The sequence below is a fragment of the Schistocerca cancellata genome, chromosome 1 (assembly GCF_023864275.1).
Source record: "Schistocerca cancellata isolate TAMUIC-IGC-003103 chromosome 1, iqSchCanc2.1, whole genome shotgun sequence".
In the NCBI taxonomy this organism is placed as follows: domain Eukaryota; kingdom Metazoa; phylum Arthropoda; class Insecta; order Orthoptera; family Acrididae; genus Schistocerca; species Schistocerca cancellata.
The window spans coordinates 377,067,048-377,211,226 of record NC_064626.1 but is presented as its reverse complement, the minus strand read 5'-3'; positions in this window follow the sequence as shown (position 1 = coordinate 377,211,226).

Below are 144,179 nucleotides of genomic sequence, written 5' to 3'. Positions count from 1 at the left end.
AGTTGTCAGCCTTTCTGTATTTGGCTGCTCGTCGTTCATTGTGTCTCACATTCTTTAATTTTTTTAACACGGTACCGCCAAGTAAGGAGAACATTTTAGTAAACATCCATGAAGACACACAGTCAATGTTGGAAGCAAGAAACTCACGAGAAAACCCTCCCACTGGCGATTTTTAAGTGAATAAAATGAAACATATTTCGTAACGAAAAAACGTATTTTGATAGTTGAATACAAAATACAGCTATTAATAAACTAAAGATGCGATAGCAAGATACTGATACCATGTACACACAGATAGAGTATTTGAACGATATTCCGACAGTATCAGAACAATAAAAAAAGGTGAGAAGTTTTAATACACTACGTGATCAAATGTATCCGGCCACCTGGTTGAAAATGCCTTACAAGTTCGTGGCGCCCTCCATCGGTAATACTGGAATTCAATATGGCGTTGGCACACGTTTAGCCTTGATGACAGCTTCCACTCTCGCAGGCATACGTTCAGTCAGGTGCTAGAAGTTTCTTGGGGAACGGCAAACCATTCTTTACGGAGTGCTGCACTGGGAGAGGTATCGATGTCGGTCGGTGAGGCCCGGCACGAAGTCGGTGTTCCAAAGCATCCCAAAGGTGTTCTGTAGGATTCAGGTCACGACTCTGTGCAGGCCAGTCCATTGAAGGAATGTTATTGACATGTAACCACTCCTCCACAGGCCGTGCATAATGAACAGTGCTCTATCGTGTTGAAAGATGCAATAGCCATCCCGGAATTGCTCTTCAACAGTGGGAAGCTAGAAGGTGCTTAAAACATCAATGTAGGCCTGTGCTGTCATAGTGCCACGCAAAACAACAACATGAAAAACACGACCACCATAATACCAACGCCTCCGAATTTTACTGTTGGCACTACACACCCTGCAAGATGTCGTTTACCGGGCATTCGCCATATCCACACCCTGTCATCGGATCGCCACATTGTGTACCGTGATTCGTCACTCCATACAACGTTTTCCCACTGTTCAATCATCCAATGTTTACGCTCATTAGACCAAGCGAGGCGTCATTTGGCATTTACCGGCGTGATGTGCGGCTTATGAGCAGCCACTCGACCATGAAATCCCAGTTTTCTCACCTCCCCAGTGGATCCTGATGCAGTTTGGAATTCCTGTGTGATGGTCTGGACAGATGTCTGCCTATTACACATTACGACCCTCTTCAGCTGTCGGCGGTCTCTGTCAGTCAACGGACGAGATCGGCCTTTACGCTTTTGTGCTGTACGTGTCCCTTCACGTTTCCACTTCACTATCACATTAGAAACAATGAACCCAGGGATGTTTAGGAGTGTGGAAATCTCGCGTACAGACGTATGACACAAGTGACACCTAATCACCTGGCCACGTTCGAAGTTCGTGAGTTCCGCTGAGCGCCCCATTCTGCTCTCTCATGATGTCTTAATGACTAATGAGGTCGCTGATATGGAGTACCTGTCAGTAGGTGACAGCACAATGCACCTAATATGAAAAACGTATGTTTTGGGGGTGTCTGGATACTTTTTATCACACAGTGTATATTTTCGTTGTTCAAACTTCAAGTCGGGGACTGTTACAATGTTGACATAACACTGTACTTGTAATCATTTTAATAACAACGCTTGCTATTTCATCTATACCACGTCACAATGCACAACCATCTCACTGCCGCATTTCTGTTGCTCATATTCTTTTCAGTATTGGATAGTACTGAGAAATGTCATGTAGAATGCGCTAAAGAACTGTTCTCTAAGTCATCAATAAAAACGAAAGTGGTGCAACGACATCACTGTATGGTAGCATACACATGATGCTTCATAACATTGACGCCGCGCGAGATTAGCCGAGCAGTCTCAGGCGCTGCAGTCATGGACTGAGTGGCTGGTCCCGGCGGAGGTTCGAGTCCTTCCTCAGGCATGGGTGTGTGTGTGTTTGTCCTTAGGATAATTTAGGTTAAGAACTGTGTAAGCTTAGGGACTGATGACTTTAGCAGTTAAGTCCTATAAGATTTCACACCCATAACATTGACATCGATGCATACACGGTTTCCTAGCCTTCACTATAGAAGTCCATTAATGGCGTGGGGGCGAGGATCATCTAGACGCCCGAAGGTGTTAGCAAGATATTGTTAACAGAATGCAAGAATACACATTTGTTGCTCGTTAATACACAGTTGTCTTGTTTAAAGCCGCGAGCAGCCAGGCGAGCAGGCGAAGCTCTTGCAAGGCTGGTATGCTCTGAGGCCTGTGCGCCTCGTAGTCTGGGCCACCTCAGCCACGGGGCTGCACACACAGTGGCAGCTACGGCCCAGGAGGCTGCTGACAGAAAGCACTGAGGGCGTTGCGTGCGTGGTCTCGGTGGTCGTCAGTTTGTATAGCAGGTTACCAGTACGCTCTCGTTGGCGTCGGTGATGGCACCACAGGAAAGGCAAAGGCACACATTAGCTACACGTGGTGGGTGTAGTCATGAAACGTCTGAGCGTCTCAGCAGCAACGCCGGTGTCTGCTCATGGAAGCGGGTTGATGTGGGGGGGGGGGGGGGATGCTGAGGCGGCAGCTAGTGTGCTCCGCCATGAAAATGGTCGTTTCGCAGCTCACCATGTACCGTCAACTAGGCCTCCAAGTGGTGTGGCGGTAGCAGGCACCAAAGTGTTGCTTGTGAGCGAAGACGAAGCGGCAGCAGCCCACAGCAGTCGAGTCCTTGAAGCCAGGCTGTCTGCTGCAGCACAGACGAAAGTCATCTAAGCGGACCGTGAATAAAGCGTCATATCTCCCACCTTGGGATTGGTTGGCTCCAAATGAGAACTGGGCTTTGCAAGTCGGAGTACTTGTACCGATCGGTCTAGGCCAATGACATTGTTATGTGGTAAGAATAACCGAATGTGCCATAGTTTTCTGAAGCCGTCATCGTCCTATACTGGGCTACTGTGTCACAACTTTTCTTGTCAAACTTTCAGTTTTGTTATTTCTGCAGCGTCTGTGTGCTGTAAAGCCACTCTTGTGCAACACTTAAGCATTGTTACTTCGGTGTGTGTAGTCAGAAGAATGACATTATGCTCCTTTCTCTATTAGGTCGCTCTGTTGCATAGGCTCCTTGGTCCTCAAGCTGGGGGGGTGGGGGAGGGGGGGAGGAGGTGGCAACCAACTCGGTGATGTCCCCATGCTACATGCAATATCGGCTGTCCTTCCTTGTTGGCGTTCCTATCTAGATATTGCTTAATGGACTGCCTGAGCTCCAGATCTGGTGCTGATGCCGACCAGGAAAAACTTTAAATAATCTCATATCTCTCCAGAATCATTCTGAGGCACATCGAAACAGTAACTGTCAATTTGTCGTTCTGTAATAAAGGTCGCGATAAATACCCCCATTTACTGCAGTAATTAAGCCGAATGGTGGAACAAAACACAGAAAATTTTCTCAGTAGCTCATTCTCTTCTTCGAGGAGCTCTTTTTATTTGTGTTAAGAGGCGCCGTTTTGCACTGAATAGATCTTTCATAAGATTAGATCATAAGATTAGATGGGTAGATCACATAACCAATGAGGAGGTATTGAATAGAATTGGGGGGGGGGGGGGAAGAGGAGTTTGTGGCACAACTTGACTAGAAGAAGGGATCGATTGGTAGGACATATTCTGAGGCATCAAGGGATGACCAATTTAGTACTGGAGGACAGCGTGGAGGGTAAAAATCGTAGAGGGAGAATGGCTCAAAATGGCTGTGAGCACTATGGGACTTAACATATGAGGTCATCAGTCCCTTAGAACTTAGAACTATTTAAATCTAACTAACCCAAGGACATCACACACATCCATACCCGAGGCAGGATTCGAACCTGCGACTGTAGCGGTCGCGCGGTTCCAGACTGAAGCGCCTAGAACCACTCGGCCACAACGGCCGGCGTAGAGGGAGACCAAGATATAAATACACTAAGCTGATTCAGAAGGATGTACGTTTGCAGTAGGTACTGGGAGATGAGGATGCTTGTACAGGATAGAGTAGCATGGAGAGCTGCATCAAACCAGTCTCAGGACTGAAGACCACAACAACAACAACAACAACAACAGATCTCTCATGTGTTTTTTAATAGTACAAGTAGAAATAGAAATCTATATCTGCAATCAGAAAACCCTCATGTTCTCGACAAACGGTGGGTGACATCATGAAAGTTAAATGTCACATCTTGATCCGTAGTTAATCGCACACTAGCTGGTCCTTGTTTTCAGAAGACGCAAAAAAAAAAAAAAAAAAATAAATAAATAAAAAATAAAATAAAAATGACTTACATGCCGTAGCTGTGTATGGTGCTCCAGTTAGCTGTTGATCAAAACGTAACCGCGCTTTTTCCAAAAAGATAATAAGTTGCGTGAGATCTATTTTGTTGCGAGACTTCTTTCCTTCTGAATTCTTGATATCGTTCCTATGAACCACACCTTTATCTGGCTTGCGAGTTACTGCAGCACTGTGTAAAGTTTTCAACTCAGAGAGGATATTGAGAAGCTATATTCTGAGAAATCGCAGTAACCACTATCGATAAAACAAGAGCTGATAAATTACTACCATTGAAAATTTGATTGCATAAATTCTTCAGAGATGATACTTTCGGATAGAAGGACTGGGAAGAGAACGGTGTAACTAAAAGTTGCTGTTGATCAGCAGACAACACGGGCAAGGGCGTTCTCTTTACCGCAAGTCGAAGCCAGGTCTTTCCTTACCTGATACCCACCTGCATCGGAGTACGCGATTTTTCGAAAACTAGAAAAAGCGCACATTCCTATGCATGATGATAGATTCATTTGGAACAGCTAACTCTATTGTTATACGACAGGAACTCACTGTGATAAAACTGTAAGCAAGCCACGACAAGTAGTTTACATAGCCAGTAGGAGGAGGCTACAATTTCCGCCAACTCCATATTGTTATGTTTCGATTATTTGAAATAAAATATTGCTCATAAAATTAATTCTGACCTATGGGAGCACCGATACAATTTATCCACGTGAACAATGGCTAATTTGTCATAACTTCTGTGACACGGGTCGTAAAACCGAAACGACCGCATCCATGTCTGCGTATTTAATGTGGAAACCACAGCTACCTATTTGCAGCTCCAGACAATTAATACTGCGTTGCAAACGTTGGGATACTAATTGGAGTTAGCGATATAATTTGTTATACACATGAAATTCTGATATTGTGCAACTAATAATGCATATCTCTAATGACCTCACAATAGGGCAGGCTTGGGACAACGTATGAAAGTCTAGAATTACAAGCAAACATACGTGTGAATCATTATGGAAAGCTCCATCATTAAATGCAGGTTTAGAGGGCACATCGGTTTTATTTTCGTATTTCATCACGAAATTATGTAAAAATATTATTGTCTGGTGTATAAATTTGTATAAAAATATTACGGGAATAGAAATTCCACATAATTTTCAAGTTTGTATAAATTGACCAAGTTCTCAGATCATGTTACAAGTAACTACTGAACAGATACAACAATATTTTGCATGATATTAGTGTGAAAATGTTATTTCCAAAGCATTGAAATGGAAATAGAGCTGATGATGTATCTTGAATGCTGGAGTTTGACACAAGCACAAATATAAAAAAAGAGTGATTAGTGCATCTCTACGATGATCGATGAAATTCTGGGGTTACAAATATGACTTACAAGAAATTTAATTGCGAGTGCAAATTCGAACTTTTGTATCGGAAAGCATTTATTAATTTGAGCAGTTATGATTTTATTTACAGAACTGCTGCCTTTGCAGTCATATTTACCATATATTTGCTTCCTAAAATTTTTCGGTTTACAGAGACTGGTATCTGGACAAAGAACTGACGCCAATTTCTTTAAGACCTACTAATTTCAACAGGATAATATTCAGTGCACGGTAAAAGACGATGAAGCTGAAGTTGGGAACTGTAGAGAGTTCTCACATTCGCACACTGTATACTGCAGGTGTGAATTCTACTAATGAAAAGTTTTGTTAGAACACTAAGAAGGTATAGATCGTCTCCACAGACTTCACAAGATATTCTGTGCAAAAATTTGAGAATTATGGAACTGATAGCCCAATTACTGGATGTTCTGCGGTCTTCCTTACATTAATGATTTGTTAGCTGCATCTATGCTACAGTATAAAACCAGCATTCTGCGCTTTAGTATGGAAATTGTTACGTTCGGGACTTTGTTAGTTTTGAGTATGCTATGTTAACTATTGTCTACATAAATTCTACTACATATTAAACAGTAGTTACGGCGATATTTACGTATATAAACTGAAGAGCCAAAGAAACTGGTACACCTGCCTGATATCGTGTAGGGCCCCTGCGAGCACGAAGAAGTTCCGCAGTTCGACGGGGCATGGGCTCCACTAATGTCTGAAGTAGTTCTGGAGGAAAGTGACACCATGAAGGCTGTCCACAAATCCGTAAGAGTACCAGGGGGTGGAGATCTCTTCTGAACAGCATGTTGCAAGGCATCCCAGATATGCTCAATAATGTTCATGTCTGGGGAGTTTGGTGGTCAGAGGATGTGTTTAAACTCAGAAGAGTGTTCCTTGAGACACTCTGTACCAATTCTGGACGTGTGGGGTGTCGCATTGTCCTGCTGGAATTGCCCAAGTCCGTAGGAATGCACAATGGACATGAATGGATGCAAGTGATCAGACAAGATGATTACGTACGTGTCATCTGTCAAGGTTGTATCTAAACGTATCAGGGGTCCCACATCACTCCAACTGCACACGTTCCACATTGTTACAGAGCCTCCAGCGGCTTGAACAGGCCCCTGATAACACGCTGGATCCATGGATTCACGAGGTTGTCTTCATACCCATACACGTCCATACGATACAATCTGAAATGAGACTCGTCCGACCAAGCAACATGTTTCCAGCCATTAATAGTCCAATGTCGTGTTGACGGGCCCAGGCGAGACGTAAAACCTTGTGCCGTGCAGTCATCAAGGGTAGACGAATGAGTCTTCGGCTCCGAAAGCCCATACCGATGATGTTTCGTTAAATGGCCCAGCATTGATTTTAAAAAAAACGATTCAAATGGCTCTGAGCACTATGGGACTTAACATCTGTGGTCATCAGTCCCCTAGATCTTAGAACTACTTAAACCCAACTAACCTAAGGACATCACACACATCCATGCCCATACCGCGCCTAGATCCCGCAAGACCACCGCGGCCGGCAGCATTGATTTCTGCAGCAATTTGCGGAAGGGTTGCATTTCTGTCAAGTTGCACGGTTCTCTTCAGCCGTCGTTGGTTCCGTTCTTGCAGGGTCTTTCGCAGCGGTGTCGGAGATTTGATATTTTACCGGATTCCTGATATACACTTCATCGCTATCTCGGAGATGCTATGTCCCATCGGTCGTGCGCCGACTATAACACCACATTCAGACTCACTTAAATCTTGATAATCTTCCATTGTAGCAGCAATAATCGATCTAACAACTGCGCCAGACACTTGTTGTGTTATATAGGCGTTGCCGACAGCAGCGCGGTATTCTACCTGTTTACATATCTCTGTATTTGAATATGCATGTCTGTACCAGTTTCCTTGTCACTTCAGTGAGTACACTATTAGATCACGTAACTCACTTTACGCACAACGATCGGATTCTGAGTGCGTAAGACTCTTTCCTGACAGCTTCTTTGAATAAATAAACGTAGTCAGCAGCTGTTACTCTAAGGGAGATAACAGTTCACAGGTAGTAAAGTAATAATGTCAGCTACGTCTACTTTGCTCGCTACAAAACGCAAGGTGCCTTAAAATCTTCCGTTGGTTATAATCTTTAATTCTGTCTGCTATGCAAAAATAGAGTTCCGAATGTTGTGCCGGCCGTTGTGGCCGAGCGGTTCTAAGCGCTTCAGTCCGGAACGGCGCTGCTGCTCGGGTTCGAATTCTATCTCGGGCATGGATGTATGTGATGTCCTTAGGTTGGTTAGGCATAAGTAGTTCTAAGTCTAGGGGACTGATGACCTCAGATGTTAAGTCCCATAGTGCTCAGAGCCATTTGAACCATTTGAACCGAAAGTCGTGGAAATCACAATATTTCAGTAACGTGTACGTAATGTGACTGTTTCTGTGTGCAGGAAAACGAAACATTTGAGAATTCAGGGAAACCCTCTGTGTGTCAACTGGTATCATGAGACTGGCTTAACCAATAACATGGTAGTTGGTAAAGAACGGAGAGCAGCAGTTCCATTACAAGGTCGCTAAGTCACCAGACGTTTAAGGTTATAGAGTCTTACAGAAAATTAGCCTTCTAAGCGCCTCTGACATAAAGAGTAAATTGTTTAGTTTGCTGCTAAATGAGGAAATGTTTTCCTAGGAAATCGTAGTCTACATGTTTTCACGTCTTGAAGACGATATTGACAAGCTCGACATTTGTTACTGCTCCTCCTCTTATCAGTGGTGTAGAGAACTGATGCGATGGACGTCTCGGATCAGTGTCCCTTGAACAGCCCATAAGTAAACGCGTGATTCACCTTTGCGTGTGACAAAATTATCAGACTGTACTTATTTTCATAATGAGTCATCAAAACTTAAGTCCATCTTGGTAAGTTGCATTTATCGTAATTCTCCAGTTTCTGAAGATCGAGCAGAAACTCTTTTTGTTGGATCTCATTCAGCTGTGGAGTTCCGCGCATGCTTTGGTGGGACGTTTCCTAAACTCTGAAGCGACCTTGATGTTTTAGGACTTTTTCACCTTCCCTTTCGCAATACAGCTACAAAGACAAATTCTACATAATGAAACCAGTGCCACATACTGAAATACTAGAAAGATATTATATTCAAAGTCAATGCATCAATCTCACCTGCGATGATGATTAATACTACTGTAGGACGTGCTAACAGTCATTAGCGTTAGTTGTTCACTAACGGTTGCTAACACAGCTGTATAAAATTTTTCACTAGATCTCGTTTTTAAGTGAAAATTAAAGTATGTGATCGGGGAAAGATAATTTGACACCATGTTCTACTTGAATCCTGTTTCGTGAACGTAAAGAAATATTAATTGAGAAGCAAAAATACTCGTAATGTCATTTTGCTTATTGAAATTTACATTAAAAAAACCAAGCTATATCTTGTATAAAAGTTTGTATGCTTCTTACTGTGTCCTTTCATTGACATACATGCCATGATACGTGCGCGAATTCGTACCTTTTATATTCCCTCACACCAGTCTCTCACATTTTCAAGTCGTTCCTTTCGCTCAGCACTAGTGCCCCTTCCCTCTCCCACCTTTCGATCGCCGTATTTGTCTAGGAGAGAGCCCCTTTATGACCAGCTCAGTGTGCTGGACAGGCAATCGATCGTGTGGCGTGCAATCAGGTGCAAGTTCTCCAGGCTGAGAAGCCCTGGAAGACGACAGGGGAGCACCAAGGTGGCGCTTTTTCGCCGTTGTTTTCACTTCTGCCCTATTTTCAGGTACCAGGAATTGATGTTCATTTCCTCTTTATCATCATCTAGAATTTCTGACGTGGCAGTGGTTTATTTATTTTTCAGTCGTACGATGTGTTTATGTGTTTCGTTCCAGTCCACTACAAAATTATACGTTTCACTTAAGAAACAACTGTTTATTGAAAAAAATTATAACAAGATTTAAAAGAATAGACTGGAACAGAAAGAGATACAAGGTCACCCACGGAGTTATGTTCGCCGGTGCGTCGTTCCGTTACAGATTTTGGGTCTTGTTTTCGTTTGATCCCAATACAGTGCCAAAACGGAATGCATATATCATCAATCTACGATCGCGGAAGGACGACAGATACCATAAGCAAATTGGTGCAAGGGAAGAAAGCTTTCTGCAATTGTTGTATCAGATACTAGTAAGGAAAAGGGGAAGAAGCTCCTGAAATTGTACGTCCGGGGCATAGCATTGTATAGGAATGAAATTCGGGCCATCTGAAATACGGACGAGAAGAAACTGAAGCATTGAAAATATTCTCCCCTTTTACAAAATGTTATAAGCCGACAGATAAGGTAATGAGTAAGAACTGAAAAGAATAGTTGAAGAAAAAGCTGGTAGTAAATATGAACTCTTTAATGATATGAAAAGATAATCATACTACAAATGGAACTGACAACCAATAAAGAATGAATAGATATGAGGTTGAGACAATAAATAAGTCGCAAACTGGGATAGAGACATCAGCACACTCCGCTCGTAAACTTAAACACTTACAGTTAGCCCGTCGTTTGACAAGGCGTTAAGTACCTGCACATAGAATTATTGTGGCAGTGCTTGCGTCTAACTAGTGAGCTGTCGGAATATAACAAATTTATTTGCTTTATTTAATTGCTGCAACCCACAAGACCGATGTGTCCTGGAAATAGAGAAATCACTGAATAACCAGGGAAGCAGAATGCTTCTCGTTTGTGACTTTTTCGTCCTTTGTTGAATTGCTGTATCCAATAGAACACAAATTTCAATTAAACACATTTCCAACCCTACAAGGGACGAATTTAGCCATGGACGTTCTCTACACACAATCACTCGGCTCACAAAACATCGCGTTGTTCCAGTCGGGTACTTACTCATAGCATACCTGTCACGTTAGTCTGAATGCAGATCATTAAGCATTGGCCGCGCTATACTCTGTATCGGCTGCCTTCCACGCGACATATGCTTCCATCTACTAGAGACGTGTAGGCGCGAAGTTTAAAACGATATGTGGCATTCCGGCCTTTGCGACTTATTTATTGACTCATCCCCGTACCTCAATAACATCCCTTATCTTAGAATTTCTCTTACTTAATTTTCTTAACTACAAACGCAGTTCCGTAATCTATATCTGCTCACGTGTGAGGGTGAACGCAACTTGAGAAAATACACAATACCTCTCTCGCAAATGTAGTCACCATACAATGCAGACATTAGGTAATAGGGTTAATTGAACAATAGGACTTGATCAGACTACGAAATGAGAACAGGAATAATCTTTTACCTTTGTTTTATTATCGTAACTTAACGTTGCAGATTGAGTATACTGCCTTTAAAAAAATTTGAACTAGGCTTCAGAAGGACCTTGGGCTGGCGCGCAGCGATTACAAAGAAGTTATAAAGAATGACACTATGAAAACTACAATTAAAGTAAGACGATTCTGCAACATCCATAAAAGATGCAGTTGTGATATAGGCGACTCGGTATAATCGATATATACCACAACTCCAAGGACTTTTACATCTTTGATTTACCTGACCCTGTAATAGTACACTCCTGGAAATGGAAAAAAGAACACATTGACACCGGTGTGTCAGACCCACCACACTTGCTCCGGACACTACGAGAGGGCTGTACAAGCAATGATCACACGCACGGCACAGCGGACACACCAGGAACCGCGGTGTTGGCCGTCGAATGGCGCTAGCTGCGCAGCATTTGTGCACCGCCGCCATCAGTGTCAGCCAGTTTGCCGTGGCATACGGAGCTCCATCGCAGTCTTTAACATTGGTAGCATGCCGCGACAGCGTGGACGTGAACCGTATGTGCAGTTGACGGACTTTGAGCGAGGGCGTATAGTGGGCATGCGGGAGGCCGGGTGGACGTACCGCCGAATTGCTCAACACGTGGGGCGTGAGGTCTCCACAGTACATCGATGTTGTCGCCAGTGGTCGGCGGAAGGTGCACGTGCCCGTCGACCTGGGACCGGACCGCAGCGACGCACGGATGCACGCCAAGACCGTAGGATCCTACGCAGTGCCGTAGGGGACCGCACCGCCACTTCCCAGCAAATTAGGGACACTGTTGCTCCTGGGGTATCGGCGAGGACCATTCGCAACCGTCTCCATGAAGCTAGGCTACGGTCCCGCACACCGTTAGGCCGTCTTCCGCTCACGCCCCAACATCGTGCAGCCCGCCTCCAGTGGTGTCGCGACAGGCGTGAATGGAGGGACGAATGGAGACGTGCCGTCTTCAGCGATGAGAGTCGCTTCTGCCTTGGTGCCAATGATGGTCGTATGCGTGTTTGGCGCCGTGCAGGTGAGTGCCACAATCAGGACTGCATATGACCGAGGCACACAGGGCCATCACCCGGCATCATGGTGTGGGGAGCGATCTCCTACACTGGCCGTACACCACTGGTTATCGTCGAGGGGACACTGAATAGTGCATGGTACATCCAAACCGTCATCGAACCCATCGTTCTACCATTCCTAGACCGGCAAGGGAACTTGCTGTTCCAACAGGACAATGCACGTCCGCATGTAGCCCGTGCCACGCAACGTGCTCTAGAAGGTGTAAGTCAACTACCCTGGCCAGCAAGATCTCCGGATCTGTCCCCCATTGAGCATGTTTGGGACTGGATGAAGCGTCGTCTCACGCGGTCTGCACGTTCAGCACGAACGCTGGTCCAACTGAGGCGCCAGGTGGAAATGGCATGGCAAGCCGTTCCACAGGACTACATCCAGCATCTCTACGATCGTCTCCATGGGAGAATAGCAGCCTGCATTGCTGCGAAAGGTGGATATACACTGTACTAGTGCCGACATTGTGCATGCTCTGTTGCCTGTGTCTATGTGCCTGTGGTTCTGTCAGTGTGATCATGTGATGTATATGACCCCAGGAATGTGTCAATAAAGTTTCCCCTTCCTGGGACAATGAATTCACGGTGTTCTTATTTCAATTTCCAGGAGTGTATTAAGGTTGACCATAGAGGGCACAGCTATTACACATCGTAGTTTACCGTTTTTATCTAAAATATAAATAAGTTTTACACATAATAACTATCTGTTAATCAGACATTTTAAATGAATCAATTTTATGTTATTAGTGTATTTCGTACTTATATACTTTGACGATAGCGTCATATTATGAACGCTGATTGGCTGTTGTGAAGTAGTGTGAGAGGAAATAGGCGGATCCTCTGCATATTTAAGCTCATGCTCAGCACTCATAACCATCAGTTGACTTCGTAGCAGCTGAGGAGAGCTCCGCCTACCATCCTCCAAGGAAGCCATGGGTATAATAAGTTTTATTTTTTCTTGTTAAAATTTTGTCGTCATTAGACACTTTTCATTTTATTTTAAGATTGGTCTCTAGTATTTTCTAAAATTAATTCACAGGTTTGAAGATGGTAATATAAATATAACCGAAACCGGTCACCTATGTTATCGAGACATAAGTGTTGTGATCAAGACTGAACTTTAGTTAAAATAGAAAGAAGTGGTTAGTATGACGTTGCAGTCCCTTTGTTCTGTATGCATACACTGATTCGATTGAGGAGGGTGACACAAGGCCTTTGTAAACTATTCTGCGGCAGGGTATCCGACACCTGTTGTGACTGGTCCTTGATATCGTGGCTACTGGCATAGGGACGGAGTTTATGGCCAATGAGGACGCACACGTTTTCTATCTGGGACAGATCTGGTGATCGTTCTGGCCACTAGAGTACCTCACCATTACGCAAAATGTTTACTAAGATACTAACATGTGGGGACAAGCATTGCCCTGTTGAAAAATGGCACCAGCATTATGTCGCATGAGAGGTAACACCTGACGACGCGTGTCCACAGCTCGTGGTGTATTGGCTAGCGTTGCTGCCTCTGATCACGGGGTCTCGGGTTGGATTCCAGGCCGGGCTGGGGATTTTCTCTGTCCAGGGACTGGGTGTTTGTGTTGTCCTCATATCATCATCATCATCATTCGTGACAGTGGCTAGATTGTATTGTGAAAAAACTTGGATTGGGTGAAAAATGGGACTGTCCGGGCGCTGATGACCGCACAGTTGAGCGCCCCACAAATCCATCATCATCATCATCATCATCATCATCATCATCATCATCATCACCTGACGACGCACGATGTACGCGGTGTTCCTTTGGACCGCCAGAGTTTCTTCAATAATGCCACGCCGTTCATCAGCAGTTAAATGCTTCCCCCCGGCGGTACCACTCCAAATGCAGTCGTTGTGTTGCTGTGTTAACATTACCTTACGGATTGTACAGTAGTTCCACAGACCGGCTGCTGCTAATCTTCGACCAATAGTGTGACACAGAATATGCAGCGAGCCCATTACATGTGAAGCCGCACATGTGAAGGAGTTCCCACTTGCTTGATACACAGTACGGAAGTCCTCCCTTGTAGCGGTCAGATCTGGTCAACCAGAATCCTGACGACCCTGCTCTCACGCTCCTATGCAGACCAACGTTGGGCCACTGTCACCTCTGAGTGCCCCCAAAGCCTTGACATTGCACAATTCGACATGCCGACCAAATGCAGAGCCACAATGAGGCTCCTTAAAAGTCCTGTCAGATGCTGCTAACGCTGTCTCACACGAGCTTGTGGCATCTCTGTGTCCTTCACAACAACCACTGAAGATATAATCCTGGTAACATCCCTTATAAACCCAGTCAGATCTGGTAGAAACACTGGACACGAACAATGCACTCTGTTGTCCGTTATACCAGTGACAAAGACTTGCAATTCTAATCGTTTACATACTCCCCCTCCCCTCCCCCCAGCGGATGTACGTCTACGAAGTTACACTGACATCTGATCGTGTCCTCTGGGTGCACTGATAATTTTCGATGTAATAAAGTAGCAATTTCTGGACCAGCAGACAGAAACCGTAGTATACCAAGACGACTGTTAACTCAATAATGAAATTAAAACAAGCGCCGGAATGTATATTGACGCCAACAACATTACAGCTTTGTCGTCACGGCTATAAATACTAATTACAAAGGTATAAACCTTACATATTACAAAAATCGATGTATGTATGTGTGTATGTATGTTCCATATCTCCTGCTATGCCCCTACACTGATTTCAGCCAAACTTGGTACATATACCTCTTACGGTCAGTTACCAATCGGCATGGAGTTAAGTACATCATATCCTTCATTGTTAAGGAGATACGACATTATAAATAATGTGCTACATGAAAATCTGCCGAATCATGTTTGACGTTTAAATTTATTAATTCTGTGCTACTAATTTTCGCAATACATTTGGCAGACAGTATCCTGATATGCCGCTAAATGCACCTACAAAATTGTATCATGGTACCATACATAATTTAGGAGATACGAGGTCGTAAATACTGAGATCCGTGAAAGACAATGGGATCATGCATGACATTTAAATTTATTATTTTTTTCTAGTAACTCTATTCGCAATATACAGTATTTGACACACAGTATTCACTTATTCCGCTGAATGTACCCACACAAACATATCGCAAGGCACATAATGCAAGAGATATGGCGTCATAAACACTGAGATGCGTGAAAAATTGCGCGCATCATGCGCGAAGTTTCAACACATATATCGTTTACTACTAAGATACTTCTACGGTCGAGTCAAAGTAAGGAAATCCTCGATACCTGGCAGCGCTTCTCCCAAGGAAAGGGGCAAGAGCTATTCTTGGAATCAGGTCCTGTCGGCGGTGGAGCCCGCGACGGGCATAAAATGCTGACAGCAGCACCGCTGACGCAGCTGACACGGAGAGTAGTCGAAGGCAGGTGGGAGTGACGGCTGCGGCCACGTGAGGGATCCTGGTAGCTCTGTGGAGGAGTGAAACGCCTTCGTCTACAGCTACGTTTGTGTTCTGATATCACCTAAAAGTTCTCGGCCGTAAATTTTTTGAGCCACATGATACGCTTTCTTCCCATTCTGTTATTAGTCTACTTTCTTCTTTATAGCCTCTAAGGAACCCGGATATAGGGAACCATAGATTCCACCTGGCAGCCAATTTGTCATGGTGTCTCTATTTCATTGTACCACGAGTAATATCGGTCTGTGACCAACTGCGTTGCTCTTCGTATGCATTAGTTTCACCCAATATGGATCCTACGAACTAGAGTACTACTGCACTATAGGTCATGCATGTGTTTTGCAAGAAGCTCTAAGTAAGTGAATCGTAGTTTTTTTGTATTCTACTAACTATTCGTAACTTCTCATTTACTTTATGTACAAAGAAGCTAACGTTACCATTATATTTCATACCCGCCTGCATTATTACTCTCGTGTATTTGAAAGCAATGTATCACATAAAATCTGATTCATTAACGTCTTGTTCGAAGTCTTCTAAATTTTTACATTCATAATAGTCAGAAACTGACATTTGTCCTCCTGAAGGAGTATACGCCAGTTTCGCACTAGTTTCACTTAGTTCAGACACGAATGGACACTGCTACAATGTTTTACGATAAAAATTCCTCAGAAGTAATTGCGTTATTATTATTATTATTATTGCCGGCCTGAGTGGCCGAGCGGTTCTAGGCGCTACAGTCTGGAACCGCGCGACCGCTACGGTCGCAGGTTCGAATCCTGCCTCGGGCATGGATGTGTGTGATGTCCTTAGGTTAGTTAGGTTTAAGTAGTTCTAAGTTCTAGCGGACTGATGACCTCAGAAGTTTAGTCCCATAGTGCTCAGAGCCATATTATTATTATTATTATTGGTATCGTTATTACTATTTTATTAGGGAGAAGTAAGACAAGATGTAGATTCTGTTTCACATCAATGTAATTTTACTATTAAGTGAAAGATATGGTAATAGATATTTCAATTTTATTTGTATGATATCATGATTGCTATAATATGAGAAAAGTTTCTGTACCTGCGTTTGAAACATAGGAACACGCTAGTTACTTTTTCAGGGTCTATTGTTTTCAGTTAGGCATATATATATCGTAGTCATTACAGTAGTCAATAACGTTGATTACAAAAGTGACATTCAAGTGTAAAAGATACCACACAGCTGTTAAAACCATGTACAAAATTGCATACTAACGAAGGCAGAACAAAACAGTTATGCAATATAAAACGTCTGCTCGTAAGGTAGAAAACAACAGTGAGAAGATCCTGAAATTGGTGTAGAGACCGTTTTTGTCTACAACTTCATTCTAGCATTAAATGGAAATATGTGAATGTCACAGTCCGTATTGTTGACTCTTTATGATCCAATTTATCAAAATAATTAAATAAAAGAATAAATTTATGACATCCGCAGGTTACCAAGATCACGTGTGAGTTTTAAATCGTACATGAAAATCGTACATTACTTGTAAATATTGTTTGTGCTATTGCGCAGGAAAGGAATAGCTAGAATTTTACTTGAAACGTAAGTAAATAACCGTGGGTGCCCGTAAAGTAAGTATCCATATTCATTTTCCAGATATGCTACAACAAAATAAACATCATATTTAGAGTGAGTAGCTAATACTGTTCAACATGTCCACCTTCATTGGCAACACTGTTCCCATCGCCTTGTGATTGCGTAGAACACGCTCTGTAACATTTGAGGGGTTATTAGCAAGCATGCCTCTCGTATTTGCCGTTTCAGTTCATTCAAATGTGGCACCCTGGTAGCATAAACTCGGCTCTTGATGAAACCCCACGCAAAAAAGTCCAGGGGAGTGAGGTAGAGAGAGCGAGCAGCCTACATGCGACCCGCAGCTTTTCCTATCCACCTATTAGGACGGGTCTCGTTCAGGTAGTCCTGGACAATGTTTGCATAGTGGGGTGGTGCCCCGTCTTGTTGATACATGACAGAGGCAAGGATACCATCCTGCTGCAACTGTGGCTCCAAGAACAACTGCAGCATGGTAGGTTGCTCCGGTAACTGTCTTTTCAGCAAAGGTAAATGTCCCACAGACCCTATCTTTCATGAGACCAAGCCACACATTGACTTTGGGAGAGTCCCTTTGCCACTCATTGTATTCGTGGGGTTGCTCCTCTGCTCAGATCCGGCAATTGTATTTGTTGACGACACCGTAGACATGAAATGTCGCCTCGTCGCTGAACATAACATGATTCATCAGGTCCTCCCCGGCTGCAGCCTCCAACAGATCATGACACATGGCTGCTCGTGCCGCATGGTCTTCACCCTCTAGCTGGTGAAGCCCCTGGATATGATATGCCTTCTTTTTAAGGGTGTAGTGAAGCACTTTCCACTCTGTGGATTTCGGCATGGATAGTTCACGACTCAGCCGGCGGGTAGATGCAGTTGGAGTTCTTTCGATGGCTTCCCTCACGCTGTACAGATTGTGCGCTGACCGGTGGTCGCCCAGCGCGTCTCTCATCAGTTACAGATCCTGTACGCCGGAATTTGTTGACGTGCTTCCGAATGGCAAGTCTTGTAGGGGCAGCCTTCCGATACTTTCTCTTAAACAGCCTCTGGACCTCAGAATAGGTTTCGCCACGTCAGTGATGTTACAGAATTGTGATTCTTTCAGCAATTGTTAACGTTGTGATGTCTTTTTAGGGTAGCTGTAACAGAAATAATCCACATGTACGTTTTCCGCAAAATGGATACTTACTTTATGGGATCCTATTTTAAACCACAACACCATAGCTAAGCAGCTGAATTGTTGATTTTTTTGAAAGAAGAGACAGTGAAAAAGATTCGCAATAGAGCCCGAGATTTGACGGAACTGTAGTTTCGCTTTTTGGGAAAAGTGAATATGATTTTTTGCGTGAACAGATGAGTTTGGTGAATAAAACGGTTATCATATGCAATGATAATGATGTCAGATATCCAGAACTGCATGATTTAACTCATCTGTACTGTGAGGTTGTCAATAGGGCCAACATGGCTGATACTTTGAACGTTCCTCCAACTGAACAACAAACAGCAAGTGATGAAAGTTCATCTTATTCGCAAAGTAAATTTAAAACATTCCCCACCGGTAACCTCTTTGCCTCTCTTTGTACACTGCAGATTTGACTTAAAAAAAAAAAAAAAGTTCTAAAACAGCCTCCGTTGCACGAGGAGGGATTGAGAGATAGACATACGCAAATTAAAAGTAGTTCCACTCCACTGGCTCTAAAGTTGACTTTCTAGAGGTTTCCCTTGGGTTTCAGGCAGATTCCGGGATTGATAAAACCATCTCGGTTACTTTCATTTTGGAACGCTTTGGTCCCATCACATTCTTCCTCGTATTTGGCTAAATATAATAAACAGTCTGCCTGACTATCTTCGGTGAAAAATGAAAATCACGATAAAAATTAGGAATGATTAGCACGTCATCAAGAACTGTGAATAGTAATTGTATTATCTAAGCAAGCGTTCGTCATTTTTTGGAAAGCCCATACTGGAGTCAAATCCATTAGTCGAAACAACTAACGTTACAAGGCCTGCACACTATAAAAGGTACAGAATATGTCCAACGGCTTGTTCAGTTGGTATCAGTGATTAAAATAACATGTAATTTTGAAACTAATATAGATCAATCTTGTTGACCATTTGCTTAAATGACGCAACTCTAATATCTGGCTATAGTTGACAGCTACCATGTTGTGTTCATCTTGCAGGAATCGCTCTACGTGAATTAACCTGTCGTTGACATATTCCAGCAGAGTACCGTGCCATAATGGGAGCTGCAATTTTACTATGGCATAGAAAATAGGAAGCATGACAGTCGAGCGCACTTGACTCACGACTTCATTTCAGATACATTATTTTGCAAGAGTGTCATCCAATGGAGATGATGATGGAAAGATTGTGTGGGCGCTCGTCAACTATGCCTTTACACATTGCAATAGAATGCTGATGAAAGAGCGTTATCAATATGGAAATGGTAAAACAAAAATTTGCAAGTTTACGAAACGTTCCCTTGATATCCCCCTCCTTTCTACATACTCAACAACGCTGTGAGACACATGGTTTACGTTATATACTCAAAATCTGGGTAAAACATTAGTTTCAAGAGAAAACAATAAAATGCTTTGTCTGATCCATGTGGTTGGTTGATCAATAAACTAAAAAAGGAACGAACCAAATAAACCATATGCTTCGCTATACACTCAGTCTGGAGTGTGATCAATTCACAAAGCTTACCTTGTTTTGCTATTCGTCCTTGGAATTAAATATTGGACCCCAATGAGACCGTAAAGGTTACTGATAAACAGATTGTTAGGACATGGCCGAGGAAAACTACAGAATTGCATTGCTGCGAAAGGTGGATATACACTGTACGAGTGCCGACATTGTGCATGCTCTGTTGCCTGTGTCTATGTGCCTGTGGTTCTGTCAGTGTGATCACGTGATGTATCTGACCCCAGGAATGTGTCAATAAAGTTTCCCCTTCCTGGGACAATGAATTCACGGTGTTCTTATTTCAATTTCCAGGAGTGTATTATGATAATAAACTCACACTGATGTCTGGCCATTAGAGTCATCTGGTATGAACCTGACAGAACACACCCGCGACGCTACTGGGCGCCAGTTCCGCGGCTATAAATTATCTGTCCGTAATTTATTGAAATTGCGCGACCTGTGTGTAGACACCTGTTGCTTCATATTTCCTAAAACCTACCGAGGACTTGTGGAATCGATGCCGTGATAAATAGCTGCTGTAGTGCGTTCCAAAGTCCGCAGCTCATGGTCGTGTGGTAGCGTTCTCGCTTCCCACGCCCGGAGTCCCGGGTTCGATTCCCGGCGGGGTGGGGGATTTTCTCTGCCTCGTGATGACTGGGTGTTGTGTGCTGTCCTTAGGTTAGTCAGGTTTAAGTAGTTCTAAGTTCGAGGGGACTGATGACTATAGATGTTAAGTCCCATGGTGCTCAGAGCCATTTGAACCTTTTTTTTGCGTTCCAAAGGTGGGCCAACATGCCGTAAAACAGGCGGTTATAATGTTTTGCTCATCATGGCTGTATTTCTAGAAACTTAAATCAACAAGTAGCCTAGTAACATTTATCACACATTAGTTCTGTGTAACTTACCCACACTGATTAAATTTAGGAATTTTCGTCTTTTTTTAGTGTTGTTGGCCCAGAGTATTGTAGAATATGAACGTCCGACAGCATATTGTATTGCAAAGCTGAGCTAGAAATATACTAACGGTTATTTCTCTCCCGATCTTGGTTGATTGATTGCGAGTATGCAATACAAGGAAGTATTTCAGTATCATTAGCAGTGGGTCAGGGCTCTGCCTTGATGGAGTCTATCTCCGGGTATGCTGAAATTTCGAAACAATTGGTGTTTGCTGAGATGTTCTAGCAGAAAATAACAGGTCTGTTCGTGCAGCATTTCATACAGTCATGTCCGCACATTGACAAGAAATGTTTCCGTACAAGATGCATGAAGTACGCAGAAAGCTTTATTTGAACATCCTCATCTGAAACACTTTTAATTTCTCGCTCCAGAGGCAGTAAATCGTCCTCCTTTTCTCGGAAGTGATAATAAGCTTTATATATGAGCCGCTGTAGTCAGCAGACTAATCTTAAACTAACATTCTGTGTGGGATCAACGAAAAGCACTGGCTGCCTTTCTAACTCGAACAGTCTCGTCGAAAGCCTGCCAAATGACCAAAAACGTGTTTCGCTACCAAACATCACGCTGAAGCCGTTTCTTCAACTTCCTCAAACAGAGTAAGCCCTTCAGCGTCCCAGACGGTGCAGCTTTGAATTTTTTCTTCGGAGGAGATGTAGACACACTCCATGGATTCCCGTTTTGCTTCCGGTTGAAGATGATGAACTCATGTTTCATCGCCTGCGACGACGTTGGCCTAAAAATAGTCACGATCAGCCTTTTAAAGTGCAAGTAATTCCTCACAGATAGTAATTCGTTGGCTTTGATGGTCTTCTGTTAGCCTGCGAGAAACGCAGAAGGCACACACCTTTGAATACCCCAAGTGCTAGACGAGTGTCAGAACTGCCAACACAGACGTGCAGTTCAGAAACGATGTGTTTGATAGTGATCCGTTGATCACCTCGAATGAGACTGTCCGCAAGTTCCAATGTTGCGGGAGTCACAGCTGTGTGCGGCCGGCCGGCAAGTGAGAGATCGGACTGGTTTCAAAAATGGTTCAAATGGCTCTGAGCACTATGGGACTTAACTTCTGAGGTCATCAGCCCCTAGAACTTGGAATTACTTAAATCTAACTAACCTAAGGACATCACACACATCCACGCCCGAGGCAGGATTCGAACCTGCGACCGTAGCGGTCGCGTGTTTCCAGACTGTAGCGCCACCCCGGCCGGCTCGGACTGGTTTGCGCGACTTTGTTGCGATGATGACATATGCCTCGCCCAACAACCCATCGTGCTTTTGTTCACTGCCAGGTGTCCGTAGACATTGTGCAAGCGCTTTCGAATAGTTGCGCTGCTCTGTTTTTCCGGTAAAAATCTCAAAAACAACGCTCTGCTTCGAACACATCTCCGTTACAGACAACATTTTGAAGGCTATGTATAGCGCCGCCACCTATCGGGCCTTCATGAAACCATAGGGGCTGAGCCGGGAATATCCCATGATGTCTTATAAAGAAAGCCGCATTATTTCAACAGAAAGTGGTCGAGAAAAAATGTGTTGCATTACTTATTGAACGACCCTCGTAGAATTCCTCATATAAGGCCAGAATCGTGCTGCAGTGTTTTAGAAGTCTGCTAGTGAATTCACATGTTCGGCTGACCAGAACGTGATGGGTCTCATTTGGCCCGCTGTCGAGAGTCAGCTTGCGCCCAAAAACTACGGGCCCGCAGTTTATGGGAATTCTTGAGGTGTACCACATCTGTCCGGAAACCTGTCAAGAACTTGTCGAACCGTGCCACGCAAAATCACGGCTGTATTGCGTCTGAAAGGTGGACCAACAGAGTGATCAAATGTTTTCGCTCATCTGTGTAACTTCATAACGTATTTATTCCACGCATCCTCTCTATCTGACCACTTGCTGCGAGGCTGAGCGAGTAAGTACTGGAAAAAAATTGTTCAAACGGCTCTGAGCACTATGGGACTCAACATCTTAGGTCATAAGTCCCCTAGAACTTAGAACTACGTAAACCTAACTAACACACACCCATGCCCGAGGCAGGATTCGAACCTGCGACCGTAGCAGTCCCGCGGTTCCGGACTGCAGCGCCAGAACCGCACGGCCACCGCGGCCGGCTAAGTACTGGATTACTGATCTGCTGATAACCCAAATAGAGCACTGCAGCTTGATGGAAGAACAGAATTTTAAAATTCTGCTTGCAACCGAGTGCAAGAGTTTGTGTTATGTACGGGTGGTGATCGTTACCATCTTTTGAATGAAGTACAAACTTGAGTTACAAAGTGGAGTAGTGGATCAGAAACTTCTCAAAAGAAATTTGTTGGAAAAAATATTTTTGTCGATACGAGATATTAACGTTTGATTTGGAAAATTTACGTCTCATCGTTGCTACAAGACTGCGAAGACAAAGCACAAAAAGTCAAACTACGTCCTAGATCAGACGATCATAGAAGTTAAATTGTCGATTTAATACATTTTCTGTCAATGTTTTTACACAGAAATATAGCAACGACGTTTCACGTGTGCCACACGTTGCTCGTGTGATACAGTATTTGGATGTTTGTTCCGCTTACAGACAGAAAATTTTGTTGTTTCGTCATAAACTTGTTTTGATTGCGGCCCCACTTAACCCTAGAACTCTAAATTGTTACTAAACTATAGTAAATTTTACTACTCCATATTGTATTCAAAGGAAGTCATAATTTATAATGTCTACACTAGTTAATTATAATTATAAGGTCTCGAATGGTATCTCACATACAAAATGTCCTATTTTACACCATTTGGTGACAGTATAAGATTGGCAAGAAACGCGAATTGATACCAACTGTAATCGTAAATTTTATGAGGATTTAATAATCTAAGGTTGACGTACATGCATCGGTCTTATGTCCGGCGTAACTTTCCTGCCTGTTTTCAGATTTCCACGCTTCATTTGCACTCTTGACATTCTGTGCACTGATACACAGCGTCTCACTTGACAATCGGTATCTGTGTTTGCTAATGATCCTGTGAGTATCCTCTTTCCTGAGTCGAACAGCAGCGCGATAAGCCACAAAGATCGTTTTTGTCCGTAGAGCTTTAACCTGACCTTCTCTTTCAGAAAACTGCTTGCTACTTTAAAAACAAGACAAAACGTTCTGCTTTAATTGCCCTCCGCTCTCTCATTAAAAGGCTACTGGTAGAAAGATCAATTCCTGTTATCCTAATTGATGCTAAAAATGGATCCACTACATGCGGAAGTGCTATGTACAGACGTCTCTTGGTTGTGTTTCTGCTGCTCATTAACAGAAGAAACATATAGCGCACGCAAAAGGGCCCGCGCCATTCTTTGGCTGCTTGTTTGCAGGAGATAACCTGACATTACATGCAAACTGGTGTCCTTGTTAAGATGCACATTTACCGTTTTTCGTATATTCCCTCTACTATTTAGGGACGTTTCTGACTGAATACCATTCCTGATACTGCATCACCTAATACTACGATTAAATGGGTTTACTTTGTTTTGAAATGTCCGTGGCTAGTGAGGATTGCATTTCACCTGCTTATGTATGAGTAATGAGAATTAGTCGTCGACACTCGCTCAGAGAAAGGTGATGGGCCATCTAAGTATTTAATTCAGCGTAACTAGTTTACACGATCAATTACCATTCCTCGTACCACTCCCTGGGAAATGTAAGCTGCGTGAGTCTTGACCCGAAAGGAAATGTTAATGATCACCTAACACAGTCTGCACGAAGCAAAGCTGTATAGTACAGGAAGCAATGACGGGCCAAGTTAACAGAGATGGAGCCTACCAGATGAATATCCGTGGGACTCCATACTGATCACAACACGTTGAGAGACGCACTTGAGATAAAGAGACGATACTGACCACAGTATCTGATTTACCTTGGGTCTCACCCTGTCCTCTGGTGGCAGACATGCTGATCATCTTTTACGAGGGTGTGCTGAAAAGGAATGTCCCTGAATTTTTTATTCTGTTCTCGATATTAGTTCAAATATTACATGTCATGCATATTATTCGGTCGACTTTCCCCCTGCGCTGAGGCAAGTTGCAATCCTTTTCCACTGAAGTGTTCCAAATTGTTGCGTCTAACAAGACGGTGTGCAACGTAACTATGTTGTTGCGTCAGAAACAGGACGCTGTAATCGTTTATCTAACCACAGAAAAATTGCCTAAAACTGAAACCCATAGAAAAATGAAAGCATTCTACGTTGATTATTTTATCGACATCAGTAATGTGCGACGTTGGGTTGTTCGTGCTCGTAATGAATGAAGCGGTGGTGCTGACCTCAACGTGTGTGACAGAGCTCGAAGGGAACGTTCGTATACGGCAACTGGCGAGACTCGGAATGGGTTGATGTACTCATCAGAAAAAATCGTCGGATAAAAAGGACACAGCACTCAGATAAGTGTGGCATAACACGGGAGCATGTACAGGCCATCATAGCAGAACTGCAATGCAGAAAATGGTGTGTACGGTGGGGGCCTCGAATGCTCGCTTCTGAAGTAAAAGAGAGGAGATTTTCATATGTTAAAACTTCCTTTTGTGTAGTGAGCGTGAGAGTGATGTGACAGGCAATGAAAGCTGTGTTTACGACATCGACCTAGAAAACAAGAGAGCGTCAATGGGATTCCCACACAAAGGATCACCGTCACCAAATAAATGGCCGAGCGGGGTACCCATGCGGTCAGAGGTGACTTGTCACGGTTCGCGCGGCTCCCTCCGTCGGGGGTTCGAATTCTCCCTCGGGCATGGGTGTATGCGTTGTCCTTAGCGTAAGTTAGTTTAAGTTAGATTCAGTAATGTGTAACCCTAGGGACAGAAGACCTGAGCAGTTTGTTCGCATTGTCCTTATCACAAATTTCCAATTTTTTTTTTCCAAATAATTATAGACAGTGCCATCAGCAGGCAAAGTCATATTTTGGGATGTTCAAGGTGTGGTGCATTTGGAATTCATACCGAAAGGCACAACCATAAACTCTGCAACCTACCGCGCGACCATCAGAAAACTGTAAGCACAAATTGGAAGGGGTCCTCCACAGATGGAGCACTTTTCTTTTCAGCATGACCATGCCAGACCACACAGAAGCACTGAGACATTTGCAACAATCTGACGACTTAGGTTCACTGTCATCGACTATCCTCCATACAGTCCCACTTTGGCCTCGTCCTATTTTCATCTGTTTCCAATGCTTAAATAAGAGTTTCGAGGACTTAATTTAGATAGTGCTGAAGCGGTGCAAGCAGAGATGAGGTATCAGTCACGGTATCAGTAAACTGGTCTCTGGTCGGGAGAAATGCGTTCGTCACCAGGATGACTATGTTGAGAAATAAATATGTAGACTGCCGACTAAAGACGTAAAATGTTCATACAGTTTGTTTAACTAAAAAAGCTTTAAGAGTTTTCACATAAAATATGCGAAGACACTACTGTTGTGCCGAGCTCGTATATCTACACAACATGGAACTACTAATTCAAAATTGTCTTAAGCTGAAATTGTCACGTATGTGGAAAATCAGAACATATTAGGTAATCCACGGAGAAGTTAGATCTGCATGGCTGGAGGGGATCTTGAACACTGCTTCTTCAGAACTGACACCCATAATTTGCCTTCATTGACCTTGTCGTCTTTGGACACGCACCTACGACTAACAAAGAATACAGTAGGAGGCAAAATGCCATACAAAGCATGCAAAAAGAGACAGCGAGAGTTCAGCTAAAATGCATGTTTTTTTAATCCGTGACCGATTTCGAGCTGTGCCCATTCTCAAACCGACCATGTAGGTCCAAAATAGCAGTAAATAAAGTGGGTGCATATGTGTATGGTCTTCTACTGCTATTTGGACGGAGATTTTACTTGGCAACCATTGGTTGGTGTGGAAATGGACTTAGCCGGAAAGCGGTCACTTACTAAATAAACATCCATTTTAGTTTCAACTCTGGCTCTTTCCTTTTTTGCATCACAGTATAAAATGAGTTGCTGTCCACTATATCCAGCATGCTTGAGTTATGCCAGGAGGGGACTTGTATATTAATGAAAATTTCAACAGATAAGTCTCTGGTATGCTGCTAGGATGAGAAAACGACAATGTCCAATTTATTCATAAAATTGTTTTATTTAGGACGTAAACAGATATGAGTCTTTCAATAAAATTGTAGGGATACTGTTTTCGTTGTGATATTCATTCCGAAGACTGATCTGAAAAAGCTCTTCAGGATAATAGACGCTCTGCAACCCTCTTCATCTACGAATGAGTAATGCAACTTCTGACCTATTGAACATGCTTACTGCACCAAACTGATTATACCTCGATGCATCAGGATATGTGCTGTCAACCGATTCCTTCTATCAGTCAAATTTTGGCGTGAGTTTCTTGTTTCCTCAATTCGACTGAGTGGTGGGTTGTGGGTTTAGGGCTCTCAACAATAATTTATTGGCACCCAAATTTGATTCAGTTCCTCCTCATTAGTTATTCGATCCACCCATCTAATTTTCAGCATTTTTCTGCAGCACCGCACTTTAAAAGCTTGCACTGTCTTCGTGTCTGTATTGCTTGTCATCCACGTTTCGCTTCCACACAAGGCTACACTCCAGACAGATACCTCCAGAACATCCTTCCCTAAGTCTTAAATTTATTTTCGACTATCTGAGAAAGCTGGCGTTCCCGGGTATTTATTCATAGCTGTGCCCGAGACTATATACATGATGAATTTATTTTTAACTTACAAAGCTCATTGTATACAGCTTTTGAGTCATGAACGAAGAGCTTGTTTGCTTCACTAACATGGGAAGGTGCCAGCTAGAGCTGGCTGCCGGCCCCGGTGGTCTAGCGGTTCTGGCGCTGCAGTCCGGAACCGCGGGACTGCTACGGTCGCAGGTTCGAATCCTGCCTCGGGCATGGGTGTGTGTGATGTCCTTAGGTTAGTTAGGTTTAAGTAGTTCTAAGTTCTAGGGGACTTATGACCTAAGATGTTGAGTCCCATAGTGCTCAGAGCCATTTGAACCATTTTTAGAGCTGGCTGTGCGAAAACAAATTGACACAGGTCCATGTTTCAACTTGGAGCGACTGCTGTTGTGCTTTATTTATGGTCATGGCATAACATAAGCTTACTTTGAATCGTACACATTTATAGCGAAATGGTAAATTCTTGAGAATAAGTGAGGTTTTTGGTACAAAAACTCACCCGTCTGAGCCACTTCACGATAAAATTTCCTCTTCTACAATTTCACGTTGGAAAGAGGTAACGTTAAACCACTGTTAGTGAACGGTTCTGAGGAGCGAGATAATGCATGACGCTCTCGATCACAGTTACGTAACACTTCGCTTTCGGAAGGAGTTTCCAAAAAGCGAGTTAAAGCCTGATGGTCTTGAGCTGCAGCAAATCTCCTCACACGATCTTCATTGAATTCCTGAGACCTCATAGTCATCAGTCTCGTAGCCGTTCGTGCATTCAAATAGATTCGACCGTTTGCTAGGTGTTTTTATTCGTAAGCCAAATGAAATTAGAATTTAATGTGTAGGCACACAAATTACGGAGTAAACTTAGTAAATTCGTTTTCACTAGCAAAGAATAAAAATAAAAGCTATCGAAAAAAGCAAAGCGACGTCGCCAAGTTTTGAATACACAAAGAGAAATCAGTAAATCCCTATATCCTAGCCAAGGAAATTCGCTTCCAGTTTGTGTTCATAAAGATAAGATTGCGGCCCTTAATTCTGTCACTGATGGAAAATTTCAGAAATACATTTCTCACTGAGTTAAAGAAAGTAATAGTCCGAACTGCTAGTTCTTTCGTGCATTATGAAACAAACAGCGCCATCTTTTGTTTCTTTGATGTACTATGCTATGCCGCGCGGGATTAGCCGAGCGGTCTAGGGCGCTGCAGTCATGGACTGTGCGACTGCTCCCGACGGAGGTTCGAGTCCTACCTCGGGCTTGGGTGTGTGTGTGTTTGTCCTTAGGATAATTTAGGTTAAGTAGTGTGTAAGCTTAGGGACTGATGACCTTAGCAGTTAAGTCCCATAAGATTTCACACACACTTGAACTACGCTGTGATAATTAAACGTCCTAACTACTAAGGTGAGCAGACGATACTAGACAAAACTTTAAATTGCGTTATCTTTTTATTGTCTTGTTCTGATTCTGGTGAAATAATCCTATACGTTGCTCCAAGCTACGCTCAAATTACCTGTAAAACCCCACGAAAATTCGTGTCGTAGTTTTGGAGATTAGGGTGTTCAAACAGAGAAACAGATAGAACGGTTTTAGATAAAACTTTAAATTACATTATTTTTTTCAAACAATGGAAAATCCAGGATGGAATGTAAAAATAATTATGAAAAGGAAAGTTGCTACTTACCATGTAGCGGAGATGCTGAGCTGCACATAGACACAACAGAAAGACTGTCACGTGGTAGATCTTCGTCAAAAATAGACGACACACACACACACACACACACACACACACATACACACACACACACACACACACACACACACACACACACACACACACACATCCACACACAGTCACGCACATGCAACTCACACGCACGACTCGTGAGTGTGAGATGCATTTGCGTTTGTGTGTGTGTGTGTGTGTGTGTGTGTGTGTGTGTGTGTGTGAATGTTCGTGTGTCGTCTGTTTTTGACGAAGGCCTTGCTGGCCGAAGGCTTCTTTTGTGACAGTCTTTCTGTTGTTCCTATGTGCGACTCAGCATCTCAGCTATATGGTGAGTAGTAACTTTCCTTTTCATAATTACTTTTTTTTTTTTGCGTGATCTCATTTTGATTGAATAAAGCCTAAGCATTGCCCCAAACTACTCTCAATTACCTTCGAAAATCTTATGAAAATTCGTCCATTAGTTCTGGAGACAAGCGTGTGTAAACAAACAAACAAATGGGCAGGTACGACGGTTTTACAGTTTCATTATTGGTATTAATGTTAACAAATTTCTCTTCTAAAGCAGCACTTCCCTTGCTATTGGCAGCCTGCCTTTACAGCAACACGCCTCAAAATTTCCCATTCATCATCTTTTGTGTTCCTTTTCCCTGTCTCAGACAATAGTTCCCAACGCTCCTTTCATACTCTCAATAATTTCTGGCTCTTGCAATTGAAGACTTCATAACAAAAACGATCCTTGCCAAAAAAAATTACATTTTTCAGGAGAGCGAACAAACGTTCCAAATGGTTGTATAACGTCTTGCCGCCTATTACACTTTTTATGTGGCTTTTTGGCAGTATCTGAAATATTTTTATCACACTCTACTATCTTACCTTTCGGTGTAGCTAACATGGTTTTTTTTCACATAACAATCCTCACGGCCACACTGAGGAGAAATAAACGCTGTATCACTGTGTGAGGTACAGAGGCGAGCGAGCGTGCCTGCGCGTACCCCGGGTCACTACTGCCAGCGGCACATCATTATAACGCGCTTGTGCTTAATGTACAACGTCGAGCTAAAACTCTTTGAGTCACTAAAAAAAAAAATTAACTCTATTTATATAAAAACTAAGAAGATTGTAAATTATCAAATGGCAGAGGTATTGACCAATGCATGCATATGCAAGAAAGAGACCATTCAGATACCGCTACCTGTGCCAAGGGCGGTTAATAGCAAATGTTCAGTTTGGCGGTCCTCTGAACATCTATATAAACACAGCTAGAGAGGCAGTGGTGGGACACACTTCACACCGAGACACCAAACTGTTCGCGTCGGTCAAACGTCCGCGTGTGTTGTGCCTCGGATGACGTCAGAGCTGTGCATACTTGAATTACTTTTCGGAAAAAGTAGGAAGTGAACTCGCGAGGCCTGTACACCGTGCTGGATCGCTCAGGTTTCACGGAAGTAACAGTTTGTATTCCGTCTGAAATGTTGACAAAACCGGAAGGCTACTGGCGAGATTCTTTTCCACTTTTAAGGCGAGCAATTAACTTTTGGTGATTAGGAATCAGGGCGATAGCCGATTTTATTCGTAACTTCCTGTAGAGGTCGCCTCTGAACTGTTAATAGTGCTGCTTCAAATAGGGCCATTAGTTACAATACTAAGTCATATTTCGTGAACTTTTACAGAATATATTCATCACTTAAAATTCAAACACGTTCTCCATCACTTTCTGACTGACTGCAAAAATAGTTTTCAGGCTCTTGTAGCCTACGAAGGCAGGCAGAAAGCAAGCACAGACATTTTAATAGTCTTTTCGTAATAACGAAGTAACGACCGTCCCACAATTTGCTGCTTTTGTGAGAAAATGTAGTTAGGAGTATAAACGTATGATTCGATAGGAGCACTAATTACTCTTTATAAACCTTACAACATAATAATCTCTTACAGAAGAAAAGATTAAGTTACATTAAAGAAACACACAGTTGATCAAATAAATGTTCACTGGTCCTCTCCATTACTGTCGTCAGATTCAGTTATATCCAAGTTTGACCAGTCGTCTTCCTCTCCACGGGCAATGTTGTAAATGTGACTGAAAGTTAACTCATGTGAGACCCTCACTTTATTATGATATGTCATCGTACGCCAAAGTCTGGTATAACTGTCCCGTATAAAAATGTAGCTCGTGGATGCCTGTTTTTGTGTCCGCAGATAGTTTGAACTACTGGCCAACAGACGGGATGATGACCGAGTCCAAATCATCAGGAGAAATCGTGATCATTGGGCAAAAAAGAATGACCCCTCATTCAGGTTGTGCACTAGCATATGCAGAAAATACATTATGAAAGACTTTTTGTTCTGACCAGTATTTCTAACTGAAATCAAAACTAAATCTCTCTCCAGATGTTGCATACTCTTCAAGTAAGAGATCGTTCGGTTCTTCCCTCTCTTGGCAACTTCTTCGTGATATGCAAATATTACTGCTTCATCAGTGGCAAGGTTGTGAACGGCAAAAACTTAATACCATAACTGTCTCGCATAAAATATTGCGTTAGTTGTTAGCTAAGGGACGGGAAGGTTTTGTATGTAATCAAAAGATACAACTGTCACTAACCCCTATCGAGCATCCAGCCTGAAGCATCTTTTCAGTTCATAAAATGCTTCCGTTTTTCTTAAGTGATCTTGTTTTTGAACAATCATTCCAGATTTGCCACTGATACTAGCAGCAGATATCTGCTTCTCCAAAGCGTCACTGGTATGAAATGTCAGACCAAGGATATCCAAATGATATATTGAAGGTACTGAAAACTTCCCAGTATAGTTTCCAGGCCCCTTAATTTGACATTTGTCCAGAAAAACTCCGTGCATTTTCCTCACAGAGTGTTTCGGCAGATACCTTTCGGGCACATTCGTACAGAATGAGTAATGCAAAACCCATGTTTTAAATAAAGATATTTGATGTTCAATGTCTCTGAGTGGCCGAGGAAGTATAAAAATTGGAAATGTGTGGTAAGGCCTTATGGGACCAAACTGCTGAGGTCATCGGTCCCTAAGCTTACACACTACTTAATCTAACTGAAGTTAACATACGGTAAGGACGACACACTCACCCATGCCCGAGGGAGGACTCGAACCTCCCACGGGGGGAGCCCCGCGGACCGTGACAAGACGCCCAAGACCGCGCGGCTACACGGCGCGGCTGAGGAAGTGCACAGTGTCTCTTATTGTGCTCGACTCCCACATCCTTCGGAGCACCCTTGTTTATGCTGTTGGGCAATGCGTAAACGACCTCGAGAGATTGCATGAAAAGCCGTGAATGCCTCTCTGCAAACAGGTAGCTTTGTTGTAGTAGCATCAGCAGTCACTCGGAATTTACAATAAAAAGAAATGCTGTGTGGAAAGGGGTGCCATCACCATCACTTGTTATCTCTTCACGTACTGTTTTGCGCGACCTTCTTTGTTTCACATTATCAACAGTGATAAGACTAGCGAAATGGGAGTCTTATGTATTTTTCGACTTCGTTCTACAGAAGTGTGAGAAAATCTGTTGCCTTTGTTCAGCTGTTGTCGTTTGAAAGCACCGCAGTCTTTTGCATCTGCAAGCAAAGCGAGGGGAGGTCAGCTCACCCACATAGCTGTCCATCAAGAAAAGCGGACGGACAAACTTCTTGGTGGAAATAAAATATGTAATCCGTGCTTAATTGCAGTCATCTCCAACACGTTTGGCGGGAACACTTTTACCACCGTGATTAATGTGTTCTTCGCCCATCAGCGTCTTCTTCTTTATTAGATTGTCCTTTCTTTCTACCGTATAGGCCACTGAATACTGCCTTTGGTATTACAGAACCGCAGAAAATGAAACATCATTTGCCAAAGAGTAGCTTGAGATAATCCAACAAGTTCTGCGAAGCTGACGATGAACATTGAAGTTGCATTACCTCCTTCTTTCACAAAAAAGGCTGTTTTTGTCAGACATTATTTTGACCAAGGATGTTTTTGTGGAACCATCACATTTTTGAGCTGCAATAACTCAGGACAAGCGACGTTTCTGCCATATCTGATTACAACAAATCATGAGTCGCGGAGATGGCTACAAGATTGCGCTGACATCGCAAAAACAAAAAAGCTGACAAGTGTTGTTTTTGTTATGAAATCTTCAATTTATTCAGATCTCATCTCCTTAATTTCTTAATTTTAAGTAATTTTTAGTTTTAATTAGCAGTGAACAGCCAGTAAATTATGATCGGAAAGAACGTATGTCACGGGAAATATCTTTTAGTTTGAAGATGTAGTTGCGATATGGTGTCGCCTGGTCTCTTCCACAGCTACAACTTATTTTCGTGATTAGTTAACCAAGTGTTAGCAATGACTCATTTGTGCTGTATGTGAAAGTATGCCAAAGAGCTTCTCCTGCCATCATCTTTAAGACATACAGTGGAGCAGAAAGTTTTTTGAAAGTATGGCGGCCGTAGTTCTCCTTGCTTTGAGACTTTCGCAGTACCACAATAGCGAGGTCATGTTTGGTAAAGCTACAAGGCCAGATCTGTCAGTCATCCAAACTGTTGCCTCTGCAACTGCTGAAAAGGCTGCCACCACTTATCAGCAACCATATGTTGCTCTGAGCTCTCCACAGATATCCTCCGATGTGGTTGCACCTATTGATGTGGCTGAAAGGTTGAGGCACGATAATACGTGGGTGCGAACAGATACGCACCAAGCAAAATCTTTTGTTACAGATTTCAAAATCAATCAAAGTATATAACTGTCAATATAACTCAGAGCATGTTCCGTTTACTTTGCCGAATCCGAGCTTACAAAGGTTTCATTTCTCTAAAACTAGCAAGTGCTATATAACGTAAAAGATTCCTTTGTCCTACGTTAAGGTAACTGTAAATAATGTGTATTATCCCCTGAGGCCCACTGGGTACTTAATCAGTGCTAACAGAAATACTATAGAAAACGCTGAAAGCACGGAAAGAGGTTTATATCGAGAAGACACATAAATTCGCTTAAGAAGGGAATAAAGGGAAGTTAGTTTTGAAGAGGGTTGGAACAGCAAGCAGTATAATTTCTGGTCAAATTAGAAAAAATACGCTTATCTGTTGGTGTTGCCGGATGTAGAGGAATTTTCAGGAGAAATAATAATAAAAAATAGAACTTATTTTAATGGAAAGCTTTTGGAACCTGGTGTATCTCGAACATGCCTCGTGTGACCTAAATAAGGAACGTAACGTTTCTGCACTCACTGTCACACGTTAGAAACGTTAAAAATAGTGCTGCACTGTAACTTGTGAAAGCAAATAAATTGGAAGGATAATAAATTATTGTTTATTACAGCAGAATTATACAAAAGTACGACTTCGAAATGAGCAGCAAAGAGAAAAAGGGTCAAAAACGTTAGTGCCAGGAAGTCAAAAGTCTGAGATACTGGATGATTCAGTTTCCCCCACCGATGTCGTCTAATGTAACCCGCAAAGTTTTATCTGGCCTTCATAAACCATACGCAGCATTTGCATATTCTATCGCTCACTACGCGAAAACTATCACTCCTACAGAAAAAAACGAACGGGACCTTTTGTAGGAAATTTAATGCGGTTAAATTTTGTATTGGGTTGCGTTTTCGCTAGAGGCTGTAGTTTTCGAGTAATTCAAGAAAAATGTACAAACGTGAGGTTCAAACGCACTCCAAATCCCATACTCAGTCCCCTCCCCTCGCACCTGTTAGGATTTCTAGTATGTTGTTCATGACATTTCCTCCTCCCACTGTAAAATAATTTACGACTCCACGAATTATTTCCCACATTCGACCTTTTTTGGTTTTCATTGTCGTTTTTCTTTCCTAGCTCTCACTTTCACGTTAAATTAGTAACGTTAATGAAATAGCGGACTACACTAATGGCGTAATAGCCCAATCAACACACACACACACACACACACACGGTCCCTCGACTGTTAGAACACGGCAGTACCGCCATAACGTTATGATAGATGTGTGTTCATATATTAAGCGGACGCATTCTCCTGCATGTGAAACTGCGAAAAGATATAAGCCGCGCGAAGTGTAGGCATTACGCCGCTAACAAGATGGAATGAGGCCGTTTGCAGGTCCCGCGTTAGGAGGTGTTTAGGACGTCGTTAAGCGACTGCAGTGGTAGGCGCGCTCGGCTGTATGCTTTATGACTCATTTAACGCCGCGAAACATCGCGAGGGGAGAATGAAGGTGGATTCATATATCTGCCGGCATAGCCGAAGCCCTCTCATCAAAGGAAACTTTGCGAGATTTAACCTGCCATAAAGTTTGATTCTTTTTTCCCAGGATCACATGTTTCATAAGTAGCACCGCGAAATACTCTCATAGGTACAAAAATCGTGTGCATTGAGAGCATGGCAATTTTCCATGATTCCTAAGTTGTTTTGTAGCAGTTATGTGAAAAACTGTCTCAGTCTTCTTCCACAATGATGCTGGGGTACCACGAAGAATGTAACATCAAATAACTGAGCCTGATTCATCCAGCAAATAGCTCTTCAACCCTACACCACATAGAGTGAGTGAAAGGAAACAAATTTAATTTGAAGTTAGGAACTGACTGTTTCTAACTCCAAGGAGCCATTGGAGGTGTCATGGAATTTTGTGTGCGGCTCTCGTTTTCCCACTTTAATGTTCAGAATAGTGTGCTGGTAAAACGAGTATATGTTGGCTTGACAGTGACCTCGAGTTACTCTGAGAAACAAGGCGTGGAATGTCATCAGATACGGAAAACGTTTATTGTCAGACTTGAAATACTCGTCTGCGCTGCTACGGAGTATCGCCTCAGTTGTGCGACTGGATTCGTGATTTCCTGTCATAAAGGTCACAGTTCGTAGTAATAGACACAAAGACATCGAGTAAAACAGAATTAATATGCGGCGTTCCCCAAGGAAGTGTTATAGGCCCTCTATTGTTCCTGATCTATATTAACAACATAGGGGACAACCTGAGTAGCCGTCTTACATTGTTTGCAGATGACGCTCTCATTTACCGTTTTGTAAAGTAATAAGATGATCAAAACGACTTGCAAAATGATTTAAATAAGATACCTGTATGGTGCAAAAAGTGGCAATTGACGCTGAATTAGGGAAGTGTGAAGTTATTCACATGAGTACTAAAAGAAATCCGCTAAATTTCGATTACGCGATAAGTCACACACATCTGAAGGCTGTAAATTCAACTAAATACTTAGGGACTACAATTAAAAATGACCTAAATTGGAACGATCACATAGATAATGTTGTGGGTAGAGCAAAACAAAGACTACGATTCATTGGCAGAACACTTAGAAGGTGCAACAGGTCTACTAAAGAGACTGTTTACACCACGCTTGTCCGCCCTATTCTGGAGCATCGCTGTGCGGTGTGGGATCCGCGTCAGGTGGGACTGACGGGTGACATCGAAAAAGTACAAAGAAGGGCGGCTCGTTTTGTATTATCGCGAAATAGGGGAGGTAGTGCCACAGACATGATACGAGAATTGGAGAGGCAATCATTAAAACAAAGGCGTTTTTCGTTGCGACGGGATCTTCTCATGAAATTTCAATCACCAGTTTTCCCCTCCGATTGCGAAAACATTCTGTTGGCACCCACCTACACAGGGAGAAATGATCGTCACGATAAAATAAGAAAAATCAGGGCTCGCACAGAAAAATTTAATTGCTCGTTTTTTCCGCGTGCCGTTCGAGAGTGGAACGGTTGAGACAGCTTGCAGACGGTTCATTGAACCCTCTGCCAGGCACTTTATTGTGAATAGCAGAGTAATCACGTAGATGCAGATGTAAAACATTAAATCACTCCAAATGACGATCTTATGCCTCGCTTTGACATACGAGGCAGGGATAAAATATACTGCTGGAAGAAGAATATCAGTGCCCCCTTTTAGAGGTTTCCAGTTCCCTCGGGTTTTATTGTTGCAACAATGCACATGGAGTACATTAAATGGTTACACTTACGGATCAATAGCACAAGTGATTCTGAGGTACCAGGTATCGAGCCATCCTGAAATAACCGTATTTTTATGTTGTGTAGCCTCCACAGCTGCAATGCAGGCGCTGGCTCCGGCGTCCAGTCGATCGTACAGGTGGCCAGTACTGCCCTGAAATATGTTATTCCACGTGTGCTCGACCTGTTCAAGTAGTTCTGTGAGAGATGTTGGCTGGCGAGTCGCAAGAGTCACTTCCTATCCCGTCATAACCCACACGTACTCAACTGCAAACAAGTCTGCAGATTGTGCTGGCCCTGGAAGTTACTGCACGTCTTGCCGAACATGTTGATTTTCATGGGCAGTGTGTCGGTGTGCATTATCCTGCTGGAACAACACATCACTTTGCTGTTGCAAGAACGGCAAAATAACGGTTCTAACAACGTTCTGCATCTATCAAGAACTGGTTAGTGTCCCCTCCAGAAACACCAAAGGTGAACGAGAGTTGAAGCTTATAGCACGCCAGGCCATAAGGCCTGAGGTGGGCAGTGTGTCTTGGACGAATGCACTGTACCAGACAGCGTTCACCAGGTCTACATCGTATGCGCAAATGTTCTTTACTTGCGTGTAGGCAGAACCTGCTTTCATTGTTGAAGACCACGGCGCACCATCCCATCTACCAAGTGATCCCCTTGAAACGGTACAGTAGTTTCCGCTCTATAAGCAGCAGGTTTCGCTGCTCGCTCGCACCGAGAAATACAAACAGAGGCGGCTCTGCCGTCAATTTTATTGCAATACGCGGCCGGCCGCGGGTGCAACAGAACCCATGTGGACGAGTGGTAAGAAATGTGTCAGGATTCATAATACGTATTTATATGTGACGTGTATTATGCATTTCTTGTACTTGAATGTGAATCTGCACATGAACTTTCCTAATCCTCCTCACACCTCTCCGTAAAGCGTGGCCAAAGCTGGGAAGTAGTTCTGTGCCAACCTCACTCCTAGGTAGGGGATCAGACATCACAGGCAGGTAAAAGTCAAAGACGTTCCAGTGTCACGAGCTTTGGGGTGGAGAGAATGGTCACGTCCAAGTGGTTCGAGCATCCCCTCTACCAGGGCCCAGGAAGACCTCCGCCATATTCGAGGAGTGTTACAGAAGACGGGTAAGTGAGCAGACGTGCCCTCAATGCGTCTGTCTCAATGTTCACACATGGAAGAGAGGTATTTAAATATTTGTACTAATTCTTTTATTTCCAGCTTTGGATTGTGTAAGGAAATGAACGTTCTCGTTTAATTTCGGAAATTTGACCCCCTGTGTTAAAGCATCTGGTCCCCAGTTTGCCCGTTGTCCTCCTCACATAGTGGATGTCCTATGTAAAATGCTGGGACACATTGGTGGTATACATTTGGCCAATGCAATTCCGTCTTGTCCGTAGAAATGTGCGTGCAGATTAGTATATAATATACCCGAGCTATAAGTTGTAAAATTGTAATATCTGTAAACTGGAACAATTTCTGCAATCGCTGTAAAATCGAGTGATAATGTTTAAAATAAATAGGTAGTCAATTGTCATCAATCTTTAACATACCTTAAAAATCACAAAGAAGTCAAGCTAAAGGAATTCATTTAAGATAAAAGATACAGAATGCAGGAAACCACACATCAGCGTGTGAGCCCTCCAGCCCCTTGTCTAGTATCGTACAGACGTAGCGCCCTCAAGCTCCCCTCCTCAGTTATCCGTTGCGCAATTTTCATTCAGGGCTTGACGACATCAACGTTCATCTGGCGTCCCTAGGCAAGGAGGTTTGACGGGATTCTTTCACCCTGACAGCGCCAGTCGATGCCGTGGCGAGAGTGGAAAATGGGCTAGAGGTGTGCGTGCCCGTAGTCCCACTGCTAATAACCGGTTCACAACAATTTGTGTTGACTGGTCTTGGCTCACAAGCCCCCTTATATGTGCTGTGGTAGCCGTACGACCTGTGCCACTGCTGCCCTTACAATGCGACGATCCTGGCGGGCGTCTGTGCTATGTGGACGTCCAGAACCTCGTCTACGGGTGTGAGAATATTCTTGCGACCACTGATACCAGTATCGTTGCACTACTGAGGCAGCACGTCCAGTCTGTGTGGCAATTCTCCGGAAAGACCGTCCCGCCACTCGGAAGGCCACAATTTGGCCACTTTCAAACTCGCTCAGTTGGCTGTAGGAAGCACGAGTGCGTCTGCATGGCATGGTTGCCTGCTTCCTTCACACGTCTGCACCACACTGAGCTTTCTGGCTGTGTGCACTCCATGCTAAGGAATAGACACAGATGGCGCTCTGGTAGCTATGCCACAACTCTACCTATTGGCGGACGATGTTGAAGCCATTATCAAGACATCTACTATCCCCCAGCTGCTACATTCCGTCATGGGATCGAAATCGATGGCTTCTTTAATTTTTTTCGATTGTGTAGTTGCAACTCTTATACCAATAATGAATGTTTTGTTGCGATCCAGCTGCTTTGTAAATGATTCTAAGATCTGTCCACTAGGTTGGATAACGTACACCACAAGTAATCATTATACTGCCTCTAGCTGTTTATTAGCAACTCCCATAGACAATCTCCTCCATAAACAAAAACTAAAAATAATTTGAAAAAGATACACAGAAACACCGCATGCGTCCACGACAATGAACGGCACTCATTGACGTTAATTAGACCTCACCAAGTCCCTAACGTTCATTACAAAACAACTCCAGCCAGCTAATGGCTCATACTTTGCTCTGCGGCCTCCTGTTAGCAAGCTGGAATGCGCTCAATATAATGGAACACTCTCCTAGAAACCCGGCATCTGAAGCAGAGCACCGCACCTCGCATCGTAACGCTCTTGTGAACTCTTTCGAAGCTTCCGCATAAGCATAAAAACTTTATTGATCACTGAGGCTTCTTTAGCCGGAGCGTGGTTCATAATCGTATACTCGCGCACCACATTTAACTCATTTGCTAACCCAAAGACTTTGATCATTGCATCTCTGCAGTAGCAATCGGAAGATATCTGTTACAAAGAAGCGGGAGTTTTTGACCAGTGTGGGCCAATATGAACGCTAACCATGCAAATTCCATTTGGACACCTCGTGCAGCTTAAGAAGAAAGTACGCTGATACCAGACAGCATGTCCGCAGCTCGTGGTCGTGCGGTAGCGTTCTCGCTTTCCACGCCCGGGTTCCCGGGTTCGATTCCCGGCGGGGACAGGGATTTTCTCTGCCTCGTGATGACTGGGTGTAGTGTGATGTCCTTAGGTTAGTTAGGTTTAAGTAGTTCTAAGTTCTAGGGGACTGATGACCTTAGAAGTTAAGTCCTATAGTGCTCAGAGCCATTTGAACCATTTTTGAACCAGACAGCACATTGAACGGACGTGATTCAGACACTCGCCTTGTGCTTTAGAAATGGGTGCATTCCAAAGACAACTTTCAGAGCTATATGAGATTGCACCAAGCCACGACTATCTTGTGCGGATCCCAGTGCGGACTAGTGTTGGTCGAACGAGGGTTATGTAAACCACCTTTTTTGAGCGTGGACTACATTTCCTGAGGATTCTTATAATGTGTCCTTACCTGTGATAAGCTTCACGTGATAGTTCTGCTTTAAATCGCTCGTACGCGGACTCCTGGTTATTTTATGGAAATGATTCTTCTTTAATCATTACTCACACGATAATCGGTCTTTCTGCCTACGCTACATTTGTTTATGTGACGGTTCAATTGCCGATATCTGCACCAAGAGTCGATCCTATGCAAGTCTTCCTGCATTTTACTGGAATATTCTAGTACTGCCGTTTGTCTGTAGACAACAACAGAATCGTTCAAATGGCTCTGAGCACTATGGGACTTAACTTAGAACTACTTAAACCTAACCAACCTAAGGACATCACACACATCCATACTCGAGGCAGGATTCGAACCTGCGACCGTAGCAGTCGCGCGGTTTCGGACTGAAGCGCCTAGAACCGCTCGGCAGACAACATCTTCCACGAAAAGCCTCATGGAACTTATGACGTTATGCACTTCCTCTGTACGCATATATGTGGTGAAAAAGTGGCGGTCCCATATATTCACTTGGAGTACGCCCGAAGCTACTTTCAAGAATGATGATTTATATCCGTTGAGAATGACATGCTGTGTTCTATATACTACGATCTCTGATATCACAGCGCCATCACGTTTTCTCGTTCAGACTGGCCGACAATTAGCTGACGGCGAAAAGCGAACAGTGGCAAGCTCGTGAATCTTAGGGCGAAACACAAAATTGGCTACTAGCTGCACGGCTGTCCCCTTACGCCTTAAGTTATTGTCCACTGCTGAAAGTGCGCCTCAGCCAGCACTAAACTCCTTGTCTGTTGGCACTGGGGCCAGTGATCCAGAAAGGTGCGGACAAATGCAGAGAGTGGGACTGCTTGACCTCGAGGCCTCCAACTCATATTTGCAAGATGCTTTCCAATAGGTATTTCAAATTTCATTGATGTTAAGAAATGGTTTCATCAAGGTTTCTGCCCCTAGTATTATGTCGGCATTGGTAATGTTTATAAGCGCAACAAGTTCGGGGCCTTTCCATACCTGCTCCTACAGTTCACTAAAACCGTAAGGAACGATCGGTCGAGAAATGGAAACAACAGTCAAAATCCGATGAAGTTTTGCACAGGTGTGTTGGGCACTATCTCTAGTAAGCCCGTCGATAGCGTTCCGTCGTTCTTTTTCGCTCTGACCACACAGGGAACAAATAAACATACCTAGAGCAATAGTGCCACCCACCAAGTACGAGGGCCTGGTGAGAAATTTCGCCTAAAGTTATGCAGCCAACATTACATAATTGTCGTGCGGTTTTTTCTTCAAAACAATTCTTATCCGCATTCTGCAGCAGCAATGAAGATGCTCCTGCATCGCTTTCAATTGGAAAAGTTTGATTACTCACAATGCAGTCCGTAATTGTCTCCCTCTGCCTCATCTCTGCTCACATGAACCACTGGTTATGAAGACAATATTTTGGCACAGACAACGAGCTGTAGGCCAGCGTAGAGAATTGGCGGAAAGCACTGGCGGCTGTCTTCTGTAACGAGGGTATTGGAAAGTTGGTACAACGCTACGACAATCGTCTAAGTCGGATCGGCGACTATGGAGATAAGTAGCTGGAAGTTGTCGCTAACTGTTGCAAATAAAACAGTTTTGATTTTCATTGTGGTTTCCGTTTCGCGACCTATCGTACCTTAGTTTCCGAATAGCCCTCGTGTGTTAATATTTTATTTCTCCGACCTCCCAAGACGAATTCTACTATCGATAATTAATACGGACAGTATTCTTACCTGTCTAAAATCAGAACATGTCTTATCTGGCCTAACATGTCTCATCTGGCCTAAGGAGGAATTTTTCTAACCTAAAGGACATATATGTGCACACCACGCGTCGTCCACTATCCTAGTAGCCGCTTCCTGCGTGTAATGCACGCCGGATATGTTAAGTGAGCTCTACAAATCTCGACCCGAAGGGAGGATGAGAGATCCACACACACGATCGTCACGGAATGGTCTGAAACTCTGATTTCGCCTTCTACTCGGCACCAAACCAAAGGACTGCGATTGGTTCTGAGAACGATTCTGCAAAAACGTTAGCTCCATTTCCGTCTCCTTCTCGAGGCTAACCGTGTTCACCATAGCAGGTAGTTTCCTGTAGGAACCAAGAATGTCCTCTCAACTCAGGCGGCGCGCACCATTCGTGCTGACATTAGCAACTATTTGCAGACGGGCGCACCCAGTGCTCTCAGTCGCTGACGGAAGAGGCTCCACGTCTTGGACGCAAACAGGATGGACACTCGGGGTCGTACACGATCTGCTTGCAATTTCCATAACGGGCTTCATCTGCGTCTAAGACTGGAGCTCCTGACAAACTATCCCACCCTACGTGTTTGTTTCGAACTTCGGTCCCAGTCCCATCAAACGAGGCGTCCCTTGCTGGGTCAATGTATTTTCAGCAGAGGACAATGCGACAAATTTGTTTTTAAGACATCTGGGTGGCCAATACCCATTTTCAACTTCCGCCGACGTATTCGTAGCCCCCCACTGCTTGCCATTCATCGTCAGGTAAGCGTCAACCGCCAGGAAGGGAGAATAGGTGGGTGCTACAACATCAGGAATCCTAGAAAAAAAAACATGTCATTCTCAACGGAGAGATCTTCTGACATTAAAGTATCTTCTGGCGTACCCCATGGTATAGCACCATTATTTTTCACCTTATATACACTGAGGTGACAAAAGTCATGGGATACCTTCCAATGTCGTGTCGGATCTCCTTTTTTCCTGCGTGGTGAGGCAGCTCGTTCTGGCATGGACTCAACAAGTCGTTGGACATCCACTACAGAGATATTGAGCCATGCTCATTCTACAACCGTCCGTAATTGCGGAAGTGTTGCCGATGCAGAATGTTGTGTACAAGCTGACCTCTGGGTTACTTCTCTTAAATATTTAATGGGATTTATGTCGGACGGTCTTGGTGGCCAAATTATTCGTTAGAACTGTCCAAAATTTTCTTCAAACTAATCTCGAACAATTGTGTCTCAGTGACATGGCGCATTGTCTCCCATACACTTCCATCATTGTATGTGAACGTGAAGCCCACAAATGGGTTCTAATGGTCTCCAAGTAACCAAAAATAACCGATATGGTCACGAGTCCGGGAGAGGCTCTGTAGGCCATGTCGTGCTGCTAGCAAAGGCACTCGTGTCGGTCGTCTGCTGCCATAGCCACTTAACGCCAAATTGCATCGCCCTGTCCGCCTGCTTAACTGGGTGGTAAAGCCGGCACCGTAGCTCAGCGTGGTCGGTCAGAGGGTTAGATACCCTCTGTAATAAAAAACTGAGTGAACGGATCAACAAAGAACCTGATCGGCTGTCATCGGACGTCCGCCACGAACAAATTCAACAAACAATATATAGCAAAATGAAATTTAAAAAAAAGGTGGTAACGTGCTCGCCTCGCATGCAAGCGGGCCCGGGTTCGATTCCCGGCTGTGTTGGAGATTTTCTCCGCTCAGGGACTGGGTGTTATGTTGTCCTCATGATCATTTCATCCTCATCACCGGCGCGCAAGTGGTCCAATGTGGCGTCGAATGAAATAAGACTTCCATTTGGCGGCCGAACTTACCCGAACAGGGGCCTCGCGGCCATAGATGTCATACGCTCATTTGCATTTTTTTTTGCATCGCACTGTCTTAACAGACACGTCCGTCGTAAGTCGCACATGGATTTATATGGCTATTTCAGGCAGTGTTGCTGGTTTGTTTGTACTGACAACTCTATGCAAATGCCGCTGCTCGGTCTATAGTGAGAGGTAATACCTCAAATTTGGTATCCGTGGCACACCCTTGACTCTTTGGTTCTCGGAATTTTGAATTCCATATCGATTTCAGAAATTTAGTGTCCCTTGCGTCTAGCTCCAACTATCATTCCGTGTTCAGAGTCTGTTAATTCTCGTCGTGCGGCCACAACGAAGTCGGAAACCTTTTCACATGAATCACCTGAGTACAAATGACAGCTCCGACAATATTCTGCTCTTTTATACCCTGTGTACGCGACACTACCGCCATCTGTATATGTGTCACCTCAGTTTATGAATGAAATAGAAGATAACGTCGGAAGTGCATGGACAACGGACATCGGCTCTAATAATGCCAAACATTTGATTTGTGATTCAGAATGTGTCTTAATAGCCGATTTCTTGCGCAGGCAGTTGTTATTGCAATGAGTCTCGGGTAACGTGTGCATAGCATCCTGCTCACCCTGACCCGCGTGTGGCTAAGCACCGCTACGCACGCGATGCCGTCGCTCACGTGACGGGCTGTGCTCGTCTTCAGTCTCTCGTGCATCTCACTCAAACTACGCTAGCAGGAGGCAACTTCACTTCTCAAGATACAGAAAACGTAAAAAATAACGAATTTCATTCCTTTCAGCCGTTAGTAAAGTGTACAGAAATTTTAGAAACCTGTAAACAATAAAAATGTCCAAAAATCTATTCCAATGTAATGCCGAAACATTTATCTCTTGTTAACTACTCTGACAGCGCACGGAGCTCAAAATAATTACGTATATTGCTTCTCAGTTTGTATCTGTTATTGTGTATGTACCTGAGGAATATAAAAGTATGTGGAAGAATCACGTGACACGAATATTTATACCCAGAATAACAAAGATACTGTTGAACTACAAATAAAAACGAAGGCAGGATGAGCGAAGGAAAGATGTCTCTAAAAAGAATTGAGAGTGCACCAGAAGTTCGTATTATGAATTATTCATCTTATACAATTACAGGGTGACAATTATTGAACTATGTGAAACAAAATCTGAACGGTTTGCATTAGGACTTTCAGACTGCACGATTGGCCGATGGGCTTGATGGGAATTAGTATGCGGTTTAGCGACGAAGCCCACATTCACGTAAATGGGTTCCTCAGTAAGTAAAATTGGTGAATTTGGGGGTCAGAGAATCCGCATTTTGCGATCGACAAATCTCTTCACCCGCAACGGGTGTTTGTGTGGTGAGAAATGCCCAGTCACTGAATAATCGATGCGATATGCGATATTCCTTGGTGGCACGGTGACTACCGAACGGTACGTAAGGAATTTGGAAGATGTTTTCATCCCCAGTATTAAAAGTGGCCCTGTTTTCTACAAGATGTGATTCATGCAAGGCGGAGCTCGATCACATCGAAGCAAGAGAGTTTTTGATGTCCTAGAGAAGTGGACGGCATTCTGGCTCTGAACTACCCAGCGGCCACTGGCATGGGCCTCGATTTCCCGCCATATCCTCCTAAACTGAGTACATGGGACTCATTTTTGTTGGGCTATATTAAAGACAAGGTGTACAGCAATAATCTCAAAACCATTGACGAGCTCAAAACAATCATTTACGAGGTCATCGATAGCATTGATCTTCCGACACTTTAGTCGGCCATGCAAAATTTCGGTATTTCTGCGCCACATAATAGCCAATGATAACAGGCATATCGAACATCTCATAACCTAAATACGAACATCTGTTGTGACGTTTACACGTTGAATAAAGTGTGTGCATGCCGTAGCTTGTAACTAATTTACTTTTTTTCATATAGTTCAGTAATTGTTACCGTGTATCATTAACATTATAACTGTACACGTAAAAACAATATAATCAGCAAGTGTTAAACATAAGCCAAGAGTGTCCTGTTCTTATATGTGCACAAGCTGTTGTCGGTGGAAGGCCAAGTGTTGTGTTGACATGTAAGTGTCGAATATCATAAAGCCATCAGCTTGAAATAATTACACGAGGATATTAATTCTCAGACTGAAGTGAGTGACAATTTCTGAAATAATGCGATATAGACTGAAAATTACCAAATGCTGTCAAAAGTGGTCGATGACACTTACTGAGTTAACACACTCAGCTGATAACTGTGGTCTACTCTCACCCACAATAACATTTCTCACTTACCCAGACAATGAAATCCAACCCGATGTTCATCCGTCCTACAGATGTAAGTCTTCTCTACCTTATCTTACAGGATGCTTACCCGCTTCCTCTCCTTATTCCTTTCCTCTCATAACTTAGCATGACACCTATCCAAATTTTCTATTTCCTTACTTTTGCTCATATCAGCATCCTGAGTTACTATATAAGCGAAAAACTTTTCCACTCTAAATGTTGTTCTCCATTCCAAGATCTGTCCGTTTCTCCAGCGCATTTCCACATTCAAGGTAAAAGAAAAACGTCAGCAGGTTTATTTATAATATTAGATCGGTGTACAAGCTCGTACCGTTTTCGTTTTGCATGTTGGTATTCCGGTTGCTACGGGTTTATTTATCTATTGTCATTTATTATTTGTAGTTCACTGTTACTATTTGAGTTTACATATTGTCATTTGGAGATAGTCAGTGGAGCTCTGTACGCTAGAAAATTGAGTGCCAAATGGAGAAATCGGAACATTTCCGACATGGTCTTCTGTTTCACTTCAGTAGACGGATGACAGCAACGGAGGAATACTGAAACATTTTCACAGTATATGGCGATAGTGCCATTTAACAGACCACGGATAGAACGAGGATCGTTTTGACATTAGTGACTCTCCACTTTCAGGAAGATCTTTGGGGTTTGAAGAAGATCGTTTAAACGTATTAATCATCAGTGACACAAGGATCCACGTCAGTGCATTCGAGAACTGTCAAATTTGGTGAACATGTCATATGCATACAGTGGTGAACGTTAAAAAATCGGGTTTATGGAGACCGCATGCTCTAAGCCAAAATCACAAACATCAGCGAGTGGCCATTTGTGTAGAGATGCCAGCTCGTCATCATTTGGTTCGTGAGCAACACCGACCATTCCTATCTTGTATCCTTGCGGGTGACGCCCGCATCTCGTGATCGTGCGGTAGCGTTCTCGCTTCCCCCGCCCGGGTTCCCGGGTTCGATTCCCGGCGGGGTCAGGGATTTTCTCTGCCTCGTGATGGCTGGATGTTGTGTGCTGTCCTTAGGTTAGTTAGGTTTAAGTAGTTCTAAGTTCTAGGGGACTGATGACCATAGATGTTAAGTCCCATAGTGCTAAGAGCCATTTGAACCTTTGCGGGTGACTAGAAATGGTGTCTTCCTGCTAACAGAAAGAAAAGAAAGGAATTAAAAATGGAAACAGTGTTGGTGTGTGTACTGGCGGAGGCAGTATGGCGTCCCCCCGCGCCCAGACGGCGGCCGTCGGCACCGCAGCGAGACTCGGGCTGTTGACTTTTGCCGAGCCACGCCACGCCCCAGTAACCCAGTTGGCAGTGACCGCTCAAGCGTCGACCCGGCTCGTTTGCATTTCAAGAGCGGCCGCCGCCGCCCCCACTGCTCACTGACGCCCATTCGCGGACTGTCGCCCGCCGGCCCTGTGGGCATCGCGGCGCGTCCGACACGCCAGGGCGTCGGAGCGCGGTGATGCAGCAAAAACCACGTCACAGCCTCCGCTGCCGTTCACAGCATCGTGAAAGCTCGGCAAACAAACGCGGCAAGCGCGCGCTCCAGCTTTCGATTGCAGCTCTAAAACTGAAAGGGAACGCTCGTCCACTAAGGAAAAAAAAAGTAAAACTGACTTCTCGAATACTGCTACCAGCATTTAAAAAAATGTAAATGTCGTGTGACTAGGGCCTCCCGTCGGGTAGAACGTTCGCCGGGAGCAAGTCTTTCGATTTGACGCCACTTCGGCGACTTGCGCGTCGATGGGGAAGAAATGATGATGATTACGACAACACAACACTCAGTCCCTGAGCGAAGAAAATCTCCGACCCAGCCGAGAATCGAACCCGGGACCTTAGGATTGAGATTCTGTCGCACTGACCACTTTTTTTCTTTTTTTTTAATCTCATTTTGTTCGTTTTTGATCGTTGTATCTGCTCGGGGCGGACGTCGCAAGATACCCGTTTCAGTTCGGCGTTGATCGATTAACTCAGTTTTTTTATCACAGAGGGCGGCTAAAGCCACCGGCACACGGACCGTGCTGTCGAACGTTAATGTTGAGCGTGCCGAGTTCAACGTTCTGCTGAACGCTCAGGAACGATGCTACTTGTGCATACGGTGCGTGGGCCCCAACGTGATATACGCGATCGCGACGCACTCCAGCGGCAGTTGAGGGATGTTTCTAGTTCGCAAATCACACCGTTTACTCAACGGACGAGAGTAAAATTCCCACGCTAGCTCTATGAAAACGCACATTTCCTCCATCGTCCACGAAAAGGAAAGTACCATGTCCAATCAATAAGGACACAGGCTTATAAAAGTTCCATTACAAACAGCGCGATACAAATTTTCAATAGTTCTCCACATAAGATAAATGTTATTTTATCTTTCCCACATGTTTATAAAACCTTAAGGTCATTCTTACTTGATCACTGTTCCTACCCAGTAGCAGAATCTTTAAAAGACGTGGATTACTAAACTAAAAAGAAAAAGGCACAAAATATCTTTATACAAGTAGCACAAGTTGTCCCGCAGATTAAGCCAATGGAACAAACTCACTCCTAAAAAGAAGCTGAACTTATATTTACGTAACATCAAATATGCTGTATATACTTTCATTAAACTAATAATAAAACATCAGAACCTATGAAATACGTGAATGTTAGGAAAAAAAAATATTTTAGCCTCACAGGAATTTACGCTACTCACTATGCTAAAGTGACAACAATTTAGCTATGGCCAATTCTAACATGTTACCACATCCTAAATGCTTTCAAATGACATACTCTCACAATACGCAAGTTGCAACAATTCTTTTGCCACGAATATGACTTTTCTCATTATTTTATTGCAGCGAATCTTATGAAGGGGTTTTCGAGTGATTCTCACTTTGCTGGTGCTCAGAAACAGCATATACAGGGTGTTACAAAAAGGTACGGCCAAACTTTCAGGAAACATTCCTCACACACAAAGAAAGAAAATATGTTATGTGGACATGTGTCCGGAAACGCTTACTTTCCATGTTAGAGCTCATTTCATTACTTCTCTTCAAATCACATTAATCATGGAATGGAAACACACAGCAACAGAACGTACCAGCGTGACTTCAAACACTTTGTTACAGGAAATGTCTTCCGTTAGCGAGGATACATGCATCCACCCTCCGTCGCATGGAATCCCTGATGCGCTGATGCAGCCCTGGAGAATGGCGTATTGTACCACAGCCGTCCACAATACGAGCACGAAGAGTCTCTACATTTGGTACCGGGGTTGCGTAGACAAGAGCTTTCAAATGCCCCCATAAATGAAAGTCAAGAGGGTTGAGGTCAGGGGAGCGTGGAGGCCGTGGAATTGGTCCGCCTCTACCAATCCATCGGTCACCGAATCTGTTGTTGAGAAGCGTACGAACACTTCGACTGAAATGTGCAGGAGCTCCATCGCGCAAGAACCAAGTGTTGTGTCGTACTTGTAAAGGCACATGTTCTAGCAGCACAGGTAGAGTATCCCGTATGAAATCATGATAACGTGCTCCATTGAGCGTAGGTGGAAGAAACTAAAATGAGCGCTAACATGGAAATTAAGCATTTCCGGACACATGTACACATAACATATTTTCTTTATTTGTGTGTGAGGAATGTTTCCTGAAAGTTTGGCTGTACCTTTTCGTAACACCCTGTATACGTATAGGCTTGAAGTGAATGCTAATATGGCGCCTCACGACTCTGTACTGAAGGGAGACGGCGTGCATGTGACGTAGGTGGCGCTGTGCCATCTCATTGGTCAACGCTCAGAGGCACGCTCAGAATATTCGGAAAGACTCCCGAACGTGCTGTTCCACGCTATGACGTCAGAAACTCGGCACGCTCAACGCTCAACGTTCGGATGCACGGTCCGTGTGCCGACGGCTTAACCCTCTGACCGAACACGCTGAGCTACCGTGCCGGCTGACCACTTAGCTACCGGGGCCGGACAGCCAGCATTCGAGAAGTAGTCTTACTTTTTTTTCTTGGTGGAGGAGCGTTGCCTTTCAGTTTTCCCGCTACAATCTAAAATTGGAGAGTGCGCTTGCCGCGGAACAAGCAGCGTTCCCCTGAATTACGCGCTAGCACAGCAATAACTGCAAACTTGTTCACAAATACTGATAATGGTGAATGCACACTACGACTTGTTCCTTTGGAAATTATGAGGTCATCGAGGTGAGAGGGTTTGTTGTTATTATAGTGGAACTTTGGACAGAACCGGATACTTAACGTTTGATCATGTTTGTAAAATAAAGGAACACAAGAAGCACTTGTTCTGTATTACAACCTAACATACATTACTTGATAATAACTTAAATTGTATGTTCTACATCTACATCTGCATGGATACTCTGCAAGTCACATTTAAATGCCTGGCAGAGGGTTCATCGAACCACCTTCACAATTATCTATTATTCCAATCTTGAATAGCGCGCGGAAAGAATGAAAACCTGTATCTTTCCGTACGAGCTCTGATTTCCCTTATTTTATCGTGGTGATCGTTCCTCCCTGTGTAGGTCGGTGTCAACAAAATATTTTCGCATTCGGAGGAGAAAGTTGGTGATTGGAATTTCGTGATAAGATTCCGTCGCAACAAAAAACACCTTTCTTTTAATGATTTCCAAACCAAATCCTGTATCATTTCTGTGACACTCTCTCCCGTATTTCGCTATAATACAAAACGTGCTGCCTTTCTTTGAACTTCGTCAGTCCTACCTGGTAAGGATCCCACACCGCGCAGGAGCATTCTAAAAGAGGACGGAGAAGAGTAGTGCAGGCAGTCTCCTTAGTAGGTACGTTGCATTTTCTAAGTGTCCTGCCAATAAAATGCAGTCTTTGGTTAGCCTTCTCCACAACATTTTCTGAGTGTTCTTTCTAATTTAAGATGTTCGTAATTGTAATACCTATGTATTTAGCTGAATTTACGGCTTTTAGATTAGACTGATTTATCGTGTAACCAAAGTTTAACGAGTTCCTTGTTCCTTTTAGCACTCATGTGGATGATCTCACACTTTTCGTTATTTAGGATCAACTGCCACTTTTTGCACCATTCAGATATTTTTTTCTAAATCGTTTTGCAGTTTGTTCTTGATGTTCTGATGACTTTAGTAGTCGATAAACGACAGCGTCCTCTGCAAACAACCGAAGACGGCTGCTCAGATTATCTCTCAAATCGTTTATATAGATAAGGAACAGCAAAGGGCCTGTAACACTACCTTGGGGAACGCCTGAAATCACTTCTTTTTTACTCGATGACTTTCCGTCAGTTTCTACGAACTGTGACCTCTCTGACAGGTAATCGCAAATCCAGTCACATAACTGAGACGATATTGTTTATTTCTTTCTGTTTTTCAAAGGAGTGGTTGCAATTTTTTGTGAAATTATTGCATAAACGTTGAAATTGTAAAGAATATGATCTTAAAACCAAGACATGAAGTTAACTAATAGACAGTTTAGACTAAGGCATATGGAATGTTACAAAATTCGCTATCAATAAGAAAAAATATTTTAATGCTTTTTTTGTTTATTTATTTGCAACATGCTCCATTATAATACCTATAATACCATACGTATGTACTGTCTATGTGGGTGTGTCGAGTGTAGTGTAATGTTCGTGTCGGATGATGATGATGATGATGATGATGATGATGATGATTATGGGAGAAGGGAGAGGGTGAAACCCGGTGCCGGCGCATGGCCTACTCCTCGCAAATAGGGGGCCACCAAACTTAACGTGCTCATCCAGCGGACTGATCACCATCAACAGTGCCACACGCCCCCGCTTCACGAGACACTGCGAAGAACTTTGGTATTTAAACCAGGACATTGGTGCAAAGTCAGTGATCAGGAAATTTACGCCACCACCTCACCTTCCTTTGCCTGCCAATACTGGCGCCAAAATTAGAATCGAGTTACTCCGCGTCTTAACAGGATTTTAACAAAAGTGTGATTATTTTGTAATGTTTAATTCCAAGTTACTGGTTACTTTTAGTTTACTGAGTCCCATCGCTCGTGCACCAGTCCTGCCCAGTCAGCTAGACAAATTTCTTTGTCAGAACCGTGTGCTAAGTCATCTCTTTCTGATGCCTGATAAGCTAATGATAAGACTGTGAATTGTTTTATCGTTGGATTATACTAAAGAGTCTGCTCTCCATTGACATGAAAGATGTTACTAGATCGTCTTCGTGTTCTTCAGCCAACGCATTTTTAAATTTCCCATGAGATTTGTCATCTCTGTAGATGCGATTATTCTTAGCTTTACGTACCAATGTTTCCAGCGATGACTTGGATACTTTAAATTCCTTAGATGATTTTAAAACATTTTACAGGATAATATGGCTGAAACTGTCATTTCCATTCACTTGATAATCCATCCACATGATTACTCTGCAATTCACAATGAAGTGCCTGCCAGAGAGTTCATTAGTACCACTTTCAAGATTTTTCTTTAACATTCCACTCTCGAACGGTTCTCGGGAAAAACGAATTCTTGTCATGTAGGAGGGTGCCAACAGAATATTTTCACAATCAGACGAGAAAGGTGATGATTGAAATTTTACGACAAGATCCTGCCGCAATGAGAAACGTCTTTGTTTTAGTGATTGCAACTCCAAAGCACGTATCATGTTCGTGTCACTCTTTCCCCTATTTTGCAATAATGAAAACGAGCTGCCCTTGTCGAACTTTCTCGACGTCCTCCGTCAGTCCCATCTGATGCGGATGCCACACTGCACAGTAATTCTCCAGAAAAGGTGCGCAGCGTATAGTAAGCAGACTTTTTAGTAAACCTGTTGCATTTTCTAACTGTTCTGGCAATAAATCACAGTCTTTGGATTGCTTTCGCTCAAAATTATCTGCGTGATTGTTCCTGTTTAATTTACTGATAATTGTTATTCCGAGGTATTTAGTTGCACTGATCGTCTATAGAGTTATGTGATTTATCATGTAGCCGAAAATGAGCGGATTCTTTGTAGTACTCCTGTGGATGACTTCCACTTTTCATTATTTATAGTCTGTTTCCCACTTTTCTCACCACATAGGTATCTTGCCTAACTCGTTTTTCAGTTTTCTCTGATCATCTAACTTTATAAGACTGTAAATGATAGCATCATCCGCAGACAATGTAAAAAGGCTGCTGAGATGACCCCTAAATCGTTTATGTAGATCAGGGACAGCAGAGGGCCTATAATACTTTCATGGGGAACACCGAATATTACTTCTGTTTTACTCGATGACTTTCTGTCAGTTACCACAAGCTGTGACCATTCTAACGTGAAATCACGAATCGAGTCGCACATGGAGGCGACACTCCATAAGCACACAATTCGATTAGAAGACGCTTGTGAGGAACGGTATCGAAAGCCTCGTGGAAATCTAAAAATATGGAATCCATTTGACATCGCCCGTCGATAGCTCTCATTAGTCAGTGAGAATGAAGAGCTAGTTTTGTTTCACAATAAGGATATTTTCTGAATCTGTGTGACTCAATAAATCGTTTTCCTCCAGGTAATTCATATTGTTCGAAGACAGTATATGTTCCAAAATCCTACTGCAAATAGACATTAGTGATGTGGGTCTGTTAATAAGTAGATTACTCATCTTTCTAGGGTATTGGTGTGACTTGTGCAACTTTCCAGGCTTTAAGTGTGGGTGTTTCAAAGAGCGAGCGGTTGCATGTGGTTGCCAAGTATGGAGCTATTGTATGAGTATGCAAGATACGGTTTGGCAAGTTCGAAGACAAGCAGTAGAAACTCTCGCCGGGCGCGAGCGGGCATTATCTTGCCCAAATGTAAGCCCAGCATGTCTTGCTATGAATGGCAACTAAACGGGACGTAGGATATCGTCGACGTACCGCTGTGCTGTAAGGGTGCTGCGGATGACAACCAAAATGGTCCTGCTATAAAATGAAATGGTACCCCGGACCACCACTCCTGGACGACGAGCCGTTTGGCGGGCTACAGTCAGGTTGGTATCCGTCCGCCGTCTCGGGTGTCTGCAGACAAGTCTTTGCTGGTCATCGGGGCTCACTTCCGAGCAGGACTCTCACTGAAGACGTCGACGATATTGTGCGCCCCGTTTTGTTGCCCTATCGTGGAAAGCCATCCTGGGCTTACATTTGAGCGAAATAACACTCGCCCTCATCATTTGTCTTCGTGCTTGTCAAATGCTTGTCAAACGCTACCTTGGCCGGCAAGGTAGCCGGATTTCTCTCCAATGGAGAACTTTTGGAAGATTACGGGCAGGGCCCTCCAACGAGGTTAGGAGTTTGAAGATTCGGCACGGTAATTGGACAGAATATGGCACGGCATCTCTCAGGAGCATCCAACAACTCTGTCAATCAATGCCGAGTCGAATAACTACTTGCATTATGGCCAGATGTGGACCAACACGTTATTTACTGTCCCAGTTTGTGAAGGTGTCTCTCGTGAATAAATCATCCACTTTTCCATTTTTGGCATTAAACCAAGTGTTGTGCATGGTCACCAATGTGGAGGCAGGCTTCAGCACATCTCCTCGTCGATGACCGCATACGTTAAAAAATTCCAGGCCTGTGCCTAACGCATTGAAAATCATCCCAATGCATCGACAATATCCACAAGGCTCGAATACACCAAAGCTTTTAAATATACTCTCACAAAAAAAATGCAGCCACTTCAGGTCGTCGAAACTAAGCGAACCATGACCGACATCCTCATTCGTGCTACGTTTTCCAGATCAGCCACAGGAAAGCGTGCCGGTGACAGTTATGCGTGTACCATATACACATCGTTTCATCATAAGAGACATCATCCAAAATGTAGCGTTACACATTAACTGTGTTGTAACACATGCACACCTGAACTTGTGCATCTATCGTACCGGGGAGACTATTCGTTCTCGGACCTGTGTTTATGTCGATTATTTGCTTGTTTCATTGCCCTCCACTCGCCTCTTTCATTTGTACAATTCAAATACCCAGTATAATTTATTACCGGTACCCCAGAGAAATCGTCCAGGAGTTCAAATGTTCAAATGTGTGTGAAATCTTATGGGACTTAACCGCTAAGGTCATCAGTCCCTAAGCTTACATACTATTTAACCTAAATTAACCTAAGCACAAACACACACACCCATGACCGAGGGAGGACTCGAACCTCCGCCCGGACCAGCCGCACAGTCCATGACTGCAGCTCCTGTGACCGCTCGGCTAATCCCGCGCGGCGTCCAACAGAAGATACTTAAAGCTACCTATGCGAAATCGGTATAATGCTACTACACTCCTGGAAATGGAAAAAAGAACACATTGACACCGGTGTGTCAGACCCACCATACTTGCTCCGGACACTGCGAGAGGGCTGTACAAGCAATGATCACACGCACGGCACAGCGGACACACCAGGAACCGCGGTGTTGGCCGTCGAATGGCGCTAGCTGCGCAGCATTTGTGCACCGCCGCCGTCAGTGTCAGCCAGTTTGCCGTGGCATACGGAGCTCCATCGCAGTCTTTAACACTGGTAGCATGCCGCGACAGCGTGGACGTCAACCGTATGTGCAGTTGACGGACTTTGAGCGAGGGCGTATAGTGGGCATGCGGGAGGCCGGGTGGACGTACCGCCGAATTGCTCAACACGTGGGGCGTGAGGTCTCCACAGTACATCGATGTTGTCGCCAGTGGTCGGCGGAAGGTGCACGTGCCCGTCGACCAGGGACCGGACCGCAGCGACGCACGGATGCACGCCAAGACCATAGGATCCTACGCAGTGCCGTAGGGGACCGCACCGCCACTTCCCAGCAAATTAGGGACACTGTTGCTCCTGGGGTATCGGCGAGGACCATTCGCAACCGTCTCCATGAAGCTGGGCTACGGTCCCGCACACCGTTAGGCCGTCTTCCGCTCACGCCCCAACATCGTGCAGCCCGCCTCCAGTGGTGTCGCGACAGGCGTGAATGGAGGGACGAATGGAGACGTGTCGTCGTCAGCGATGAGAGTCGCTTCTGCCTTGGTGCCAATGATGGTCGTATGCGTGTTTGGCGCCGTGCAGGTGAGCGCCACAATCAGGACTGCATACGACCGAGGCACACCGGGCCAACACCCGGCATCATGGTGTGGGGAGCGATCTCCTACACTGGCCGTACACCACTGGTGATCGTCGAGGGGACACTGAATAGTGCACGGTACATCCAAACCGTCATCGAACCCATCGTTCTACCATTCCTAGACCGGCAAGGGAACTTGCTGTTCCAACAGGACAATGCACGTCCGCATGTATTCCGTGCCACCCAACGTGCTCTAGAAGGTGTAAGTCAACTACCCTGGCCAGCAAGATCTCCGGATCTGTCCCCCATTGAGCATGTTTGGGACTGGATGAAGCGTCGTCTCACGCGGTCTGCACGTCCAGCACGAACGCTGGTCCAACTGAGGCGCCAGGTGGAAATGGCATGGCAAGCCGTTCCACAGGACTACATCCAGCATCTCTACGATCGTCTCCATGGGAGAATAGCAGCCTGCATTGCTGCGAAAGGTGGATATACACTGTACTAGTGCCGACATTGTGCATGATCTGTTGCCTGTGTCTATGTGCCTGTGGTTCTGTCAGTGTGATCATGTGATGTATCTGACCCCAGGAATGTGTCAATAAAGTTTCCCCTTCCTGGGACAATGAATTCACGGTGTTCTTATTTCTATTTCCAGGAGTGTATTTTATAATCAAAAGCAAATAAACAAATAAATGTCACCAGAAAGGAACTCGAAGTGAGCGAACCATATTAAAATACAACCACTGCAGCGTATATCTGGATACGTTCTCTCTAGTACCATCGACCATTTACATTTGTGAGAAGAGTTTCGTACTTTCATTCCTAAATCGACGGAGGTTTCGCGACGCATTTTACGGCTGGAAAAATTTGAGCAAGCTGTCGATGTTTCCTCTGCCAACCTAGTGGCATATTTACACGACTAACTGCGATAGACGCTTTCACTCGTCGCTGTAGCTCACATTGGAGTTAACACTGCGTCGGCACATAAAGCCACTCTAGATTCTACAGCAGCTGCTTGGGAGCACAGACCTCTAGAGCAGTTTTTATCCGTCGCACATCGGGACAGCAGTGGGACGAGCACTGCTGTATTGCCGTCGAGTCGTTGCGAGTGGGTGTCCTTCCAGCGGAAGTTTGCGGCGGTAGTGGGACGGTGAGGGTGGGGGGCTAGCCATTAGGGCTCCGGCCTCAGCGCCGGCGCCCCGGTTCTGCTTCTGGGAACGCGAAACAGGGCCGCGGCCGACTGCCTGCCCGTGTGCGTGAGTGCGTGCGTGCGTGGGCGGACGAGGGCGCGCGCTTTAATCGCACGCAGATAAGCCACGCAACGTCGCCTTCTGGGGTTGCACGTCACGATTCACAATCTCTGCATTCTGCGGGTGCGTGCATTAGGTCGTGCTGTAAGAGATCGTCGAAATATACTTAACAATCGATTCAGAATGAAATTTCATACCAAAGGTGACGTAGTAAGGTGGCACAGTGCCTGGGACATTTCCCTCGCAGGCGGGAGAAGTTAGTTGCGAGCCGTTGGCACATCTTTCTAGTTGAGATATTCCATAAATCCCTTATGACAAATGTCAATATGGTTCTGTAAACAATACCACCATATAGTGACATAAGGAAACAGAAAATTTGAAGTAAGTAAATGTAAAAAAAATAAATTTATAGCTTTTACAGTTTCAACCAAACAGTAAATTGCATTCCATTAAATGTTACAACAACAAAAACCTGTTCCGAAACAAATTTTCACTCGTCAGTGGAGTGTGCGGTTATCTGAACCTTCTGCCAAATTGAAACTGTGTGCCGGGCTGGACCTCGAACCTGCGACCATTGCCTTTCGCGGGCAAGTGGTCTACTACTGGGCTAACATTTTTTAGATTTTCTTCCGCTTTCCTACTTCCTCTTATAATCCTTCGATTCCATCACCTTAGCTGCCTCCCTGGCCTTACTCCTGTGCCTTTCATCTCTTTTGTTAAAACGTAGTAATTGTCTCGGACGACGGAAGAAATCAAATGATGCAACTGTTTCGTTTGATGAGACAAATTCTTTCTTTTATTTTTCATTTAAAATAAATTTCTTCCAAACTGTAAAGTAAATGTTAGGCGAAATTTTTCATTTGATGGAACTGAAATAAAAGTAACAATATAGGAAAGCCCCATGTGGTGACTAAATACTCCTTCACCCTTTAAGCGTAATGTGTTCTTCTTCTGAAACCCTTCGTCTGTTTTTGTTCTAAAACTCAAATTTGTACTTCTTTATAAATACATGAATCCTGATGTTCTATCGAAATCCAATCTTTTCAACATCTATAGAAACTGAAACTCTTGTTTCTTGTTCAGGAAAAAAAAATCAGTTAATAAAATAATATTCTTCTTCTTCGTTGCACCATTTTTCCTTTTCTCGCCTTTATCCTACTTTAAGTGCGTAAATAGCATTTAAAACACAAGTAACACAACGGGTAAAAGTATTAATCTTAAACATAGAACACAAAGCAGAGGACTCAGCAATCTATTCACTCTTCGCAGTATCTGAGATACAAGGATACCTTGCTGTTGCGTAATTTGCTAAATTGTTTTGATAATTTACTTTTTTCTGTGTTTCATGGAGTAATATTGTTAGTCTACTCATAAATTCCGTGTTTATGATGTTATAATGTAGTGCACGAAATGACAGATATGACTATCCAAAAATCTTTCTGAACTGATTTAAGGCAACCACAATCGAACCTAAAACTAGAAGGACAAGAGAATGGCATGGTCGTGGAGGGGGATATGAACTTCCTATCACTCGAATACGCGTCCAGTATCTCAGCCAGTGATTCAACTGAGATGTCTAGCCTCCTCTAACTATAGTTTGCTAGGTTACTGTAATAGTTTTCGAAAATTACAATGACCTAGCAAATGATAATTAGAGAATAAATAAAAAATCAGTGTTGACAGCAGAATGTTTGATAATGACAGTACTGTAATTTACCACTTGAAAAAAAGACAATAATTTCATTTGACAGGAAACAGTTCGGTAACTTAAGTTACTGAGAAATCATGATTAACTGTAGAAGATTAACCAGAGCGCAATATGAACTGTGCTAAAAATGACACAGTCACATAAATGTCCGTTTGTGCTAATAAGGTATATATTTTTGTTAATAATATAATGACTAACCCTGTGGAATATGTCTATACACAAAGTGAGAGAGTCATAAGTATTCCTCTGATGCGGTCGGACGTATTTTTATACTACTCAAATGTGAGAAAATATATTTACGTAAAAACAAAAATTATGCAAGAACAATCGTCAAATTTATTTAGTTCATTTCAACAGTGAGGACCTGAAATGTGAAAACTTCAGCTTAAAGAATAAAACCGATAGACAAGAAGAATTGGAGCGACTCTACATTATGAGCTAAGTAAACTAGAAAGTTTATTGTAATCTTCATTTCTCTCAAATCTGCATAAAAGGCTTTGTTTATTTTGGACAATAGTTGCAGGTAGGTGGGAGGGCGTAGATTAAAAGTAGAAAATGAACATCAAACTAAAAATTACTAAATTTCTGTGCAATTTCTGCGACTGGGGATTGAAAGCAATGAGAAGGTCATTGGTCGATAGTGAAAGTAAAGAAAACGTGTGAAATGTAAGAAGAGGATTTCAGTCAGTATATGTTGAAAAATGGCCATGGAAATAAGAGAAATTCGAACACATATGTAGATTTACAGACGGTCGATTTTCCCTAGCAGCGTTCTCAAAGGGAACAGAAAATGCGCCACAGCAATGTGCTGCAACAAATACTCTCCGCTAAACACCATAATTTGGCTTACGGGTTGTAGGCATGAATGTACTGTAACAGCTTTAATCGTCGACGTACGCAAAAGTCAAATGTTGCACTGTACGTAGCGAACAAGGACTAATTTCTATGTAATATACACCGAAGAGCCAAAGAAACTTGTACACCTGCCTAATACCGTGTAGAGCCCCCGCGAGCACGCAGATGTGCCGAAACATAACGTGGCCAGGACTCGACTAATGTCTGAAGTGGTACTGGAGGGAATTGACACTGTGAACCCTGCAGGGCTGTCCATAAATCCGTGAGAGTACGAGAGGGTGGAGATCTCTTCTTAACAGCACGTTGCAAGGTATTCCAGATATCCTCAATAAAATTCATGTCTGGGGAGTCTGGTAGCCAGCGGAGTGTTTAAACTCAGAAGAGTGCTACTGGAGCCACTCTGTGGCAATTCTGGACGTGTGGGATGTCAAATTGTCCTGCTGGAACTGCCCAAGTCCGTCGGAAAGCAGTATGGACATGAATGGATGCAGGTGATCAGACAAGATGTTTATGTACGTGTCACCTGCTAGTGTCGTATCTAGTTGTATCAGGGACCCCATATCACTGCAACTGCACGCTCCCCATACTATTATTGAGCTTCCACCAGCTTGAACAGTCCTCGGCTGACGTACAGGGTCTATGGATTCACGAGGTTGTCACCATACCCGTACACGTCCATCCGCCCGATACAATTTGAAACGAGACTCGTCCAATTAGGCAACATGTTTCCAGTCATCAACAGTCCATTGTCAGTGTTGACGGGCCCAGGCGAGGCTTAAAGCTTTGTGTCGTGTAGTCATCAAGGGTACACAAGAGGGCCTTCGGCTCCGAAAGCCCATATCGAAGATGATTTTTTTTGAATGGTTCACACGCTGACACTTGTTGCTGGACTAGCACTGAAATCTGCAGCAATTTGCGGAAGGGTTGCACTTCTGTAACGTTGAACGATTCTCTTCAGTCGTCGTTCGTTCCGTTCTTGGAAGATCTTTTTGCGGCCTCAGCGATGTCGGAGATTTGATGTTTTACCGAATTCCTGATATTCTCGGAACACTCGTGAAATGGACGCACGGGGAAAATTCCCACATCATCGCTGCCTCGGTGATGCTATGACCCATCGCTCGTGCGCCGATTATAACAACACGTTCAAACTCACTTAAATGTTGAGAACCTGCCATTGTAGCAACAGTAACCGATCTAACAACTGCACAGGCTCTTATACAGGGTGGTCCATTTTTGATCGTGACCGGGCCAAATATCCCACGAAATAAGCGTCAAACGAAAAAACTACGGAGAACGAAACTTGTCTAGCTTCAAGGGGGAAACCAGATGGCGCTATGGTTGGCCCGCTAGATGGCGCTGCCATAGGTCAAACAGATATAAACTGCGTTTTTTTTTTTTTTTTTTTTTTGGAATAGGAACCCCCATTTTATTTTTATTACATATTTGTGTAGTACGTAAGGAAAAATGAATGTTTTAGTTGGACCACTTTTTTCGCTTTGTGACAGATGGCGCCATAATAGTGACAAACATATGGCTTACAATTTTAGACGAACGGTTGGTAATAGGTAGGTTTTTTAAATTAAAATACAGAACGTAGGTACGGTTGAACATTTTATTTCGGTTGTTCCAATGAGATACATGTACCTGTGTGAACTTATCATTTCTGAGAACGCATGCTGTTACAGCGTGATTACCTGTAATAACCACATTAATGCAATAAATGCTCAAAATGTTGTCCGCCAACCTCAATGCATTTGGCATTACGTATAACGCCATTTCCCTCAACAGCAAGTAGTTCGCCTTCCGTAATGTTCGCACATGCATTGACAATGCGCTGACGCATGTTGTCATGCGTTGTCGGTGGATCACGATAGCAAATATCCTTCAACTTTCCCCACAGAAAGAAATCCGGGGACGTCAGATCCGGTGAACGTGCGGGCCATGGTATGGTGCTTCGACGACCAATCCACCTGCCATGAAATATGTTATTCAATACCGCTTCAACCGCACGCGAGGTATGTGCCGGACATCCAACATGTTGGAAGTACATCGCCATTCTGTCATGCAGTGAAACATCTTGTAGTAACATCGGTAGAACATTACGTAGGAAATCAGCATACATTGCAACATTTAGATTGTCATCGATAAAATGTGGGCCAATTATCCTTCCTCCCGTAATGCCGCATTATACATTAACCCGCCAAGGTCGCTGATGTTCCACTTGACGCAGCCAAAGTGGATTTTCCGTTGCCCAATAGTGCATATTATGCCGGTTTACGATACCGCTGTTGGTGAATGACGCTTCGTCGCTAAATAGAACGCGTGCAAAAAAGCTGTCATCGTCCCGTTATTTCTCTTGTGCCCAGTGGCAGAACTGTACACTACGTTAAAAGTCGTCGCCATGCAATTCCTGGTGCATAGAAATATGGTACGGGTGCAGTCGATGTTGATGTAGCATTCTCAACACCGACGTTTTTGAGATTCCCGATTCTCGCGCAATTTGTCTGCTACTGATGTGCGGATTAGCCGCTACAGCAGCTAAAACACCTACTTGTGCATCATTTGTTGCTGGTCGTGGCTGACGTTTCACATGTGACTGAAGACTTCCTGTTTCCTTAAATAACGTAACTATCCGGCGAACGGTCCGGACTCTTCGATGATGTCGTCCAGGATACCGAGCAGCATACATAGCACACGCCCGTTGAGCATTTTGATCACAATAGCCATACATTGACACGTTATCGACCTTTTCCGCAATTGGTAAACTGTCTATTTTATCACGAAGCAAATACCGTCCGCGTTGGCGGAGTGTTACGTGATACCACGTACTTATACGTTTGTGACTATTACCGCGCCACCTTTCAAATGGCGAAAAAAGTGGTCCAACTAAAACACTCATATTTATTTACGTACTACAAGAATATGTAATAAAAAATGGGGGTTCCTATTTAAAAAAACCCAGTTGATATCCGTTTGACCTATGGCTGCGCCATCTAGCGGGCCAACAATAGCGCTATCTGGTTTCTCCATTCAAGCTAGACGAGTTTCGTTCTTTGTAGTTTTTTCGTTTGACGCTTATTTAGTGAGATATTTGGTTGAAAAATGAATTGGCTCTGAGCACTATGGGACTTAACATCTGTGGTCATCAGTCCCCTAGGTCTTAGAACTACTTAAACCTAACTAACCTAAGGACATCACACAACACCCAGTCATCACGAGGTAGAGAAAATCCCTGACCCCGCCGGGAATCGAACCCGAGAACCCGGGCGTGGAATGAGATATTTGGCCCGGTCACTATCAATGGAACACCCTGTATAGGCGTTGCCTAGTTCCAGAGATACAAACTCCAGCTGCTCTCGTTTGCAGTAGCTGTAATCTGCATTATTATATTCTATACTGTCATTTGCTATTTAAAAGTTACATATGCGCTAGTAATTATTTCGGTATATCGCTGTATTCTAATAAAAGTACAGAGTGGAACAGGTACTGCTTAAAATTCTTCTTTTCCCTGGATCTGAGAAGACAAGTGCGCCTAATTACGTATCTCTCTCTTGGGTGCTTTACATGTTTAATTCTTCCCCAGGAGAAATTAACTTAATTTCGAGCAAAAATTTTAATTCGAAGTAACGCCTGACATTCACGTTTATTAATCTCATTGTAAAGAATACTTTCAGTATGTAGTAACTGTTAATGAGCCCTCTCAATTCATGTAGGAGCATATTGTATGAAAAACGAATGTCAAGAAAAGAAAGAACGAAAGTACTCATCAGTAAACACTTCCGGGTTAAGTTGCCGTGGTCGATCTGTAGAACTTCTTCTCCCTGACGTTTCGTTCTCAACTACGGAGAACATCTTCCGAGGTGAGTCGTCGACTCACCTCGGAAGATGTTCTCCGTAGTTGATAACGAAAAGTCAGGGAGAAGAAGTTCTACAGATCGACCACGGCAACTTAGCCCGGAAGTGTTTACTGATGAAGACGCCGGCCGTGAAAGCCTACATGGGATGAAACGAAAGTACTATTGCTCAAGTGACAGTTTAGGGGTGAAACCTATCTGCAGCGTATGGTCTTTAGTCTTACTGAACGCTTTGCTGACGATAGGAACCACAATTGATAACATCACTTCGCATAACAGAATTTCCTCCACATTACCCAACGCTGTAAAAAGCACATCACAACCAGACAAGCTAACACTACTCAGATATGGTACAGTGTTTACATGTAGTCGATAAACGATTGCGAAAGCTGAAGTGTGGCAGCCAAAACCGAATTTCCTGAATCGATTTTGAACTAAACGTGACCAACCAGATCTGGGTTGAGAAAATGATTTACGGAAACCATCAAACTTTTTATGTGTATGTATGGGTGTATTGTCTCGATCCGTGACTGAGTAGCCTTGACTTAGACATATGAGCGGTACCTGACAAAAACGTAAAAAAATAAATTATGAGGAAGTATTAGTTCCTTTCGTTGTCTCTGGGAATTTTCAAATACTTCTTAGAGTTTTTCTGTGTTCTAGTATCGTTGTAGACTACTTAATTCTTTTTGGATTACAACAGCTGGTGACGTAATTGTGCCTAACTGTGAGAACGGAGCCACCAATGATCGTAACCTGCGTCAAAAGATACAACAACACGTCAGATAGACGAAGGATATGCGCTTCAAAATACGCGTGGTGGGACTGATTAAAATCGCTCCATCACAGTCAGTTTACTCTGAAAAAAAAAAAGGGCTACCTGTGTGGGCACGTACACGAAATGTTATACGAACTGAAACTGCACGCACATATGGCACAGCGCCTCTATTCAAAATCTCAGATTAATTTCAAAACGTGGCCACAACCAACTCCAAGAATCGGATGCATCTTGAATCATTACGGAATGTGTCATGCAGTGCCGGCCGTTGTGGCCGAGCGGTTCTAGGCGCTTCAGTCCGGAACCGCGCTGCTGCTACGGTTGCAGGTTCGAATCCTGCCTCGGGCATGAATGTGTGTGATGTCCTTAGTTTAGTTATGTTTAAGTAGTTCTAAGCCTGGATGACTGATGACCTCAGATGTTAAGTCCCAAAGTGCTTAGAGCCATTTGAACTTTTGTCACGCAGTTCTGATAAGAGTACACGAATTTGTTTCGACGCGCCATCCATGCGCTGATGGACACATGAGCGAACGCACATCTCAAAAGGTTTAGCGTTTTACCTTGAGTAAAGTGACTAACTGTACGTATGGTAGAAGAGGCGGAACTGATTTTCCAGCACTGCGGCTTTTTCGTGGGCTCGTGTGGGGTGTGGGCCGCCGGAGTGTTGCGAGTGCGTAGGGATTTCGCTGGTGAATCTCGACTCTCCTTCTGCGTAGCGAAGTCCGATATCCGTCAGGTCATAAACAGCAGGGGTGGAGTGGTGGGAGTGGGGATGAATGGGGGGCAGGGGTGGGGGGCTTCACTATCTACAGCCGTGCTGTGCGCTCCATTGCACTACAGCGAGAAGGGGGGAGGGGGAGGGGACAGGAGACAGGAGAGCAGAGGGCGCAAATCTGTACGCTGCTGCTGAGGCGGCCCAACACATGTTGCCAGGGACGTCTGCCAGAGCCCTCGGGCACGGATCCGGGTTTTGCGAAGTCTTAAAAAAAATTGGGGATGCGAAACGCTGGGACGGGAAGCGAACGCAACCGACTGCTGGCCGCTTTTGAGAGAACGTTGGCTATCTACAACGCCGTCCTCGCTGTCTCATTTTTTTCCTCCTTTGTTTTTGTTTACAAACGATTGTGATGTTTGTATTAAATCCATAATATAATCACAGGAAAATAGTGTGATCACCTCTTGCTTTCGACAGAGTAGATGGGTCAGGTACGAACCTAACTTCTTGGTGATCTAATTTATCGACAGATAAAAGCAGTACATGGCCGAATATCGAACACAAATATTCGTGTAATGGTTGATAATACCAGGTGTACCGGTATGAAATGAGCGTTAAGATACAAATGTGTCAATAGGGAACAATTGCAGTGAACGAGCCTTAATTTTTTTTGTTTTGTTGGCATAACATCTTTCAAAGATATTTAGTATACATCAAGTCATGGAACAAACAACATCATACGTTTTCATCGTGTTAACGATGTCGTATTTTGTACCAGGAAGTGATGATTTGCGGAAAGCATTAATTTTTTGTTTTCATTTGAAAAAAAAAAGTGCTGCAGAGTAGCATCGAATGCTTCTATGAGAAGCAACGTGCAAAAAATGGTTTCAAAGGTTCAGAAATAATGATTTTGATGTAAGAAATGAAGAACGTGGAAGACCACCAAAAAAGTTCTAAGACGCCGAATTGCAAGCAATATTGGATGAAGATGATACTTTGAGTCAGAAGCAAATGACAGTAATGCTAAATGTTGCACAACAAACAATTTCTGACCGTTTGAAAGCTGTGGGAAAGATCCAAAAGTGTGGAAAATGGGTGCCACATGAATTGAATGAAAGACAGGTGGAAAACCGAAAAACCAAATTTTGCTTCAAAGACACGAAAGAAAATCAATTTTGCATCGAATTGTTACTGGCGATGAAAAATGGATTTATTTTAAGAATCATAAACGGGAAATATCATGGGTTAATCCGGGACAACCATCAACATCGACTGCAAAACCAGATCAATTCGACAACAGGACAATGCTCTGTGTTTCGTGGGATCAGAAAAGTGTAGTGTATCATGAGCTTTTAAAACCCGGTGAAACTGTGAATACTAATCGCTATAGACAACAAATGATCAATCTGAACTATGCATTGATGGAAAAAAGACCAGAATGGCCCAGATGACATGGCAAAGTATTTTTTTACACGACAATGCACCTGCACACAAAACAAAACTGGTTCACGATACAATCAAAACACTTGGCTGGGAGCTGCTACCCCACCCACCGTATGCACCAGACTTGGCCCCTTCCGACTACCATTTGTTTTCATCAATGGGACACGCATTTGCTGAGGAACACTTCGATTCCTACGAATAAGTCGAAAATTGGGTGTCTGATTGGTTTGCTTCAAAAGACGAACATTTCTATTGGCGTAGTGTCCACAAATTGCCAGAAAGGTGGTCAAAATGTATGGAAAGCAATGGTCAGTACTTTGAATAAATGTTTTTACTTTTCAATTCAAAATTAGTGTTTCATTTTCACAAAAAAACGCCTATTTCATACCGGTACACCTGGTACATCCAAGCTGTGTCGGTTAAGCCATGGTTTTCTGCCAGCATCAGTACCTTATAATATTTTACGTACGCTAACAATTGTCTCTTTAGTTAACAAGAAAACTATTTCGATGTCATCTCACTTTTATAGATGTTGAAACAATTGCAAGTAATATAAGATGAAACAGATCAGAAAACTTCTGTGCACTGCAAGGATGCTGTGGCTGTTCCACAGTGTTAACACCAGGTCATGTCCTACTTTATGTCATTGGGTGAAGCACGATGCAAATATTAAAGCAAGACGTACTTGTAGGCTATATTAAGCAAAAAGAAGGCGAAACGAGCTAATAGGCCCAACCCATGTAATAACAAAGAACTGCCGTCTGCGTATGATTGGTTGACCCGGTAGCAGAAGAGTGAAATGAAGGTGGTACATCGTGGCAAGGAAATAATTAATGGTGCTCAACGAAACGTGAAGTGGTGCGTCCTGACCCGCTACTGTGTCCCACAAGAAACTGCTTGGACTGGCTGTACAGCCACAGTCGTGCAGAACATATGCGAGAAACTGCAAGACGTCAATTTTTACAGCTGACTGACCTGAGCGATACAGCTACGGAAACAGATCGCTTTTCAGAAACCAGTGTTAATTAGTTAAGTTACTCAACTCTCAACTGAATTTAATAAAATGCGATCGGTTATGAGGTCCTGAGTACTATGTCCTGAGTGGGTTTCAATAATTATCTATTACTCCTACCTATGTACATGGGATTCATTAATTACGATAGGCAAATAAGTGAGTAAAATACATTTATAATTTATTTCACAACTGTCTTATAAAATCTTGAAGAGGTTAAACAGTCATTGCTGATAGTTTCTACTCAAGTAATTCATAGATGGTCACGTTAATGACAATAACTTTATTAAATCACAAAGTTAGATGACAGGTACGCAGTGATTGCAAGGCTTGGGGACGCAGGCTTATTATTGGGGCAGAGCGACTGATGGGGTGTCCACTGCTTCCATAAACGTTAAAACAACTTGTCGTGCCTATCCGTCCTTATCATGTTGTTGCTACAACATTTTCTTACCATAAGCAGCAATGTAACCTAAAAAATGCTTTAGAAGTACTTTAATAATGTTTCATTTAAAAAAATAGCTTTCACCCACTATTTCACCCCCTTAATAATTGAATTTCCAAGACTGCTGAAACACACAATTTTTATTCCCAATCTACAACCCAAATTCAAATTTTCATAGATTCAGCTTTAAAAATGCTTTCATAATGAAATATTTTTGTAAAACATTTCATTCCCTATTTCCCCCTCCCCCTCAAGGGTTGATTTTAAAAAACGTAGAATCATGTAGTTTTGATTTCTAACTCAAAAATCAAATACCAATTTTCATAGACGAAGCTTCGAAAACGTCTTAGTTGTTTCTTAACGATGATTTATTTATTTATTTATTTATTTATTTATTTATGCATTTATTTTACCTGGCAAGATTAGGGCCTTCAGGCCCTCTCTTACACCTAACCAGGCATACTCAGATTCAACAAATTTCAGTTTCTACAGAACATTAAGGACATATAACATGTTATACAGTATTAATGTTACAGAAAAAATTAGAGATTATAAAAGTACTACAATGATAATTATAACAATCAAAAAATAATTATAATAATCAAGAATAATAATAATAGTAATGACTATGTATAGGAAAGTGAACATATTTTTTCTTTTATGAATGTCAGTCCTATTGCTAGTTGGGAATTTTCTCGTTATATTCTTGCAGCTTGTGAGTTATTCTCATCAAGCAGAGACATAAGACGATAGAATGGGGTGAAAGAGATATAGAAAAGGTAGATAAGCTAGAGGAGGAGAAATAGAATGGTAAAATTCGAAGCTATGATGGAGAGGAGAAAGAAAAAGATGAGAGGGGCACGACAATGGTGGCTATACCGTCCCTAATATGTAAGTCTTGAGTTCCCTCTTGAATGTTAAGTGGTTCTGGATAAGACGCAGATCACAGGGGAGCGCGTTCCATAGTCGTATGGCTGAGATGGAGAATGACACAGAGAAAGATTTTGTGTTATGTAAAGGTACAGCCAAGATGCTAGATGTATCCGATCTGGTATTGCGGTTGTGGAATGATGATAGGTGTTTAATGTGAGAAGATAAGTATTGGGGGCACCAGTGGCTAAGAAATCGTTGAAGTAAGCACATCGTGTGGAGATCGCGTGCCTTATGTGGGCGTATCCAACCTAGCTGGGAGTATGAAGGACTGATATGATCATACAACCGTATATTGCATACGTATCTAGCGCAAGCATTCATCACTAGCTCGAGGCATCTCGAATTTTCACTATTTGTGCCGTGTTGAACTACATCACAGTAGTAAAGATTAGGCAAGACTAGTGTTTGGACTAATTTTTGTTTAACATGGGTTGGAAATATTTTTCTAAATTTTTGAATTGCATGTAGGGAGGAGAGCGATTTCCGGCAAGCTGTGAATGTTTGTTCTTCCCAGTTTAGGTGTTCATCCAAGATTATTCCAAGGTCTTTTACTGTTTTTTGGTATGGTAGTTGGGTACCATTGAGGAGTATTTGAGGGACTGTTTCGCGAAAGTACCGACTGATTAATTTTGGATGAGATATAAGTATGACCTGGGATTTCTTGGGGTTTAGTTTCAGACCTAGGTTCTGTGCCCATCGAGAAACAGAGCAAAGATCTGCGTTCATGCTCGCTACTGCGTCAGCAATGTTCTTGGGGCTTGCACTTATGTACAGTTGGATGTCGTCGGCATATAGATGGTAGTTGCAGGAGTGAATCACTGAAGAAATATCATTAATGTACAGTGAGAAGAGTAATGGACCAAGGACGGAGCCTTGGGGAACTCCAGAGCGCACGTTTTTCCATGATGACTTTTCCGACCCACAAATGACTTGTTGACTTCTGTTTTTGAGGTAGCTGTCGAACCAGTGTATAGCGCTGTTTGAGAAATTCAGCTGTTTCATTTTAATTAGTAATATATCAAAATCAACTGTATCAAAAGCCTTGCTAAAGTCAAGCAGTGTTAGGATGGTAGCTTCACGTCTGTCCATAGCATGTTTAATGTCATCAGTTACTTTGATTAATGCAGTTGCTGTACTATGGTGCTTTCGAAAGCCTGACTGATATTTGTTGTGGATGTTATGAGTTTTGAGGTAATCCGTCAGCTGTTCATGGACGATGTATTCTAGGGCTTTAGATATTGCAGGTAGTATGCTGATCGGCCTGTAGTCACCTGGCGACTTAGGGTTGTCAGTCTTGGGTATAGGTTGAATTAAACTTTGCTTCCACTCAGTAGGATATGTACTACTGACAAGAGACAGGTTGAAGATGTCTGTGATAACTGGAGTAATAGTGTCTACGACGTTCTTAATCATGCCAATGCTCACTCCATCATTTCCTACTGCCTCGGAAGAGATTCTCATAATTGCCTTGTGTACTGTGCCAGTAGTTACATGTTTTAGGAAAAACTTGTCTCTCGAGAGATTGATATCTTGGGGCTGGTAATTTGTCGCTGCGTGGCAGTTTATAGCTGTTGAGAAGAAATCATTGAATTCTTCTGCAGACGCTTGATAAACAGCGTCAGATCTTCGCTTCCCTATACCGAAACTGCGCAGCTTTTTCCACAGTGCAGCAGGTTTTGTTATACCGCATACGACAGAGCGGGCATGTCTGATTTTGGTATTCCTCACGCTTTGCTTGGTTCTATTTCGGAGTTTCCTATAAGCTTCGTACGCCTCGGGAGTTGGGTTACGCTTGAAGGCCCTATGTGCAGCATCACGTTTATTCATTAACTGGCGTAATGCAGTGGTGAGCCACGGAGCTGGAGCTCTCTTTACCTTGACAGTGCGTTGAGGAGCATGTTTATCATACAGTGTAATAATTTTGCGACATAATTCCCGAATTTTTCCGTCTAAAGTCGGTTCATTGCTTATATCATGCCAAGGGATGTCTGAGCAATCCTTTTGAAGAGCGTCATGGTTAACATAAAAAAACTGTCAGCTACTATTTCACTCTTCTCCCCCCCTCCCCCCTCCCTCCCCCCCGCCCCCCCCCCCCCCCACACACACACAGGAGTTAAATTTCCAAAAATGCTGAAACAGTACCAATTTTCGTAATTCTACCTTCAAAATTGCCTTAATAACGATATATTTTCAAAAAGCCGTAGACGCCTGTTGCACCGCCTTCTTAAGCGATGCCTACGGAACAAAATCAACACCCTCTCCAAATTTCAAGTTTCTATCCTTTGCAGTTTGGGCTGGGCGATGATGAATCAGCCAGTCAGTCCGTCAGTCAGGACATTTCCTGTTATATATAAAGATATATTTCTGTTTGTTGTCATCACACCCAAATTTACAGTAAACACTACTCCTCTACAAGCCCACCTTTTTCATGATCACCACATTTCAGACAGAAAGCACGTTACAGACAAAAACGATATTCGCACGCACATGCAACCAACTGCAGAGTGGGACAAGGAACACACGCGTGGCGCACAAGTTACATCCTAGATAACGAGTCGACAACGACTGTAAAACAACTGAATGCTTTGGTGTGGATTTAATTCTGTACGTTGGACCTTAAACTATGTTCTAGAAATAGTAATGGTTCAAATTATTCACTACACTGACTTCCTGTTTTTAAACAAGATTACATCTTTTGAAGTTAACAAAAACTTAAGGATAAAATTGTAAGAGATTACTTTAAATAATAACGAAATATAACTTGTGAAATTTTCAATTATGTCACCTATATAAGGCAATAAATACTTAGCTTTTTCTAGCGATAGAGTGTAGTTATAAAAGGTTAAGTAGGTTTTTGAAACACAATACATTTTCATTTAGTTAACAAATAAATTTCTTGAAAAATATCTTAAATCTGTGGAATTTTTGGTAAGCGTTATCTATAGAATAACCAATTTTCGCATAACAACATTTTCTGAGAGAACCATGATAAATTATTATTACGTTGTGGATAAATTTGGAAAGATAGATTTTTCAAATGCACCGATGTACAGCGTAACTATTTGTGAGGCATAAATCCCATACTTTGCAGCCGAAAATTAGGAAAAAACTAACTGGAAAGAAGGTTGCATTGCAATTTTCGATTATCCCAGGGAGGTCCTGAATATCTTGGTTTGTTATAAACTGTAATCTGGAAAATATTACACAAATATCTCGTTAGTTCTTGATATGGTTTCAAAGTGGTTTAAAGACTGACAACTTCTTTTAGATATTCACAAACGTAAAAGTATGTCCTTAAGAAATACGCAGAAAAATAGTTCCGTATGGCCGTTATACCAGTGATACACAATTAGAATCAGCCGATGCATAGAAATACCTGGGTGTAAAAATTTGGAGATATGTGGAATCTAATCATCACATAGGCTCAGTCGTAGGTGAGGCAGATACTAAGGTTCGTTGGGAGGATACTGTCAGAAATACAGCCTTACAAAGAAGGCTGCCAACAGATCACTTGCCGGCCGCTGTGGCCGAGCGTTTCTAGGCGCTACTGCCTGGAACTGCGCGACCGCTACAGTCGCAGGTTCGAATCCTGCCTCGGGCATGGATGTGTGTGATGTGCTTAGGTTAGTTAGGTTTAACTAGTTCTAAGTTCTAGGGGACTGATGACCTACGATATTAAGTCCCATAGTGCTCAGAGCCATTTGAAACCTTTTTTTTTATATGGGTTGACGGGTCTTGTGCCTTGCACCACACACCAAGTAGCGAATGCAGCTACTTGCATAGGCTGTTATCTGGTGGCGGATCGGGGTTTAATTTCTCGCATGTCTACTCGTCGTTATCACTGTACGGGCTGCAAATTAAAATTCATCTACCTCAGAACGGCATCTGCTCAAAGTCCCTTCACTCAGCAACGTAGATACTTACTTACAGGATGATGTAAAAGCAGTGTTGATAAAAAACACCACCTAATATCTACAATTACTGAGGCCATGCAACTCTAGTTATGAAAGAAAGTTCTGTAGAAATACTGTCATCCAATTTTATCAAAAGTGGCTCTGAGCACTATGGGACTTAACTTCTGAGGTCATCAGTCCCCTAGAACTTAAAACTACTTAAACCTAACTAACCTAAGCACATCACACACATCCATGCCCGAGGCAGGATTCGAACCTGCGACTGTAGCGGTCGCGCGGTTCCAGACTGTAGCGCCTAGAACCGAACGGTCACTCCTGCAGGCCCAATTTTATAGGGCAGTAAGAAAATGGATTGGCTTCTGATAAATAATGTCCTAAATTTCCTTTACAATAATGTTTATTTTGTCCTTGATAACCAAAGAAAAGGCACTACTGAGTCCACATTTTAACTATTGGCTATTTCCGTCCAGTTCACGATTCCTACACACATTTCACAGTCAGAAATCTGTCCAAACCTGACCCAAATTAAACAACGCTTTCACAGTCATTAATTCCACCACTAATATGAGTTACTACATTCTGTCCTTCTCATGATTCCCCCCCCCCCCCCCCCAAAAAATATAAATAAACCTGCTCGCCAAAAATGTTCAGTAGTTGAATACTGAAACATGCCACGTGGATTCTATGAAGGCTAATATTTCACACGCGAATATCTGTCCTACAGATTTGGTCAAAACCTCTGAAATTTCACCAAGCAGTCCTCAACTGATATAGACTTAGCTCACCAACAACTGGAACACTAAGCAATTCTTTATCTTAAATATTATTTTTACTGGCACTAGTAACATGACCGTCCGCGTTCAAAGTTAGTGAGCGACTTCCTTCCTCCAGCCCGACTCCCATTATAACTATCCGTTAACGAGCGGGAACCGTCTCAATTCTGATTGGCTGACCATACTGACTGCCAATCAGAATACTAGCTCGTGATCATACTCGCACCAAAACTGGTCTGCACCAATCCTTATACACAGACGCCTTTGCGTCACTCTGACATACCAATATTACAGTAATGTTTAATAAACCAAAACTAAAAGACAGTAATTCTGGAAATATTCTTTAGATACAGATTTTACTCGAGCTGGCTTTCTGGCTGCTCTGTTACAATAGCAATCACACCTAGACTTAAGTCATCAGCAAAGTGGGTAAATCCCCCTAGGATCATTTTCCCACGACAGGCTTATGTAACTCTTGCATGTTACTTAAGATGGTATATAATGCAATTTTGAAATTTTACGGATATGCCACATTCACACTCTGATTTATTCACAGGCTCACATAACACATAATAAAATAAATATTGATTTTAATAATTTTTCTGAAGTTATTCTAGATTTCATACTACGAAATTGAAATTTTTAAATTAAATTTCAGTTAAATAATTCTATACCCTGATACTTCAGGTGAGTATTTCAATTAACAACCCAAAACTAGTCGTAAATGTTCCCAGGTTAATTTTGCTTTCTTAAGTGTATTTTTCTAACTTCAAAGTAAATTTTTCTATCTCTGAAAATATGCTCGGTAGAAAGCTGAGATATAGTGCAGTATACAAATTTTGAAAGCGATTACACAAAAACTACTATCCTTTATTTAGATTCTTATAGGTGGTGACTGTACGTGTTCAGTAAGAGACACTGAATAGCTTTCCCACGGCAGCCAGTGCAAGATGCACGTGTGTCTCCCAGGTAGGCCGCTAGATGTCAGCCCCGAATTTACATACAGCAAACTATCCTAAAACAAACGTTCGCGCGGAACAACTTGCGACGCTACAATGTCAGCACCTGTTGGTCATCCCACGTAAGAGTATTGTGCTTGGATGTCAACTGTCTTTTCCGGAATCCCTGAGTTATCCGAACAGGCACGTAACGTATTACGGTCTCTCTGCCTCGTAATGGACACCAGAAAAGTTAGTTGTTCTGTAGTCAGTTATTTGGTTGACACCAGTAGAGAATAACTACACTTCCTCATCGGACATAAAGATTCCCTTTTTCCATGCAACTTTTTACGATAGAGAAATAGAGTTACACCTCATTGTCAAGGGAGTTTACAGTCCTTCGGCTACCAGTCTCTATTTTATAACTCTGTACTTTTCATATACACTCCTGGAAATGGAAAAAAGAACACATTGACACCGGTGTGTCAGACCCACCATAGTTGCTCCGGACACTGCGAGAGGGCTGTACAAGCAATGATCACACGCACGGCACAGCGGACACACCAGGAACCGCGGTGTTGGCCGTCGAATGGCGCTAGCTGCGCAGCATTTGTGCACCGCCGCCGTCAGTGTCAGCCAGTTTGCCGTGGCATACGGAGCTCCATCGCAGTCTTTAACACTGGTAGCATGCCGCGACAGCGTGGACGTGAACCGTAGGTGCAGTTGACGGACTTTGAGCGAGGGCGTATAGTGGGCATGCGGGAGGCCGGGTGGACGTACCGCCGAATTGCTCAACACGTGGGGCGTGAGGTCTCCACAGTACATCGATGTTGTCGCCAGTGGTCGGCGGAAGGTGCACGTGCCCGTCGACCTGGGACCGGACCGCAGCGACGCACGGATGCACGCCAAGACCGTAGGATCCTACGCAGTGCCGTAGGGGACCGCACCGCCACTTCCTAGCAAATTAGGGACACTGTTGCTCCTGGGGTATCGGCGAGGACCATTCGCAACCGTCTCCATGAAGCTGGGCTACGGTCCCGCACACCGTTAGGCCGTCTTCCGCTCACGCCCCAACATCGTGCAGCCCGCCTCCAGTGGTGTCGCGACAGGCGTGAATGGAGGGACGAATGGAGACGTGTCGTCTTCAGCGATGAGAGTTGCTTCTGCCTTGGTGCCAATGATGGTCGTATGCGTGTTTGGCGCCGTGCAGGTGAGCGCCACAATCAGGACTGCATACGACCGAGGCACACAGGGCCAACACCCGGCATCATGGTGTGGGGAGCGATCTCCTACACTGGCCGTACACCACTGGTGATCGTCGAGGGGACACTGAATAGTGCACGGTACATCCAAACCGTCATCGAACCCATCGTTCTACCATTCCTAGACCGGCAAGGGAACTTGCTGTTCCAACAGGACAATGCTCGTCCGCATGTATCCCGTGCCACCCAACGTGCTCTAGAAGGTGTAAGTCAACTACCCTGGCCAGCAAGATCTCCGGATCTGTCCCCCATTGAGCATGTTTGGGACTGGATGAAGCGTCGTCTCACGCGGTCTGCACGTCCAGCACGAACGCTGGTCCAACTGAGGCGCCAGGTGGAAATGGCATGGCAAGCCGTTCCACAGGACTACATCCAGCATCTCTACGATCGTCTCCATGGGAGAATAGCAGCCTGCATTGCTGCGAAAGGTGGATATACACTGTACTAGTGCCGACATTGTGCATGCTCTGTTGCCTGTGTCTATGTGCCTGTGGTTCTGTCAGTGTGATCATGTGATGTATCTGACCCCAGGAATGTGTCAATAAAGTTTCCCCTTCCTGCGACAATGAATTCACGGTGTTCTTATTTCAATTTCCAGGAGTGTATATCCTGCGTCCTAACTCAACTGAATGGAAACACTCCATTTTCAAATGAGTAAAAACACTTTATAGAAATATTTTCAAAAATAGTATTGCAACTTTCATATACTTATTATTTGTTAACTCCATATGTGTCTTTAGGTTAAGACTTATGCATTTCAGTGGAAGATACGAAACTTCATTGCCACAGAGTGGAGTAAAAATTACATGGCGACAAGAAATTAGCTCGACAGGGGAGAAAACATTTTTTCACACATGATGGCAGTAAACGTTATACTTGTTAACGAATAGACGGATGACAAACGGTGTTTGAAGAGTACTGGTCTCGTCACAGTCCACAAGGGACTCGTCAGTAATTAACGGCAAACAAATATCGTCCTTTCTGCATGCGTTTGATTCCGCACCAAGAGTTCACTGGACAAATGAAATGAATGTTTGGCAATGAATAGCAAACACTGCACTTGTGCTACCTCGAATAACCGCACACAGGAAGAAACAATTACAGTGGCAGAGTACGCGTGACATGTCCATTTAGGTCTTTTAGGACAGAGAAAGCTCCCCCAAAGCCCGATAAATTACATTCTGGCTACAGAGGGATAATAAAGTCAGTCCCATTAATTGCAGAGAGTAGAATTCGTAATGACAGATTAGAGAAATAAAACATTAATCTAGTATTAATGAGCTTCATTATTGTCGACGGAAAGGTCCGAGAACCAGCCACGGTTGCTGCCAGTAATAAAGCTCACATAATATTAAGTACAGCAAGCTGATTGAAAACGGATTTTACTAGGGACGAAATTTTAAAATTCAGTTGTATCTCCCAAAGAAAGGTTAGACGCCGGTGTTTGTAAATGCATATCATGTGGTGGTGCCTAGTGTGACTGATGCAGATCCCGAATGCCAAGTGATTTGGTTGTTGATTCGCTGATGAGCCTAACATTACGACCACATGCTTAATAGCATGTTAGTGCTGTGTGGAACGCAATGCAGCATCGATTCCGCGTGGCATTGATTCCACAAGTCCTCGGCAGGATTCCCGAGGCACGTGGTACCAGGCGTCTACGCGCCACACGCAGGTTTCCGGTCGGTGAGCTGTGCGCGTGGAGCTGGAGCCAAATGGTGTCCCAAATGTGTAAAACTGGTTTCATATCGCACGAATTTCGTGGCCAATACGTCAACGTTAATTCACTGTAGTGTTCTTCAAACCACTGTAAGAAGATTGCGGCCTTTGACACAGACAGGTATCTACACTACCTGCCATTAAAATTGCTACACCAAGAAGAAATGCAGATGACAAACGGGTATTCATTGGACAAATATATTATACTAGAACCGACATGTGATTACATTTTCACGCAATTTGGGTACCTGCCATTAAAATTGCTACACCAAGAAGAAATGCAGATGATAAACGGGTATCCAGTGGACAAATATATTATACTAGAACTGACATGTCATTACATTTTCACGCAATTTGGGTGCATAGATCCTGAGAAATCAGTACACAGAACAACCACCTCTGGCCGTAATAACGGCCTTGATACGCCTGGGCATTGAGTCAAACAGAGCTTGGATGGCGTGTTCAGGTACAGCTGCCCATGCAGCTTCAACACGATACCTCAGTTCATCAAGAGTAGTGACTGGCGTATTGTGACGAGCCAGTTGCTCGGCCACCATTGAACAGACGTTTTCAATTGGTGAGAGATGTGGAGAATGTGCTGTCCGGGGCAGCAGTCGAACATTCTCTGTATCCAGAAAGGCCCGTACGGGACCTGCAACATGCAGTCGTGCATTAGCCTGCTGAAATGTAGAGTTTCGCAGGCATCGAATGAAGGGTAGAGCCACGGGTCGTAACACATCTGAAATGTAACGTCCACTGTTCAAAGTGCCGTCAATACGAACAAGAAGTGACCGGGACGTGTAACCAGTGGCACCCCATACCATCACGCCGGGTGATACTCCAGTATGGTGATGACGAGTATACGCTTCCAGTGTGTGTTCACTGAGATGTCGCCAAACACGGATGCGACCAGCACGATTCATCCGAAAAAATGACGTTTTGCCATTCGTGCACCCAGGTTCGTCGTTGAGTACACCATGAAAGGCGCTCCTGTCTGTGATGCAGCGTCAAGAGAAACCGCAGCTATGGTCTCCGAGCTGTTAGTCCATGCGGCTGCAAAAGTCGTCGAAATACGATAAACCGCAATCGCGTTGGGCCACAATACAACCTTTATCAAAGTCGGAAACGTGTTGGTACGCATTTCTGCTCCTTACGGTAGGCATCACAACAACGTTTCACCAGGCAACGCCCGTCAACTGCTGTTTGTGTATGAGAAATCGGTTGGAAACTTTCCTCATGTCAGCACGTTGTAGGTGTCGCCACCGGCGCCAACCTTGTGTGAATGCTCTGAAAAACTAATCATTTGCATATCACAGCATCTTCTTCCTGTCGGTTAAATTTCGCGTCTGTAGCACGTTATCTTCGTGTTGTAGCAATTTCAAGGGCCAGTAGTGTACTTTCACCTTGCTGTCACATGCACCCGCAAAGTCAGAAGGGTAGCATTAAAAACGGCTGTGGGCAGTGGTAATAATATTTTTCCCGCCGTGAATGTGTTAAATGTGGATCAAACATGGATATCGGATGCTTCTATAGCACGCCTGCCTCACGAGCAGTAGAGATGAAAAATTTTCGAAAAGAATCTTGAATGTTGCACGTAAATTTCTGGATCACGATAACGTATTAGACTGAGTTTTTTGTTCTGGCATAACCACAAGCGCCGGAACGAAGACAAAGAACAGAAAACCAGAGAAGGCGGTGAGGAAACGTCAGCCAATAGCCGCAGACAAAGACCAAACTGCGCTAGGAGCGCTCCCTGCAAGAAGTCTATATAAGTGCCGCTCCAGCCAGCATCGGCATACTTCCGGCCTTCCTTCTCAGCCGACGACCAGCTCCTTAATCGTACCAATCTTTTTTCCCTCCAAATTAACTCCAGATCTCCAGAACGCCTACGAGCATGTCTGGTATCCCGGGCTCCTCTTCAAACTCCAGACCTATGCTCTCCCTATCAGTTTCGCCCATTTCGTTGCTTCCTTCCTCTCCCATCGTCCCACCTATGTCACTGTCCAGAATTCCAACTCCCGTACCTTCTGTCCCTCCGCCGGCGTGCCTCAAGGCCCCGTCCTTTCCCCTCTCCTCTATCTCCTGTACGCTGCTGATATGCCCAAACCTCCCCTGCCTGTTCATCTCCTCCAGTTTTCTGATGACACCGCCTTCCTAGCTCTTTATCCTATCCTTCAATGATCCCAGCATACCCTCCAAACCCACCTTGACCAGTTCACCACTTGGTGCAACCATTGGTTCCTCCGTATCAACCCCTAGAAGACGCAGGCGATCATCATAGGCCGCACCACACGCTCCTTCCGTCTCCTTGATTTCTACCTCACCATTTATAGCCGTCCTATCCACCTCACTACTACCCTCAAATACCTTGGCCTCACCCTTGACCGCCACCTCACCTGGACTCCCCATCTCCCTACAATCCAACACAAAGCTCACAACAGACTCTGTCTCCTGAACTCCTGTCTCGACAGATATCGCGAGTGCATCCTTTTACCATCCTTCACATCTAGAAATCCTTGATTCACCCCATCTTCTGTTATGCCAGCGTTGCTTGGATTTCCGCCCCTCCCAGGTTCTGTAGAGAACTCCAAATCCTCGAACGCCAAGCACTCCACCTCGCCTTCTGCATCTGCCTTCCATCCTCCACGTGCATCCTTTACAACCTCAACCCCTTTCCCCACCTTCTCCTTTTCCTTGAACAGATCCACGCCCTGTGTATTGTCCGCCAACTCGATCCCCCTCACCCCCTGGTGTCTCCATTCCTCTCCACCCTCAGCCTGTTGCCACGCCTTTACCATTGTGTCCCACCCTCCCTCCATCTTGACACCCTCCACCTCCTTTCCCAATGCAATTTCCAATATCTACCCCTCCCAGAAGATGACCTGCACACTGACGTCTACCCTTCTTACCAACTCTCCCGAGCAGCTTTCCCCCTCCTAAGCCACCTCCCTCTCCTGTGATCCCCTTCAGTGTCTCTGCACTCCCTCCTGCCTCGTCTTCCCTCTTCATCTCCCACCCTGCCCGTCTCCTGCCTCTCGGTGCACCCCCTGCCCCCCTTTCCATCTTCCTCCCGCCCCCCATCTCCCCTCCCCTCTTTTTTTCCTTCTCTCCAACCTCAAGTCCTTCGGCAGGTCCCTACCTGCGGTTTTTATTCTTTGTGAGTGTTCCATCATTTTCAGTGTTTTTTTTTTTTTTCATTGTCTCGCTCTGTGTGATTTGTATACTGTGGCCGACTTTTAACTTGTGTTTGACTCCAATGATTTTAATTATGCAACACATTGCCAGCTGTGTTCTTTTAACTCTTTGTTGACTTTTTAAATGTCCTCCAGTGTCCCCATATTAGTGTATATTTTAACTCCCATTATACCCATGTATGGTATATTATGTCTCCCTTTTTACCCCCGTTTTTAATGTAAGAGTTCCCCTTCTATTTTTAGTAAAGCCATTTGGCTCAAGAGCGGTCGACTGTGCCGCTGCCAGCCCTCGACTGCCCCATAGGGCAGCCTCGGCTGTTCAGATCGGCGCCATGTCGCAGACGTTAATTATCAGTGATATGTGTCAACTTGCAGGAACTGTGTCTGTAGTGATGAATATTAATATTTGCATGTTGCTTGGAACACCTTCGTAAATACAAGTTAATTATTGTCAATTTGCTTTATAGAAGTGAAACTACTAATGTTATTTGCTTGAATTGTTGTATAGCATTCCGAGAACGCAGCATCATTTACACACCCTATAAGTGACGAATGGGCAAGATCCAACAGTTTTAATCTACCCCCTATAGACAGACTGAAGTGATTAAGACAGGTAGTAGTGAGGTGGAATCGTGTGAAAATGCTCTAAATGTCTTATGCGAAAATAACCTTGAGAGTAATCCCCTAGATCTTCTGGTTACAAACATGCCAGAACTTTTCGACTCAGTTGATGTGGAACAGGGAATCAGTGATCATAAGAGCTTTGTAGCATCACCGGCGATGAATGTCAGTAGGAATGATAAGAACAGTAGGAAGGTACTTCTATTTAGAAGATGCCACAAAAGGAATTCAGATTATATGAGCAGTCACAATCACTCATCTCTGAGATGGAAGATATTGAATATAAATGGACAGATTTCATGCATATTGTACAAGACCCCTTAGACACGCATCCCTTGGACGAAGTTTTCAGTAATCCGAAAGACATGTCAAGATTAATTTGCTGTATAGGAAGGTGCTCTGAAAACTTCACCGTAGATTTAAATGTAACCAAAGTCTCGTAGACACAAAAATTGAATGAAGAAAGAGTAGCGCAGGCAGAGCCTTGTTTGAAGTGTTGGACTGTTTCAAAAGTAAAATCTGAAAGAAAATGTTCAGAAGTTTTACTCGTATGTGAAATCAATAATCTGCCATTTGTTGTGAATCTCAGTGACCACAATGGCATCAAGGGGAGGATGATGGAAATAATTCAGAAATTTAAATCCCTTTTTCCAAAATTATTTTCTGGCGAAGATTGTCGAACACTTCCTCCTCTAAATTGTCGTGTGAACAGGGAACTCATCCCATTTACAAATGCAATTTTTGGTTCAGGAACGGCCAATTCGAGCAATATGTTGTATACGTTCGTGAATCTCTTGTCGACTCCAATTCAGGAGTCTCTTAAATCTGGCAATGGTCTCTGCATATATATTTTCTTTAATATACTGTCAAGGAATTCCTAGAAAAAATTTATGCCAGTTGCTGTTTTATATTGTTGATAATGCTAATATATTCTCAGCAGCTGGTCGCCTGTGAAGGATTCGTGCAAATTTTATTTTATTTATTATTTACTTCTCTGACGTAATTTCATGTAGTGGCTTGGTCGACGACCATGAAGATAGGCTCTTCAATTTGATCCTGAGTAACTAGAAGTCCATATAAATACACGAATAACAGCAAAATGACAGACTTCGAAATAAGTGAGCACAAAGTGAAAAATTAATTGCTCAACAAAAGAAAGGAGACTGAATCTGAGGACATACCCGTACGGTTCTACTTAGAGCATTCGAAATAACCTGCTGCTCTTTGTAGTAGTATCTCACCTATTTTCACTTACTGCTATTTTGGCTGGTTCCCCTTATTCTCCCTCAGTTACGCTGTGTCGGCGATTGCTGCGCAAACACCGTTTCCACATACGCGTACACCATAATTATTCTACCACACAACCACACAAATATTTGTGGTTACACTCGTCTGGTATGAGACGTTCCCAGATGGGGAGGGGGGGAGGGGTTCCACTGGGGCCGAGCCGCACAGTAATCATGGGTTCGGTGTGGGGCGGCGTTGGGGTGGACGGGTGCTGTGGCCTGTTAAGGGGTTCTGAACAACTGAGGGCTACGGAGGGGCAATGCCTCTCCATCGTTTCTAGGTGCCCGATTTAATACATACATGCATACTACTATTTTTATTGATACTTTTCTGTAATCAAATATTTTGTCATGTACCCGAAATCGGCATGGACTTTGTATTACGAACGCAGATTGAAATCGTACATTTTTCTTAATTGCAGGAACATATAACATGATCAATAGGAATATGTTTAGGAAAAAGTTATTCAAAAATTATTCTAATGGAAAGATTTTGGCATTGAATTTCACCTTTTAATTTTTTAATCAAAGATTGGCTCTTCCTTGTTGAACATTCAATCATTAAATAAAATCTGGTAACATTTGCCGTTTTTACAATGCAGTACAGTAAAAAGATAATTTAACGCACATAATCAAGGACGACCACCTAGGCACTTCTGTTGTCTGTCAAATCTAAAACAACAGAGAGAGATTACTTGAACTCCCGTGTGTGCTATCGAGATAAAAATGAGCGTCGAAAACATTTGAAATCGGCCAGCAATAAACGACAGTGTCTTTTCCTTGCGGCATATTAACAAATGTGTTTGGCTGCTACTAGATATAATTTATTTATATCAATGTTTGAGACGAAGAAGATAATGCATCTCCTAACAAATGGTCAGCGGTAGGTCGCTGGGGAGCGAAGCATTCAGAGTGATTGAAAAAATTAGCAGATCATTCCCGTTTTGGAAAAGGGTCGCCCGAAAAGAAGTACAATATTATAGTTTGTATCGTTATCAGTCAGATGTAGTATTTTGGAACACCTTTTATGCCCTTTTCGGAAGCCTAAAACCTCCTCTTGAGGAATCTGTATGGATTCCGCAAACGACGATCTTGTGAAAGGCAGTTCCTTGCGCTCCTCCACGAGATCAATAAGGCCGATTAGCAGATTACTAGATAACAGCGCCCAGATTGATGCCGTATTCGTTGACACTCGGAAGCTATTTGATACAGTTCTGGACTGTCGCCTAGTGGACAAAATCCGAACATGCAGTGTATCAGACGAGCTTTGTGAATGGATTGAAGAGATCCCACGAAAAATGACATTATGGACGGTGAGGAATCTACAGCTGTAACAGTCATTTCGGGCGTACATCAAAGAAGTGTTAAAGGACCATTACTGTTTGAAATATAAACTGAAGACCCATAGTAACTGGTACACCGCCTAATATCTTGTAGGGCCCCCGCGAGTACGCAGAAGTGCCACAACACGCGTGATGACTGGGTGTTGTGTGATGTCCTTAGGTTAGTTAGGTTTAAGTAGTTCTAAGTTCTAGGGGACTGATGACCGTAGATGTTAAGTCCCATAGTGCTCAGAGCCATTTGAGCCATTTTTGAGCCACAACACGACGTGGCGTGGATTCGACTAATGTCTGAAGTAGTTCTGGAGGAAACTGACTCCATGAATCCTGCAGGGCTGTCCATAAATCCGTAGGAGTACGAGGGGCCGAGACCTCTTCTGAACAGCACGTTGCATGGCATCCTAGAAATGCTCAATAATGTTCATGTCCGGGGAGTTTGGTGGCCAGCGGAAGTGTTTAAACTCAGAATAATGTACCTGGAGCCACTTTGTAGCAATTATGAACGTATGGGGTGTCGCATTGTCCTACTGGAATTGCCCAAGTCCGTCGGAATGCACAATGGACATGATGAGATGTAGGTGATCAGACAGGATGCTTACGTACGTGTCACCTATCAGAGTCTTATATAGACGTATAAGGGGTCCCGTATCACTACTACATACGGCCCACACCATTGTAGAGCCTGCATCAGCTTAAACAGTCCCCTGCCGACATACAGGGTCTATGAATTCATTTCGTTGTCTCCATACCCATACACGTCCATCCCCTCGATATAATTTGAGAAAAGAGTCTTCCGACCATGCAACATGTTTCCAGTCATCAACAGTCCAGTGTCGGTGTTGACGGGCCAGGCGAGGCGTAAAGCTTTGTGTTGTGCAGTCATCAAGGTTACACGAGTGGGCTTTCGGCTCCGAAATCCCTTATCGATTATGTTTTGTTGAATGTTTCACACGCTGACACTTGTTGATGGCCCAGCACTGAAATCTGCAGTAATGTGCGGAAGGGTTGCACTTCTGTCACGTTGAACGATTCTCTTCGGTCGTCGTTGGCGCCGTTGTTGCAGGCTTTTTTTCCGGTCCCAGCGAAGTCGGAGATTTGATATTTTTATAGGACTGCCGATATTCACGGTACATTCATGAAATGGTCGTACGGGAAAATCCCCAATTCATCGCTACCTCGGAGATGCTGTGTCCCTTCGCTCGTGTGCCGACTATAGCACTAGTTTCTAACTCACTTAAATCTTGATAACCTGCAATTGTAGCAGCAGTTACCGATCTAACTACTGCGCCAGACACTTGTTGTCTTATATAGGCGTTGCCGACCCATCCGCCGCATTCTGCCTGTTTGCATATCTTTGTATTTGAATACCAGTTTCTTTGGCGCTTTAGTGTATGCAGACATAACAGAAACGGTGGAAGCACCATGAGGCTGTTCGCGGATTATAATGCTGTATATCGAGGAGTAACAAAGATAGAAAACTTGTAGCGAAATACGGGATGACCCGCAGAGGATCGGCACTTGGTGCAGTGATTGACAGTTGCCACTGAACATAAACGAATGTGGCGTATTATGTACAAATAGACAGAGAAAACCATTATTGCATGATTATATGATTGCAGAAAAATCACTGAAAGCAGTCACTCCTAATAATTATCTAGGAGTATGCGTGGAGGGCGATTGAAAGTGGACGACCAATAACGTACGGATGTTACAAGAGATTACAAGAGACGCGTTGTTTATCACTATGTCATTTATTGTTAAAATTCGGAGAGGGTTCGTCTCTAGAAGAAATAACGAACAGATTGCTTCTTGAATAAAATCTTCAAGCCGTCTCAGTTCGAATAAAATTTTCGAGTTTTCGATGGCTGTCTCCGCCAAGGTGGTCTTGGTGGTTAGGAGTAAGACCACCGACTGCCGCGGCTGTTTTTTTTTTTTTCTTTATTTGATTTCAATTTCCGCCCCCTCCCCCGCCCTCTGGCAGCAGCGTAATACGCTGCTCTACAGCCTACAGAAAAGTTAAAAAACATAATGAGAATAGAAACAAACAAGCAAAATAGGCGATAAAAAGTTGACAGTGTAAAAAACTGTAAAATGGCGGTCAGGTGTGCAATTTAAAACATAAAAACACTGCAGTGAAGATGTGGATAAAGAAGTAGACAGGCTCTATTAAAAAACACGGCAACAGTCTGATTTCTGTTCGCATGAGATAAAGAACACAACTAGCGACAGTATGGCGGCTGTTTGCAATACTGACAGGGGATGCACAACACTGAGCACTCACTTATAACAGCACTATACAGATGACACAGCTGCAGATGTTGGGAGGGGGGGGGAGGACCCGGACCTATGACGGGGAAAAGGGGGGAGGAGAGGAAAAGGAAAAGGTGGGAGCGGGTGGAGGGAGGGGACATAGAAAAGAGGGGCTGGGCAAACGCGACAAGGAGTGGGAAAGGCAGTGGAAGGCAGAGCAGAATGGAATCAGGGGAGAGAAGGGAGGCAGAGAGATGGTAGGCAGGGAAAAACAGGATGAAAGGAGCGGGGGGGGGGGAAAGAGAGCCCGAGGAAAGAACAGAGAAAAGGAGAGGGAGGTGAGGATCAGAGTTGATAGGAGGGATAAATGGAAGGAGAGAGGGCATCATATGGGAGGGGGAGTTGATAGAAGCCGCCTTGGGAAAGGAGATGAAGGGTGTAGAGATGGAGGGTAGGGGGGTTAGAACAGTGAAGGCGCAGCAGAGGGCAGGGGTTGGAGAGGAGAGGAGCAACCAGGGGGTGAGGGGGATCAAGGCAACGGGAGGTGTAGAGTATGCGGATATGCTCGAGGAATAGGAGCAGATGGGGGAAAGGAATCAGATCCTAGACGATCTGCATGGGCGATGGGAGGCATATATGGAAGGCGAGGGGGAGTGCACGGCACTTGAGGATCTGGAAGGACTTATAGAATTTGGGAGGGGGGGCGATATCCAGGTGGGACTGGCATAACAGAGGATGGGACGGATTAAGGATTTGTAGGTGTGGAGGATGGTAGACGGGTTCAACTCTAACTCTGAGCACTATGGGACTTAACATCTTAGATCATCAGTCCCCTAGAACTTAGAACTACTTAAACCTAACTAACCTAAGGACATCACACGCAGCCATGCCCGAGGCAAGATTCGAACCTGCGACCATAGTAGTCCCGCGGTTCCGGACTGCAGCGCCTAGAAGCGCAAGACCACCGCGGCCGGCACGGGTTCAACTCCCATGTCTGGCCAGAGAGGAGTTTGAGGAGTCGGGGGCAGTTGTGGGCAGAGATGAGGGATCCAGATGAGGCGACAGTCAATGGTGAGGCCAAGGTAGGTGAGGGTGGGGTAGAAGCATACAGATGGTAAGGGAGAAATCAAGGAGCCGGAAGGAGCGAGTGGTATGGCGTACGATGATTGCCTGGGTCTTGGAAGGATTGTTTTTCAGGAGCCATTGGGTACACCCTGCGACGAAAAGGTCAAGGTGACTCTGGAGAAGGCGTTGGGACTGTTGGACGGTAGGAGGGCAAGGAATGCGGTGTCATCGGCATACTGCAGGAGGTGTACTGGATTGGGGGCGGGGGGGGGGGGGTCGAGGCATATCTGCCGTGTACAGGAGGTAGAGGAGAGGGGAGAGCACAGAGCCCTGGGGCGGATGTAGTTGACAGGAAGGGCGTAGGTCTGGAGTTTAAACAGGAGACCAGGATGCCAGACACGGTCGTAGGCTTTTTCGAGGTCGAGGGAAACAAAAATGGCGGAGCGACGGGAGTTAAGCTGGAGGGAGAAGAGATGAGTGAGGCGTAGGAGCTGGTCATTGGCAGGGAAGGAAGGTCGAAAGCAACATTGGGTGTTGGGGAGGAGGTGGTTTCGGTGGAGGTGGTGATGGATGCGCCAGTCCGCGGCTGGCACCATCTTCCACTTATATAACCACGATTGCGGCCTCTGGCACCAATCAGAGAGGGTCGAAACAACGCGAGCGCAGAAGGCGAGTTGGGTACCTCACGGCAGCTCCGGCCCTTGCGGGATCGAGTAACGTCGGGTGGTGCGAGGGACCGGCGCCACGTTTGAAACTGCCACTCCCGCCTCCCTACAAGCGTCAAGCATTCATTGTTGCTTCCTTTGGACATCCATAGCCCGTCTTCACATCCTACTAAAATGTATACCCCTAGTTTGTTGCTATTCGTTCTAATATCAGCCACCTGTTTTATAACGGTATCTCAGAATGGTGACGCATGAGCCAAGACTCTCGTGTCTTCAAAGTGTATTTTGTGTCCTTTTTCCAGGCAATGAGTAGCTATGGCCGGTTTGTCAAGCTCCTTGTGTTTAATAAGTCGATTGTGCTCCGTACAACGTTCTGAAGCTGTGCCAGTTGTCTGACCTATACAGATGCTGCCGATTTGCAAAGGATACCATACACCCATGTCACACAAAGAGCTATGTCGTCCTTAACAGGGCGCAGCATATCTCTTATCTTGCGGTCGGGCCGAAGCACTGGTCTCAGTCCATATTTCTGCAGCACACATCCTAACTTGCTGCTCGTTGCCCCACAGTATGCAGTAAAGCAGCCGGTTTGTACTCTTCTCGCAATTCACAAGGCCTCCTTCTATTGTGGCACATGAAAGCGTTTGCCATATCTCTCTTGTTATAACTATTCTCTCTGAAAATGAGTCTCAGGTTCTGCAATTCAGACTGTAGGTGGTCGTTATCAAAAATAACTTTTCTTTTGTGTATTAACGTGTTCAGGACCTCTTTCTTGCGTACAGAGTGGTGACAACTGTCAGCGTTCAAGTATCGATCAATGTTCGTCAGCTTCCAGTACAATGATTGGCCAAGCTGGCCATAGCTAAGCACTGGCTCGTGTGTCGACATATTGGGATTCCATTGTAAAAGAGGCATCTGAAATTAAAATAAATAGCAACAGTTTTAATCAAGACCAGGGGTATACATTTTAGTAGGACGTGAAGACGGGCTATGAATGTCCAAAGGAAGCAACAATGAATGCTTGACGCACACAGTAGGATTTAGGGACGGGCCTTGGATGTCCAAAGGAAGATGGAAGCGGCAGTTTCAAACGTGGCCCCAGCCCCTCACACTACCTGACTTCACTCGGTCCCACTGAGCTGCCTAACTCCCCTTCCGCGAACGGGTCGTTTCGACCCTCTCTCATTGGTGCCATAGGCCGAAATCGTGGCTACATAAGCGGAAAACCGTGCCAGCCCCGGCACGGATCCGTCAAGATGGAGCCCTGACAGTGTTTACTTGCGAGTGCGTGCGCGTCGTTCGTTACGGTCACGAGTTCTATTCAGCTTTGTTTAGTAGCAGAGTCTGAGTTGACGCTGATTTGTCATTCGCCTTCTAGGGCACAGTTGTTTTTCGTACGTGTTCCGTTCTACCATGGATGTATAGGCGACAGGAGTTGGTGTATTTTGTTTCCGGGGCCTTGGCTACGCCAGTAGGAAAGGCAAACCGTGAATAGGACCAAGGACAGGAAGCGGCGGCGGCTAGCCGACTCTTCCACCGCCCCTTCGCGCGGCAATGTGACAGCGGCTGATCGACGTCCATCCTGGCAAACTGGCCAGAGCCCCGATACTGACACCACCCAACAGGCTAGGGACTGGGCGCACCATGCTTCCTGCCACAAATCACCGGTAACCACTGACAGTTTTCCTGATTGACAAGCATCCTGTCCACAGCCTCGTGTGAGGGACCGATCTTCCACTTCGTCATCCGACGACTCCCATGGCCACCTGGTAATACACCTCACCCAGTACGGGTACGCCACTTTGACTCCCAACACTGATAAACCGACCACTACGTGGTGTTGTCTACATCATCTCGTCGGCCGGACAGGCCTTCAGGGGGCTCCGACACTGTCGGTACCCCCCCCCCCCCCCCCCTCGTTTTCGAAAATCTAAACGGCCATCCACTTTCAGCCATCGCAGTGGCCAAGATTCGCATTAAGATGCCTCTATACCTAAAGCAGCCGCACCTGTTAGTGCCATAGACCAGGACTTGGGTCCCCATCCCGACCCCATTTCTCAGAATCCACCGCCACCACCACCAAAGAAGGAGAAGATCCCTCCTCTGGTGGTTTACAATCCGAAGAGCCACCTTAAACTGAACATTGAACTACAATGCCTTATTACTGGCCAAGTGCGGGCAATTTACCAAAAAGACAGTGCGAGTACTTGCTTGACTTGCTGATTATCTCCAAGGCCTCAACTTTGTAAAGTCGAGGGCTATGGACTACTACACTCATCAGCTTCTGGCGGCAGACGAACTAAAATCGTCATCAAAGACCTTCCCTGCGAAGTTACAGAAACAGACGTCAGGGATGAATTACTCTGTCTCAAGTTCCTGGACCTTTTGCTCCACCAATACAACAAATGGGACTCTAAGACATAGAAATTAATCCCTATGCTCACCGATGTTGTCTTTCTTATTACGAGAGAAGTCGTCGAACGCATTTACCAAATCAGGTATCTCTTGTGCTCCAAGGTGCATATTGAGTCATATGAGGGTCGCAACGGCCCCTCCATCTGCCACAGGTATCAATGTCTGCAACATGCCAGAAATTACTGCCCGCTGCCTTTTTGGTGTGTCAAGTGTGCCTGCTCGCATGCCTCGGAGGAAAGCAAACTCCCAGCCTCAGAAAAACCCACGTGTGCCTGCTGTTTGGGAACCACTGATGACCCACCAATTGACTTCCTGGAAGGATTTCCCTACATACCAGAAGGTGATGAAGTCTTTCCGCCCGCCCAGAAGGAAACCAAGGACGAATCAACCACCTACACCATCGCATGACCACACCCATTTCTCCATCTTAAGGGGTAAATCCGACGAGCATCAAATCGAAAATGCTCAGGCACTTGCCACATCTGTGCCCCAAGACCTCTCTCTCACTCTGTTCACTATGACCGTCTCCCCTGTCTACTCCTGCTTATCCATATACTGTGATGAATACCAATGCCCACCAGACAGAAAGACTATCTGACCAACTCCATTGCCAAAGTGGGGGAACGACAGTGTTCCTGCATAAGACGCTCATCCACAATCGCAAGGCATCCTAACATTGCTAATCCTAAGGGCAGATTTCTCCTTTAACTTGAAGATCCTCTGGCTCTGTCGGTCTATGGTCCTCACACTCCCACCCACATTGCCAGCCAGACTTCTGGATGTGGCGATTTTCAAGAACATTGTGGTGCAGTTTTCGTTGCAAATACTCCACAAACTGGACTCTTACCACGATGCAGTGCACCTGCACCTTAATGATATCGCTCTGTCTTTACACGTCCATTCTGCCTTGACCATCAAGGAATGGGAAACATTTTCCAGGATCCTCAACAACAGCACCCAGCAAAACGTCGATCTGACAACGCCTGATAATCTGGTTGGTGCTGTTGATTACATAACCAAAAATATCCAGTAGGCAATGAAGACCTCTGCTTTGATCCTCTATTTCCATTGTCCCTAGAGCTTTAACTCCACTAGATGACCTTCCTTTGCTACTGTGTCAACTGAAAATCCAGAAGAACCACTATCACAGGTTGTGAAAGCAGTTTTGTGACCCTCAGTATAAACATCGCATGAGGCGTCTCCAACGTGAATTTGGTCACTGCCTGTCGATTGGAAAATGGAACAATGGGAGGATAAGATATCCACCTTTCTCCTCCAACATAAATCAGAATGAGCTGTCGACCAACCCCAACAGCGTTCTACACTGAGGACCAGCCATCCCATCTGCACAGTGGATGATTTAATTTATGATTTCCTCCATGTGTTAGAAACTCTGGTCGATGCATGTGAGGCGCAGGATCGATTGCTCGTCCAGAACCTTATGCCTAATGAACTCCAGCATGAACACGATCTTCAGGTGGTTGTTACCGCTTTCAGGCGAGGACCATTGTCCTTGCCTCTCACTTTACATCCATGGCAAAGGACCAATGGAACCAACAGGACCACCAGCCTTCTGAATACCATGGCAAAGGTCCTAGAATCTTTGATCCTCCACCACATTTTCCAGCCTCTGACGGTGAATGGGACAGTCCATCAGGAACAGTTCGAATTCATGTCCAACCTGTCCGTCGAACTCCAAGTTCTTGGGATCACAGAAGATGCCAGCCAGGGCTGTAGTTCCACCATGTCGACACCAGTGTTTTTCCAGGATCTGCAAAACATGTGTGACAAGATTTGGCGGTACAATCTCGTGTACAAAACACTGACACAGATAACCGTCCCAGACATCTATATCGAGGTCATGAATGATTTCCTCCACGATCGAAGCTTCTTTGTTACTCATCAAGGAAAATGCTCGAGCTTACGTCACATGTCGAAGGATACCCCTCAAGGCTCTGTATTGTCTCCCATCCTCTTTAACATTTATGCCACATTGCCATCTGGCGCAATACGCCGACGATATGGCGCTCTATACGACCGGCCGCAACATGGACCAGCTCATTTCTCATCTCCAGAGGCAGGTGGACGCAACAGTCACCTGGTGTCGTTCCAACGAGATTTCCCTGAATGCTGCCGAAACATCGACGGTATGTTTCACCAAATAGCGCCCAGTGCTCGGCTAAAACATCACAATTGCAGGCGTCTCCGACTGTACTGGATGGTTGTCCACCCATCCATTACCAATGGCTCTTCTGTATGGGCCACGATTTGTGCATCCCGGATGCAGACCCTCCAACGCCTGCAGAATAAGGTGCTTCGGTGGAGCCTACATGCCCCTGCACTCACGAGTGTTGTTACACTCGCCGGCCGGTGTGGCCGAGCGGTTCTAGGCGCTTCAGTCTGGAACCGCGCGACCGCTACGGTCGCAGGTTCGAATCCTGCCTCGGGCATGGATGTGTGTGTGTTATCCTTAGGTTAGTTAGATTTAAGTAGTTCTAAGTTCTAGGGGACTGATGACCTGAGAACTTAAGTCCCATAGTGCTCAGAGCCATTTGAACCATTTTTTGTTGTTACACTCCATGAGGAGACAAACATGGTAACTCTAAAGACGTCCATTCGAGAGAAGGCAAGGCATCTCTATGATAAAGTGGATGCCCTGTGCGACACAGTGACTGGCTTACACTACATTGGCACCACGACTCCCCAATGTTGGAACTGCCACCCTGCTCCTCTTACTATCCTCGAGGAATCAGATTCGGATCATGGCTAACTACAACCGTGTTACGCCCACTAATACTGTGACAGTCTTGATACGATCACTCAATATGTGATGTCCATGGTACGACCACCAGTGTTCTGTCTTCCCTGTTACCTTAAATTTACATCGTCAGAGGGTAGTACAGGCCTTTAAGTCCCATCGTGACACCCTCAATTTGCACTCAAATGACGTTATTACAGTGGTTTCACTGTCCAATAGAAAAATTGTATCCTTACACCAAGACAGTAAGGCCACCCTCCACCAGTGACGCTGTACCACAACCTACCCCAAAAATAAGACAGCCCCGGCAGTCAGCAGTTTTTCTCCTGACGACAAAGGCGGAGATAGCCATCGAAAGCTCGGGAATTTTATTTTAACTGATGCGGCTTGAAAACCGAGGAGATTTTATTCAGGCATGCCACCGCGAAAGACTCCGAGGACAAATATTGCTTCCTTCTGTATATTACCTATACAACTTTGCTTCCACACTTTTTACTCTCGAAGTCCGCGGTTTTATTTTGAAAATGTCACAAAAAATTTATGACTGAAATTATTGGCCATCTTTTGGGCAGCTTACAAACCCTGCTGCGGAAGAACTGGGCGTCTTTTGAAAAGACCCATAGATCAAACCACTTTTCACTTGTTCATGTGAACAAAGTGCTGTTCAGCCAGGCACTATGCCATATATCGCAAAAGCTGGTAGTCAATGTCTGGAGAATACGCCGGGTGGAGTAGGACCCCATTTCAACGTTTCGAAGTATATTTTGACTGGTTTTGTGACATGGGGTCGAGCACTGTCACGCTGCAAAATCTCCTTTTCTTGTCTATCGCTGTATTGTGACCGTTTGTCTTTCAGTTCTCGGCTCCAACTGATCACTTACTTTCGATAACGATCTCCTTTGATTCTGTCCGTCGGTTTCCGTGGCTTCGAAAATCTTTTCTCTTCCACCGCCATACCGGTCTCCCACGTAAAAATCGCCGTTCTTGAAGCTCTGAAACCATTCTCTGTACGTTCTAATAGGTGCCTCTCCGTATGTCCTACCCAGCGTTTTATGAGTCTCAACCGCAGATTTCGTCTTGTTAAATAAGAGAATTAAAATTTCCCGCAAATGGCGAGAGCCTGACACATAATAATAGTAACATTAGAAGCAATCACAAATCGACTAAAATTTTCGTAGTGTTACGTTTACAAGCACCTAAGTTTATTTCATGACACTTACGACCGACCACCTGCACCACCATTGGTCGTGTGTGAGCAATACACCGGAAGCAAAGTTGTAGACCTAATATGTCTTGCGAATAGACCATGAAGGTTAAGTCAAAAAAATTAGACGAGATGCTGATACGTCACAGGCGCAGGAGACCACTGAGTCAAATTTCACCAAATAAATATCTTCTAGTACTTTCTGAAATTCTAAGATTATAAGTTAAACATTGAACTTTAAATTCTCAACCAGCACCTCACTTTCTGTACACGTTATTTTGAGTAACATTCAAAATCGCGTCAAATGTTTTTATGACCTATTTAATTTTGTGACGTTTAGGTAAATCATTTAAAAAATATTTGACTACTTGTTTCTAATTTTTTGATTGTTTTCAAGTTTTGTTCATAAAGTGTGAAATGTAATAAAGTTAAATGTCGATGAGTATTATATTTAAGTTAATAGTTCAACAGAAGTTAGGGAACTTTCTGTTTGTGCTGTGACTGGATATTCTTTCGTATTTCATTTACATAGGCAGCAGGAGCTGTTCGATAAATATTTCTGTTTTTCCTTAAATGACTAATTAAGTTTTTCTTAATTAGCCTCAGTGCTTTCAAGCAATTAAATTTTCATTTCAAAAAATACATCTCACGCTCATTTTATCATGTCCCACTGTTAGTTTGGCTGTGAATATTCGGCCAAATTTTTATCCTTAAATCAGTAATTTAGTCGTTTTATTAGGTGAATTACCTTCAAGTAATTAATTTTTTTTTTTTAAACCAGACCTCTCGCTGGTCGATTTCGTATCCCCTTTTCCTACTCTTCCTCTGGCTAGCAAAATTCAGACATATATCTATAGTGTAATTTCTAGGACGTCTTGTTTTGTCTAACCTCAAATATATGACCAATCAGGACTCATTCGGAGACTATTCGAGAGTGGTTCTTGCCACGCAGCTTTCAAGGCTTGAACGGCGAAGGGTGAATGTAGCAGTGGCACACGAAGTATCCTCCGCCACACACCTAAGATGGTTTGTGGAGTGTAGATGTAAGTACACATTGCCCATAGCAAATAATCACATAAACACTACTTGTAGAGTGTAGAATAGCACCAATAATTAATCAATCACTAAGACACCAGTAAGAACCACTAATTACATAAGATAGTGGTTTATCATTTGCCACTGTTTGGCAGCGCGCACAAGGGAGTCATCATCTTCAAACCTTGTTCCACGAAGAGAGTCTTTCAGTTTCCCAAAGATATGATAGTCACACTTTTCCAAAAGTTCGCTGCATACCGTTTTTATTGTTTCTTTGTGAGCCACTGTCAACATCCTGGGAACCAACCTGCACAAACCTTTTTTAACGCCAACACTTTCAGTATTCTTCAAACACCTCCATCCCCTATCCCAACGTAGCGTGACAATTCGTTCACTGTGATGCGTCTGTCAGCAGTCACCAATTCGTTAACACCCTGCAGATTGTCTGGGGTGTGTGCAGTATGAGGCCTGCCGCAGCGAGGACAATCCTCAATATTGCCGTGCCCGCTTTCATCGCGTAACCTGCTTGCCCACCGACGATCTGTACTGCGATCGACAGCAGCATCTCCATACACCTTTCTCAACCTCATGTGGATGTTTCCCACTGTCTCGTTTTCACAGCACAGGAATTCTATGACAGCACGTTGCTTCTGACGAACGTCAAGTGTAGCAGCCATCTTGAAGACATGCTGTGGCGGCGCCACTCACGGGAACAGGTTGAACTACTTTTGAAAACAAGAGGGAAAGATGTATCTACACTCTGTAAAACTTTCACTAATGCAGAATAAAAACTGTATTTTTACAAAAACAGTGTGCATTTCTTTTGGTTTGACCCTCGTATAATAATAATAATAATAATAATAATAATGAAGATTGATTACAGATTTTTTTAAGTGTAAGTATAGAAATGTGGACTCACAGTTCGCAGGACGAACATCGTTCAACCTTAACATGGTTACATTTCAGCGCACACCGCAGCGCCTGGTGAATCGATGTAAAGACAGAGCGTTTCACGGACAGCTGGATATTAATACGAAGGCGGCGACGTGTCGTGTACGGCTCGCCTACCATCCGTCTCTGTCGGATTAACCGGTGCCCTTTTCGCCAGCAGCCCTCAGCCATCAACGCGTTTCCTATCGCAGAAGTTCCGCCGCGTCGCTTCGCCGCGGTGACCCGGTCCCTGGTCCCTGCCAGCCAAATCCCATTTCACATCCGAAACGTCAGCCGCAGGCGCGGGTGCGGCCGCCGCCGCCTGGCGCTGCCAGACTTTTAAAAGGAGCCCAGTTTCATACGACCGGCTTGCGGCTCTGCTCGTGCCAGGACTGAAGGTGCTTAACGCCTGCCTCTGTACAAACAGCACGGCAAGACTATTTTAATCGGTAAAATACCATATCTTCTCACCTCTGTGTTGTTCTTCTTTTTCTTCTACTTCTTCTTGTTTCTTTAAAGGACAACTTTTAAACCGCTACACTATAAGCTTTCTCCAGTATTCGTTCATCTGTTCATACCTTTTTTTCTTTCCGCTCTTCTGCTGTCTATTTTTTCCCTGCTTTTTCTAAACGTTCGTCTTATTTTTCTTGTGCCTCTGCCCTGCATCGACGCAAATTTCTCCAAATTTTCTTAGCAAAACGAAGAGTAGTAAATGGACAATTTGAGTATGATATTGACTAGAATGAGATCTAGTTTGTCAAAAAAATATCTAGTTCCTTGAAAGTCATCCACGTAATTCGAAAACCTTAGCTAGTGATCTTAGGGAAATTTTTGTTCTAATATTCTTAGCCCAGCGAAGAGAGCGTAATGGATATATGAGGTATCAAATGCATGAGCATGAGATATAGATGTAACTGCCTGAAGATATTCAGGATAATTAAGAAAAACTTAATTATTTATTTATGGTAAAACAAATATTTCACGAACAGCTACTGCTTGCTATGTAAATGGAGTGTCAACAAATATCGCAGCACAAACTGAAACTTCTTTAATTTCTCTTCATTTATGCACCTTAATGTAACTCTGATTGTTGTTTAACTTCATAATATTTCATACTTTCTGAACCAAAATTTAAAACAATAAAAAGTTTGGAAAAAGGCCAAATGATTTTTTGATTTATATATCTAAAATAAATAAATTAAATAGAGTAAGGAAAAATCTGACGCAACTTTGAATGATGATCGAAATATTGTATTGAGGTGCCGATTGAGAATTTAAGGTTCAATAAAATTTGATGACATAGTCTGCAGAGAACAGCGACCTGATGTTATATTTACAGTTAAAATGAGCAGTCGAGATCGCATTAACATTTCTTTATATAAATAAGAAGAAAATGTTGCTGAATAGTTTGCTGTTTAACCATCACTTGATCTTTCTTTTGTATTTGTCCTTGTAATCATGCCCTTTATGTATTAGTTTTAGCACTAGCTATAACCTTAATGAAAAATTCAAATATGTTTGTAACACTGCATGAAGCTATAATACGATTTAATTAACTGTGTCTAATTATCCCCTCTTCTTTTGTAATACTTCAACCCTCAGTTTCAATATTTCTGCAGTATCACGATTCCACTGCAAAATATGATTTTTACTTATCATTTTTCACAAAACCATTTGGTGTATGACACATTTCATCAAATATTTCACAAGAATTCTGTCGTTTCTGATTACCATAATCACTCATTGTCTGGCAATTGGCCTGTAAGCGAGCAATCCGTTCGTTAGATAAATAAAATAAATAAATGCCTTGTAACAAGCACAGTTCGCGTTTTCATTCAACACCAATTATGCGGTTCATCTACTCAGTACTATAGCGCTCATTTTTCAGATTTTTTTCTCCTTTGTGACGTTTTCTCTATATAGTCCTCCTTGTCTGCCATATATCACTTTCAACATATTAGAAGAGTAAGCTATTTCTCGATAGGATGGGTTCACCAAAGTGATACGATCATTTGAAGAGCACTGTCTCCCAAGTGGCCACAGAACGTTTAATGCTTGAAACAAGAAGGATCAAATACATGGAGAAACTTGACAAGGATTCGGAACATTGAATTGTGAAAAAAAAACTACCTCAAATGGTTAAGAAATACGTCTGATCAACATAGGAAAGTATACGTTGTTTCAAGGAACAGCTTCAAAGCGATGGTCAATAAGGAGGAAGAATACCTCTGGGAAAACATGCGTACATCAGATGATAATATCATTGGCTACTACAAATCCACTGAGGCAATGATACCATAAATAATATGAGAACTAGTGCAAGGAACAGAGAGAGTTATGATATAGGTAGCATCACCAGATCAGTGGATAGCACATTACACTGCACTGTTACAAGAACACAAACAGTGGTGTATAACAAAGGATGTGTTTGTAGAATGCGAGAAGACAGAGTAGGAAATACCAAAGAAAGATGTGAAGAAAGCGCTAAAGTGGCCAAAAATAACAAGGTTCCTGGCCAAGGAAATGTTAAAATGGAACTTTCGAAAAGGTGGTGGAATATTTGTGTGTAATTTTTAACAGAATATAACAAGGGGAGGATATAACTAAAGAGTGGGACACGTCTTTTCTTCGTAACATCTATAAAAAATTGTACAAGAAGTGTTGTTCAAAATACAAGGGAATAGGTGTAGTTCTTTCCGTAGCAAAACTTTTCTCTAGTATACTTGAAGAAAACACTGAACATGACATAAGTTTCTCGATGGAAAAAAGTGGCTTTAGAGCTGGTAGACAGTATTTGAATAACATCCACTGTCTTAGATCAGCAGTATAGAAGAAAGGAGTAGTAACATGAAGATGCACATGACGTTCGTGAATTTGGTAGTAGCATAGGACAGAATACCAAGATCTGACACTGCACCTTCCGTGGAGGGACTAAAAGTATGGGATTAAGGGGTTAATATAATTATGAGAATGTGCAGACATACAGACGTAAAAGTAAATATTGGAAACATAATAACAAAATGTTTTAAAACTTCCTTAAGCAAGGTTGCAGCCTAATCCCATTACTTTTGATTATACAGTGTGGTCAGAATAGTGTGAAAAGCTTGTAAGGGTGTTGAAGGGAAGGTTGTGCTGAGTGGTAATTGTTGAGAAAAAAGTTCGACACATAGCTCCGTTTCCGAGTTAACTGGCGTTGCAGCTAGCCAATCAGGTCGTTTTGCGAAAATTCAAGCGGCCCACTAGAGACATGGTCACCAAACGTTTTCTTAGTTGGTTTATAAAATCGCACAAGAGAGCGTTACAAAGACTGGACATGGGACAGTAGTAAGGATGGAAACCGAGCCAAAAGCTGAAGCAGTCTCGTGCACAATCAGCAACGCTACGGGAACGACTGACACGTTGTATTAGGCGGGCAGCTTGAATTGGCTAACTTCAGTGCTAAGCAACTTGGAAACGGCTTAACGCACCGATATTTTTTTCTTAACAATTACTTCAACTGCTCTGCAACATCCTTACAAGCTTTTTAGACTGTTTCTTACTTGCCTGTATACATAGAGCAAGCGGTGGCGGCATCGTACAACAATTGTTCAGGAATGGGTATGACAGTTAGGCAAGGCAGAATGCATACACGGCTTCTAACAAATAATTTTCGTAAATAGGAGACAAGATATGGAACACATGTTTGAACTCCACAAGAATACACAATATGGGGACTAAAAATTAATTTCGACAAGACAGAACACATGCCTATTGATAAACAAGAAACTCATTTAGTTCTCGAAGGTGAAGAAATTTAAAAAAGTATAAATTTTAAACATTTACTTTCTATTACATCCACTGACGGCACTTGTGACAAAGATAAGCAGGTCAAAATGGTGACTGATAAGCGAGAGGTGAAGTCTCTACAAGGACTGATTTGTAGCACAGTATTACTCAAGAGACCAAATATTTTATGCTGTTTTGAGGATATAGCTACTTATGGGCAGAAATGTGGTCACTTAGGAATGATAAAAAGGGACGAGTTCAGGACAGGGAAAAGAGATTTTATGAGAAGATTCTAGCAGATCAGCCGTGAAGATGAAATCAAAACATCTAAAGTATGGGAAAAAATAAAATTGACACAGGCCGTAGTGAGCAGACTGGAGAATAAGTCATCAGTGGCTTGGTATGTTAAAAGAATGAGGAATGACAATTGGTTAACAAGGTATGTATGTGGACTCCTAAAAGAACTAAATTGGAACAGTCATTTCTGTCCATCCAACTGATTTATTCTACAGAAATTAATTATGCCAGTTGATGAGAGTAAACTACTCCAACGTTTCTCGATTGTAATAGACATCACTGGGAAGGAACGGCCTGGAATGTTACAGATCGCCATTGTGGCGTTATCATTTAATTCTTCTAAGGAGCAGTTTGTTACCTCTTTTCGGCGATAAAAGGTATTTAATGTGTAATTTCAGACGTTTATAAGAATTGTGTGCACAGGCTGAGACGGCAGGCAATTAGAAGAAGGAAAGATATTGAAATATGCCTTAGCTCTTCAGTGCACGTGATCCATTGTTAGGAAACATCTTTGTGGAGAGAGTTAAGTCGACAGACCTCGCTCAGAAAGAGAGAAACAGACTAACAACCTCGTACCTCTTTGAGTAAATTTAAGGATAGAAACGGAGAGCAAACAGTAAGATCCAAAAGTTACATATTTCTGTGTGTGTGTGTGTGTGTGTGTGTGTGGTGTGTGTGTGGGTGGGTGGGTGGGTGGGTGGGTGGGTGGGTGGCCATGGATTCTATACGACAGCACCACCCCATATAATAAAAATCTTCAACTGTTGGCAACTCACAAACGCTATTGCGGTAGCTTTCTGTGGTGTCACCGCCAGACACCACACTTGCTAGGTGGTAGCCTTTAAATCGGCCGCGGTCCGTTAGTATACGTCAGACCCGCGTGTCGCCACTATCAGTGATTGCAGACCGAGCGCCGCCACACGGCAGGTCTAAAGAGACTTCCTAGCACTCGCCCCAGTTGTACAACCCACTTTGCTAGCGATGGTTCACTGACAAAATACGCTCTTATTTGCCGAGACGATAGTTAGCATAGCCTTCAGCTACGTCATTTGCTACGACCTAGCAAGGCGCCATGTTCAGATACTATTGATATTGTGAATAATGTACAGTCAAGAGCGACACTCATCATTAATGGATTAAAGTTAAGTATTCCACCAGCTACGTCCGTTTTTCTAAATTCTAATTTCCTTGACCTGTTCCAGACCTCACGCCAGCCTGCGTGAGCTAAAACGCGTGCCTTTCGGCTTCCTCTAATAATCACGGTGTTGGCTCTCCTGCCAACCCACAACACTTTCGCTTGCATGAACATTTATTTATGCGTTTTTAAAATGGCTCAGGCGACTGATTTACCGCCGATTGTGAAATACGCACTGTTATTGTCTTCTTAGAAGCGAGAGACTTGAAACCTGCCAAAATTTATCGACAGATTAATGAAGTGTATGAATAAAGCGTTATGAGATCTGGAACTGTTATAAAGTAGATGACGGCACAAAGAAGCAAGATGAGAAATGACGTGGATGGGCGTCCTTCATTATTGATTACGGACTGGTGCAGAAAGTCGATAAAATTTCAAGGAGATTAACGATTTGTCATTATCTCATGCGTTTTCTCACGTTTCAAGAAGTTTTCTCTCTAAAACTGTAACGGAACGTTTACGAAATTGTGCGCAGGCTGGTTTCCAAGATGCTGCCTGAGTTGCATAAAATCAATCGTATAGCCACTGCAATGATACTCCTCCATAGTTACTGTGTGGAAGAGAGTAAGTTTTTAAGCCAAAGTGTCACTCGTGACGAAACATGTGTTGCTCATTCTATGCAGGAATAAAAGCAACAGTACTTGGAATGGAGGCATTCAACATTTCGAAGAATCTGAAGCTCCGAAACAATCTGAGAATGAAAAATCATGTGTGCCGTGTTCTGGGACAGGCAGGGTGTTCTTTTTTTCTTTTTTTTTAAACTGGGGGTAGCACAGTCAGCGCAGACAGTTATTGTGAGATCTTAACGAAACTGTTCCGTACAATTCGAAACAAGACATAGTGCGCTCACATGAGAGATCGTTTCGCTCCACGACAGTGCCCGTCCCCATGTGGCCTGCTGCATTCGAGATCTCATCGCCTTATGTGGTAGGGAAGAATTTGGTACCGCTCTGTATAGCCCTGACCTAGTAGCTAATGTCTATCATTTGTTGTTACACTTATAGAAGCACGTTGCCAGTCAGCGCTACCGGGAATACTTCAATACGGGACAGGATAAGAAACGAGGTGGCAGATTTCTGTGAGAATGGTTTTCGGAAGCTGGTTATACAGTAAGAAAAGTTCCTTAATGTAGCTGGAAGTTACACTAAAATGTAGATTAAGGTCCAGGCTTTAATGCAAAATAATTTTTTTAAAATTTCGTGTTTGTTTTTATTTTAAAACGGTATTTACTTTAAAACACTCTTTTTTCACCTAGCGAGCTGGGTAATGATTATAGAACTAGAATCACCCTCGGATGAGCGGAATTCGATTACTGATTTTTTTTTTTTTTTTTGGGCGGGGGATTGGGAAGGGAGAACGGGGCTGGCAGGGGCAAGGGTATGGCGATGTTGGTGAGTTACGACGTGCGGAGTGGCGCGAGCAATCGAGCAGGAAATGACAAAAGGCAGATCTACGTGTAGGGTCGCGATTTCTGGCAGTGTGAAAGTACAGTACGTCTGCAGCGGATGGGCTCGCATTTGCCACGGACCAGGCCAATCACGGGCAGCGGCGTGAGTCTACGCGCGCGACCGCAGCTGCGACTGACCGAACGTCACCGTATAGCCGCAGTAGTGGTCACATCGCACACTGTGTGGTCGAATGTCTCTGTACACTTGCTCTGTTGGGGGATCACACGGCAGGACATTAAAGCTGGTTGCAGTACCCAGAAGGAGAATAGCATGCAAATGTAACACATTCACTCTAAGATAACAATTCGACAAATGATCAGAGGTAAACAACGATAGTTTGCAAAACAGGAAAAGACGTGTGACAGCAAAATATCGAACAAATTCTTGTGACTGGATCGTCTGTGTGTCACTTTCACGCGTAGCGAGCTCTCAACAGCTATCTGTTGTGGGGCTGTTTGTCCTATAGCAGGGACACCTCAATCGCATTTGGATAATTGAGGAAATCTTCGAAAGAAAGGAACCCACATGGAAGTTCAGTAGTTATGTATTTTCTGTCTTTGAGCTTAAGAAACTGTTCACGTAGGTGCTGCAGAGGGGCTTCACGAAAAAATTCAATTTCTTTTATAGGTATAACGTTGTCAGTGGTAACTGCTGAGAGGCGAGACGCGAAATTGCAAAGTTCTATATCTCTGATCGAAAAGCGACCGTGATGGGTTCCGGGCGCGTATGACTCACCCCAAGGAAACTGTCTGTTCAATAAAAAATGGAATCCCTCTTCTCCACCTTCCATTGAGGTGGGGACAGGTGACAAATTCTGCGTGACGAATATCCGAGAGTTTCACGGAACTATATGCTCTGTGCTCTTCTCCGTTCATGTGTCCCCGCGAGGGCGGGTATCTTTCCTTTTTTGGTACAACTAACATTAATTAATGTCGTCTGTACAGTGGTTGCTGGTGGCGGGGCAAACTGTTGTTACTTCTTCTTTGTTGGAGTGACTATCCCTGATCGAATGCGTTTGCTCAGCGTTCCCATGCCTAGAACACTGATGGGTTATGAGTTCGAATGAATGGGAGCCAGCAAGTAAGTGCTCACAGCAGGATTGATACAGCTGTGTTATTGGAGTCCTCGACGTGACCGACAGAGGTCCGTCCATTAAGGCAAAAGCTGTCTTCAGCAGCTCCGATTGGATGAGCCGACCGTGCAGTTTCTGGGATGGAATTATAATCCGTGGGACGTACAAAAAGAGCGTATACGTTTCTGTTGTTTGTTCTTCCGTATCAGTTCGCGCTTCTGGTTTCGACTCTGTTTCTCCCACATTAACGCTGCCGGCCGTAGTTGCAGATCACAACAAAGTTATATGAATTTTCGATACATCTGAATCAAACACAACTTATGACACAGCAGTACCATTAATCTATGCAGTAAGACATCATTCTGAAGAGAAATTAAACATTTTGTGCCTTTTAAATTTAACAGTATTTTAGAACAAAGAATCGTTTTGTTACACACATGTGATATTAGCAGCATACAGGACACACGTTTGCCTCTATTACAGCTCTCCGTTTCGAGTTTTAATTCCATCCAAGTTCTGACCACCTGAATGCAATAATTGATCACAACGTGCCTCCGGTACAATCAATAATTGCTGCCAGATATTTTGATATCCCACAGAATGCACGATATATTGTGTCCCAAATGTGCTCTGTGGCATACAATCTGGAGACTTTAGCAATCTTGTTAGAAAACAGGCAGTATCTACACACACATTTACTCTATACTCGACAAGCCATTTTCCGGTGTACGACGGAAGATGCTTCTATTACCATTATGATTTCCCCTTTCCTTGATATAGTGCGTTGGAAGAACAATCGTCAGTAAGCCACCATAGCTCCTCTAATTACTCAGATTTTCTCGGCGTGCTTATTTGATACCACATTAAGGAATAAATCAGAATTCTGAGATCTGTATTCGTTGATAGCAACAATTTCAAGTAATGTTAGTTTTATACCTTTATTAGCTCGATGAAGAACATCATATTTTATGGCCTAAGAATGACATTCATTCAGACCATGTTCAGCAAAGGCGGAATCTTTCATTATAATCTCCAACTATTTTCATGTTGCGTCAGTTTAGTAGCTATAGCCTTACATGATTGACCTACTAATAATTTGCCACATAAATTGCAGTAAATTCTATAAATTTCACTCTTCTATAATGCTGGTGGTCTTCAATGATGAGGGGACTTATGACCTAAGATGTTGAGTCCCATAGAGCTCAGAACCTTCAATGATGTGTCATGTACGTACAGAATCTTAATTTTAGACCTGTCTTTCTGATATACTTCCTGAGCCCTCAAATAGTGAACAATGGGCTTAAATATTAAGGCTTTAGTCATAATAGTGACACGTTTAATATCAAATTCCTACCATGTGCAACGCACCTACCGGCGAAAATGGTTTCCCAAAGTATCTACCAGAAGTAAAATGATTTACAGGACGTTACGTCATTTATTGGATGGTTAGTTATAATTAAATGACGGTTGGTTAGCATTTAGCGATTTTCGTTAGTAACAATTTTTTTGTCCCACATTGCGTTCCACTGTTAATAAAGCTACAGATTTCGGTACAGACTTCTGTTCCACCTAGAGTTATGATGCAGGACTGCAACAAAGAAACTATATATTTACAATTTTGGCTAGTAAAACTGTAACATCATGAATGCAGTATGCAACAAATGATTATCATTTCAGAAGAACTACACAGAATTATGACTAACACCCTCTATATGTGTATCAGAAAAGTTTACCCAGCGGGTTTCTGATTCATAAATCGCATTTGAAGTTTGTTTGGCTTCGTATAAAACTGTGATGGAATATGAAATCGATGGATTCCGTAGGGACATACTCAACGCCAAGCAAGATCTCAACGGTTCCACGCTACTAGCGCCCGAGAGGGACAGACATGTTATTCGGTCGGCCACGCAAGACAATACAATCGCGTCACGTACTTCGAGGCAGGAAATGGAGTTGTTAGTAGTAAGACAATAATCTACGCGAAGAGTGTGATGACGTGTGGAACACCACGGACTGTCAGCACAGCATCATGATAGCGGCTTCCGTTATAGCCGCAGCAGATAGCGGCGCTGGAATAATGGTGCAACCAACGACAACACTAGACACGCAATTAGCACAATGTCGTCTTTCCAGATGAGTCCTAACTCTTGTGCGTTGTCATCAGAGTGATTCCATAAGTGGAGGCTCCGATAAGAGAAAAATTGCCAGACTGCATTTGCCGTCGTCATCAGGGCACAATACCTGTCGTGAGGGCATGGGGTGCCATTCGGTACACAACACGAGCATCCGTGGTGTGCATGGCCGGCAATTATGTCTGCAGCCATTACATTCCTGACGTGTTAAGGCGGGTGGCTGTGCCCTGTCTTCGAGGTCTCTTTGACGTTATCTTTCAACAAGGTTAGACAAGACCGCATATTGCGCCCCTGCTGTCCCGCTTCACTTAGACTAAGAGTGTGTTCGTCTATTGCCCTTGTGCACACGTTCTCCACATGTTTCTCGCAATGAAAACATTTGGCTATGGATTGCCAAGAGTCTGGCACGCTGCCACTTGTGGGCTGCTACGACAGATAAAATCTGCCAGAGAGCTGAAGCAACAGGGAATGACTTATACGTATCTGTCATCGTGGCTCAGTTCGATCTGTACCTATCCGAGATAGAACCTTTCTTCTTGCGAGAGGTCGCATTTCTGAGTACTGAGTTTGGCACCCTGTATGCCCCTTAACCACGGACAAATTTAGTTGAGTCTTGTTCCTACTGTTCTGTACACGCACAATAAGCAAAATTTTGTTTTTAGCTATCTTTCCTGGCGTTGCCATTTTTATGGTCAGTAAACACCTTGTGGTGTACAATTTCTTTTTAGATTAACAGTATCGGCACTACTTCTAGCTAGAGGTGTTGTTTAGAGCCTATCGAAAACACTGTGTATTTATGAACTTTTAGTTTTTCAGTGTACACAACGCTTTTTTGTTCATGTTTTAGCAGAAACTGTTAGTCGTTATATACGTACAGTCGTGTTCTTTCAATGGTGTAACATTTCGTCGACGTCACAAAATTTAAGCGCTGGTTTTAGAAACTGAATCGACAGCACAGCGATACTGTTTATCTTTAAACTATTGATTTCCTATGTGAAGAGTATCACTCTTCGCTTTCATATTTAAACCGAGAGAAGTTGTAAACAGTTTAGGTATGGTGTACTATTTTCCGTAAACCGCTGACTACAGTTATTGACATTTATCATTTTGTAGCAAAAGCGCTCGATATGCCTGTAGTTCCGTTACATCATTACGTCGCCAAGACCGCCCTTTGAGCCTTGCGGGTCAGTCTGCGCGCCTACCGGCAGGGGCTTCGATAGCTCCGCCCCACGCCATCACGCCTGATCCGGAACGCGACACCTTAATGCAGCCCACAGAAAACGGGGCCTTTGCATTGGAACACGAAACCACCAGCTTACCACGCCGTTAGTAGCGAGGCAGGGGTTTCCATATCGACCTCGATACAAAACGCCCACTACATGAATCAACATCTCACTGGCCTAGAAATACATCACCCCTCTACTTCTGTCGCTTCCACCAAACCTTCCTACCTCTCCCATTTTTCTTCTTTTTCTTCTTCCATAAAGCTGTCGAAAATATGTTCTACTTTGTCTTCAGGTTTTTAAATATATGGACAAGTTTGTCAGTAGCCCTAAGTGCTACAAGTAGAGAGTAAAATGCAAACGTGAGCTTACGTAAGAAAGTGATGATGTGAAGATTAAAATTAAAGCTGTTGATTACAGAAACAAATCATAAAACCAGAACAGAGGAGTCACGATGCACATGACTTTATTGCCATTCAATAGGAATAAGAAATTAAACAATAGAATTGGATATCGTGAACATTACATTTCTGGAAGCACATAAAAGACACTACCAAAAACTTCTGAGAAGTTAGTTCGATGTTATCTAAACATGAGTGTTGAAATGCAGCTGTTGACAAGATTTATTAATTGTATAAGTTCTCGAATTATACTGACAAAATGTGTAATTTGAAAAAGTGAATAAAATAATAAATCTTTATGGTACTGCCATGTTAGTTTCTCCTGTTGATAATACCTCGTTTCCTTTTCTATGTGTATTTTTGGATATCTTTATTTATCTTCTACCTCTTAATGAAATACGGCAGTGCCCTTATTTTCTTCTTTATTTCCACAGTTTTCTTCTGTCCAGCGGGCAAAAGTTTGCGTTTATGCGAGATATTTGCCCGGCATCATAGACATAAAGAGAGAGCAGTGATGTTATTAATGCAATGATATTACACACGTTGTAAAGGTGAACCGTGCGTAAAAGTACTGAGGATGCGCGTTTGTTGAAAAAAAGGCAGAATGACACCAGATGAGAAATTTCACCTTTAGCTGTTGTTTAAAAAACGTTCATAGTTCCGCCAAATGTGGATTCAGTACTGCCAGAGAGATGTCACTCATCCCGATTCCCTTGTTCTACTGTTTGATTTGATATGAACTTTTTTTGTTATCGGGCATGAAAGCTACCACCTTTTCTCTCCGCTTTCCTGTATTCACATTATAATCTTCGTACATAACAATTATGTGGAAATACAGTATAACAGGCTGTGATGCATAGAAAACTGTTCTTACTGAGTTAAACTAGTGCTGTTATACAATAATTTGTATTTTAACACCTTTTTATTTCGTATCATACAATGTTTCAGCCTTTGCTTTGCATCGAAATATTCCATCGCAACTCACGGCAGGAAAGAAAGAAAATGGGATTCAGCTCCTCGCTAGCTGAACATTACGTTGAATCTATAAATGTTAGTTCCAGTGGAATAATTGAGAAACGTAATTTTATTCTTTTAAATATTTAAGAATTGTTCTCACCAGTCTTATCAAGACTGCAGCTAACAACAATTTGGTCAAGACAGAGGTACCGTTTGATAAATGGAACATAAAAGAACATAATAAGCTGTACATAATATTTACTTGTGCAAAACGTTGTTTGTGGTTAGCTTGTATGTGTAACTCTTCGTCTACAGAGAGGGCCTAACAAATAAATGATCATTACCATTACTCCATAGGAAAAGTCCAAAGTGATAAGGTTAAACGGAATCAAGGCCGCCAAGTAGGAATTAAATTCATAATTGTGTCAAAAATCTGAGCTCACTACTACTTTTCGTAAATATTATCGTGTGCGATTTATTCCGAATTTTAACCGTGAGTTTGTGCTTAAACAACGTTGTAAGATGGCAAGGACTATGCCCCTTACATGAAGTCATTAAATATCACCTAACTCACGTTGAGCGAACAGCAGGGCTGAACAAATATGACTGACAAGGCACAATGCATCTTGCAGAGGGTATAGTGTGGTCGTATTGGAATAATTAGTGTTGGGCGATGGTTTTAAAGTAATTCACACGACATGAAAACTTTGTGGAAACGCGTCGATTTACTGGAGGCTAGTTTATCCCAGGGAAGTATTCGAGTTGACCACCATGGCCGGTGGGGGAGCGGAAAAGGGAAGCGACAACAGGCAGCTTAGGGTAACTCAAGCTCTGAGAAAGCAGTAACGGGGCGCGGCCTCCAGCTGCCTTAAGATGAGTGACAGTGAGTGAGTGGTTGACCGCATGCTGGCGAACCGGGAAGCAGACAGAGAACTTGTATGCCTGTTGATAAATGTCCGTCGTCTCGTTTTCAGTGAAACATGCGAGAAAGCCGCGCAAAGCTATGGTGGAGCGGTCAACAGAGGTCAAAATATACGAGTTCGTGACTATAGCAACTTCACAGTGAATTCACGGTCCGCAAAGTCTGAAGTAAATCAGGTGAAGAGCGACAGCATGAAATACGCCAGCCTCCGATGGGAACATAGGACCAAGGAATTTGAACTACTCTCCTGGGAGTCAGAATTCCGAAAAAATTGTTGTTTGTGCAGACGCTAACCTTGATGGGTGGCCTGGGAGGAGCTAAATAGCAGAAGTTGAGAGGAAGGGAGATTTTGTGGGAATTTGTTCACTTCCCAGAGCAGGCATTGGTCGGCGCTGGGAAGCGACAGATAATTAACGCGACTTGCGCTGCAATTGGCGTAAGTGATTTTGCTGGTGGGGAAACCGAGGTGAAGAGCGGACTGGGGTGAAGTCTTCGTAGGGGTCTTCTGTTCCCATCTTGCCTAGAGTGCGGACGTGGCGTTCCTTACTCAGCTTGCCTGAGAAAGAGTGAGCATCTCTGCAGTTTAGGTCTTAGCAAATGGAACGATTGAGCTTGGACATAGGAAGTTTTGGTTCAGCTATGTACTGAGCAAGATAGCTAGGAGTGAATAGACGAGTGCAGCCTTGCAGCACCACGAAGTCGGCCGACGTCCACACAACGACGCGCTCCGCCATGCTGTATTCGGTGATATTGTGCCCGTTCTGGCCACTGATTAATTTGTTGGATCACGTCGGCAAAGTTTCCACGAGGGTTTCATGGACCGTGTATTGTAGAATTCTTGTCGCACTTCGCATTACGCCTGGGTCAGTCGATAGGAATTACTTCTGAGTTATCGCGCTTTACTCCACGAAAACGCAATTTATTACGACTGCCTGGTAGGAGAGTCATGTAATGTGATGATTGAAGGTCATGAGTTAAAACAAATTTGTGCTAATCGACTGCATCTGTTTTCAATCAAGTAGTTGAAATCCCAAGTCATTTTGTTAATTAATTTTATGTTCAACATTTGCATCTGGTGTTCAATAGCTGAATATAACATCAATGTGCACCCCTTTTTAATTAAAGGTGATCAATTCTGAATCAATTAATGTCAACACTGCCACTGCAGTTCAATCAGGAGTCACAGGGCCTTAATAATTTCCTTGCGTTATCCGATATTGCGGCAGTTTTGCACTCTCTGTTGATCTGTTAGCCAATTAGCTGGGGTGAACAAACGCCAAAATCAGATAAGTGACGGGTGGGGTGTTACAACGTCATACCAAAATTCTAGTACGGAGACGCCACGTCACTAATGAACACCACGTGGACTGATTGTATTGCACAGGTCTGTATAGCTGATTAATTTCAAAATAATTAAGAAGACTAAGGTATCAAAATGAAGTAGGCAACAGGAAGTTATGCTAAATATCTGTTTTCGTTTCAGTTTATATTACAAATGTAATTATCCCAGAAACAACACCAATCACACGTAGCAGTTAACGATTGCCTACATTCAGTTAAGCCTCCAAATTGTAGATCGTCCACGTAGAAGTAGAGATAGTTCGCGGCGTTTTGTTTTTCTCCTTTAACGCTGTGCTGCGGTAATGTGGCGCGGGTATTTCAGTGTGTAGAAGGACGGTAGACACTTTACTACAAATAGATAAAAATTTCCTAACTACATTTTGTTTAAAGATTTTAATTAAAAATAACTACCCCTCGTATTTGTATGGCGTATCTTTATACACTATCCGTTGAACGAAAATTACATGAGAAGCTGCAACCACAATATGTCCTAAATTACCTCAGTGCACGGCATAAAGTCTAGGCTAGGTAATACACGTGTTGTATTACGAAGTAGTCTGGTTTTGTTCGGATATTTGAAAAGCAATACATATATCACGCGAAGATGCCCATAGAGATTTTTTTACAACTGCTGGTCTTGGTGTTCCATGAATTTTCATTTGGAGTATGTTCACATTTGTTTCGATGGTGCTGTAGAGTGGAGACCACAGCGTTCTGTGGATAAATGACCAACAAAAGTGGAATTATATCGCCTGAAAACGACAGAGAGGAAACTCGAAAAGTCGAAAAGTCACTGCTGGGAGAGGCTCTTGAAACTCTCTTGTATTACCTGTATTTCGCTTAGGCAAGAACAACAGAATGCAGAGCAGCATACCAAGGAAAAATGTAATGTAAGAGCGGCGGAAGGAAAAAAATTATAAAACATATTGGTAATGTACCACTTGGTTGCCCATTTCTAAGAAGAATAGGTATCTGGAACCTCACATTCCATGACAGAGAAGGAAGGTCGTAGAAGGGAAGCGTCACAAATTTCTCTCGTTTTTTCTCTGCCGTAGTTTTTCTCCGTCAGTTGTTATTCACTCCCGTATGCTGAATGCATGTCGTGCTGCACACCAGCGTGTGTGTGTGTGTGTGTGTGTGTGTGTGTGTGTGTGTGTGTGTGTGTGTGTGTGTGTTTTTGAGAGAGAGAGTGAACTGGTTGCCCGTGGTACGTGATAGCGGATAACACCCTTTCACTACATGTCGTCTACGTCAGAGACACATTCCCTTAAGCGACATTCTGTGCGTTAACTCTGTAAAACTGTTCACTGGATGCGGCAGTTATTAAAAGATTTGGTCCTGTAATTCTGACTCCCACTGCATAATCACATCAGCCTTCCTTGCGAACAAAGCGTACATGTGAAGTTTAGTATAAGAGCTAAATTTTTTGTTGCTGTTATTAATTCCAGGCTGCTAATGCTACAGTATTTCTACTTACAACTTGGTATAGCCTCATTTCATGCAGTATAGTTTAACTGTATTGCATGGACAACGCAAATCATTTCATAATGAAGCTTCAGTCGAACAAATAACGTGTAAGAAGGACTGCATCGGTTCAGCGGCACTGGAGAACTTGTTGTCTTTGGTATTAAAGACCCGTTAACTGCAGTTGATTCGTCTGAATAATGATTATCTTCATTTTTAGGTCATTCACTCACTACCACTTAACTCTCGTTTCCATTATAATGCTATTACTTCCTGTTACCTGAAACTTGTGTATTCTGTGAAAAAGCTACGCAGTCATAATGGACGTATTCACATCTGCGTTTGATAGGTCAAAAACCATATTTTGTTGTGCTGTAGACATTCCTGTACATACAGCGGTTAGAAACGTTTTCTTTCTTGAGGAAATTTGAAATCTTGCTGTGTAATACATCAGATCCATCAGTTGCTATGTACACTGTCGTTCCTCAGATGCTAAACAATGGCTATATTATTTATTTAAGGAGACTATCTCTGTTACTTCTTGGAAGAAAAATTTCATAATTATAAATGAAACCACAATTTTGTGTTTTTTATACTGAATAAAGTCTGATGACGAACATGCAAATCGAAAACCCGTTAATAAAATCAAGTAATACTATAGACCACACACGGTACTGTGCTTTTATTTATAAAATGATTTTGGTTGTTTACTATACAATTTTCGCTTCCTTGTTACACTTTACGGTAGAAAGCAATGTAATCGTCCCCACCCCCGCCTTCCCCAAATCGTTTCAATTCTTTTCCGTCTAAACAGTTTTTCAGAATGTTTAGTACCGTGGTCCCGGCGGAGGTTCGAGTCCTCCCTCGGGTATGGATGTGTGTGTTTGTCCTTACGATAATTTAGGTTAAGTAGTATGTAAGCTTAGGGACTGATGACCTTAGCAGTTAAGTCCCATAAGATTTCACACACATTTGAACATTTTTTTTTGTTTAGTACCGTAAATAAAGGAACAGTTTGCCTGTCTGGAATGTTGTCTTTAATGTTGTAGTATGGGAAAACAAGGGAACCTAAGCAACCACCTTGGTTATATGACAGTGGGATCAATCTGTTAGAGAAACGATCTGAAACTTGGAGGACAGGGTGGGAGGGGGGCGGCTTTTATATCTCTGAGTGATCATGCCTGGAGTGCCAAAGAGCAAAAGAGTTCTCGGAATATGAAACAAGCCGTACTTAACCAAAAAATGCAATTTGAAGACATTTTGTAAACATTCCGCCCTTACTTCTGGCTGCTCACTGGTTTTTTCCACTATCACTTTGTCGATCACAGATAATTTTATCTCCTAGGAGAGCGTGCGTATTTGTTTATATATTTATATTTCCTTGGGTATCCATTGTGCAGCAGTTAGGTTATCAGACTGTAGTAAACAAAAAGCAGACATGATTGTTGTGGCGGCTGCTGCTGGTGGAGCGTGAGTAAGTGAACTATTGATTGGGTAGTAAGTTTGTTGCAAAAATCTATGTGTGCATAACGATTGGTTTCAATTGCCACATTGAGGGGAATATTGTTTTTTTCTGTATGAAATTTGGGAGTTGGCTTTAGTGTGATTAATGTCACTGGATAAATCAGATGGGAACAGTTGTATTTGCTGTGTGATACTCATAGAACTTTGATGGGACCAGATACAGTACTCACTTGTAGAGTCGTAATCAAATTTTTTAAAGAGAAGTGCTCGAACCACTGTCGACAACAGAAATTAGAGACAGTAATTAAATAAAACAATACAGTTTGTCCTGCAAACAAACGGGACATAGGAGAGGGGATGAACTGAAGAACTGTCATGTCATCCTCTTACAGCACTTGTTTTTCAAGAGATACTGGTCAGCAGCTTGTGTGATGCTGGATGATTGTCTAAAATTTTCACTTACACAGCATTTCGTTCTTTGGCAACATTTCCTTCTTAATGTTTCCACAGATATTTCATCGTTCATGTGTTGCAGTTCTTGCGGACGTGTTACAATTGATTTCTTCTGTTAAATTGTTGGCGTTCAAGATAGTGTGAGATGCGGAAATGGACAAAACATCTGAAATGACTTCTCAAGCCCACGATGTTAAACAGATATTTTAGATATATATGACCTGACCCTGTAATGCAGCTAATATTAGGTGGAATTAGAAATGCGGCTGTCATGTAACTAGAATGCATAAATTAATAAAGGTGGGATCTATTCTAATAAGACAATATAGCTATTCCCTTTTCATTCTACATGTAATTTATCACTGTGCTTTCAGGGGTAAAGTGATACACAACAATGTTTAACTCTTGGACTTATTGAATTGGCGATTATTAAATTTGTTATCTCTACATATGAAAGTTTTTGTCACAGGAAAGAATTACTAAACTCTTTATCAGCTAACTTACATCTACGATGGCATAGCTGGTCAATGCACTGAGTTGGTGGAGAATAATTTTACTTTTTAAACCAATGAAAAACTCTCATGTACTCAATGTGAGGGTGGGTTAGTATCGTAGCTTTTGATATTCAATGGTCAAAGTGTATGCAAATTGGAATGAGTGAAATCTCAACTCAATATTTACTGTGGCCTAATGAGTGATGGTACTTTACCAAGTGGAATCTGCAACAGCGTTGTCTCCATGCTGGATCTGCAACGCTAATTCCCTACTCTGGCCTTGACTTAATTCACTCAGTCTCAACTTTCCTGCATTCCGAAGAATGTGAATTTTTCTCTAGTCGAAAGAATGGCTATTACACATTCGCTAAGGGTTGGAGCGACGTGCACAATGTCTTTGCCTGCAAAAGTTCCTGCAGGAATAATTAACTTCTCTTTGCTATCTGTCACCACGATATGTGAATCATATTGTCCACACTTCGCAGAAGCAAAGCTCTCATCGCCCTCGTTATTTCTACACACTTGCGCGGTCTGCCGCAAGACGAGAGATATTCTAGAAATTTTACTTTTCAAAATGCTTTTATATAATTGGGATCTCCCCACTGTCGTGTCTATGTCGTCCAGTATGGCTTCACCCAATCGCCGTCTTGTTAGAGGTAAATTTTATTTTTCTTACTGGGTCGCCACCTAGCCCTGTTAAAGCCGTCCAGCCACTTACCCTCGGTCCCGGCTGTATTTACGTTAAAAGGAATAATGTATTGTTCTGTCCTTATCTCTTTCTGTACTGAAGCTTGCTGTTATCTTGTTAAGTGGGGTTTTCCAATGCCATTAACCACTTGCTTGGTTCATCTCCAAAATGCGTTTCACTTTAACTTACTCATGCATGTCCCTATCCTTATATTGGTAGATATTGTTTTGTTAGTTTTCAGTACATGAAATTACTGCAATTACTTTTTGTTGACATAATATCATTATTATTTTCTGAGGATCTCATATTGTATCGTACTGTTATTATGAATGAAGCTCATGTAAGGTCCGTAAAATCCAGACTTCTTACAATAGGATCATTTGCAAACAAAATGAATAAAGGCAATACTTATTTTCCAGTAGTGTTTCACCTCTATTTATTGAGACAGCACTGGGATAATTGACAATCTGATACACATGCACAATTATATACAGTGTTTTTCAGAAGTGAGGGTCAATAGTCAGAGATATGACAGTAATGATCGTTTGAAATAAAAAAAAAAACATGGAAACATGGGCTCTAAAATGCATACCTTGAGAGCTATGAGCAATTCTTGATCTTCGATACTGTAAAACAAATTTCTTTTCCCATTTTGGGAATTGGTAGTATGGACCAAAACAAGAACAAAATATCCACTAAACATGTGCATGTTTTAAAAGTTGCTCATTCGAAACGTTGGGTTTCAAAGTAGCAAAGATGAGTGCCGTTTGTTGCATTGTAAAATGTTAATTACATCCGGATATATTGTAACCTAAAGTTGACGCTTGAAACCTCCGACGTTAAGTTGCATGTTGTAACAAACACGGGCCACGGTCGGCGAGCAGCATCTGCAGGGACATGTTTACGATGACGACCGTGTTTACGAGTGTGGCCGTAGTGCACTGTTGTGGTTTGGTCTAGCTGTCGCAGTGTCCGCATGTAGCGCTTGCTGCTTTGTTATTCTGCATTCGTCTCCGCACGCAGACCAACTGTAGTACACCGTGTTTCCAGACGTCTGTGATAGTGTAGAGTTGTAGGAACTGTGACCATGGTGTAGTCGAACTCTGAAAAGGTGGAGATGATACTCATCTATGGCGAGTGTCGACGAAATGCAGCTGAAGGCTGCAGGATGTATGCAGAACGGTACCCGGACAGAGAGCATCCAACGTGCCGCACATTGCAAAACATCTACCGCCAACTGTATGCAACAGGTATGGTCGTAGCACGCAAACGGGTCCGTAACAGGCCCGTCACAGGAGGATCGGGTGCAGTTGGTGTGTTAGCTGCTGTTGCCATAAACCCACACATGAGTACACGGGACATTGCGAGAGCCGGTGGACTGAGTCAAAGTAGTGTATTGCGCATACTGCATCGTCACCGCTTTCACCCGTTTCATGTGTCGCTACATCAGCAATTACATGGTGATGACTTTAATCATCGAGTGCAATTCTGTCAATGGGCATTAACAGAGAATGCGTTGCAGTTCTACCTGTTTACCGATGAAGCGGGTTTCACAAACCACGGGGCAGTGAATCTACGGAAAATCCATTACTGGTCCGTGGACAATCCTCGCTGGCTCAGACAGGTAGAGCGACAGCGACCGTGGACTGTAAATGTATGGTGCGGAATCATTGGCGACCACTTCATTGGTCCTCACTTCATTGCAGAGGCCCAAACAGCTGCAACATACATCGCGTTTCTACACAATGATCTGCCAACGTTGCTCGAAAATGTCCCACTGGAAACGCGTCGACGTATGTGGTATCAGCATGATGGTGCACCTGCACATTCCGCAATTAACACTAGGCTGACCCTTGACAGGATGTTCGACGGACGTTTCATAGGACGTGGAGGACGCATAAATTGGCCAACCCGTTCTCCTCATCTTACACCTCTGGACTTCTTTCTGTGTGGTACGTTAAAGGAGAATGTATACGGTGATGTGCCTACAACCCCAGAGGATATGAAACAACGTATTGTGGCAGCCTGCGGCGACATTACGCCAGATGTACTGCGGCGTGTACGACATTCATTACGCCAGAGATTGCAATTGTGTGCAGCAAATGATGGCCACAACATTGAACATCTATTGGCCTGACATGTCGGGACACACGCTATTCCACTCCGTAATTGAAAACGGAAACCACGTGTGTACGTGTACCTCACCCCTCATGGTAATGTACATGTGCGTCAGTGAAAAAGACCAATAAAAAGGTGTTAGCATGTAGACGTAATGTGCTGTTCCAGTCTCTTCTGTACCTAAGGTCCATCACCGTTCCCTTTGGATCCCTGCGTAATTCGGTGCTCTCCGATACACACGATCGAACAGCGGAGGAGTGGTACTCAAGCGTCAACTTTAGGTTACAATATCTCCGGATGTAATTAACCTTTTACAATGCAACAAACGGCGCTGATTACGTATTTGTTTATATGTTCAGATGTGCTAACAAAACTAACGGGGTTCCATTTCAAAAAACGTAGGTTTGTGTAAAAATCATACTTCCGTGCATTCTTTTATGGTTTGTATTAACCAATTACACTAGCCCCTCCCCTCACGTTCGGTCTGTGGAATCGATTCGTCAGTATTTGATGTGGTTTACGAAATATATCCAGCGGTAATGTTAGGTGACTCACCCTGTATATATATATATATATATATATATATATATATATATATATATATATATATATATATATATATATATATATATATATATATATAATGTGTGTGTGTGTGTGTACCCATTGAGCAAAAGGTGCCTACATAAGTACTGTTTGTTATGTACATGTACAGTTGCAGAACATGTTAACTGAAAGTGCTGCATACAAACGAAAATGGATATGTATTTCAGGCCACTGATGATGCTGTAAAAAACTGAGGCGAGACATGTTTGGTAAAACACAAAGGCAAAATTGCCGTTATTCAGTTGCATACAGACGGTTATAACGTAAAAATCATGAGCAGGAAATTATTAGTTGCTGAGGATTGATGCCGGCCGGTGTGGCGGAGTGGTTCTAGGCGCTTCAGTCTGGAACCGCGAGACCGCTACGTCGCAGGTTCGAATCCTACCTCAGGCATGGATGCGTGTGCTGTCCTTAGGTTAGTTAGGTTTAAGTACTTCTAAGTTCTAGGGGTCTGATGAGCTTAGATATTGGGTCCCGTAGTGCTCAGAGCCATTTGAACCATTTTTTTGAGGATTGACAGAACAACAACATTAAGGAGGATATCTTAAGACTCCTGTTGCAAAGACAGTTAAAACATATAGCTCTTGTGAACTGCGAGGAAACCATTGCCTTTTTATTAAGCAATCGGCGTCAACAATATGCTACAACAGAGAGAATATGTTGAAGATGTACAGACAGCGTAATGACGTATACCTATGACAACTGTGACACTTTATGTTCTGTCTCATTGTTGGGAAGCAGGTTCCATACTCGTTTGAACAATTTTTTGCTAATGTCATTAATTTTCAGAATCGTTGGAGTGAATGTCTACTCGGCCTTGATGACCATTACTAAGCAGTTTATCGGTCCGGTACACCATTTTCCATGTTTTGCTACGCTGAAGATGAATCGATCTTACATTTGGTGTTGGGATAGAGATTGTAATCTTAGAGTCTAAAATCATCATGCAATTCTTTTAATGGATGCAAGCTATTCCACATCTTCTGTTCCTCAGTTGTCGTCAATATTCCTGCTTATTTGCTTATTTAAATTATGAATATCTCAGAAAATATTATGTTTCCTTCATTTTGTTGGCATAAATATCTTTTAGAAGTGTTTGACCAGCATATTACCTCTTCGGAAAGAAAAATATTTTTAACAAGTACTATGCAGTCCACAGCAATTCAGCGACATATGCGTAATTTTATATCCATTATTATTATCTCAGCAGCATGGTTCCTAACGGTCCATGACCTCCTACGATACCATACAGCCACGATATAATTTCTACAGCGGTGCTGCACGTCGTTGCAGTCATGGTATAATAAAATAAATTGCATCATTTGAAGGAGAAAGTTGAAAGTTGATATTATACGGAGAGATATTAAAGAAATACGAACTGATGCATTTTTAGTTTTTGCAATTGCTTTTTCGTTGCCTCCCATTGCACAAACAAACGAAATTACTCGTTCTAAATGAGTAAAGCATCTTTAATTGCTTTTATGAATACGAAATTTGGGATAAGATACTTCAGATACCTTGAATATTTATATCTGGTCATGACGTTGATAACAGACGTATCTCTAAGATCCGTACTGCCCTACTTGTGTAGACTGACACATGGAAAATCACTACCAGTAAATGTCTGCAAACAAAGTGTGCTTGCGGCAGGAAAAGTGTGTTACTTACACAGCACATGAAGTTACTTGTTTGGAGGCATCACTGTCGGCTTGCTGTAGATGGTGGGTTACACCTTCTTTTCTGACGCCCCTACAAAAGCACTAGAGCCGGCATTTCTCTCGAGATGAACAAGTAATCAATTGCCGAGGGTAAAGCAGGATTTTTCGCACCTGTCCGCCTTTCTTCTACCGCAAGGCTGATGCCCACTAATGCACTTCCCGTGTCCCGTGTCTCCAAGGTGGACGCACCGGCTGACACGTATCAGCTACCTTAACCGCCCCTTTCCGCTTCAGGTTTCTACAGAACCACCCCATCAGCCAGCTCTACCTGTCCTTCTTGCCCATCCCGACGATGATTTCAGGGAACCATTACTTAAATGCACAAACAACAGCAAGCGTCCGGTACAGACAGTTGTTGTATCATTCCATACTGCTCAGATCATCGATCTGTATCTATTGCTGTTAATCTGTATTAGAGTGGTACAGTCCTGAAATGGATAGACAGCTACTAAAACGCGAAATTTAATTTCAAGTAAGGTACAGTGGACAGAAGTTCGATGTAAGGCCCAGAAATTCCACATCTCCCACATTCTTAGGAGTGATACAGAAACGCTTCTTGGCGGCGCCAAAATTGTGGTAAAACGTTTTAGAGGGGAAAAACAACTAAAACTATGTTTTTTGCAACATGGATAATGCTGTTTATTTTCTGACAGTACCGCAATAAAAATTAAAAGCCAAGATGTACACATAGATGTACACATAGATAACAAAAAAAGTAATTATTTTCTTTTGGTGTAAGTGTAGTGTCGTAACACGAATGAGGACTCAATAAATTTGGCGTATTAAATGCTCTACCTACGAATAAAATACATTGTCTTCATTGTGTTGTTTTATGGTGTTAAAAGTAAGCTTGTCAGTACAGCACTCAGTGGAATTTCGTGAATATCCTACTTAGAACTGGCTATAATCTATTTGTCCTCAACATTTGAAGAGAAAATTCTACAGTAATTGCATATTTTAAAGCCATGAAGATTTCATTTTATCGTGCCTCCTGTTCTTCCGTATTGTACGCAATTATAAAGTGCAGTTGAAACAATTCGAAATTTATTATTACTTCAAGAGAGGTATTCATGAAGGGGAGGCTGGATGAATGTGGCCTCACTTAAAATGGTGAACTCATACTGAGAGAACGCTGAACAAACGTCCCTATTCTGCCAGTAGGCTATGGCGTGAAATGTTTCGATTATTTTGATGCACTGCACAAATCAGTGAAAGCCACTAGCAGTATTCGTTCTGCAACGAAGTGAAAGTCGATTCTTGCTCGTGGTTCGTTAAAAGGCCACTATTGCTCCGCTTCTGACTGTCTAAATAACCGCGGAACATGAATCCGTCAATCGGGTTTCCTCACGTACTGGCAATACAAAAATGTCTGTAACAAAATTTCGTCCTGCGCACATTTCGGGCAGTAAATGGACGTTAAATATGTGCAATCTATCAACACCGTAATCACGTGTACGGTAAGTACCTTTATCAGAATGGATCAGTAGTGCTCTGCAGTTGGTGCAATCGATAGCGTTTTGGTTTAGGACGCAGGATGTTGAGGGTTCGGTTCTGGGTCGAAGCTTATTTCCTTTTATTTCCTAAAAGTACTCAGCGTGGTACAATATCTGGCGTCTTAATCGTCAAGCAGCGAGTACAGTGGATCTCCTACAAAGCATTTGCAGTTACGCACTACGAACACACAAATGGAATTTTAATCATTTCCATTGGCCGGGTTTTAAAGAAGCCTTTTGCACATTGTGAACGCAAATTGTTTCGCACCACTGCATCTACTAAATTCCAAACTTTTGTGTGTGTACCCTCCTCCAACGGTCCCATCAAAATTGTTTGCAAAACACGTTGCTAGCTCTACTGGTGACGTAAGTCCCTAACATAGTGTAATGGACCTGACCGTGGCAGGAAAAATAGTTGGTATTAATCGATGGGACCGTTAGTGGAGGGTACACACAAAAAAAGTTTGGAATCTAGTAGACGCAGTGGTGCGGAATACTTAGCGTCCACAACGTGCAAAAGGTTTTTTAAAAGCTCACCAATGAAAACGATTGTATGTCCATTTGTCTGTTCATAGTACGTAACTCAAAATGTAATCGTTGTATGACAATTAAGACGCCTGATACTGTACGACGCAGACTAGTTTTAGCAAATGAAAACAAATAAACCACGACCCTGAATCGAACCTTCGACCTCATGTAACCTAAACCAAAACGCTATCCATTGCACCAACTGCACAGTGTAGCTGCTATATTCTGTTAGAGGTAGTTGCCGTACACGTGATTATTGTGTAGCCAGATTGAAAATCTTCAACGCCCACTTACTGTCCAAAATATCTGTAGGACGAAATTTTGTGACAGACATTTTTGTATTGCTGGTATGTGAGAAGTCGCTCTGCGAAGTTCGAGAGCGTGATATTTTCTTCACCCTGTATAATTTGCTCACCACCGTACAGTGCATTCACAGGGAAACTCCTGCCGGTATTAGCCAATACCTGATCTGACATAAGCCAATACCTGACCTGTTACATTGGCGTACTGAGCGAAGGAAAAATAGCTGTCTGTGCGCCTCTGTAAATACACTTGTTTTCTTGTTCACATGACCTTCGCTACGTACTTAACGGCCGCAACGTAATAGTAGCAAGGACTTCTTCGAATGCGGGGTCTCTGAATATATCATAAGCGTTTCCAAGAAAACTACGACACCTTTCTTCTAAGGGCACCCATTTACGTTACTCGAGCGTATTCTGTTACACATTCGTTCGATCTACGTACCTGTGCGTCCATAAAACCATATGACGTCAAGTTTGTTTTTAAAAGTGTAACAAACATTATAACAACTCAAAGTGTTCCATTCCCATTCTATAATGAATTTTCGTGGTCGCCCCATTAACAGAGTTTAACGTCACGTTGACGACAAGGTCATTAGAGATGGAGCACAGTCTCAGCTTAAACAACGATGGAGAAGGAATTCAGCTTTCTTTTTCAATGGAAACATCACAGGATTCGCTGTATGTGATTTAGGGAAACCGTGGAAAACATACATCTGGATGACGCACGGGGCTGAAAGCGTGAGCCTCCAGAGCGTTGAAGAATGTTTCACTTTGCAGCAGAGTATGCGCTGATACGAAACTTCCTGGTAGATCGAAATCGGGACCTTTGTCTTTCCAGTGCAACTGCTCTACCGCCTGAGCTGCCCAAGCACAACTAATGACTCCTCCTGACAGCTTTACTTCCGCCAGTACCTCGTCTTCTACCTTTGAGTATCACAGAAGTTTTCCTGCGAAGCTTGCAGGACTAGCGTTCCTGAAAGAAAGGATGCTGTGGAGACATGGATTAGACACAGCCTGCAGGATGTTTCCAGAATGCCTATTGCACTCTGGGGCAGTGAAGTAGCTCAAGTCAATTGACCAATTGCCCAGGAAAGCCAAAGATCTCGAATCCGAGTCTCGGTCCGGCACATTTAATCTGCCCTGAAGTTTGATATTAGCGGACAATTCGCTACAGGCTGAAAAATTGTACCAGTCCAAGTTTCTCAGGAGAACTTCTGTGAAGTTTGACAGGTAGATGAGGTACTGGCGCAAGTAAAACTGTAAGTATGAGGATGGCTCGAGAGTAGTAGTAGGGGAGCTGAGTCGGCGTACGCCCTGTTGTCCCACCTGCGGGCGCGTCTGGGAGAGGAAGTGTTCACATGGCGATATTTGCGTGCATTGTTGTCTGAATATATCGCTATAACACCTGATTTTAGAAAGACGACGCTCCAATTTATGTTTGACAACGGCTATGCGAGACTCAAGGCTTTTGAAATACAGCGTTTTTTCAGGGAAGAAGTTCGTTGATCTGCAACAGACCTATCCATTGAAAGCAGCACAAAGTACGTCAAGATGGCCGATGAAGCTACATGTGAAAGAACTATCGCTGCTGTTCAGAGGGGGTTTAAATTTCGACATTCTGATAGCCATTTCAGCGATGTAATAGCAGCTCCTTCAGGCTAGGGAGTAAGGTTACTTAAAATCCGTCTTGATTGCAATTTTTTTTTTATTATTCATATGACCGGTTTCGATTCATTCAGAACCATCTTCAGATCTGATATTTCAGTTACAGGAGTAACCCGTCCAAATCCAGCAACTTTCACATGCTACGTGACGTGAATAATAAAAAAAATTGCAATCAAGACGAATTTTAAGTAACATTATAAAATCACTGATTACTGTTATCCCATAAGACATTATGTCTGTTTTTGCAATAGGGAGTAAGGGTAAAAAAAATGGTTCACATGGCTCTGAGCACTATGGGTCTTAACATCCATGGTCATCAGTCCCCTAGAACGTAGAACTACTTAAACCTAACTAACCCAAGGACATCACACACATCCATGCCCGAGGCAGGATTCGAACCTGCGACCGTAGCAGTCGCGCGGCTCCGGACTGAGCGCCTAGAACCGCTAGACCACCGCGGCCGGCCTAGTAAGGGTCATTAGGATTTTTGAACTGCCGTTTGAGGTACCTGAATCGATGGTTACTGAACCGCTGCAACCATGTGGAATGGTGCTCGGTGATACACCTGAACGCTGGGCGACTTTTAGCACCTATTCCGTGCTAAAAGGCGTCCGACAGGTGCGGATCGTCCTTAACAAAATATATTCGTTCATATTTACATATTAGAGGATGTCGAGCTATTGTGATTTACGATGCCCAGCCGCGGACATTTTCTGGCTATGGTGGAGAAGGACATACGCACTTGGAGTGCATACAACGCCGCGTAATGCAACTGTCACGAGGAGAAGCGTCACAGCGAGAAGTTCCCACGCAACTGCCGATGACGTACGTGTCGGTGGCCGCCGAGAGGTGTTGCCGAGTTCTGAGGGTGGCACGGACGTGTTAATCCAAGATTCAAATGGTTCAAATGGTTCTGAGCACTATGGGACTTAACATCTGTGGTCATCAGTCCCCTAGAACTTAGAACTACTTAAACCTAACTAACCTAAGGACATCACACACATCCATGCCCGAGGCAGGATTCGAACCTGCGACCGTAGCAGGCGCGCGGTTCCGGACTGAGCGCCTAGAACCGCTAGACCACGGCGGCCGGCGTTAATGCAAGAGCGGACCGAGTTAGGGGAGCGGGGAGGTGACACGGAGGATGCCCCTACACCTAGCTCACGGCAGATTACGGTGGAACTTTCCGTACACTCACATGTAGCACGCAGCATGTGAGTGGAAGTCGAGACTATGGCGGCAGCAACGGACCAACGAGCACCCAATGAACAATGTGAGGTGTTGCCTACGGTGGGAGAGGGCAGGGCATGCGAACGACGATCGCCGAAGCGTCGCAAATGCGTCGCCATAGTTTGGGTAACACGTTCTCCCGTAGCCTAGGGTATGCGGCAGTTATTCGAGCTGAAGAGACGTTTGACATGGAAAACGTGCCTTTAGCGGACGTTGAAAGGATTCCTTCACATGGTGACAGGATGTCCTACCTTCCAGACGGTCCCTCTTCATCGACACCGACTGACCCGATACTGTCGACGGAGGAGTCAGCGACAGGGTCGCGGCAGCCATATCGAAATGTAGCAAAGGATGTTTACGGAGTTGATGAGCAATGTGACTGGGCAGGGCAAGTCGAAGGGATACCGGCATTGGAGCCCCCACTCGATGGCGGCTTATTTACAGGATGCGCACCACAGAACGAAAACAACAGAGGGAAGCCTATTGGCGGGCAATGCTCTGAGTATGAATAGTGGACTAAAACCTTTGGAGTTTACAGTGACATGACACGAGTGTGACAAAGACAAGGGACCAAGCGTATGAGGTGGGAACGGTGAACATTAACACCGCAAGATTTCTTGCAAAGATGTGACTTTTCTGGGACATGCTTTACACCACGGACGTGGATATTCTGCCGCTGCAGGAAATCTGCAATGCTGCCTTTCCTAACGTACGTGGTTACAACACTTACCTAGCGCCGACTCCAGACGTAGGACGTGGCATAGCGATAGTAGTCCGGAAAGGGATTCCGGTGTGTGATCTCGATTGTCTCTCTTCGGCCCGGGGTTTGGTATTCGTATTGCCAACAACCGTGCACCCTCCAGATCTGACAACCGACGGGCGCGCGCGCAATTTTCCTCAGAGGAGATCGCTCCTCTATGCCATGGCAGATATGATCACATCTTGATAGGGATTTTAATTGTTTTCACACCGAAGGATCAAATCCCGAATTTTAGTTCCTGCTATGTACTGCACTCGATTTGACATGATACTAAAGGACACATGGGAAAGGAACCATGGGTAGCATGAGGGATACACCTTTTTTACTAGTCACTCGCAGAGGAGACTGGGTCGGATTTATGTTTCTGACGGATTATGAGATCACGTGTTGGCTGCTGGACGTTGACCCACAGCTTTTACGGATCACCTTGAATATTTATAGACGTTAAGCCTCCCACGGCAGCAGGTCTGGGAGCCGTAGTTCATGGAAACTTAATTCATCCTTGTTAGTGGATCCCGATTGTCACCAGGCGGATCGAAGAAGTGTGGCAGACGTACATTCGCCGTCTCCCGAACGCACCGTACGGTTCTTTCATGGTGGCTGCAATGTGGAAAACCGGCAATGCGAAGAACTTTCACCATTTATGGCAAGGAGAAAGCGGGTTGCCTCCAAGACGCACTTCAATATTACTACATGGTGCTCCGTGACCTGTCCTCCAGGACCCCATCGCCCAAGCCTCAAGCGGAAGTCCATCGCATTGAGGCGTGCATTTTATCGACCATGAGACGTAGATTGGAAGGACTTTCGATCCGTGCTCGGTGCTTGGACAACGTCGATGGAGAACGTATTTTCATGCGTCACGTATCCACGAGAAACGCGTATAATCGCCAGTGCTTGATCACAGTGCCCCATGATGGTGATGAACGGCCCTTGATGTCACAAAAGAACGTTGCAGCTGGGTTGCTTGACCATTACCACCTCCTTTTTACCGGGACACCGACTTACGATAAGATAGGAGAAGACATTTTGCGACATATTCAAACGGGGTTTGATGGTACGGATGTAGATGATTTATTGGAACCCCTTACAGAAGATGACATACGGATCGTATTCACGGTGTTGTGCATAAATCCCCTATGCCGATGGGTTGACACTCGAATTTTATCGCGAATTTACAGATCTAATGACGTCCCAATGGGTGTTTATCTATAACCAGTAATTGTGCCCTGACACAGACGGCCCTGCCGCAATTCATCGGGGGAATGCTTATACCATTACCGAAATCGGCAGTGAGTGTCAGCACCCACCAATTTCGACCGTTCACGGTGCTCAACACTTACTACAAGATCTCTGCGTGAATGCCGGCGACAATGCTCAAGACTTTAATATCCAAGGCATTACCACCACACCAGGCTTGTCTAGGAGTTCGGAGCAACATTCATGCTATCCCAGGTGAATACCGTGACATCATTGCCATGATGGGAGCATGTCGCATGCGAGCGGCGTTCGTATCAGTGGATTTTGATTGTGCCTTTGAGAGGATCAACCACGAATTCCTTGAATCGACCATGCGACGCATGGTGATGCCTCAAGATGTCATTATCGTCCTCATGCCCCTCCTTCTGAGCGCTCCTTCGACGGTGAGAGTCAATGGCAGCGAAGAAGGAACGATTGCTGTTCACAGCTCAGTTAGTCAAGTGTGTCCCTTGTCGATGGTACTGTTTGCAATAGCGCTCCAACCACTGATGCAGTCTCTTCGATGGACTCTGTGCGAGTTCCTTCATGTTTCGCGCATATGCCTACGACTTGATGATACTTGTCCGGACCGAGAACGAAGTACGTAAGGTGGTTGTCCTTCTTATTACTTTCGGGTTGGCAGCAGGTTGTAGGGCCAACACGAATAAAACCAAGATTCTACACTTTGGTCGGGGACTGGACGCTCTGCGCAGTCCGTTTACGACGATGGACATCATGCGATGCTTAGAAGTTTTATTCACCCGATCGCTACGGCAATCAGCGGCGGCGAGCTACCGGCGAATGGTCCAGTATGTCCGACTGCACATACGCAACAATTCACTGCGAACCCACGACCTGCTACAAAGGGTGGAATACACTAATGTTCATGTTGCCTCACGGCTGCCAAACATGGCGCAGCCACTACCAATGCCGCATGGTATTTTCGACAGATTAATGGCGATCCCTGGATAGTATGTCAGCCAAAGCACGCTGTTTAAGATCAAATACACCATTGTGGAGGACTTAATCTCACTAATGCGCGGAAAAAAGCTCTCGCTCTATACCTGCGAGCGGCGCCACGGACTTGGAACCAACAACAACACGCCATCATGTCGGTGATCCTAGGCGTGTTTCTTTCCCCATATTTTGAACCGCCGATGACGGTTGGCACAATATCGCCTTCCTTTTCTCACGTCGCGCGATTATTTGTTGATTTTAGTTACGTTCAGTTACAAATACTGCTACAAGGCTCCCCACAATCCGTGAGATATATCGGTACTTGACGCGTCATCATGGCAGCAATGTAGTCGAGCTTAAATACCAACGAGGGAATGGCGACAGATCTGGCGAGCTATCAATAAGCCTCTCCTAGCCACGGTAGCGAGATCGTCTTAATCAGCCTCAAGACAGTCATCCGCCGATAGCCGACGCCGGTGGCCAAGCGGTTCTAGGCGCTGAGTCCGGAACCGAGCGGCTGCTACGGTCACAGGTTCTAATCCTGCCATGGGCATGGACGTGTGTGATGTCCTTAGGTTAGTTAGGTCTGCCTCTCCCTTATCCTGTCAGGGGACACGGTGGCCAGGCCTCCAAGCATTACCCCTGCCCACCTGCCCCCTGATTTATACCTAAAAAAAGTAATCAAGAGACCCGGGGTCGAATCCCCGTCCTGCAAAAAAAAAAAAAACGTTAGAGTGCCAAAAAAGAGGTCGATGGAACACTTGACTCAGAAAGGCAAAAGCCCGACTTGTAGCCCAGGTCCGGAACAAATTTTTAATCTGCTGGAAAGTTTGACACGAGTTCATTGTCATAGCACTGCCTCTCATCGTCTCGTTTCATATCGTTTCTTGCTAATACTCGTAAGCATTTGGGCCTATCTGATTTGATCCATTATAAATGGATCTGAAAGCCTGCGACTGTGAAAACAATAGGTTTGTTTATAAATAACTCATCTGCTACCAGTCACGAATACTGACAGATTCTTTCTCTTATAGACATTACTTGCTTTTATCCACAATGAAGAAGAGCTGTTGCTCGTTACATTAAAGGGAAATTTTGTTCCAGATTTCCTATATTTCCTTATGACCATCCAACGATGATATTTTCCTGTGTACAACAACACAGTCAGCGAACAGTCTTGCAGTCCTGCTGATCCTATCTCATATCCCTGAGTCATATAACAAAATAGCAGGTGGTGGAGGAAATGAAGACCTCAGTCAGTTGGAAAACCATATTTACCACAGAAGTTCGCATTGATCGTGTTCAGAGTGGCTTCAGGAAAGGACATTTTCCAATATTACTATCTACCTCTGGCTATAAATTTGCTCAATGTATTGCGTGCATAAAAAAGCGCATAAAAACGAAATTTAACGGTGCTTACGAACTCTATGTCATCACCGGAAATGGCATCGTCATCAGTAGCGCACAGCTCAATGTACTTGCCTCACATGGTTGTAGAGTGAGGCTCAAATCAGTGTCCGCTCATTCGGATTTGCGATTATTATTGTTTGCTTCAACGAACTCAGAAAAATAAGAGGATGATTTGATTCAAAATTTAAAGGCTGACTGTCTTCCTTTTTCCCCAGTGAGATACTGAGTTATTTCTCAGTTCTTAATGGGTCTAACGTTCAGTTGTGGTAAACTGTAATTTATTTAATTGTTCCCTCGTGATCGTCAAGCGACATGTTCTGTAGATGTGCCCACTTGTGCAGAACTGTAATGACGTAAATAACCCAGTATGTCATATAAAGTAGTACAAACGGCAGTAATGAAGTCCGGCATTCAATGTTGTCTCATCCCGTCTCACCTCCCTCTCTAACCACTCTAGAGCAATTGACTTATTTCATTTTGGTTTCTGGGCTAACGAATTACTTTCTCCCCTCCGTGCAATTAAACCTCGAGTTTCAAGAGGATTTCCTCGCGAAATTGCCGTCATTTGTTCTGGAGTGCCTCTTGCATTTCCGTTATATCTCCTTGACAAACCACAGCTTAAACGGGTCAGACTAGTTAGCCCTGCACCTCCGCCGGTCTAGTATATGTAACGAGTACAGCTCTTGGAAATAAAAACCAGGAAGTTTTAGTATACAGGGAAATTAGCGTAATGAGAGTCATCCATTTCGCATTTCTAAACGTCCTCTCCATCATAATTTGCAAGTAAAATACGATTACATTGTGAAAATAACATGGAAAGTGAGAAATTCTCCGTGTACCGTTCTTACGGGTACTGGGGAGATCTCTGTCCTTTCCATCTGTTGCAGTACTTACCGTTTACAGTAAAATAAAACATTTACAAACAACCATAACAAAAATTTTATTGAGCTGTTTGTTAAAAAAGAACATGTTTCTAACCATAAAGGAAATATATTTAATGTAATCAGATCCAAAACAGTGTAACTTTATTCGTCTTGTGAATCTTCCGCAACAGTTATTAATTACAGTACGTAAATTTTCCCTTGTGGCGTAATTTATTGCGTGACATTAAGATCATAAACGAAAATACGCATATTTTTCAAGTTTTTATAAACAAATCGTTTAGACTCGAGTAATTTTTTGAGAGTTCCATAAAATTTCACGAAGAAAGATCTAAAATGGAAAATAGTTTGAGTTAACAAAGTCTCGTTCCAATGACTCATTATATAATTGGCAGACACTTGAAGAAGCGCAATTTTCGTCATGTGATAACGAACTAAAAGACTGCGAAGACACCACTGACTAACATTTCAGTACTTTCTTTTAAATGTGAGTCCAAATCTGCTACAAATTTTTTAGATGACTACTTAACTTCTGCTACAATTCTGCAATTTTGGCCTTAGGGCACTTTCAGGTACACTAGAATGTATGTTACTTATAAATGAGTGTTATCTTAAACTTCTGACGTGTTGCCGTATTTAATGGTGCTACTTGACGATTTTAACCACGTAAGCTATTTCACCCACGCAATTATATACAGGGCAGTGCAGAAGGACACTAGCTTTACTTCACAGTCCACAAGCACCCAGTTACCCTAGCTAAAAGATCAAAATACCCGGTAGTGACACTCGATACAAAAACAACCTGGAACCCCCATCTACTAACCATAAAAAAACAATGTGAACAAAAGACCAAACATGGGAACTGAATCTCCCCATCATTCTCCATACCTCCAAGATCCCTTACTTACCTATGCCGATGTTACATGGAACTCACCCCTCCTAAATTTCATACACGCTCTAAGTCCTAGAGTACCATGCCCTCCGACCTGCCTACCACATCTGTCTACCCTTCCACACCCTTCTTGTTTACACGGTCTACGCCCCTTCTATATCTCCCGTAAGTTCGAGTCCCAACACCCCACAGTCTCCCCCGTCCTTGAGAATCCTGCTCTACTGTTGCACTTCTGTCAACGTGTCCGACCTTCCTTCCAAATCCAATCACTGCATATACTGTCCCAGAAGAATTTCAATCGCTCTCCCATCCCAGACTGTGAACTCACCTCGAGGTCTACTACTTTTTCCATCTATGTCCTACCCTAGCCATTGCAGTCTAAGTCAGGCATCAACCCGCACTTTCCTTGCCGAGCTGGTACCACACATCTATTTTGACACCTGCGTCCCAAATATCAGTTCCTTCCCACAAAGGTATATCTCATCCTTTTCCAACCACCATCCTCTCCATTACCCCGTGGATCCCATTCCCCATACACAATACACCATCCTCATTATTATTTAGCGTACACATCACTGCAATCGTTTTTAAAACCTTCGTCTCTGCTTAACCCCATAATCTTTACTAATTTACAAACATTAACGTCTGTAGCGCCGAATGTGGTTGTTGTCAGTCTACCCGTCCACCAAATGACCTTAAAATAAATAAAAAGGCTCATATGTCAATATTACGCATTCATAACTTAGGTCTAGCATAATCAAAGAAGTTGCAAGGAGGGAACAAATAAAAATTAGGGATTAGCGTTCAATCGACAACTAGGTAATTAAAGGTGAACGACAAGCTCGGACGGCGGAAGGATGGGGAAGGAAATCGGCCGTCTCCTTTGACGGAATCATCCCAGAATACATGAGAAATCTAAATATATACAGCTAGACGGAGTTCTGAACTGCAGTCCTCCCGAATACATATTCAGTGTCATATCAATTTTCAACACGACAATATAGTTCTCACACAGGTCAAACAGTTAAGTATTTGACGTATAAAAACGTGAAGTCATATTTCATTACCCATATCCACTTCATTAATTGCTTAATGGAGTTTTTTATCCCTTATGCCAAAGAAAAAAGGGCATAGAAAAACAGGTTTTATCACCTCAAGCAAATTTTGAGTCTTTCTTAAACCATGTTTTTCAGGTACACAGATTAGAGTTAAGAAAATGTTTCTAGCGAATGTGTGAAAAGATGTAAGATTTATAGCAGATTTTTTTAAGTAGTAAAACGATTTGTACTAAAAATATTTTCTTTAATTGCTTTTGTAAAAACCTGAAAGGAGACATTCAAACTAAGGAACCTTTTGAGCGTTACGTCGAGACATGTCTAAACCAAAAACATCTATTAAAATTGAAGTTTCGATCGTCTTTACAGCGACTCCCTTCAGATGATATGTATTCACCCTGAAGCAGAGCACTACAAAAACGGTTTAAACATCGGTTGTAATAACGTTTTAGTTACAAAATGATGTGAATTGATAATCAAACGACTCTGAAGATGTTTTTAAAAATGGAAGATGAAACACGTCTTGACTTTAAATATCTAATCTGCATCACAAAATGTAAGGTTCTGTTTATTATAAAAGAACATATACTTTAAATATTTTCGTGTGAAATGACGACTACAACATACATGTTACGTATGATACATCAGGCATTACCAGCTGGCCTCAATCATAAATTCAAAAACTCAACCTCAGCGCTGACGAAAACAGTGTAGAAAAGCATCTTTTACTAATCCATCGATATGGAAACACTGAAAACATTGTAACCACTTTTCCGGAAGTAAACGTACTGTACAAGAAAAATATCAAAATAATACATTTTTTTAGTCTTACTCTTAAACTTGCAAAAAGAAAAAAAACACACAAGTAATGTCATGAGCAAAAGCAAAACAGTAAGCGAAAAAATTCGAAGCTCAGAGCTCTCCAACTTAAGCCAATTTCTCAGAGGAGCCTAACTGCGGTTGTTCTTATATATTCGAAAGTTCTTATATTTTCTAAAGTCACAGTAGAAAAAATTCATATCAACTCCTAGAAGCTTATATGAGAAATTTTTAGTAAATATAGAACATAAGATCTGTGTTTTATTCGTCAAGTAACGACTTTGCTCTCGGTTTATTCCTCGATACTTCCGTCAGTTTTTCATATGCGGGTTCTGTTATACAGGGTGGGCAAAATAATAATAAAAGTGCTGCGGATAATGTTTCATGCCGTTTCAGATAGGGAACCCATCTTACGCTATGCACCTTGTGAGCGGATGAAATAAGTTGGGTTGCCTATCCTCAGGTGCATGAAACATTTTCTGGGCCATTTTCATTTAGCCCACTCTGTATTTCAAAAATGAAGAAATTCGTTCCTATCCTGATATCTGATGCGGCGTTTGTAACGGTACTTTGACTACCGCACCCCCGCCAATGCAAAGATATGATTTACGATCGCGCATGCAGAAGAGCGCTGCGCCAGCGACAGATTTTTTATAAGTAATTTTGATCTTTTTCGTTTTAACAACTAGTTGATTACTCTCTTGTCTTCATACGTTCAAGACGTGTATTTTTCGGTGCTGTGTTAAATTTGCTTTTAAGTGGAAATTAAAACTATATTGCGAAACGAAGTTATTTCAGTAGTGATTCCCCAAATTTATAAATTAATCCTGACAGTGACAACTTCAAGAAATTTTCATCAGACGAAGAACAAGAGGACTAGTGAACAATAAAAAAAGGACATCCTACAATAAAATTAAGTATTCCAGACGCAGCCACGAAGACTATATTATAATAAATACTACGTTTCTGACAGAATTATAAGGTAAATTTGAACTTATTTCTGATGCTATTTCCTTACAGTCGCTTTTTGTAGTGTTGCCGATCCGGTCTGCCATTCACGGTCAAATTACAGCACTATCCCAATCAGTAATACGAAGTCCGCCTTATCCGTAACTTATTCCATCAAAATACAAAACCCAATCAGATTTTCTATTTTGTATTTTCGCGGCAGAACCCCTAGGAAAGGAAACACTACACGTTAGATCGGGAAAAACAGCGTGTTGTCTAAGTAAACCTGTCCAGCATTATACTGGCACCGCACTTCTAACACAGAAAAACTTTGTAATTAACGACTACCAGATATAATTCGGTTTCGCAGAGTGAACGTGGATGCTTTAGTCCGTTCAAAAATGCTGGCTGCGAAGTGCACGCAATGCTACGCATAGCATGTAAATTCTCGCACAAGACACGAAAAAAAAAGAAGACTGCGCGGAGAAACACAAAGGCAGGCAGAAGCAATCCTGGTGCTGGAATTCCATGGGGCTCCAGACCACACGTAAATTACAGTGTGGTCCCGGTCGGGGGCGGGGGAGTATGGAGGGAGGTGGGAGGAAACCTGAGCGCCGGCGCTCCCTTCCTGCTGGACAAACGGCGCCGCGATGCCGGCGTCGGCGTCCTGAGGAGCGCGCCTCCGAAATTAACCGTAAATCCCTGTGGGCGACAGGCGTTACGCGGGTCTGCCGCGCTGCCCCTGTCAACAAGCAACGAGGTAGCAGAGCGGCAGCAAGTAATAATGCGCTGACATCGTCCCAGCTTAGAGTCCTTGAGAGAGACACCAGAAAGCAGTGCTGCCAGGTTTCTTTCAGGCTGCTCATCTTTAAGGAAATACGTTTTATGTATGCCATCGAAATCTTTATTATTCTGTGAACAGTTTCGTCAATTTACATCAACTATCTGACATCAAAACTTAAAGTGGTACATACCGCATGTCTGTTACATCTACATCTACAATAAAATTTTGCATTTTACACTTAAGTGCCTGGCAGAATTATCTTCGAAGCGCTTTCAGGCTATCAGGCTATTTATTTACTCTTCCTCTCTCTAAGAGCACTTGAGAAAAAATGAACACTTAAATCTTTCCGCAAGAGCTCTGATTTTTCTGTTTTTATTACGATGATCCCTTTTCCCTATGTGGGTTAGCGACAATCAAATATTTTCCACAACTAAATATTTCGTAGGAAGATCTCACTTCAACGAAAAACGCCTTTGTCTTAATGATAGCCACTCCAACTCGCATATCGTATCCGTGACACTCTCTCCCCTATTTCGCGACAGTACGAAATGAGCTGCGCGACTTTTTCGATGCCCTCCCTAAGTTCTGTCTAGTAAGGATCGAATATAGCAGGATAATACTCTAAAGATTGGAACAAATGTAGTGTACGCAGTCTCTGTTACTAGTCCTGTTGCATCTTCTGAGTGTTCTGTCAATAAAGTGCAATCTTTGATTTGCTTTCCCCATAACGCTATCCATGAGGTTGTTCCAATTGAAGCTATTAATAACTGTAATTGCTAGATATTAGCTGGATTGCAACCTTTTAGATTTGTGGGATTTATAGTTTACTGAAAGTTAACAGATTTCTTGTAATACCCATGAGGACGACCTCACACCTTCCGTTATTCAGAGACAATTGCTACTACTCGCACCGTTTTCCACAACGAAATGTTTCGTGGGAAGATCTCACTTCAGCGAAAAACGCCTTTGTCTTAATGATACCCACTACAACTCGCATATCGTATCCATGGCACTCTCTCTCCTATTTCACGATAGTATAAAATGAGCTGCCCGACGTTTTCGATGTCGTCCGTAAGTTCTGTCTAGTAAGGATCGAATATAGCAGGCTAATACTCTAGAAGATTGGAACAAACGTAGTGTACTCAATCTCTGTTACTAGTTCTGTTGCATCTTCTAAGTGTTCTACCAATAAAATGCAATCTTTGGTTTGCTTTCCCCATAACGCTATGCATGTAGTTGTTACAGTTTAAGCTGTTGATAACTGTAATTGCTAGATATTAGCTGGATTGCAAGCTTTTAGATTTATGGGATTTGTAGTTTACTGAAAGTTAACAGATTTCTTGTAGTACCCATGAGGACATTCTGACACTTTCCGTTATTCAGAGCTCTCCAACTTAAGCCAATTTCTCAGAGCAGCCTTACTGCGCTTCTTCTTATATTTTCGAAAGTCGCGGTAGAAAAAAATCATATCAACTCCTACAAGCGTTTATGAGAAATTATTAGCCTACACTTACATCAAGTAAATATAGAACATAAGATCTGTGCTTTATTCGGCAAGTAACTGCTTTGTTCTCCGTTTATTCCTCGATATTCCCGTCCTACCGTACAGGTGTTTTGTCTATATCGTTTTGCAGTTAGTTTTGTCCTTCTGATGACTTTACTACACGGTGAATGACAGCACCACATGCAAAAAATGTGAGAGAGCTTCTCTGATTGTCTCCCAAATCGTTTATACATGTAGATTAGGAACAGCACAGGTCCAATAGCACTTACTTGGGGAACTCCTGCCGTGCTTAGTGACCGAGTGGTTTGAGGCGCCATGCCACGGACTGCGTGACCCCTCCCGCCGGAAGTTCGAGTCCTCCCTCGGGCATGGGTTTGTGTGTTGTTCTTAGCATAAGTTAGTTTACGTAGTGTGTTCGTCTAGGGACCGAGGACCTCAGCAGTTTGGTCCCTTAGAAATTCACACACATTTTTTGAGGGGAACTCCTTGGTCGCATTGAGGACGCTGCTGCCATGCTTGGAGAACGTATAGTAGCACCCAGAAAAGCAATAGAACATGTCCTCGAAAGAGTACATAAACGCATTCAAGTTGACGGTTGTATATTAGAACATGTAGAGTGAATTGTACAATAGCTATAATTTCAATTGATTCTTAGTAGAAAGCATGTTGCAATGTTAGCTAATTGCTGTACATGAGTAAGCCTGACTGAATAATGTAGAAAATAAGAAACAATTCACATTAAATATGTTCTGCCTTGAAAACCAAACGTATAAAAATAAGATAATAGAACATATGTGCATACGAAGATTCTTGTTTCAAATGATCGTTCCTACCGTTTCCCTGAATACTGACCATTTCCCCTGCGACGTCCTGCAGAATGTAGTCTTGTCACTCAACATTAGACGGGAGAGACAATTGTTATCTTTCATTTAGACGCCAAGAATGAATTCACAAAAACTATATGGTGTTGTTTCTCACCATCTAGTGATGAGGGCTTGTAACAGTTTATGCCTGTTTGATCCGAAAGACTATTCGCCACCTATCTTGCCAGACACATGCATGAGCTATGGTTGACTCTTGGCTGGCGCGGTGAATAGACTTCTGTGGACTAGATGAAAAATTTGTAATGCACTTCCTTCTTGAACGAGCGCACGGGGCGACCAGTTGATTTCCGTTTATAAACAAAACGCGATCGAGATGGTGCAATGACAACACACTGGACTCCTATTCGGGAGGACGGCGGTCCAGATCCACATCCGGCCATTTAAGGCGATTGCCAGGTGTTTTCTTTAAAAAAGCATGGCCGATTTCCTCCCACATCTTTCCACAATCAGCGCTCGTGTTCCGTCTCTAATGAGCACAGAGCCGATGGGACATCGAACCGTAATCTTCTTCCCTTACGTAACCAGTGTCTTGAAACTGCTGGTGCTATCGCCGTGTGCTGTGAGCTGCAGGCAGAGGTCTCGATAAAAATCACGCCGCACACTTGTGGCTTGTAACTGAAGAAACAGGGAACTAGGAATGGCTTTTTTTGCTCCGTTATCGTCTTTTCGAGTTCACACTCCCTTGATAACGAATGAACAAACGATCGAGCTACAGTAAAGAGGCCGCTATCGCCAAGAGCAGTCTCACATTTAAGCAGAAGCAGTTTACTTAATATGTCAGTTTGGTTTCCAGAACGGTTGCTCGACTGAGAGTGCTATTTACACATTCACCCACCAAATATTACAAAACTTAAATAATAAAAAATCGCCCCCTTTTTTATCTTTCCAAGGCATTTGTCTGTGTAGATCAATTACGCTCTTAGAAAAACTCAAGTTTTATGGAAACGGTGGCTTTGAACCATGTTTAATAAACAGAAGGCAAAAAATTGAGCTCACTAATTCTACCAATGTCGGAAAGCTAAAACGTTTTAGCGACTGTGGAGAAATCACAAAGGCAGTCACACAGGGTTCAGTTTTGGATCCACTCCTATTCCTTATATATGTGAATCACCTTCCACTTAACATTCACCAAGCAGAAGTAATACTTTTTGCAGACAATATTACCGTTATAATAATCCCACCAGAGCGGAGGAAGCGTTTAATGACGGGTGATTTAAGCGCCGTCGTGGTGGGCAACGAGCCTCTCACAAGGGAACCTCCCCATCGCACCCCCCTCAGATTTACTTATAATTTCGCACAGTGGATAGGTCTTGAAAAACTGAACACAGATCAGTCGAGAAAACAGGAAGAAGTTGTGTGGAACTATGAAAAAATAAGCAAAATATACAAACTGAGTAGTTCATGGGCAACATAGGTAACATCAAGGATGATGTGTGCACAGGGGCGCCGTGGTCCCGTGGTTAGCGTGAGCAGCTGCGGAGCGAAAGGTCCTTGGTTCAAGTCTTCCCTCAAGCGAAAAGTTTACTTACTTTATTTTTGCAAAGTTATGATCTGTCCGTTCGTTCATTGACGACTCTGTTCACTGTAATAAGTTTCGTGACTGTGTGTTGCGACCGCACCGCAAAACTGTGCGATTAGTAGACGAAAGGACGTGCCTCTCCAATGGGAACCGAAAACATTTGATCGCAAGGTCATAGGTCATCCGATTCCTCCACAGGAAAACACGTCTGATATATTCTATACGACACTGGTGACGGCATGTGCGTCATATGACAGGAATGTGTTGTCGACACACCTAACTTGCACACTTGGTGAATGGGTAAAAAGATTCTTCTACCTAGCCCGATTTAGGTTTTCTTGTGGATGTGATAATCACTCCCAAAAAAGTGATGAAAACAAAAGTGTGTGTCACATAAACTGCAACAAATGAATGCAACAGTTTCACAGTCGCACAGTTTTCTCTGTGCTCTGTCAAAACGTATGTTTTTTATCGTTTTCAAAGTTTTCCGTGTGTAGACCGTCAAATCCTGTATATGTCCAAGCAAATCTGAACATGTCCTGGAATTTTGGAGAGCGAAGTTGATTATGTGCGGGTGCCTGAACTCTGATAATTCTCTGAAAATAAAAAAATTAAACTCTTCACTCGAGGGAAGACTTGAACCAAGGACCTCTCGTTCCGCACCTACTCACGCTAACCACGGGACCACGGCGCTCCTGAGTTCAGATTATCCTAAATGTTGCCTATCTTGCACGTGGACTACTCAGTTTGTATATTTTGCTTATTTTTTCATAGTTCCACACAACTTCTTCCTGTGTTCTCGACTGATCTGTGTTCAGTTTTTCAAGGCCTATCCACTGTGCCAACTTATAACTAAATCTGAGGGGGGTGCGATGGGGAGGCTCCCTTGTCAGTTGCGCGCGCAGTCAATGGGTTTCTGTCAAGTGACTGCGTGCAGCAACGGGAGAGACTTCGTGGCCGGTGGTACGCCTGAGCGGCAGCTACGTTTAAAACTATGGTCAATGCTGGTCTCAGCTGTTAGCTGTTGTTGTCGTTTGGCCAGGGAAACCGTCCTGTATAAAACTTATTCCGACGGGGCGGATGGGTATTTAATTGCGCTCGTATCGACATTTGAGTATCCGGAGTAAACCTGTCTCAGCTGTGGTGGCGGGTTTGTTACGTGACACTTAGCTTCGAACATTGGCCACAAGGCCTGTCTGTGGCTTCCGTCCTGTTGGATCCTGAACGACAGGTATATTGCGGAAACACCGTCTTGCTTGCAGTCCCTGTTATTTGGATTGCTGTCGGTTAGCACACCGATACTCAGAAATTATAGTGAGCATTTATTCTTCATTTTAACGACTGTTATGTTGTTATGTGATCTTATTAGTTGTGTTGGTCGCCGCACTGGTTACCCAATTTTGTCAGAAGTAAAATGGAAATGCCGTGTGGCTAGGGCCTCCCGTCAGGTAGACCGTTCGTCTGGTGCAAGTCTTTCGAGCTGACGCCACTTCGGTGGCGTGTGTGTCGATGGGGATGAAATGATGTCGATAAGAACAACACAACACCCAGTCCCTGAGCGGAGAAAATCTCCGACCCAGCCGGGAATCGAACCAGGGCCGTTAGGCATGACATTCCGTCGCGCTGACCACTCAGCTACCAGGGGCGGACTTGTCAGAAGTATAGCGGAATGATTACGTCAGGTTGTTTATTAAGTGGTTTTCTAACGATTGACTGTAATTGATATTACGGTACTAGTGGAGCTTATTGGCAAAGTCATGTCGAGTTGCTTGAGGGCCACATTCAAAATTGCAAGCCTGAGTCACTACTGTGACGTGATGGTTAACTTTTACTTATGGTTGATGAAAAAGTCCACCGGTGTACTGACGGTGTATAGTGTTCAACAGACACAATATTTCGGCGACCAGATATGTCGCCATCGTCAGGTGCGCTGAAGATGAGCTCCTGAGGGTGCGCGGCCGATTATTATCTCGTGCCCCCTCGAGCTGCTACCTAAGCACTCTACGCCCGCAACCGAGCGTCGGCGGTAGCGGAAACGCTAGCGTCTACGTCTGTGATAGCGTAGATGTAAAATCTCTGTCCTCTGAATTAAACTGAATCTTCGTTCCCAAGCCTTGCTAAGATTACAGCAGCAATCTCGGTTGATGAGATCGTCCCTGGTGCGAATTTCTATGGCCTCTCTAACCACGCTGTCACAAAGTCTGGGCCAATATCCTGGCACGTTCGTAGCAGTAAGAATTTTTAATTTCAGTGCGGACATTAAAATACACCCAAGGATCTAAACTGCTGGAAAAAAATGAGTACACCTGGCAAGAAGAAGTCGACTTTGATCCGATGGTACATTTCACCTGGGGTATAGAACATGGACTGATATTGGTCTCAACGTCGTCCGACAACAGACAGCTACCAGAGCGCCACATGTAATAGTAGGCAATGCTTACAGCCAGGAGGCTCAGTGTGGAGCACAGGGGTGAACCAAGCAGACAAGTATGTCATGAGGAAGGACTCGCTCTTGCAACAGTCAACTGAGCGGGTTTCAAAGGGGTCAAATTGTGGCCTTCCGAATGGCTCCATAGTCCTTACGGAGGACTGCCACAAGTTGTAAGTCCTACGTCAGTCATGCAACGATGCTGGTATCGGTGGTTATGTGCAAGTTCTCACGTCCGTGGATGAGGTTCTGGACGTCCACATGGCGTAGACGCCAGCCAGGATCGTCGTCTTTATAGGGGAGCAGTGGCGGATAGTACAGCTATAGCAGCACAGATAGGAGGCCTTGTGAGCCAGACGTGTCAACACGAACTGTTGGGAAGATGGTTATTAGCGGTAGAACTATGGGCAGGCACACCTCTAACTCATCTTCCACTCCTCCTCCTGAGGAAGTTTGTGACGTGCCGCTTTCAGTTCAGCATATTGTGGCTACGTATGTCCTGTATACTGATAATAGGGCAGTCCTTGGTCTCGCTGGAGACCTGCCCACCATCCTCGCAGATACCGATACCAGTGTTAACAGAGAGGTGAAATTTTGTGAACTATCAGGCCTCATCCCTAAACTGGTGGGGAAGGGCGGTAGAATTTAGTACGTTATAAACAGTTCTGCATGTGGGGACAGCCTTCGTCCCCACCCATGAGACTTCCTGTTGATTTTTTGTCAGGGCGCTGATGACCGTGATGTCGAGCTCCCCCTCAACCCAACTCATCACCATCATCATCATCATCTTCCACTTACGTCACAGCACCGTCGTGCACGGCTCGACTGGTGCCGGGAGAGAATCATTTAGGACATGGAATGGCGCGGCGCACACTTCAGCGATGAAAGCAGATTCTGCCTGCACGCAAGCGACGTTCGTTTGCGCTTATGACGTAGACCTGGTGAGCGCTGTTTCGTAGAGTGCATTCGTCAAAGACACACTGGTACCACCCCCAGGCGCATGGAGCGATAAGCTGATCTCTTGCTCACCTTTAGTGGTTTTGGAGGAGACACTAAACAGCGTTCGGTACGTGCAGAATGTTGTTAGACCTGTTCTTTCGCCGTTCGTGAAACACTAAAGTTATGTTTTGTTCCAGCAGCATAACACTCGCCGATACATTGCCAATGAACCTCATGGTGCTCAGCAAGACGAGTAGAAACTTCCCTGGCCAGCACGACCTCCCGACCTGTCTCCAATGGAACACGTGTGGGATGTGATGGGGCTAAAAGTGGCTCGTGCGACTTGTTAATTAGCAATTCTTACAGAACTACGTGAACAGGTTGAGCAGGACAGTATTCGCCATCGTTACGATCAACGGCACACCGTCCGTGGAGGCTACACCACATATTAGCATAGATCTTTCAGCATGGGTCAATACTTTGTATCTCAGAAGCAGTTGTACTATTGATCTGTAAATTTAATCATTTCAAGTACTCCATGAATTGTTGCAATAACATATCTTGAGAGAACTGGAAACCTCTAAAAGAATATACTACACTCCTGGAAATGGAAAAAAGAACACATTGACACCGGTGTGTCAGACCCACCACACTTGCTCCGGACACTGCGAGAGGGCTGTACAAGCAATGATCACACGCACGGCACAGCGGACACACCAGGAACCGCGGTGTTGGCCGTCGAATGGCGCTAGCTGCGCAGCATTTGTGCACCGCCGCCGTCAGTGTCAGCCAGTTTGCCGTGGCATACGGAGCTCCATCGCAGTCTTTAACACTGGTAGCATGCCGCGACAGCGTGGACGTGAACCGTATGTGCAGTTGACGGACTTTGAGCGAGGGCGTATAGTGGGCATGCGGGAGGCCGGGTGGACGTACCGCCGAATTGCTCAACACGTGGGGCGTGAGGTCTCCACAGTACATCGATGTTGTCGCCAGTGGTCGGCGGAAGGTGCACGTGCCCGTCGACCTGGGACCGGACCGCAGCGACGCACGGATGCACGCCAAGACCGTAGGATCCTACGCAGTGCCGTAGGGGACCGCACCGCCACTTCCCAGCAAATTAGGGACACTGTTGCTCCTGGGGTATCGGCGAGGACCATTCGCAACCGTCTCCATGAAGCTGGGCTACGG